General features: G+C 42.1%; 1 protein-coding gene and 1 long non-coding RNA gene across 12 annotated transcripts; one reads left to right on the forward strand and one right to left on the reverse strand.

Annotated features, from left to right (window-relative positions):
- Positions 1-253: 253 nt before the first annotated feature.
- tmem62 (transmembrane protein 62) lies at positions 254-72,904 on the reverse strand. 11 transcript variants are annotated; one of them, XR_011351459.1, is made up of 16 exons: positions 72,055-72,298; positions 71,260-71,371; positions 55,244-55,381; positions 50,544-50,589; positions 42,313-42,454; positions 40,667-40,791; positions 33,991-34,113; positions 31,142-31,297; positions 26,192-26,351; positions 18,166-18,279; positions 16,139-16,223; positions 15,525-15,587; positions 15,059-15,163; positions 5,457-5,575; positions 1,525-1,609; positions 254-464 (listed from the first exon to the last, which is right to left on the reverse strand). XR_011351459.1 is itself a non-coding variant. In XM_069917329.1 (15 exons), the coding sequence occupies exons 1-15, from the start codon at positions 72,253-72,255 to the stop codon at positions 1,601-1,603; spliced, it is 1,698 nt and encodes a 565-aa protein (XP_069773430.1). In that variant the 5' UTR covers positions 72,256-72,298; the 3' UTR covers positions 839-1,600. The 11 variants fall into 11 exon arrangements, 10 of the variants coding, with proteins under 10 accessions (XP_069773430.1, XP_069773427.1, XP_069773425.1 ...); XM_069917329.1 differs by lacking the exon at positions 254-464 and having other exon boundaries at positions 839-1,609; XM_069917326.1 differs by lacking the exons at positions 254-464; positions 1,525-1,609; positions 72,055-72,298 and adding exons at positions 3,836-4,471; positions 72,717-72,904.
- A 40,248-nt stretch (positions 72,905-113,152) lies between these two features.
- Positions 113,153-118,761, forward strand: LOC138753850 (uncharacterized). The gene is made up of 2 exons (XR_011351460.1): positions 113,153-113,378; positions 118,478-118,761. It is a non-coding gene; the product is annotated as an uncharacterized lncRNA (long non-coding RNA).
- The last annotated feature ends 1,155 nt before the right edge of the window (positions 118,762-119,916 follow it).

Here is a 119,916-nt window from a genome sequence, read left to right on the forward strand (position 1 = left end):
ATGGTTTTGGTTCAACAGAGGACATATGACCTGCTGAGTCTGTTGTAGCTTTACTGGTGGCATAGCAGTCAGTGCAATGCAATTACAGCGCCAGCGACGCTAGTTCGAATGTGCTGCCGTCTGTAAGGAATTTGTATGTTCTCCCTGTGACCTGCATGGGTCTCCTCCGTGTGCTCCAGTTTCCGCCCACATTCCAATAATGTATGGGATTAGTAGGTTAATTGGTTACAAGGGTATAATTGAGTGGCGTGGGCAATAAGGGCCTTTTACTGTGTGATCATCTCTAGATTAAATTCAAATTAAGTTGGAGCAATAAAGCTGCACGACTGATTCTGCACCATTCACCTGTCCTTTCTCCTTAGTCCTGTAAATACTTCCCTTTGGGATACTTCTGTGTCTCTTGAATGCTGCAGTTGAATCTACTTCCATTCTTACCCTAGCAGGGCACTCCAGAGCTGGATACACTGTTTAAAGAAAAAAAATCCTCATTGCTTTGGTTTTTTTGCTAATCTATTTCATTATCTGTCCCTTGGAACTGGACTCTTCTATCTGCTCTTCCTATATCCATATTAGGATCTTTTCACAACCTTCTCTGTTCCAAGAACAACTCCAACTTCTCCAGTCTTTCCGCATAATTGAAATCCTTCATACCAAGAATACTTTTTTTCCACACTCCTCCAACACCTTGACAACTTTCCGAAAGTATGATGACCAGAACTGGACATAATGGTCCAAACTTGTCGAATTTCAGATTCAGATTTATTGTCAGAGTACCATAATGACATCATATACAACACTGAGATTCTTTTCCCTGTGGGTGAGGCAGAATTATCACTTATTGGCAATGCAAAAAAAAACTGACTCAGTGAAATCACGTAGACAAATAAATAAATGTAAACAAACTAGTACAGAGGAAAAAAAAATCAATAAAGTGCATAAGAGTCCTTAGTTGAGGAGTCTGATGGTGGAGGGGTAGCAGCTATTCCTGAACCTGGTGGAGTGAGTCTTGTGACACCTATACCTCTTTCCTGATGGCAGCAGCGAGAACAGAGCGTGTGCTGGATGGTGTGGGTCTTTGATGATTGCTGCTGCTCTCCGACAGCAGCATTCCCTGTAGGGAGGGTTTTGCCTGTGATGTCCTGGGCTGTGTCCACTTCCTTTTGCAGGACTTTTCGCTTGGGGGCATTGGTATCACCATACCAGACCAGGGCTAAACTTTTCTGTGCAATTGGGAAGGCAAAGTGGGAGTATGCACAGAAGATTCACTGACAGCTGTGACACAAGTCACCTGTTTCATGGGTTCAAGTCCCTAACAGATCACAAGTCAACACTGCAAATTAAAAACCATAATGCCTCCCTTCTGGACAGACTGAACATTTTCTATGGATGGTTTGATGAGAAAAACAGGATGAACCAAAGAAAGCTTTGTGTTCCCTGATGAAAGGGCCCCTGCATAGTCGCGGCTGAGGTGGAGAACCCTGTCCAATATGAACTGACACAAGGCGGAGGGACCAGACAACATACCTGATTGGGTAATGAAGGATTGCAGACCAATTGACCGAGGTTTTCACGACATCTTCAACACCTCACTGCAGCAGTCTTATCGTCCCTGAAGGGTTTAAGACAGCCACCATCATCTTGGTACCCAAGAGGGTTACAGTAACAGGCCTCAATGACCACCATTATGAATGCTTCTGGTGATGAAATGCATCAAAGCACACCTCCCAGAGACACAGGACCCATTTCAATTTGCCTACAGAAGAAACCATTCCATAGACAGTGCCTTCACTCCATCATGACCCATTTGGAGAATGACGCCTCATACACCAGTTCATTGACTTCAGCTTGGCATTTAATATGATCACTCCCTAGAGGCTGGTGGAGAAGCTGTCCTCGCTGGGACTTAACACCCCTCTCTTTAACTGGATTCTGGACTTTCTAACGGTAAGACCAGTCTGTCCAAGTCAGTAGCAGAATGTTGAGCAATGTCACGCTGAGCACTGGCGCACCTCAGGCCTGTGTGCACAACCCACTCCTGTTTCCTCTACTGACCCATGACTGCAACAGTGGCATCAAGTTTTCAGATGACACAACAGTAGTTTGCCTCATCAGAACAAGGATGAGTTGCACAACAGGCAGTAGAACATTTTGTGATATGGTGCAAGAGTAACAACTCGAGTCTCAACATGGAAAAGGAGGAGATGATTGTGGACATAAGGAGGTCAAAAAATGACCACCCTCCACTACACATCAACAATTTTGTAATGGAGAGAGTGGAGAGCACCAAGTTCCTTGGATTTCTCTTAACTAGTGACTATTGTGGACACATGACATCTCCTTATTTGTCAGGAAGGCGCAACAGCAACTGCACTTGCTGAGAAGACTGAAGCAGGCAAGGTTACTGGTCACCATTAGGTCACCTTTATACATAAGCTCTATCGAGAACATCCTGCTCATCTACATCAGAGTATAGTTGTTGCAGAGAAATGGATCGAAGATCAATCCACAGGACCTTAAGAGTGCCAGAGAGGATCACTGAAATCTCCCCCCCCCCACCCACAACCCCCCTCCCCAAATTGACATGATCTACCAGGATCATTTATCTGAAGAGGGTGCACAATATTATTGAGGACCCCTTCTACTCTGCACACAGCATCTTTCAGGAGTATCAGAGCCAGCACCACCAGGCTGAGGAATAGCTTCTTCCTACAGGCAATGAGAATTCTCAACAACCAAAGGAATTGCTCACACGAACCATCCGAGAATCTCATATTCATGTTTGTGTGTTATGTCTGGTTGTGCGTTTTGCTCTGAGGACCAGAGACCGCAGTTGAGTTGTACTTGTGCAATTAGATGATAATAAACTTGATGAGCACAGAAACAACCCACCACATCTGCACCACCAACTCCCCATCCACATGAACCCCAGTCTTTTATGTAGACGTGTGTAGACATGACAGCCCTGCCTGCACACCGGAGGCAAGTCTGAGGGATGATGGTAGATGCCTGCCTGTAAATCTGGAAAGTTCTCACACCTTACAGTAGGAAAACAATTCAAACCACTTCCATTTCTTTCACCTCATTTCTCGCTACTCCTGGTTCTTTGCCAATGTTCTTCTCCCAAACTGTCACAGCTTCTCCTTTACACATTACTGAAATACATCCATCTTACCAAGTGAAAATTTTAAAAAGGAATATGTGAGAAGACAAAAGAAAACTGGCAGAGACTTAATATTGTAAAAATATGCAATTTATGCAATGATCACAGTTTAGTTGAACCCTTAATTCAATAAATTCACATTCAAGATACAGTTGGCTGGAAACACAGCAAGTAAAATACCATCTGCAGATTTGCACAGTATTATTCTGGACCTGACAACCATTAAAATAGTTTTAAATAATACTTACAGCTGCAGATATAAGGCAGATGATTTTTGAATATCAAGATCTTCCAATTACTAATTTTATAACAAGCTGAAAATTATTTTTAATTTGTTCTTCAGGGGACAAATATCAACTTTTTAAAAATTCCCTTAATCCTTAGAAAGGGATATATTTTGTCCACCTCGGAGGGCTGACATAATCTCAGTTAATGTCTCGCCTCAAAAACAGCATCTCCAGCACGGTTGCAACTGCTCAGTCAGAAATAGGCCGATTGCATTTCACTTCACATTTCAGATTTCCAGCATCCAAATATTCGGCTTTCAAATCGTAACGCTGCATTCTTAAATTATTCAGAAGAATCAGTGTAATACATAATTATTTTGTGCAAAATTATGTTTAACATTTTACTCAGCACTTCTCACTCAAAGGACCACATGCACTTTGTCACTAATTGTTCGTGCAGACTGATGTGGCATCAAGGGAGCTGTTTTATTAGAATCAGTCCAGGTTCCGTCATAAAGGAATGTGTATGGAAAGGAAGCAAATACTGTCAAATACAACCTGGGCACTGTAACCAAAGATATTAGTTTCCATCAGTCCCTCAAGTACATTTCAAATGTATTTTAATAGACCTACAGTTTGATTCCTTTATTGAAGTGGACATTTTTGCATTTTTCAGTGTTGGTGATACGTTCAAAATATAAATAGAAGCCATGAAGATTGATTGGTGTGTTAAACCTTTGCAGTCCTCGAAATGCCATCAAGAGTAAGGGCAGTTCTTCATTTCAGCTTTAAATGTTCTGATGACAGAGTTGTTGAGATTCCAGGTCTTGCATACAAGAACTAAAGCCAAAACGATTGACCACGTCCTCACTGGAGACAGGATGAAGGCAACAGTCCCATAGGTCTTCTGCAGGAGGTAGCAGGCATAGACTTGCCAGGCAAGAAGCCCCATCATGCTAACATGCATGGTGACAGACCGGAACCACCCAGTGTACTTGATGTGGGACCGAAAATAGGCCCCGCGGCAGCGAAGTAGCAGGCACCAGCACACGTAGAGGATCAGTGGAATGTTAAAAAATGTCAACTGGTGAAAAGAAATTAAAATTGCATTTAAAAAGTGAGATTTCAATGATGGAACAATGGAAAAAATTCCAGAAAGGCACTAGTCTTCTCTAGAGGCTTTCCCATTTCTTGTCTCCTAACTATTAAACAAGATCCTTAGAATAATTTCAGCTGCTCTCATTGGTTTTCTAAGTTGGTGTTGAACTACTTTGTACTATAAATTAACAGGCTTGATCAGATTGTTGGCAGATTTTCTTCCTTAAAGAGCAGTAATGGACAGTCAGAATTATCACAAAAATCTAACAGATTCATGTCTTTATTTCTTTCAAAGGATGTGGATGCAGAGCCAATATTTACCTTTTTTTATCTATTGATTTCAGCCTATTTTCAGGTTCTTTCATGTTAAATCAAAATTTCTCTCATCTTCAGTGGAATTTTACATAGTGTTCTTTGGATTTTCTGTATTTTAAAAGATTTCTCCCAAAAGGTCACATGTTCCTTCTCACATGCAGAACAGGAGAGGGAAAATTTAAAAGGATGGCAATGGCCTGGAGAATTACTCCAATGAGAAGTGATCTCAGTAAGATTTTTTTTCATGAACAGGAGGTTGTATTTCCCTTGGCAGAGGTGTTGGTAAATACATTGGTTAATTGTTGATGGATAACAGGAATGGAAGGAAAGGATTTTCTTCCGAAAATGGGGTTCAAACTCACCAACACCTCAAGTTTTAAAAAAATACCTGGATGATCAATTGAGAGTCGCAACTTGCATAGTGACTGACGATTGAGGGGAAGTGGATGTATCCTAAATAGATCTATTTGTGACCAGCATTGGTTCTTTTGCCAATTACCTGTTTTCCAGCAACCAAATCGCCAACTAGTGAAAACAATTTCCATTCTATTTACTCAATATTCAGAATCTTGTTAGAAATAACTTGGAATGTTAATCTCATCTTTTAATTGCATTGATGATCTTTATCTGCAGTGTTTGCAAGGTCGTCAATTTACCTGAAAGATTCCAAGGAAAAAAGTCAGGCTTCCCTCCAAGAAGTGACCATCAACGACAATACCAAAGACAAAGCAAGCTCCAAAATAGCCATCTATAATCTCACCGATGAACCAGGGTCCTACAATGTGGCAAAGGTACAACTGCATTAAAACATGGATGACAAAACCACACAATCACCTCAGTAAACAAAACTTTTGCAAGAAATATTGTTGGCAAAGGATCAAGTTACTTAACTTACTAAGTCTAAGACCATGTGTGACTTAATCTCCATAAATCTGGCTTTGCCCTCTATCACAATCTCTGGTTAAAAAAAAATTATATTGTAGCGGCGGCGACACTGCTCCTGCAATAACACACACAACCAGACGGGTTGAGCTCAGTGAGCAGACTAGTTTATTGCAGATTGCTGGGCTGCACTTATACTCCCAGCCCGGACCTGGCTGAAAACTGCGCTGGAGGGCGCTGACGTCATCCGGGTGTCAGGTGGTCCCCAAGTGCGGGATTCTGAGCCCCAAGCTGGAAGGAAGGGAAAACCCAGACGGCGCCATTTTGGCTGGCTTCCCTGCCGCGTGGCTTACCAGCAGGTCCGGTTTGCCTGCCTTGTGGTGAGCCGCCACACAGCCCACCCCCAGAACCGGCACCAATTCCCTTTTTTGCCAGGCAGCCTCACTTCTTGGGCTGGGCAATGACCATGGGATTGGTGGGATCAAGGTGTGCTGGCTTCAGCCTGTCCATGGTAAACAGCTCATGCCTGCTGCCCAAGTCCAGCGTGAACGTCGAACCGGAACGCTGTATAACCCTATACGGCCCCTCGTATGGTCACTGCAGAGGTGCAGCGGTTGGGCCCTGCTGAACGAAAATGAACTCTGCAGAAAGCAGCTCGCCAGGAACGTGAGTCGGGCGGGTGCCGTGCCTGGGCGGCGGTGGGGGTTCAAAGGAGTCCAAATGTGCCCGGAGGTGAGGTAGTAGTTCATGTGGCGACCGCTGGGGGATTGTGAGGTGTGTTGACGAACTCACCAGATAGTGCCAACGGTGTACCATAGACCAGCTCATCTGATGACGCCACCTGCAGATCTTCCTTGGGAGTGGAGCGGATGCCCAGGAGCATCCAAGGCAGTTCGTCCATCCATTTGGGTCTGGTGAGGTGGGCCATGAGTGCCGACTTAAGGTGGCAGTGCAGACGTTCGACCAGTCCATTGGCCTGTGGGTGGTAGGCCGTGGTGCGGTGTAGCTCCAACTTGTTAGCGAGCTGTGCCCAGAGCGCAGATGTGAAGTGGGCACCCTGATCGCTGGTGAGGTGAGCCGGGATGCCGAACTGGACGATCCAACAATGCAACAGGGCTTGGGAGCAGGAGTCGATGGAGGCGTCTGGCATTGGGATCGCCTCGGGTCAGCAAGTGGTGCGGTCCACCACCGTAAACAGGTAACGTTTGCCCCGGGAAACGGGTAAGGGCCCGATGATGTCCACGTGAATGTGGCTGAACCATTCTCAGATGTACTCGAACTCCTGTATGGGTGCCCTGTGCACCTTGGACGTCTGGCAATGGGTGCATGTTCTGGCCCAGCCTGCGATCTGCTTCTGCAGTCCATGCCATACGAACTGTTTTGCTACCATCCAGACCGTGGACCTGATGGACGGATGTGAAAGGTCGTGGATGTGACGGAAGACCTGCCTGCACCACTGCTGTGGAACCAATGGCCGTGGGGTGCCCAAGGAGATATCGCACAGGATGGTGCATTCGCCACTCGGAGTCGGGAGGTCTCGGAACCACATGCCAGTGATGGCAGTCTTGAAGGCCCTCGTCTCCTCATCAGCTTCCTGGTCCCAGGCGAGCTGGTCGAAGTAGAGGCCGGGCGTCAGCGTGCAGATGGCCGGTCATGAGAGTGCATCAGCAACCATATTGTCCTTCCCGCCTTGTGCCGAATGTCGGTAGTAAACTCCGACATGAAGGAGAGGTGACACTGCTGGCGGGCCGACCAGGGATCCTTTGTCATCGCGAGCGCACGGGTGAGGGGTTTGTGGTCGGTGATGATGGTAAAAATCTTACCCTCCAAAAAATAGCGGAAATGCCGCACCACCAGTAACTCGCGGTCGAAAGCACTATACTTGCGTTCTGGCGGGCAGAGCAGGTGGCTGAAGAATGCCAGCGGCTTCCAATGCCCATCCACCTGCTGCTCCAGGACGGCTGTGGCAGAGGCATCGACAGAGAGTGCCATATGCAGGTCGGTGTGGAGGTGGGCGAGCATGGCGGCTTCGCAAGGGTGTCCTCGAATGTGGTGCAGGCTTCTGGGTTCGAAGTGAGCGTCTTGTGCTTGGCTGCGATGAGTGCGAACAGCAGCTGCATGATGCGCGCAGCTCCCGGGATGAAGCGGTTGTAAAAGTTGACCATACCCGCAAATACCTGCAGCCCCTTGAGGCTGGTCGGGCATGGGAACTCCCTGATGGCGGCAACCTTCGCAGCGGCGGGCGTGGCTCCTTCGACTGTGACGTTATGGCCCAGGAACTGCATGGATTCTTTCCCGAACTGGCCGGGTTTATGGTAAGGCCGAAGTCAGCCAGCCGGGAGAAAAGGGCACGTGGGTGGGCCTTGTGTTGCGCCCGCTCCTTGCTGGTGACAAGGATGTTATCCAAATAAATAAAGACGAAATCAAAGTCCCTGCCCACAGAGTCCATGAGGCGCTGGAAGGTCTGAGTGGCGTTCTTGAGCCTGAACGGAATAGGCCAAAGGGTGTGATTATGGCCGTCTTGGGTATGTCCTCAGGATGCACCGGGATCTGCAATCGTGGAGAAGACCTTCGCGCCATACAGGTTGTCCGTAAAGTTCTGGATGTGAGGGATGGGGTAACGGTCAGGAACGGTTTCCTCGCTAAGCCGTCGATAGTCTCCGCAGGGACGCCAGCCGCCAGAGGCTTTTGGGACCAGGTGGAGCAGTGAGGCCCACGGGCTGTCGGACCGCCGAATGATCCCCAGCTCCAACAGGTGCGAAAACTCCTCCTTCGTTACCTGGAGCTTGTCAGGCGGGAGCCAGCGTGCCTTGGCGTGAACCGGCGGGCCCTGAGTGGGGATGTGGTGGAACACCCCGTGGTGTGGCGAGGTAGTGGAGAACTGTGGCTTGAGGAGTGTCGGGAACACGTCCAGGATCTGCTGGAACTCGTCTCTGGGCGTGCTGATCATGGCCGCCTGCAGTTCCTACCTCAAATGTCCACTAGAAGCCAGTGTGAGAGGATGAAGTCTGTACTCAGGATGGCAGTCGGGAGGGACAAGACGGTGAACCTCCACGCGAAATTCTGTTGGCCGATCTGGAAGTGGACTGTCTTGTCTCCATATGTCCGGATTGTCGTTGCGTTGGCCGCACAGAGGGGAGGTCTACGAGGTCGGTTCATGGATTCGATGGCCGTGGCTGGTATGACACTGATCTGGGCTCCAGTGTCAACGAGGACGCCGGCAGCTGACTGAGTCCCACAGGTAGAGAAGGCTGTGTCCTTGGCCAGCCACTTCGGCCAGCCAGGTCTTTTTCCCTGGAACGAGCAGGGCTGACAACACTTCCGAGCCTTGGCTCCCCAGCGCTGGTGGTAGGAGCAGAGGCCTGAAGCAGATGCTGTGGCCTTGGTTATACTCTTGGGGGGCCCTGCAGGGGCCGGGTGCTCTACTGCAGTGCTAGGGGCAGGCTTGGCATCGTTGTGCCCCTGCCTCATGACCTGCTGGACCACTTAGCCTTCCGAGAATTGTGCGAGCAATAGGTCTTGGGCCTTCTGGGCGACCTTCCTCGGGTCAATGAATCTCTCCTGAACCAGCAGTGGGCAGATGTCCCCAGGCATATGTTCGAGGAAGATGTGCTCGAAAAGTGGGCTCACCCATGAGCGCGAGCGTCTTGTCCATCAGTTCCATTGGGGGCTTGTCCCCCAGGGCGCTGAGGTACAGCAACCGAGCGGCACACTGGTGTCTGGATAGTCCGAGGGACCTGGTAAGCAGTCACTTGATGGTCCTGTATTTGTCCTCGGTGAGTGAGTGCTGAACAAGGTGTAGCACACGTCTGGTGGTGGCCTGGTCCAGAGCAGCAACCACATGGTAGAATTTGGTTGTGTCGGATGAAATCTGGCGGAGGTGAAACTGGGTTTCTGTGTGGCCAAACCAGGTCTCCAGCTCCTGAACCCAGAATTCAGGTAGTTTCACGGCTATAGCGCTGATCCCAGGCTCGCTCAAAGAAGTTTGAACCAGTCGGGGTCACCAATTGTAGCAGCGACTGCACTGCTCCTGCAATAACACACGCAACCAGGCTGGTTGAGCTCAGTGAGCAGGCTGCTGGGCTGCACTTATACTCCCAGCCCGGACCTGGCTGAGAACCGCGCTGGAGGGCGCTGACGTCACCAGGGCATCACGTGGTCCCCCAGTGCGGGTTTCTGAGCCCCGAGCTGGAAGGAAGGGAAACCCTCGACGGCGCCATTTTGGCCGGCTGCCCTGCCGTGTGGCTTACAAGCGGGGCCGGTTCGCCTGCCTCGTGGTGAGCGGCCACAGTATCAGGTTTAAACTCAGTGATAAACTTGCTGCTGGTGAAAGTGAATTGTAAACATGATCAACTTGCACACGGAAAGTGTTCAGTCTTGAAGGTCTGGCTTTAATTTTCTTTTTCTTTAGTCCAAATCATAGATTCCCTAAACAAAATCTTTCTCTCTTCACAAATGATGTCCCATTAAAATTTAGCCAGGATCCAATTAGCTCTCTTGGTCGTTTTCTGATTCTTACTATAAAATTTTAATTATCTGTATCTCAAGTCTTAAATCCTAGACTTGCACATTTCCTAACTTCGTTGTTCAGAAAGTACATTTTTCAATTTACAATACGGTAGAAGCTGAATCCAGCCATTGAGACTGTGGTGACCAATTACACCCATTTAAACAACAACCTGTACATTTTAGAGGGTGGGAGGAAAACCCATGCAGGTCATGAGGAGAATGTACATACTCCTTACAGACAGTGCCTTTCAGTGTAAAATGAATAATCTCACATTTTATTACAATGAAATAATTTTGACATTTTCCTTTTACTTGTCTATTTTAATTATTCGAGCCACATTTGGAAAATTTGGAAATAGGCTGTGTGTTTAACAACATGGGACATAAGTCCATATATGTCAGGAATGTAGAAGGTTGCAGGAAGTCCAACACAAGCTCTAACCTCCCATCTGTTGAAGAGATCCATCGGAGGTGCTGCTTCAAGAAGGCAGCCAAACATCATTATGGACCCCATCATTTGAGGAGGATTAGAATATAAAATGTTATATGTTATACTGATGTTGTAAAGAGTTGTGAGAAGTTTTGGGCCCATATCTTAGGAAGGATGCATTTGTGTTGGAGGATCCAGAGGAGATTTAAGAGAATGATTCCAGAGATGAGATGGTTAAAGTATGAGGAGCATTTGATGGCAATGGAGGTGTACTCACTGGAGATGAGGAGGGAATATCATCAAAACCTACGGAATACTGAAAGGGCTGGAAAGAGTGGATATGGAGATGTTTCTAGTAGGGGGAGAGTCTAGGACCAGAGGGTACAGCTTCAGAATAAAAAGACATTCCTTTAGAAAAGAGATGATGAGTAATTTCTTCAGCCAGAGTCATGAATCTGTGAAAATAGTTGCCACAGACGGCTGTGGAGGACATCATTGGTTATAGAGGTTGATAGGTTCTTGATTAGTGAGGTTGTCAAAGGTTATGGTGAGGAGAAATGGGGTTCAAAGGAAAAAAAAACAGCCATGATTTGAATGGCAGAGCAGACTTGATGGGCTGAATGGCTTAATTCTGCTTCTAGGTCTTGTGGTCTTCCACCTACTTCATTTAAAATGCAATACTTCATAATTTGTTTATTGGATGTCCTTTTCCTTTATTGTAAATTTAGATAAAGTACACAACTGCTGTAATTTAAACTTCTGTGATTCTGGCTTCAAAAAGGTTGCGGGGGCGATGAAGAGTAAATCTATTTGATTCACTCAAGAAAAGCCTTGTGTAGTTATTGCATTGTGTCCACTGCGATTCCAGTGGCCACAATTAGTGACCCCGATGAGTCCAAAAACATATTTTGGATAAACATGGACTCTGCAGCCATTGCTGTGAAGCTATCACCAGTGAGGGCTGTGGCAGTTGGCAAGAAACCTGCATGTATGGGACCAGTTGCCCCAGCGAAAATTTCTGGTGGAGATGGGATCAGAAGTTAGTGCATTTGTCACACACCATCCTACCCCAGACCTGCAACTATGAGCAGTTAAAAGTTCCAACATTCTGACCTTTGGCACCAGGAAGATGAATGTCAAGTTCGAGAATCACCTCCACACTTGGCTATTTATTATAGCAGCAATATCCCGAACTTTGCTTGGCGCAGATTTTTTTCGGGCTCATTCATTCCTTGTCGACTTAAAAGGGCATTGGCTAATAGACAGAACTACGTTTCAGACTATTCCTCTGGCAGACTCCTATACCCCTGCTCTGCACCTTCAAACATTAAGTAAACCAGTAGATTAATTCTCCAAGCTGTTGGAAGATTTCCCTGAGATCACTACTCTACAGTTTTCTGCCTCTAGTGCAAAGCATGATATTATTCATTGCATTTGTACTAAGGGTCCTCTTATCCATGCTAAAGTGTGCTACTTGCCTCCAGAGAAGCTGTGCTTAGCTAAGGAAGAATTTGCCAAGATGGAAGAACTAGGTATAATTCATAGGTCTGACAGCCCCTGGGCATCTCCATTACATATGGTCCTAAAACACAATGGAGGTTGGCAACCTTGTGGAAATTACAGACGGTTTAACAATGTCACCATCCCGGATAGTTATCCGATATCTCATATTCAGGATTTCTCAGATAATTTGCATGGAGCAAAGATCTTCTCCAAAATAGACTTGGTGTGTGGCTATCAAGTACCAGTAGAGTCAGAAGACAATCCAAACACAGCAATAATTATCCAATTTGGGTAGATCAAATTTTTATGAATGCCATTCGGATTAAAGAATGGCGCTCAATCATTTCAACAGGTGATGGATGCTTTAGGACATGGTATGACCAATGTTTTCATTTACCTCAATGACATTTCAGTGCCAATGGGATTAAGGAAGAATATTTGGAACATCTTCATTCACTTTTTATTCTTCTTAAAGTTTGGACTCACCATCAATCCAGATAAATGCATTTTTGGATAAGACTCTACTGCCATCCGAAGTTAAGGCCATTACCAAATACTCAAGACCTGCTACGGTTAAAAGCCTGCAGGAATTATTGGGAATGGTAAATTTTTACTGTCAGTTTCTTCCAGGAGCAGCTCACATCAAGAAGCCTCTTCTCGATTTACTGCCTGGAAACTCCAGAACCATCCATTGGACTGAAGGGGGAAACCATGCCTTCTTGAAGACAAAAGATTTGCTGACTCATGCCACTAAGCTCAGCTACCCAGCTTTAAATGCAGCCACCGCCCTTTCTACAGATGCATCCAGTGTGGCCATAGGAGGTGCACTTCATCAATATGTCAACAGGCAATGGAAGCATTCTTCAGCCATATCTTCGTGAAGCAGAGAAGAAATACAGTGCTTTTGATAAGGAGTTTTTGGCCATTTACTTGTCTATTCGACATTTCCATTAACATGCCATTAACATTGGCATTTTCCAAGGTCTCAGAGCCCTGATCAGCTCGACAACAATGATCATTCATTGCAGAATTCTCCACGAAAATACCACATATTTCCAGAAAAGACAATGTAGTAGCTGAAGCACTTTCCCGCTCTGCTCCACCTGAGGTTTTGTCTGTAGATCAACATATTGACTGCACAGCTTTGGCCGCAGCCCAAGAACATGACCATGAGATGAATGCTTAATTGGACTGCAATCATGAACCTGCAATTGAAAGATGTCCAGTTTGGAATTAATGGCAAACTACTCCTCTGTGATATATCAACATGACACCCATGCCAGTTGTTCCAGCATCATGGAAACATCGAGTATTCAACTCTGTGCATGGTCTCTCACATCCATTGATTAGATCGACTGTTCGTATGGTTTCAGACAGGTTTGTGTGGCACGGTCTTAAAAAAGACGCTACACAAGTGGCGAGGTCCTCATTGCCTGCCAAAAAGCAAAAGTTCAGCAGAATACTAAGGCGCCACTGCAGTCCTTCCCGGCTGTTACTCAGCATTTTGCTTATGTCCACGTGGACATTGTTAGTCCACTTCCAGTTTCAAGAGGATACTGTTATCTTTTTACAGTAATAGACAGGTTTAATCGATGGCCCAAGGCCGTGCCTATGGTAGATGCTACTACAGACATGCTACTACAGAAGCTTGGCATTCCTCAGTTCCTGGGTGTCTCATTTTGGTTGACCGGCACATGCTACTTCAGATAGAGGACCACAATTTACTTCCTCGCTGTAGATGGCTTTGTCTCGCTTGCTCGGTACAACAATTCATCATATGAATGCCCATCATCCCCAGGCTAACGGAATGGTGGAAAGATTTCATCGACATCTCAAGTCAGCCTTGATGGCTCGGTTAGAGGGCCGGAACTGGGCTGATGAGCTGCCCTGGGTATTACTGGGCATCAGAACAACTTCAAAGGAGGACCTACAAGTTTCATCTGCAGAGCTCATGTACGGGGTACCATTGGTGGTTCCAGGGGAGTTCATCCTCTACTATTCCAATTCCAGCGATGATCCTAAGGAACTGTTGAGCAGGTTAAGGGAGACTGTAGGAAAATTGACCTCTATGCTACCATCGTCACATGGAGAACACTTCTTTTGTGCCCAAAGACCTCAAAAACTGCAAATATGTCTTCGTCCAAAGGGGAACACTGGGTCAACCTTCATAAACGCCCTACGAAGAACTTTTATAGGATACTCAGGCATACTAGGTTGACCTGCATTTCGGACATCGGAGGGAAGTCACAGTCTTTCACTATTAACAAGCTTCAACCAGCTTATGTGGACAAGTCTTCCCCAATGCAGCAGCCAACAGTCCATCGCAGAGGTCGACAACTTAAAAGGGACAAACCTTTCTCCCGGTTCTGGGGGGACGACAGTGGGCGTGTAGCAGCGTTATGGCAGCACGACAACTCGCAGGAGGCATTGAACCGGCCATGTGACGTCAGTGCGTGTCAACTCTGGCTTTTAAAAGATTGCGCAGGTGATGGAGTAGATCTTTTGGTGTGGTTATTTTGTTGTATCCACTGTGATTCCGGTGGCCACACTATCATTGAAAAACATCTTTTAGGTTCAAGAGCCTCTCCATTCTTCTATCTCTAACCTCCTCCAGTTCTTCAGCCCTCAAACCTCTGAATTCCTCCAATGATTCTGATTCGAATGATTCAACAGATTTGTGTTGTCCTGCCCGCATCACTGGACTGGACAGGTCAGCAAAATTTAGAAACACATTCTTACGATAAACTCCAAGATTACAACAAACAGCCGGGAACCCTGGATGCAGGGAAGGAAAAATGGAGAATCAAACAAAACAGTTGGCACAAAGGAAAATGGGGAGAGGAGAGGAGAAATAATGCTCATCAATTGCAAGAGGTTAATGGAAATTTCACAACACCGGACTACTTCTTTAGAAAAGCTAATTAAAATACTCACCCACTGCTATGTAGAATGTGAATAGCAATACAGGATAATAGAGTATGTTGGTCTTAGATAGCACATGAAATGAAAAGTTCATCAGAGTGAAGAAACCAGGGCTCTCTGGAGGAGACAAGAGATGATTTTAAGTTTTAAAAGGACTTCATGGAAGCAGCACAGGAAGAGGTCATTCAGTGATCGGTCAAAGCTATTCAATTAGTCCCAATTTTTAATAGCCTTGCACAAGTTTCCTTTACAGGCGTCTGTCCAATTCTACTTAATTTTTTTTAAAAATTGAATTGGCTTCCACCATCCTCTTGGGCAGTATCAACGCATTAAAATGCACCTCTTTTTCTCATGAGGGCTTGAATGTTACTGGCAAGTCTAGCACTGAACGTGCACCTCAGTTATGGTAAACTGCCTACATGAACCACTGAAGTGTTGCGATGAAGATTTGCGAGTTAGCTTTCTCAATTAATTGTACCTGCCTGCTTGCTACAAAATCCAAAGAGGACTCGAGGGATATAGACAGTGAGCGGGCGAAGATCTGCCAAATGAAATGTAATATTAGAAAATGTAAAACATTTGAAAAAGTATATTACTGGTTGGCAAGTGAGGTGCTGCAGGAATTACACAACTTGGCAATACACAATATATAAATGATTTGGAGTTTGTTTTCTTATATTTCAAGGGACTGACATTGGGACAAAAGCTAACACACTTTTCTTTTTTAACTGCTTGCCATGGTTGCATGTCAAGTTTTTGAGACTCACAGACAAGAATGTCACTCTCTCTTCGACCTAGAGCACCCGAATAGAGATCTGGGGCTCAATAAAGGAAAGGTAACTGCAATTCTTTGTGATGGTACAAAACATGAATTGCCTAATTGTACATGAACAATATAGTTTTAAATGACCTATCTGACCAGGTACATAGGTCACTCAATAAATTCGCTAGCTTTGGCCACTTGCAGGGAGGAGGTTTCTTCCGATGGGCTGCATTGATTCTTTCAGCAGTCTCTCCAAACACCAGAGGGATATTGAACATAACCTACATTTTCAACAGAATTTAGCATCAAACTGTAAAATGCACAGTTACCTTCAAGATGTGGCTTCATCATGTATCGAAAGGCAATGATTACGAGGATATTCGCCAAAAAGACCAAAATAAAGATAATTCTGAGCTACAAAATAAAAAGTTGCATCATTAAAACCTATCCGGTTCAAGACATCTGGGGCTTCAGTACTGTCAGCTAATTGTTATTTTGTTCCTTTCCTCTCAAGACTGATGGTGGCACATCCTAGAGTGAGCAAGGCAACCAGGTGACTCACAGTGGAAACTATGGTTTGGACTTCATACACAATACTCTGTCAAGGGCCCCATCCATGGCTTCCTAATATTTGTGATGATCAGTAACATTTGAAACATAGAACAGTACACCCCAGCAGGGGCCCTTCAGCCCATAATGATGAGCTGACCTATACAAACCTACTCCACAATCAATCTAACCCTTCCCTCCCTCACAGTCCATAACCATCAAACTGGTTAACAAGGGTCACAAGGCCGAGACTGTGCCCCTTGTCATATTATCTTGTAAAAGGTAAGATTAGCAGTTTAAAAGCATACATTCTTATGGATTTGAGAATAACAATAGATTCTTGCACTACAGATTCTGAGAAAAATAGATGGGGTGATACACTTCAGATAACAGGTTAAAAGAACCGACAGCTTCTATTTTTTAAAATTCTCCATTTATAGACTTCAAACTACAACAGGTTTTGGATACTTCTGTCTAATACCACAAATTATTAGTCTATGTACATTCGATGCACTAGAGTTTAACAGAAGCAAAGATCACTGTCCAACACCAAATTATCAGCCTGAAGATTTTAATTATATTTCCATAACATATTTTCTTTGTAGTATCTTTCTTCAGGCTATTCTCGAACCATATATGTGCATACCTACTGTTCAGTCAAGAACCATGCAAGAAATTTAAAAACACTGCAAAGACCGGCAAATGTCAATGTATCAATCTGACGTAATCCTTATGAATGTGTCCCTGTAGAGGAAACGTACAGTTCTTCTGACAGACATGATATCATTGCACCAGGAAATGCAGCAGAGCCTGGGTGCACACTCAACAATTGAAGCCTCGTTTATTTCTTTCATGTCATCAAAGCTAGAATGAATTATAAAACACATGCAGAAACCACTGAAATGATTATGGAAAATAACAATTAAAAACAGGAAAACCCACACAAATGCTGCGTTAAGAAGAGTAAACAAAGAGGGTGAAGCAGAGAGAAGATGGGTGAGGCCAAATCGCTGAACATTGTGTAGGGAGTAAGGGCAAATCGCTGAATGCAGACCAGATAGTGAGGAGGAAATCTCTGAACAAGTGAAGGGGAAATCACAACACAGAGCAGGGAGCAGAGAGGGACACCAAATTGCTTGACAAGAGCAGAAAGCAAGAGGGCATCACAATGAAGGAAATTCAAAGAGCAGAGTGATGGGAAATCACACAGGCATTTTTAACTCATCACTAAGGACAGTAAGTTTTGGATGACAGCAAATGATGTGCCAATGTTCAAGAATTGCTGTAATGTTAATCCAGGTAATGATAGATCTGTTAGCCTGATATCAGTAATAGGGAATCTGCTGAAGAGGATTTTGAGATGAAATCCATCACCATTTGGATGGCTTGGGGAAAATTAGGGAGGGCCAACCAACATGGATTTGTGCATGGGACACTGTAATTGTCCTTTGATTTCAGAAATGTACTCAATCCTCTTCAATTAAATTTTCACTTCACGTTCTATTCTCAACTTGTTGGTCACCATTGGTCAGTTTCCCAGCTACAATTCTGTTGCTCCAAGACATACATTTGCTAAGATCTTTGAATTATTGAATATCTTCCAAACCAACTTAATCCTAATTGGCTTTGTTTAAGACTCACAAGAGGAAGAGATAATGAATCACATTGCAGGAGATTCTAATTTCTGTGCTTCCTCCACTTCTCTGGTACATTCTACAACAGGAACACAAAACTGCCAGCCAAACTTTATGCACAACTTAACCAATGTTGCTCATTAATCTTTGCTGAAGACAGTGGTTGTGCATACCATGATGTGGTGAGGAGCCTGGAGGATGAAGGAAGCCATAATATCGAAAGGGAGTAGCCTGACCTCTTCCACGGTAAACTTGTGGCCCATAGTAGTGGTTCTTCCAGCTTTGTCCTGAGAATAGGATAAAAAGTGATTTGTAATGTTTACCAAACCTTGATTCAAAGTAGTTTCTGTTTCAGGGAATCAAGCCTGAAATCAGTGTTCTGATTAAATAGATCCCAGTATGTCAAGTAGAAAATGGGTGTGGCAACTCCAGACTGAGTCAGTATGTATAGAGTCTAAAAATAGGGCAACAAGAGAGGCTTACTGAAAATTATTCAGTGATGCACACAGGTAAATGCTCATTTGATTTTGGACAGTGCCAAATTATAGTGAAAGATATACAAAGAATCCAGTTAACAAATGCAGCAATGCCTTCAGAAAACTCACCACAATACGTTATACTATGTCTGGACAACCTGTGTGAAATTTAATTCCCCAAATCTTTTTATTCCTCAGCTTCTGCACCACCACCTCAACCTCTTCTCACTGAAGCCATATGAGCCAAAGCCTCAACTCCCCCCCACCCCCCCCCCCCAAACAATGGTACGGTTCGCACAAGCTATTATAGCATCAGCGACCAAGTTCAAATCTGGCACTGTAAGGAGTTTGTAGGTTCTCCCCGTGTTTGCCTGGGTTCCCCCTATGTGCTCCCGTTTACTCCCACTCTTCAAAACATAGGGGTTGTTGGTTAATTGGGTATTTGGGTGGCCCAAGCTCATGAGCTGGAAGGGACCGTATCCTGCTGCATATCTAAATTTAAAATTTAATTTAAAAATATAGGATTAATTGTCCTTATCCACTATTGGAGCTGCTGTGTTTCTTGAACAATCCGGTGTAATTTGCACCTCATTAATGAGAAGTTCAACAGCTAATTTTGTTCCACAGTTTAAGTACCCCCCCCCCTCCAAAACCCATAAATATTCAACATGGGAAGGTGTTCAGCATGGACTATAAAGGCCAAACTGGCCTGTTTCTGTGCTGTAATTGTTATATGGTTATAATGTATTGAACCTGTCCCAGTTTGCCTACCATTCAACTTGTCCACAGATGATGTGACAGTCTTGAACCCTTCACTCTGTCTCGACCCACCTAGAGAGCAATGCCTCAGTCATTAACTTCAGCTCAGCAATCTACACAATCATACCTCAAGAGGCTGATGTATAAACTGTCCTCGCTGGAACTCAACATCCCTCTCAGCAAATGGATTCTAGACTTCTTGATTGAAAGACCCCAGTCCATCCAGGTTGGCAACAAAATCTCAAGTCCCATTTTGCTGAGCACTCAGAGTTGTGTGCTTAACCCGCTCAGCCCATTATTGTTCAGCTGCTGACCCACAACTGCGCTTTGAGATTCAGTTCAGCAGAATTAAGTTTGTGGATGATATAACTGTAATTGGCCTCATTGGCAACAATAATGGGTCAGTTTACAGAGCGGAGGCCATAAAATGGTGCAAGAACAACCAACTTGGGACTTAAAATGGACTAGACAAAAGAGAGAATTGTGGATTTCAGGAGGATGAAGGTCCATCACTCTCCATTACACATCAATAATTCAGTCATGGAAAGAGTGCAGAGCATCAAGTTCCTTGGTGTGCACATATAGATGACCTCACATTATCTCTCATTAGTCAGGAAGGCACAGCACCTACACTTCCTAAGGAGGTTGAGGAAGGCAAGGCTACTGGCCCCCATCTTGACAACATTTTTGAGGTGCACAATTGAGTGTTCTGTCTGGCTGCATCATTCTATGGTTTGGTAACTGCAAAGCATCAGACCAAAGTCTGAACAGAGGATCATCACAATGGCTGAGAAGATCACGAGGTCTCCCTTTCCTCTATTGATGACATTCACTGGGAGCATTGATTCAATAGGGCTCAAAGAATATTAGAGGACCCTTTCCATCCAGCACACAGTGCCTTTGAGCCACTACTATCAAGGTGGTGGTACAGGAGCATCAAAATCAAAGGACAGCAAGACTGGGAAATAGCTTCTTCCCACAGGCTGAGAGATTGATGAACAGTAGTATCCTATAACACAGTAAATCCTCCCAGAATATATAAATATTTATTTTAATCAATATTTTTCAGATTCATGTTTCAGATTTATTGTCACATGACATCACATACCAGCCTGAGAATCTTCTTCCTGCAGGTCAGGCAGAATTACCACTTATTGGTAGTGCCATTATAGTGTGATTATTACTGGCTGCGCCTTGTTTGTGTATATCGTGGTCTGGAGAAACACCTTTTCATCTGGTTCTGTATGTACAGCCAGACTGACCCGCCATTTAATCACAAGTTGATCTATTTTCCCCACTCCCTTCTCTCCATAACCTTTGATGTCCTGGCTCAAATTGAATTTAAACCTGAACTTGAAAGCATTAAGAAAGCTGTTGTGCTGTGGTTTTGGGACTAATATAATCAGAAACAATACTAGATCTTCCATAAGGGAACAAGACTGGACAGGTGATGGAAGTCTGTGTAGGGGAACACTTTGGGTCCAATGATCATAATGCCATTAATTTTAAGATAATTATGGATAAAGATAGGTCTGGTCTTTGGGTTAAGATTCTCCATTGAAAGAGGCCAATTTTGAGGAAATGAGAATCTATCCACCAAGATCCAGACATAAAAGGCTCCAGGGTTAACCACAAAGAACATAAAATCAATCTATTTGTTAATGATGTTCTGATATATCTGACAGTCCCAGCGAGTTCATTACAAAAATTGCAGTCTAAACTGCAATTTTTCAGGACTTTCTTGGTCTATAAAGCTAATTGGGATAAAAGCAGACTTATGCCCCTTACAGGTGTGAATTATGATCATGTTAAAAGAGACTCTCAAGTTAAGTGGCTGCTTAATGATATAAAATATTTAGGTATTAAGATAAATAATAACATAGAAGTTGAATGATCTTCCCTTGCTTCAGAACATTATGCTAATTTGAATAAATGAATAACTCTTCGAATTACTTTGATTGGAAGGGTCAATTGTACAAAAATGAATTACCACAATGTTTCTTCCAGAATTTAAATAAATATATTAGCAAGTTTCTGTGGAAGGGTAATTTTCCAGTCTCTATCAATAAATTAACCTGGAATTATGAACTGGGAGGATTAAAGCTCCCAGACTTAAAAAATTATTGGGCAACCCAAATGAAGTTCGACTCCTCCCTCTTTGTCAGGGGTGACGAGTCTTTTTGAGAAAAGTTGGAACTGCGTAAGGCTGGTGAGAGAATAGCAGAAAATTTTATATATAAACGGAATTCTAAATTACTATCTGGTCTTAAGGAAGCCCCCTTACTAAAACATTATTACAATATGGAATAAACTCAATGGTCAAACTGGTGTTAGGGGAGGCCTCACACTCAAAACACCCAAAGTTCAAAATAAATTAACTCCGTTAACAATTGATAATAAAATTCTAGAAACTTGGTCTCAGAGTGGGATCAAATATATTGAAAATTGTTTTGAGCAGGGACAATTGAACAAATCAGGAATAAATTTGGAGGTTTAAATACATCCTTTTTCTGCTATCTTCGTTAAGATCTTATTTAAGGGATAAGTTAGGTCCAGCATTGGCTCGAAAGGAGATCACCAAGAGATTTATCTGAAAAATATATTTCTTACTTCAGGCAGAAGCCGCTAAACACGGGCTAGATAAGAAAGAGATGGGAATCAGATTTGGGTATAGAAATTGATCAATTTTTCTGGTCTGACCCATGTTGGGACAGCATGAGCAATATAATTAATGTAAGGTATAGGCTGGTGCAATATAATTTTTTTTGCATCAGCTGTACCTTACTCCATAAAAATTAAATAAATTGAAATCTGAATTATCCAATTTATGTTTATGTTTTCGATGCAGTCAAGATATAGGAATCTTTTTGCATTCGATCTGGTCATGCCCCAAGGTGAGATCCTTCTAGGAAAATTTGGGGAATCTCCTGGAACAAATTACTAGAATTCTATACCATCAGGTGCCAGAATTGTTTTTATTGGGGAAATTAACAGATAAAAGATCTAAAATGGTGTTGTTGAAATATCAATTTAAATTTATTAAACGTGCTTTAGCGATGGCCAGGAAATGCATAGCCATTACTTGGAAACCTGATTCCCAACTGAGTCTTCCCCACTGGAAGACAGAAATGCATAGTTGTGTTTCCCTGGAGGATATTACTTACAACCTCAATACCACTATCTCCAGTATTCCTAGCAATGTTTATGACAAGACATTTATCCCTTCAGGTAGGAAGTAAGCTCTGGATGAATCATGTAATGTTTTATCTGCATGTAATTAATGCTTTTGGAAAATAGATGATTCTGTCACATCATATTAGAGAATTACCTCTTTTTCTTTTTTCCTTTTCCTTTGTTTCCTATTTTTAAGAATCGGCACAGTAAGTAATTTTATATTTATAAACAATAGTGCAGAATTTGATCATTATAATGTGTTGAATTTTCATTCTTTGTATATCAACATGTAGTTCGGTTTTGGTATTTTATTGTATCCAGCTGTGATGTTTCTTTGATTTTGTTTGTTTTGCAACTCCATGTTGATTGATTATTCTTTTTAACATGGCTATTTATTTGGTTAATGAGAACAGGGATGGTATTGAAGATATGGGAAGGAGACTTTTACTGGAGCTAAGCTTTACTGACATTGTGTTGGAGAGGTTTAAACAAATATGGCCTTGCGGAAAGACTGATGGACGTAAAATGGAGACAGAAGCTGAAGTTAAAGAAGTAAAAATGAAAAGCAGAAAAGTCAAATGAAGGAGTCAGAAAGGATCACATCGCAACCAGATTGTAAAAGGTCAATGACTGAATGCCCATAGCTTTCAAAACAAAATTGATGAGCTTGGGTGACCAATCAGTAAAAATGGTATGTTATGGTGGTCATTATAGAAATGTGGTTACAGGGTGGAGATGAATAGGAATTAAATATCCAGAGAATTCAGAAAGATAGGCAGAAAGGCAATGAAGGTGGTGTGTAGCTCTGAATTAAGGATGAGATCAGGACGACAGTGAGAGACAAGATAGGCTTTCAGGAGCAAAATGGTGAATTCATTAGGACAGATACATTTCATTAAAAAAATAATCACTGTGAAAATAGTCCAGTCCACCCATTAATAACATTACTGAAGCACAGGCAATAAGTAAAGAACAGATACATCAAAGAATAGAACAGCAGTCATGGGGTATTTTAATCTACTGATTGGTCAAATCAGCCTTGAGGAAGAGTTCATCGAACATATCTACAATAGTTTTCTGGAACAGCGGGTGACAAAATCCACACGGGAACATGTGTAATAAGACAGATAAAATTAATGATAATGTCATTAAGGATCCTTTTGGAAAGAGTGATCACAGTATGGTTGAATTTCTAATACAAATGTAGGATGAAAAAGACCTAAAACCAGTGTTATACCTAAATAAACATTAAAACAGGATGAGGGAGGAAGTTAGCCAACTGAGTCAGTGGAGGACTTCCAAAGAGATTTTTCCACAGTGCAGTTAAAAATAAGGACAGTCAAGATGGGGTAAGGCCGGTTTGGATAACTGAAGAAATCAAGGAAGGCATCAAATTTAAAGGTAATGCATACCAAGTGCCCAGAAGTACTGGGATGCTAGAAGACTAGGTAAACTCCATAAGGCATCACAGAACAAAATAATCAAGAAAGCCAGAAAGGAATGATAGACTGTTAAAATGAGATAATAAAATTTTATTAATATACAAAATAGAAAACAGTGGCTAAAGTAAACATTGGGACAATAGAAGATGAGTAGAGAATTAATAATGGGTAATGCAGAAATAGCCAAGGCCCAGAACAAGAATGTTGTGTCAGTCTTCATGGTGGTGACACAAGTAACATGCCAAAGATGGATGTTAAGGAGACGATGGGAGGGAGGACCTCGATGTAAGAGGTAGTGCTGGGAAAACTAGGGGGTTTATACTGAAAGAAATGCTAGAAGTTGTAGCAGATTGGGAAATTTTGGCAGCTTATTCAACAATTTTGCATCATACCCATTACTTCCATCTCTTTCAAACATTGGTAACATTTCTGCAGCATGCATTGGACACCTCCTTTTGTTCTGACCCACTATTATCTAATGTTTCCTCATTCAATCCTCTCACAAACTCCCTCATGAGTTTTTCTCTTTTCCTTACCTAATTTTTTCCTTCCTCTTAAAACCTTACATCACTAACCTATCATTCAAGAAAATAATTGTTCATCTTTTTTTTTGAATATTTTATTCATAATTTTTTCATACAGGCTTGTAGTCATATACCGCGATCTGCCAACAATGGCAGTTCACAATGACTATATATATATATATATATATATTCATACACACACACATACACACACATATATACAAGCCCTTATCATTCCTCACCCCTCCCCCACCTATAAAACTAAACAATTCATTCATGCTACAATGTCGATAACAATAACAAACAGTAACATTAAGGAAATGAATAAGAATACAAATAATAAAAAGAAAGGAGAAAAGAAACAGAGACCATCACGGCTCAACGGGCGGCTTGTGGGTCGGTGCTCATTCTTGACTTTCCTTGATCGGGATCAGTGCGGGAGAGAGGGAACTGCAGCAGGTAATGGTAGAACATTGATTACAACTTTCATCTTGGGCGTGTGATATAGCGCCCTAATCCAGGTTTGAAAAATTGGTCCCAACCCTGCCTTCTCCAGCACCTTGAATAAAAATTCCCACTCCAGTCTATCGAAGGCCTTTTCTGCATCCAAGGAGATGGCCAGACCTTTCTCATTTCTAGATTGTGCCAGATGCATAACATTCAGCAATCTGCCAATATTATCTGCTGCCTTCCCTGCACAAAGCCTGTCTGATCCTTGTTTATCAAGTTTGGCAAATGCAATCCCAATCTATTTGCCAAGGCTTTGGCAAGGATCTAGTCATCGGTATTCAGCAGAGAAATTGGCCAATAGGAAGAGGGCATAAGTGGATTCTTACCCTTCTTCAAAATTGTCGTAACAATCGCCACTGTAAAAGATTCCAGCGAGGACCTTGTTTGCCTAGCCTGGTCTATCACCTCCATATACAGAAGCGTTAATAGGTCCTTAAATTCTCGATAGAACTCAGGCGGGAACCTGTCCTCCCCCAGAGACTTGCCTGTTAGCAGCGCACTCAGTGCTTTACCTAGTTCTTCTGGGTTGAGGCAGGGGAGATCTTATCTGGCCAGGACTCATCCTCTTGATTGATGTCCCCAGACAATTCAGATTTATATAATCCATAAAATTCTCTGAAGGTCTCATTAATTTCCTTTGGTTTGGACAAGACCTGGCCATTCCCCATTTGTATTGCATCAATTGTTCTAGAGGCTTGTTCTGTCCTCAACTGCCAAGCGAGTACCTTATGTGCTCTCTCCCCCAACTCATAATATTTTTGTCTCGACCTCATAATAGCCTTTTCCATACTAACGTCTGAAGCACATTATATCCCAATTTCTTGTTTGTGAGAGCTCTGTAATGGTCCTCTAGGCCTAATTGGGTAATAACCTTTTCCAATTCCTCCACTTCCCTCATATAATTTTTCTTGACCACCTTCACATACCCAATTATCTGACCCCCTCAAGTTCGCCATGAGGGTGATCCATAGAAGAAATTTATCTGCAGTAGAGGGGCAGTTGTTCTCACAAAACTGAGTTATTTGAGATCTTATAAAGCTACAAAACTCCGGTTTTTTCAATTGCAAAGTGTTAAGATGCCACCAATATGCCATGTCCTGCTTATCTGGCATGTCTATAGTCAAGATCAGGGGAGGTGGTCTGAGAGAAGTCTTGCTCTGTACTCAGCTACCATGATCCTACCCTCTAAATAAATGCTCATCTCCATAAATGCCGCCTGACTCACTGAGCAGTTTTAGTATTTTCTCCCATTCTAGAATTTTCTTATCTGCTATATTTTGGTTTTGCATTGAAGAAAACTATGTATCTTGTTACCTTTGCTTGGACTTCAATGTAATGTGTTCCTGTCCTGTAATCTTTGGGCCTCCAAAGAAGTGTATGGAGTGGACCTTTGACATGGACTGCACTGCCCATTGTGACACCATCAATTTTGACAAGGACTGAGGTTACTTGAGCAGGGGAGAAAGCCAAAACCCTAAAGAGGAAATGGAAACCATGTTACCAACAGTAACAAGACCACAAAGCCATAATTACTTGAATACAGTATTTCACATCAGCCACCAGACCTCTAAATAATCCAACTTCAAATAATAGGTCAATCATTAATTTTAAATCAATGTGTGTAACAGGCAAGTCAATGAGTTAAGAGCCTGGATTTGGACATGGAACTATAACTCATTACAGACACTTGGGAGGAAGGACAGGAGAGGCAACTCAGAATCAGAATTTATTGTTTATAGACAGGTGTCACAAAATTCAAAACTCAATGTTTTGTGACAGAGAGGATTGCAAGAGGTGGAGCAGTTGCATTCCTGATTGGCAAGTTTACAGATGCACCAACAGGAAATCTTGGGAGACCAAATGGGTAGACCTCAGGAATAAGAAAGGTGCATCACAATGAGGAAAATATGCTAGTCCTTCCAATACCCAGTGTGGGGTGGAGGAACAGATATGAAGGCAAATCATAGAAAGTTAATGTAGTGAATGATATTAACTTCCCCAACTTAGAGTGGAACTGAGGACTTAACAAGGAGTTTAGATGGGGCAAAATTAGATGGGGCAGTGTAACCAGGAAACCTTCCTGAAACACTATTGATAGTCCAACTCGTGATGGGGTCACATGAGACATTGTATTGGGAAAGGAACCTGGACAGATGATTGAAGTTTCAGTGGGGAGCATTTTGGGTACAGTGACCAGAATGCCCTCTGTTTTAGGAGGATCAGTCTGGTCCTTGGGTGAAAAAGCTAATTCCGACATTATTTGGCAGGAACTGTAGGAAGTAAATTGGGAGAGGCTGAATTCACATCTGACGTGGGAGTCTTTTAAAGACCACTTGATTTGAGTACAGGATCAGCACTTTCCTGTGAGGACAAAAAATAAAGATGGCAAATTTCAGGAACCTTGAATGATAAGAGATATTATAACTTTACTCAAAAAGCAAAAAAGGAAAAATATGCAAGGTTTAGGAAGCTGAAATACACTGCTTTCTTTACATTCCTCAAGGTGTTTTAGTAAAAGAAAATAAGAGCGCTAAAGGGGCCATACTTGACAAGTAGACATTTTATTAGGAGGTTAGCCATAGAAAGGGAAAATCACATTTGAGGAGGTGCAATACAGAAAAGTGCTGGAGAAACTCAGTAGGAGACAACAAACAGCAGTCAATGTTTTGGGCCTGAGCAGTCCACAGTGGGAGTAGTAGAAGCAGATACAACTGCAACATTTAAGAGGCATTTTTCAGAGATTCAGGAACAGACAGGGAACAAGAAAGACAGTGGGAATCTAGGCAATCACAGGGTCTGTGTCCGAGATCGAGGAATTTATGCTTGCAGCGGCCTCAAGGAAATTCAGACTTCAGGGGAGCAGCCTACCAGTGGACCAGTGCAGGGCACCAGATGTGGGGAGAACACTCTCCCACAGAGAAGATGTATAGATTAAAATTTATTGTCAGAGAACATGCATAACATCACGTATTTTTTTATCTTTTTCCTGCAGGACAGGCAGAATTACCACTAATAGTGAAAAAAAAACTGTACACTATATGCACATGCAAACAAATAAACAAATGGTAACAACTGACTGCAATACAAAATGGAGAAAAAAAGTCCAAAAGAGTCCTTAGATGAGTCCCTGATTTGAGTTTGTTGTTGAGTCTGATGGTGGAGGGAGAGTAGCTGTTCCTGAACCTGGTGGTGTGAGTCTTGTTGCACCTACACCTCTTTCCTGATGGCAGCAGCGAGAACAGAGAGTGTGCTAGGTGGTGTGGATCCCTGATGATTGTTGCTCCTTTCCGACGGCAGCATTTCCCGTAGATGTTCTCAATGGTGGGAAGGTGATATACTGGACTGTGTCCATTACCTTTTGCAGGGCTTTATGCTCAGGGGTATTGGTGTGCCCATACCATAATGCAACTGGTCAGCACACTTTCCACCACACATCTGTAGAAATTTGCTAGTGTTTCCGATGTCACGCCAATCCCCCACAAACTCCCGAGGAAGTAGAGGTACTGATGTGCTTTTTTCACAATCCGTTAGTGTGTTGGGTCCAGGAAAGATCCTCTGAGATAGTAACTCCCAAGAATTTAAATTTGCTGACCCTCTCCATGTCTGATCTCCCAATGATCATTGAATCATACACATCTGGTTTTCTCTTCCAGAAATCAACAATCAGCTTCTTGTTTTGGAGAAGCATAGTTGACCCTACAAGATGGTGACCATGTCAGTGAAGCAGCGAGGGGCTTGATGGATAAAGCACTCACATAGGCTGTGGGCTGCTGGAGACTGGCTCTTGGGAACCAGGTATTGGAACTTGGATTCGAGTGGGTGCTGATAGCAAGAAGTGCTCCCAAAGGTTTCTGATCATATCGGAGATTTGTATCTGGGGCATGGGTTTCCAACGGATAAAATAAGAGTCGGTACAGCTATGGAGGTGATGGGAGTACTGGAGGTGAATCCACAGACACTCAGTGACTCTGAAGTGACTCTCTTTTGCTTCCTTTTCTTTTACTGTAAGGGGTGCTGGGCAATACCAATGGCGACACTTTGTCTGCTCTACAACAGACTAAAGGAAATTTCATGTAATATTACACTGTTTTATTAATGACAATAAAAACAGAATGACACTAACCATCTGAGACCCTCATGTTTACAAAGTATTTGTTCTGCATATGGTAAAACATAGGATTCTGCTGACACCATGTGTCATGTTAAGTGCTTGTTCTAAATATGTACTGTTTGTCAGTATGTGTGTTATATCTGGTTGTACATCTGCGTGTTTTGCACCGAGGACTGGAGAACAGTGTTGTGTTGGGTTGTACTTGGACATTTGGATGATAATAAACTTGATAAAAGTATCTTGTATCTTGATAGTAAGCATGGACACAATGGCCTGAAAGGTCTGTTTCTGTGCAGAACTGTGTGATAGAAGAAGCCCCATTTGCCCTATCAACTTGATATCAAGGTCACAAACATAAGGGTGAACAGTTCACATTACAATTTTGCACAGACATTTTTATTTATTTTAATTTTGTGGCTAAACAAGTATCAAGAATTAACCATTGCGGATACATAAAGTTTAAAAAAAAGAATCACTGATACAGGTTGTCCATGTTTCCAACTCCCCAATCCCTCCTCTCCTCCCCCAAATAAGTCCCCAAGATAGAAGGAAGTTAGAAAATAAAAGAGAAAGAGAAAGTGAATAAAGAAAAGAAATCACAAAAGAGGAGCTGTCAGGATCTGGAATCCGGTCCAGAAAGTCTAGCTCGTTTTCTTACCTGGATCTCAAATGTGGAAAAGAACAGGGATGCAAAGACTCGAGAACACAATAAGCATCTTAAATATTCAACCCAGTTCTGCAAATATGGCTGCCATAGCTGCAAAAACATATTGTACTTCTTTCTTAAATTGTAATTTTCTCCAGAGGAATACAACTATTCATTTCCTCATTCCATCGGGCTATGTCCAGAAGGGAATAAGACTTCCAGGTAACTGCAATACATTTCCTGAACACCGCCAATGCAACTTTAAGAATTCTAATTGGTACTTAGACATACTCATTTTAGGTCCAATGTCTACAATATTTCCCAGGAGAAACAATTCTGGGCTTTGTGGCAATCGTTTCCCAATGATCTAGTTTAATAAAATTCTTACATTTTCTCCAAAAGGGTTTCACTTTAGTGTATGACCAGATAGAATGTAAAAAGGTTCCTGTTTCTTCCCCACACATAAAACATACATCAGATATATTGGAATTTAATTTCTGCAATTTCTGCAGGGTAAGATACAGCTGATGCAAAAAAAATTATATTGCACCAGTCTATGTCTTAGATTAATTGTACTAGTTATGCAGTCCTGACTCCTCTGGACTAGGAGTACCTGATTGAAGTAGAAAATACTGATGCGAACTTCTTTGAGTTGCCCTTTCGAATCAGATTCTGGTAAAATCATGGTCGGTCCTAATTCATCTCTGAAAAAAGCTCTTAATTGGAAGTAGAAGATTGTATTTATTTTTTAACTGTTCAAATGACATTAATTGCCCTTGAACATAGCAATCTTCTACATACATGCCTGATCCATTTATGGGACCACGTATATAGAATTTGATTATCCACTGTTAAAGGAATTGATTTTTTTTTAAATCAAGGGCATTTTTGGAGTTATTTTCCTTTGGATTAAATTATTCAATTTATGCTTTATTAATGGTGTTTCCTTTCCACCAAAAATAGATTTACTGTCCCATTTATATACAAAATCCTCTGCTACTCTCTCTCTCTCTGTGACTTTGTGCAGTTCAATTTCCACCCATGAAGGCTTGTCTCTTCTGTCAAAGAGGGAAGTGACAAATTTAATCTGGGCCACCCAATAGTAATATTTAAAATTTGGGAGTTGTAACCCTCCCATATGATATTTCCAAGTTAATTTTTTCCATGGAGATTCTGGCTAACTTACCTCTCCAGAGAAACTTACTCAGATTTGAAAGAATTTCTGTGGCAATAGTATCAGAAGAGTCTGAAAGAGTTATATATGCAGGAATATATTTATTTTAATACAGTTCACTCTTCCGATCAATGTTATTGGAAGAGTTACCCATTTATTTATAGCTTCAATTTTTTTTAAATGTTTCTTGAATGCATGACGGAATCCACGATAGGTTAAATGACTTTGCTTAGTCCTTGTATCCATCACATAGCTGACACTAAAATTATTTGACTCAAGTTATAAAAAACACACCCAAAATCTTTGCAGCTGAAGAGAGAGATCAGCTCATACCTGATGTGTGTCGAGTGCTTGATTTTTCCCAGTGGCTCATGTGCAGGGCTACTATGAAGAGTAGATTTTGGATTTGTGATGACAACTACTGGCCACGTGTCAAACTTCAGATCCACAAAACTGAACAGATCATGGTCAAATACCAATAGGCGGTACCTGCCAAATGCAAACGAACAAAAATTCAGAATTTCTAAGTTTAAGATTTAATGGTTAAGTCTAAACAGGCTCAAGGAGAAAAACAAATGTCAAGTGAGTTCCCACTAAAAGTCACATCACCCTTGCTGAGCAAAGCCTGGGGAGGTTCTGCTCCATTCTTGATTTCTAATGAATTAGCTGGTATAAAGTGGTTGTAATGCCAGGGCCATTTATTTGGAAAAAAAAAATTGGCCAGATTCTGATAACTCAGACATTCTTCTACCAGCACTGAATCTTCCTCAGGCACCTCTTCTCCATGTCACTGCCTGCTCCTGGAATCTCTTCTGCTATTGCATGCCATGTTTTTTTCACCATTAGCTATATCCTTACCTTTGGTGGAACCCAACTCCATCCATTCTCTCCACTACCCTTTGACAATTTTATGCTGAGGTATGGCATCAACCATTAGTTATATGGCAATGATACTCCTCCATTCCTTGCCCTGCACTTCTAACTAATAACTTTAAATAACCGACAAAGCCACCCACAATTAGTAAACTAAGATAGGATGACTCAACTCTATGACCCACTTTTAAGATTACACTTAAATAAAGAAATCAAGACCAAGGGTAAAGGAAGTGCCGTGGAGAGCAGGAGTGGCTACAATGGAAGCGGTATCGAGACCCTCGTCCACTGGCCTTCTCTGAAGGAACTAAATTTCTTGTCTTCTCTTTGTCTTTTTTTTTTAAAAAGACAACAATGGCATGGTGATTCTGCCAGTCTTTGAATGTCATGCAAAATTCATCTTTTATCTTGATACATGTGACAATCAAAATAAATAAAATAAATTATGAGAAAAATAGGTGGGGCAGACAATCAATCCACCACTCCTCCCAAGAGTTAAATTATTGGTATCAGACTGGATGCATACAAGGCAAGGGGGGGGGAATGTTTAAAAACGTACGAGCAGAATTTTTTAAAAAAACTCAAGAGTGTTGTAGGTGCCTGGAATAGGCTGCCTGGGTGGAAGCAGGTACAAAAGTGGCATCTCAAGGCATTTCCAGAGACAAGAATATGCAGGAGGTGAAGGGGTATGGATCATATCCAGGCAGAAATTTTGTTTAATCTGGTATTGTCTTTGGCAGAGAGATAAGTAACATCTATTATATTTGGCTTTACATGTTTGGCTGTGGCAATCATCTGCAGATTGATAAGTTATCTTCATGTTGCACAAGTGCCAGGCATTCACCATCCTTATCTCAAAAATAAATGTCCAACCAGTTCCCTTTCACATCCAACAACATACCATCATTGAACTCCTCCATTAATATTCTAGGTGTTCCCATTACCAGAACTTTCATTGGTGCAGATGCATGAACATAGTGGTTACAGAAACAGGACAGAAGCTGCATATTCACCTCTTCTCCCAAATTATTTTCCCTCTCAGGCCCATATCAGGTATTTGCTGGAACACTTTTAACTTGCCTGGAAGAGTACAACACGCAGGGTAGGCATGGTTAGCAGAGCGGTTAATGTCACGCTATAAGAGTGCCAGTGATTTGGTTTGAATCTGGCGCTGTCCATAAGAGGTTTGCATGTTTTCCCCCATGTCTCCCAAGTGCTCTGGTTTCCTTCCACCCTTCAAACATATATGGTGGTTGTTGGGGAGATTGTAGATTTATTGGTGTATTTGGGGACATGGGTTCATAGGCCAGGAGGGTCTGCTACTGCATTATATGTCTAAATTTAAATTCAATCCAGAACAACGTGGCCAATTGACTGTTTTCCCCACCAATATTACAAGCATTTAAACCTTCACCACTGCTGTCCCATGGCTACAAAATATAGTACCTATTACATGTATTGCAGCAACTGAATCATAGAGCACCTCAAAGTCCACAGGTACATCTCAAGGACAAGGACATTAGTCACATGGAAAACCAAGAATTCATAGTTCCCTTGGAAGCACATCAAGATACCTTTATCACAACTGGGTAATGTTCTGGGATTCCCTACTTTGGGAGTCGGTTCATTGTTGTACAAGACTATGAATAGAATTAAGCAAAGGATGACAAACAATTTTTAAACCATAGGTTACGCTCCAGGTGACTTAATGCCTGTTCATTTGCACCTCACAAACTGCAGCCACATTTCAACAAGCCCAAATTGCATGAGTAAATCAAGAAGAATGTCAAGGTACTGGAGAAAGGCACCAAGCAACCTTGGATTAATTGGTATACTCTTTAATAGAGCCAGTCCAATCATGGCTTCCTTCTGTGCCATGAAATTACATGTTCGATGGTCTCCAAAATGATCTGTTAAATAAAGTTAATGCCCCGTAGACCCCCATCCTTCCCACCAAAGACTGGATTCCAAGCACCAAGAGTGCAAGTGATAATTTGGTACCACAAAAACATTCAAGGTCCACTAGCTTCCTTCCACGAATAAAATGGAAAGAATTAATGCACGTGATGGACCATAGCATGTGACTCATGGTTAATCTATCTACCACAGGTGAAAACAAAGGCATTTCTGGATTAAAAACCACCATAACCATCATGGTCTCCTGAATACCATTCACCAAAACTTTACCAGAAGTAAAAGCATTAAAAAAAAATGAAACAATGAATCAAGTTCAAAGTGCTGCAGTGAGAACATTTTCCCAAAGATCCCCTCAATTATTGCTAGGAATGATAGAGTTCAGAGATTCTAACCTCCGGTTGTCCATCCAGTCAGCCAGCTCCAGCTCCAACGTCCCATATCCGTTCCTGCTGTGTAGAACAGGCATGAAGCCACCCAGTGTATGGAGATGTCCACAGAGATAGGCAACAGCAGAACTGCAAGAGAGAGAAGTTTAATCTAATGAGCTTGTACACAAGCATAGCTTCATTCAGGAACGTGATAACAGCCAGAAAATGTCCTAGAATCAGGTGGGAGATGATCTCACACTTGTGAATCTTCTTCCAATCGGGAAGAGGGTAAGGAGATTGTAGCTGGGTCTTTTAATATGTTGGCTGCTTTTCTGCGGCAGTGGTAAATGTAAATGGAGTTGAGAGACGAGGACGGACAGAAGGGTTTGCATAATAGCCAGAGCTGCGTTCAGAGCAAACTGAGTTCTACCATCTGTTCTAGGGCTAACTGCTTCCTTTTGTTACTCTGAACAGCTTTGCCCTCAGTCTATTCATTATCAATTCCATTAAATAATCTTAAACACATCAAGTTGCCCACAGATTTCAGTCAGTTTGATTATCTTAAAGTAGAGAGTGTAAAACATAGGAGTAGAATGAGGATTTCAACCTATTGAGTCTGCTCTGCCATTTGAATTGTGGCTGATGTATTTTTCCTCAACTCTATAAAGCCTGTTGCAGGACAATGACTTGGCCCCCACAGCTGTCTATGGCAACAAATTTGACAAATTCACCAGCCTCTGGCTGAAGAAATTTCTTCTCTTCTCTATTCTAAGGAAATGTCCTTTTATTTTAAGGTTGTGTCCCCAGTCTGAGATTATATCACAACCAGAAACATCTTGTCCATGCCTACTCTATCCAGCTGGTTCACATTTTGTACATTTCTATGAGATCCCCCTCATCCTTCTGAACTCCAGGAAGTACAAGCCCAGATCCATCAAACGCTTCTCACACATTAACATTCTCATCCCTGGGATCATTCTCATAAACCTCCTGTGGACCCTCTCCAACATCTACACATCCTTCCAAAACTGCTCAGTTCTCCAAACGTGGTCTGACCAGCACCTTATAAAGCCTCAGCTTTTATATTCTTGTCCTCTCAAAATGAATGCTAAGATTTGCATTTGCCTTCCTTACTACAAATTAACCTTAAGGGAATCCTGCACTAGGATTCCCAAGTCTCTTTGGAGCTCCTCCCTGAATTCTCTCCCCATTTAGAAAATAGCCCAGGCTTTTATTTCTTCTACCACAGTGCACAACCATACAATTCCCTGTGCTGTATTCCATCTATCACTTCTTTGCTCATTCTTCCAACCTGTTCAACTCTGCAGACTTCCTGCTTCAACACAACACATCCCTCCACCTATCCTCATATCATCCACAAACCTGGCCACAAATTTGTCAATTCCAACATCTAGATCATTTACATACATTGTGATAAGTAGTGGACCCAACATTGACCCCTGCAGAAAATCACTAGTCAATTTCAGCCAGCCAGAAAAGGTCCCTTTTTCCCACTCTTTGCCTCCTGCCAGTCAGCCAGTTTTCTGTCCATGCTAGTACCTTTCCTGTAATATAATGGGCTCCTATCTTATTTAGCAGCCTCAAGTGTGGCACATTGTCAAAGACCTTGTAAAAATCCAGATTCTCCTTTGTCTCTCCTGCTTGTTACATAGAACATTACAGCACAGAAAACAGGCCATTTGGTCCTTCTAGCCTGTGCCTATCATCATTTAGTTAGTCCCACTGACCTGGTCCCATTCCATAATGCTCCAGACCTCTCCCATCCATGTAACTATCCAATTTATTCTTATAGCGCAAGATCAAGCCCTCATTCACCTCAGTGGATAGCAGCTCATTCTGCGCTCCCACACCTCTGAGTGAAGAACTTTTCCCTAATGTTCCCCCTAAAACCTTTCCCTTTTCAGCTTAAAACTATGACCTCTCAAATTTATTTCCCCAATCTAAGTAAAAAGCCTACTTGCAACCACTCTGTCTATACCTCTCAATCTTGTGAACCTCTATCAAATCTCCCCTCATTCTTCTTCACTCCAAGGAATAAAGTCCAAGCCTATTTAATCTTTCCCTGTAACTCAACTCCTGGCAACATTTTAGTAAATCTCTGCATTCTTTCAATCTTATTGACATCCTTCCTGCAGTTAGGCAACCAGAATTGCACACAATATTCCAAATGTGGCCTCACCATCCTCAAGGACTGAACTTCCAACAGATTTATCAGACAAGATCTTCCCTGAAGGAAACTATGCTGCATTCTTCCTATTTCATCTTCTGCCTTCATGTTTTCAAAAACCTCATCCTTAATATTGGTCATGATAAATCTTAGCATCCCCTGAAATCAGACCATCCACCCTGTAACTTCCTGTTTTTTGCTTCTCTCCTTTGTTAAAGAGTGCAGTGATATTTGCAATTTTCCAATCCTCTGGAACCACTGTGGTCCATCAGAGATACAAGCTAAAGTGGATTTTTGCCACGAGTCAGGGCTTTGCTTACTTCATTCATTGGAACATTATTTCTGCTTTTCAAAGTCATGGCATTACTAAATTACTTATCAAGTTAGTTCAATTTATATCTAAAGACCATACATAGTGGACCTGAGACAATGTTATTTCTATTTGCTTTGTTCACCCTGCCTTCAAATGAGATTGCTCTCTGATCAACGTTCTTCAGGTAGGTCAATTTTCTAACATATTTACTCAGGAAGCTTTAAATGCTAACTCTAGAGTTGAGAAGATCTGTTCTGTTCCCACTAGTCTGCTTCATAGAAAGAGAGAATTAATTTTTTGGAATACTGTAAATATCAAAAGTTTGTGAAATTTAAAACTTGATAGAATTTATAGAGATAGATTTCATTGTACAGCGCAGAACTGGCCCTTAGGCCCAACTTGACCATGCTAACCAATTATCTAATCTAATATTTTATTTCTTGAGGTGTACTGTATTATAGTTTTTATGATATATTTCTGCATTTCCCTACCACTCTTTCTTTGCTTAAATAGTGAGGCCATATTTCTGCTCTCCAATCTGCAGGTACCTTTCCAGAATATCCATGTTTAAAACACAGTGACAATTTTTTTTAAACATTTCTTCCAAAGCTCTGCAAGTCATCAAGGTTCTTGTGATTTAGCCCAGTTAAAGGACTGAATCTTTCACTTGTCAGGAAAATAAGGGAGAAGTGGTGCAGATACCAGGGGTTTGAGCAAGGTCTTAAAAGCTTTCAATGTGTGATAAGAGACGCAAGTTTGGAATGGAATGCAAACAGTTGCCTGAAGCAAGCACTGCAAAGATTTGTGGGGAACATGAAGATCAGAGCAGATCAATTCAGCTGGTCTGTTTCTCCACTGTAAATTCAAGACTACAGACTTTCCCCTACTTACAACCTATGCAACTTCTGTACATACGACCAAAAATACTGTATAATTTTTTTAAAAATATAAACAAAAATTATGCTTGGTCATAGCCCACCAGTGCTAACAACAGCGTCCATATCGGCACTGTATACATCATAGCATCTCACTCAGTTCTCAGGAATAAAAGAATGCTGCACAGATATTGCAGGCTGTCGGGAGAGCACGGGGCAGTGGGATCAGTGTGGGGACTGATAGTGGGCTGTTGGGAGAGCGCAGGGCACTAGGATCAGTATGGGGACTGATAACGGGCTGTTGGGAGTGCGCATGGCAGTGAGAGGGACTGATAGTGGGCTGTCGGGAGAACGCGGGACAGTGAAATCGGTGTGAGGACTTACAGCGGGCTGTCGGGAGAGCGCGGAGCAGTGGATCAATGTGGGGACTGATAGCAGGTTGTTGAGAGAGTGCAGGGCGGTGGGAACAGTGTGGGGGTCTAATAACTTGGGGACTACATGCCATACTAAAATACTTCTGACTTAAGTCCATTTCGAGATCGAACCAGTCAGTCAGAATGGAACTCAGACGCATGTCAGAGAATGGCTGTATTGTAATGCCTCAAATGCAAAAGTATGTGATGAGATACTGGTACCTAGTAGAATCCAATGTTTCTCATTCCTGCACCATTTTCACAAATGAAAGAATTTGTGGAATGTGACTGGTCTGAGTTAAACAATGAAGGTTATTTTAAGAATACAGGACCTGAAGTGAACATCAAAACTGTGAAAGGGGCCAGTTTAGATGCAAATACTTTCTCTTGTTCTGTAGTGAAATTATTGGTGACATTTTAAGCCAGAGGAAAAATGTACACAACTTGACATTGAATGCTGAAGGGTGTATATGTGGGCAGTAAGATGGTACATGCTCATAGCTCCAGGGTCCATGAGTCCCAGGTTCAAATGAATTTGGATGTGGTTGGCGGAAAGATTACATGCTCTGTGGTCTCAGGGGTTTCTTTTAGCTGCACTGGCTTCCTCCCACATATCAGAGATGTGCTGGAAAATCAATGGCAAAAAAAAAAAAATTCAAGGGGCATTTATGACCATATCTAAAAGAGAACAAGGCAGGGGTACAAGGAAATATAGTGGAGGAATTGGACTAACCAGATCATCATCTCTAGTAGGAGCCAGAGGGGCTAAATGGTCTCCTGTGATGTTAAAAGCACAGAATAATCACTGGCCATATTGCAAAAAGGTTTTCAAATTCTAGGAGTTGTCCTGTAATTCAATTTAAATATGCCTCACATCTCACAGAGGAGCAGGTGTGACTGTCAACTTGGCTTCCCTTGGAATTGGACATGAAGCATGTTAAAAATGTAGTCAGCATAATACTTTCATCGGAATTGCTTCCATTGTTCCCTTAGATGTGAAAATAGTGCATTCACAGCTTCAAATGACACACTCCCCTCTTCAATCCTACCCAGCTACATTTCACAAGTAGTCCAGGAATGAGAAGTATTTAAAGATATCTCAAGGCAATCAATGCATTTCTGTGTGAAAGATCTACATTTGTGAGCCCCAGTGCTGTAATTAGCTACTAAATGTACACCCATAATTTTTGTAAATGGAGGATTCATTGAATTAAATTGCTTATCATCATGTACATCAAGATACAGAGAAAAGTTTTGTTCTATGACCTCTCCAGGCAAGTCAATCCATACTCAAGTTCAGCAGGTCAGGCAATAATAAAGCAAAGTCTAGTGTTACAGTAAGTCAAATAGTTCAGGACAAAGTGCAGAGTACAGAAAAAACTCATTTCTGTTTGACTTGCTAGAAGAGTTGATGAGAAATTTCCCCCCCCCCCCTTCTGTAATTCTTTGATGTATGTAGTCATTCTATTGTGATATTCTGCATAATTTCTACTAGATAAAATTAAGACTTTCTGACTTTGATCAGCGCAAAGTGAGTTCTCAATGCTTGGTTATACATGAGTGACTACAGATGCCAGAATCTGGAGCAACACAGGTCGACCAGCATCACTGGTAGAAAAAATAATGGTCAGCATTGGGGGTTGAAACCCTTCATCAAAACTGAGAATGTGGAGGAGAGGGAAGGATGACAGACAGAGGCAGTTGACTGGATGGTATCAAACACAGGGAGCAAGAAGGACAAGGAGGAGGAAGATGAGCCATATTGGGTGATAGGTAGGGACAAAGGTTGCCAGTGTTGGAAACTGATAAGAAGTGACAATAGCAGTGCAATTTGAGACCAGATAGAACTGAAAGAGAGAAAAGAAAGGTGAAGACTCCAAAGGCTCCATTGGACTGTAGATATTCCAGGAGGAATAAGAGGTTTTGTTCCTATGGTTTACATTGAGCATCTCTCTGGAAGTGGAGAATACCAAGTATGGACAGGACAGTGTGGGAATGGGAAGGGGAGTTGAAATGGCAGCAACTTGGAGCTCAGGGTGGTTACTGTGGACAGAGTGTAGAGGCTCTGTGAAATGGTCCCCTAGAATGTGCTTGGTCTCACTGATGCAGAGGAGGCCACAATGGGAGCACTGAATGTAGTAAATGTGATAGAAGAAGTGCATATGAACCTTTGCTTCACATGAAAGGGCTGTTTAGGACCCTGGTGGTGAGGGAGGAGGTGCTAGAACTGCTGTTGCACTTCATATGATTGCAGGGTAAAGTACTGGTGGCCATGGGGAGATGAGAGGATAAGGGAGAGAACATTCCCTGCAGATGGGAATGTACTGGTGGGGTCGAGTGGCAGGTGGCAGAAATAATGAAGGATGAAATGCTGAATATGGGGTGCTGACCTAAGTTCTGACTGGGTCTGAGCATTCCCAGAGCACTGACTGGGGTTCTGACTGGGCACAGGGCATTTCCATGGCAGAAGTGGGGGAGAGTGACTATTTTAATCTCCATTTGCTGGAATTTTCAGGCTAATTTTAAATGTAAAAGTATATTTGAAACTACAGAGTTTGTATCTCCCAGGGTTTAAAAGATCTGGGAATAATGTAACTGAATTGATAATTACAGAACTTGATGGTGAATATGTTCAGAAACTATTTCTTCTGGTGGGCAAATCAAGAATGATAGTAAAGCCGTCAGGGTGACATCATGGAATATGCTTCTTTAAACAAACCCCAGTCACTGGTAAAAGTAAAAATGTCAGTATTATGATGGACAGATTTTTATTTCAGCTTGAGTACTGAGGTACGTGGAGCAAAGGAGGATTCAGACCAACAGTAATCCACTTAGCGGTGGAACTGGCTCAATTTACATTTTTATTCCAATATCAATGAATGAATTTTAACAAGAAACAGAAAACTCTTACCTCATGATGTGCTGTAATCCAGGAGAGGCAGAGATGATTGTGGAGGTGGTATAATGGCTGAACCAAATAGTTTGATTACTATAGACTGTTTCAGATGCTAGTTTTGATAATTCATTAATCTTGTTCTGTGAAGTACAAGCACATTCTATCAATGTTTTAGTTTTCTCACCTCCCCATATACATTTTCCAGCCATATGACTTTTTACCCTAACCCTACAGAGCAGATTGTATCCCTAAAATGTGCTTTGGCATTTAATTTGAAAGCTGATGCCCATACACTAAAGAAAGAAGGAGTAGAGTAGATGACAAACACAGGATGCCTAGAAGATTTTGTGTCCAATGTATTATTGTTGTAGAATAGTCATTGAGGTAATATAAGAAATGAAGCAAACAAAGTTCAATAAACAGCCATAAGATAAAAATTGGTTCCAGCTGAAGAAATCCTTTGTTTTTCTTTGGCTCGCCTTTCAAGCTTAGACAACTGGCTGGGAGGAATAATGAGCTTTTGCTTTAATGCTTCTTAATAAAGATAATACCTCTGACATAAAAGCACTGCAGTGGAACCGGCAGGCTCAATTATATTTTTTTCAACATAAACATTACACATACTAATTTAACCAACCTCACTTACGCAGATTAGTTCACCATTAAAACATTGGTGTCTTTGGGAGCTTTCTATGTTCAGATTCCCTGCTACCCTTCCAAAAGTTACAGCTGTGACTATACTTCAAAACACCTCATTGGCTGTAAAAACATTTTGAATGTCCAATATTGTGGAAGCTCTTGAATTCACTTAACACATGTTTGTTCTATTTATCCATTCCTCACAATGATTGGCCTATTTTTAATCAATGATAGATAACTATGGAAGAAAACGTCAATTACTGAATACACACAAAATAGATCAACTGCTCTGAAAGGCAAGTCACACCAAGCTGGGAAAGCACCTGGGTAGACATCTGTGGAGTATTTGGGAGGTAACTCAAGGTTTAAGAACAAATATGCTTGGGATCTCTTAACCTCAAATAAAGGGATGAGGATTGGTTAAAGTTATTGATAAAGAATAGATATTGGATTTTTAAAAAGCTACACAGAATCCTTAAGACCAGCTGAAAAGACAGATGAGTTTCAACATTATTTCTGGGGCACTCATGTGCATTGAATAATCTGCATACTGATAATTGAAGAATCTAATACACAGTTTCCAATTATGGTAACTTGAGAAAGTCAAGTTGTTTAACAATCGAGGAAAAAGAGCTGGTAACTAAGGAGCTGATCAAAGAGAGGTTGGATTGTCACAAGCCCCCACCACACTGTGGGGATCTGAGGGGAAGGAAAAATGAAGCCGAGATGCCTGTGGGCACTCGCTGGTGCAAATCTCCAGGTGAGAGACCAGTTCTGCATTTGCTCTTTGAAAACCTACCCTCCATCCCACTTTCAACCCCACCTAGCACAAGTTGGTTTAACTCCAGTAGAACAAAGTTGACCACTTCTCTGGATGCCCAGAAATTCAAGTCCTTTATAGCAAGATCTTCAATTTACTTCAGCTCTTTTTCTTCCTTTTGGCATAAATCTCACCACTCCCTCCGCCATCCAACTTCTGTCCTCACCCAATTACTCCATATTGATCTACACATGTTCCTCACCTGATTCAAGAGCCCAAAGAAATTAAATGGTCTTTTGGGACCAGGACTTGGTGTGGCATCAACACAGATGAAGGAATAATTTCCAAAAGGAGTCCAATGTACATAATGGAAGGAACCTTCCCTTTGAGCACCTGAGTATTTCCTGTAGGAAGAACCGCATAAAGCCAATGGTAAGGATCAATATGTATCATTTTTCTAAAATAAAAACTAAGGTTGACATTTTATCATCTAAAATCTTGCGAATAATCATGAATCACATTAAACAGGTCCCCTTACACATTTGTTACTGGGCAAATCGGATTTCTGCATTTAAGTAGAGAAATGGAACCAGTCCAGGGAACCATATAACCAGTTAGCTTCAACGGAATAAAAATAATGAAGTTTCCCCTCAAAAAAAGTAATGAATATTCATATAGAAACTGAAGGTATAAAAAATGCAACAAAAGGAAAATAACCACAATATTTCTCGATTTCTAATTACCACAAAATAATAATTGTTAGGATGTCAGGAATAAGCAACAGTAAGCTGCTACAAAATGTGAAGCGATACAGGAGACTGACAGAAAGTGGAAGTGATGTTCCCAGTGGTCAGTGCCAGGGCTAATGTTGTACACTATTTATTTCAATGCTTCAAAATTACAAATTATACCAAAGAAGAATTTTGTTAAAACAGGTCTGTGACAGAAAACAGGAAAATATCAATGATCTTGCACAATGGACCTACAAGTAACAAATCATCTTTAACATTGTTAAGTACTGATGCCATACAAATAAAAAGCCCACATACTCCTTGGAAAATGTGCCCAAATGGAAGAACAGTAGGATTACAGTCACAAAGCATAATAAGCTAATTCAAATAAAAGCAAACCTACTGCACAGAGAAGAACTGAAAAGCAAAAAACTTTCAGAAAACCTTGATTAAGACCACACTTGAGAATATTGTGAATTATGCTCAATTCCATCTTTTAGTGAGCCTGCAGAAAAGATTTACGGAAAACAAACCAATGAATCATAGAAATTAACTATGTGCAGTGCAAAATATGCTGCCTCATGAGGAGTTTCCCAGTCTTCCATCATCACATTTGTTGTTAAACTACTGTCTTGACAGACTGAATGTAAACAGAATATCTCATGTGAGTACCTTAAAGTGCGGGGCATTTTAAAAATGAGATTACTCATTTAAGAGGCAAGATCTTTTTCTCTGATGATGTCATCTTTGAAGCAAGATCTTCAAAAATTTTCAAGCCAGAAGTAGAAAGATGCCTGATAAATAAAAGAGCTCAAAGGACAGAGTTGAGTTTAGAATCTCAATGACCAAAATTTTATTGAAGTGACAAAGCAGGCCTGAGACCAAGGAACTCAATTTTACTCCTAATTTGCATGTTTCTACTAGCACTTAAATTTTGAGTAAATGCCGAGAGTAATTATTACTTCTACTGCAAAAATAGAGACTTCGCCTACATGCAAAATCTAACTGCCCTCATCAGCACCCCAGAGATTAGGGCTCAATCCTGATCCACAACACTGTCTGTATGGTATTCACACATCCTTTGTGACCACAAGGTTTCCTCAGGCATCCTCTCAAAGACCTCACCAATTCTTTCAGTGCATTAGATACACAGCCATGTCTGAGCCAAAATATATCCTAAATTTTGGAGTTGGACATTTCTGATTTGCAGCTTGAGTCCAGAACCGAGATGAAGGAAAGTTTCCATTTGCATGGGATACCAGACTCTGTATCTTAAAAATAAGATAGTCATCAACAGATTAGATGAGAGGATTATAATTAATCTATTTCGGCAGAAGCTTGATAAATACATGGGAGGAAAAGGAATAGCAGGATAGTCAATGACTTAAGCGGAGGTCAGAAGCAGCGAAGCCACGTGTAATAATATACACAGATTGAGCCTAATGGTCTGTTTGCTAACCGAGGCAAACAAGTCATCAGTCACCTGTTCTACAAATTTTTGGACTCGTGACCACGAGATCCTGAAAATATCTTCAGCAGCACCCTAGAAAGATACAGGACAAAGAAATTTAGGGCAACAAGGACTTTGACAGATCTGGTAATAACAGCTTTGTACAAGTCGTCTTGAGAATCCTGAAACACCTTTGCTTATAGGCCTTCCATGCTGGGAGTGGTTTCATTTGAAATACATCTGTGCTGAAACCCACTCTCCAAATGAACCACAATTCCCTGATCAGCAGGCTGTTGTCACTCCTGCTGGAGCTGCTTTTTGGGCTTTGTGTAAAGGAATAATGCATATGTTGCATTCCTGTTGATCTTTCATATCCAACACAAAATATTTACTAAAAAGTTTCAACAAGGGAATCCTATGAATTTTGTAGTTGGGTTGCAAAATTCTTCTTACTTGGGTTACAACTTACCAATTAATATTATTACAATTGAAAACTGTCTATCCCAGGATGGTTGCCAAAGTGAGGTATGCAAGTTAATGAATAGAGCTTATTACCCTCTACCCTAACCATTTCCATTCTATCATCAGCTTCCAAAAATCAGTCTCCTATATTCCATGCAATCCAATTCAGAAAAAAAAATATATAGAAAAATCATATTCCAATAACTGGATTCTTAAGTGAGAATGGAAAAGTTCACAATATGCTAGCATCAAATTCAATTGGAGTACAAAGGACAGCACACGTATGGATTGGCTGAAGGACAGAGCTGCCATGACGTCTGCCTTTTGGACTGGAATGAGGTGTAGAGTCTAGATTCCCAAGCTTCATGACCAGGATAGTGGCACAGCTACTGCCTCACCCCTCCAGGCTTCAATCCTAGCCTCGGATGCTGTATCTGTATCTGCTCGGTTTTCCTCCAGTCATTCTGGTTTCTTCCCACATGAGCTTCTTGGTAAGTTAATAGGGCAATTTACAGTGGCCATAGTGTGTAGGTGAGCAGCAGAATTTTTAAGGAGAGTTGATAAGAACGTGGGGAAAGAAAAAAATGGCATTAATGTAGATCTGATATAAATGGGTGGTTAATGGTTGGGATAGATCCAATGGGCCAACGGACCTGTTTCCAATACTTTATCTGTTGTAACTAAGAATATCATACATTGTCAATTGCTGATTGCCTGTGAACTGAGGAGGCAGTTCAGAATCAACCTTATTGCAGGTTCTGGAATCACAGGCTGAATTGGATAAGAAGTAGAGAACCAGTTGGGTTTTGTGCATACTGGTAGTTTCATGATTCACTACTACTATTGACAATAACTTGCCCCAGAATTATCTACTTATTTTCTAGGATTTAAATCCCCCAAAATCTCATCATTTTTGAACTGTCCCCAAATTATTGATCATTGATTGATCAAGGACTTTCACTGCGCTGCTGTACCAGATATTAATAACTAAGGCTTGGGCACAATTTCAATTTCAAAATATGCAGATAACAATAAGCTTGTGAATAAATGGTGAACCAGTGTTTGTATTCTTTGTTTTTCTGGTTAGATACTAATTGCATTTCATTGGCTTTGTATCTAGTTGCCACAATGACAATAAAGTTGAATCTAAATCTAAATGCAAATTAAACTCAGAACATCATTGAAGGGAAGAACGGAGCAACCAAGATCATGAGAACAGAAACCCAGGATATTTATGCAAACATCTTTAATTATAGAAGGACAGATAAGAAGAGCAGTTAAAAAGAAAATGCTGGAAATATTCACTCATCTAATCTGGTAGCATCCGTGAAGAGAGAAACAGAAATAATATTTAAATTACCTGGATCTCTATTTCTTCATAGATGCTACCTGGCCTGATGAATATTTCAAGCATATTTTGTTTTTATTTTGGATTTGCAACATTTACAGTTTCATTTTTTAAATTCAATTTATGAACAGATTATAGAAAAACCTGGAATTATGTTCAGTCTTTATAAAACACTGGCCCAAAGCTCATGAAGGCTTTGGAGAGAATACCTGTGATCAGTGGCATACCATAGGGATCAGAGTTGGAACCCTTACTATTTCTGATCTACATTAACCAAGATCTACGTTAACCATTTGGATAATAATATAGAAGATACAGGATATTGGAGGACAGAGAGAGCTTAGGATAAGTCCAAAGATTGCTGAAGGTGGCATCAAAGCTAAACAAGTTGATAAAAAAAGGAATGCAGGGTACTTGCCTTCATTAGACAGGCATAGAATACAGGAGCAAGGAGGTTATGGTATAAATTTACAAGATGTTCATTAGACCAGAACTGGAGTACAGTTTGCAGAAGGATGTTATGGCACAGAAAAGGGTGCAAAGGAGATTCCCCAGGATGTTGCCTAGAATGGAACATTTTAGCAAGAACTGGAACAGTGGAGCACAGGAACAGACTCTTTTGCCTTGTGCTGATAATGCCTATCTAAACTAATCCTATTCCTCGGCACATGGTCTATACCCCTCCATTTCCTGCCTGTTCATGTATCTTCCTAAATCCCCCTTAAGCATTGCTGTCGTATCAACTTCCATCTCCCCAATGTGGTAAAAAAGTAAATGTCTTTTAAAATTTCCCTCTTCATTTTATGGCTCTGGTCATTTCCACCTTGGGGAAATAAGACTTGCTGTCTACCCAATCTATGCCTCTCATAACTTTATAAATTTCGATCAGGTCTCCCCTCACCCTCCAACACTCCAGCTAGAACAATTCAGTTTTATCCAATCGCTCCTTATAACTCTTATTCTCCAATCCAGGCAACACCTTGGTGAATCCCATCTGCACCCTCTCCAATGCATCCACATCCCTCTTATACTATGGCAACCATGGCTACACAGAATACTTCAAATGTAACCCAATCTAGTTTTATATAGCTGCAATGTGACTTGACCACTTTTGTACCCAATACCCCGACTGATAAAAGTAAACGCATCATATGCCTCATCATCCAATCGATTTGTGTTGGCACTTGCAAGAAGGTATGATTTGTACCTCAAGATTCCTCTGTACATCAATGCTCCCAAACATCCTGCCATTTACTATATGCTTTCCTCTTACCTCCCAAATTCCATCATCTCTGTCTGGATACAGATTCTTCTCATAACTTCACATGCCTGCCCAGACAGACACAGAAACAGTTACGAGGAGACACTGAGTGGGCTATTTTCCTTGAAGCAAAGACATGGGGGTGGGGGGGTGGGGAAAAGAGGCGCAAGTGGAAGAGAGAGACCTGATAAGAGGTGTACAGACCTGTTAAGGGCATAGATAGGCAAGATAGTTGGAGATTTTGCTTACAGGTATCATAGAAGGAATAGGTTTAGAAATTTAGAGTGGATCTCAAGAATAATTTTTTCATCCATATAGCAATGGGAATTGGGAACACACTGCTTGAATGGGTGCTAAAGGCAGGTACGGTATTCAAGTGGAAATTCAATTACCCAGCCATAGACATCTGCAGGTCATGCTGATAAATTAGATTAAGATAGATGGGCTTCTGATGTTTGTCAAGGACAGGGTAGGCTGACAGGCCAGGCTGACAGGCCTCTATTTCTGCATCAGAATAAGAAATATTTATTTTTACTTTTCCGCAAGACATGGGCATTGTCAGAAGAACCAATCACTATTTGCTCCTAAACGCTCAAAGGAAAATCTTGAAGTGTTATATAATGTGCTTCATAAAGCTGTTAAGCAAGGTATTCCAGGATTTGATTGAGAAGAAACAGCTAAAACAATTTGTGACTCTATTCCCTTATTCGTCCAAGTGGTAGAAGTTGCACTGCAATCCAAATGAAACTAAACAAGAGTTACACGGTAGATTGTGAAAGCATTTAACTCTTTACAGTGAAACACAAAAGTCTGCAGATGCTGCAATCGTAGTAAAAACACAGAAATGCTGGAGGAACTCAGGTGTCCATAGGAGGTAAAAAAAATATAACTGATCTTTCAAGCCTGTGCCCTCCTCAAGGTATGATTAAAAAAACAGGCAAGTGCCTGAATTAAAAGACTAGGGAGAAGGAAAAAGGCCAGAGAGAGAACCACAGGCCAGCAAACAAAGGGTGATAATTGGATATGGAAAGAAGGACAGGAGAAAGTAAAGATCAGAATTAATTGGCAGAGGGAAGGTTTGGCTCTGTGAATGTAGGGCTGGGGGGGAAAAGAAAAGAGAGACAGCTAGAAGAAAGGAGAGAGATAGATGGGGGAGGGTGACAATGGAAACCAGAGAAGCTTATGTCAATGCCATCTAGTTGGAGGGCACCCAGACGGAACACGAGGTGTAGTTCCTCTAATTTGAGGGTGGTTTCAGTCTGGCAGTCCACAAAACCATGGACAATTTTGTCAGCATATACTCCTTACATCACAGAGAGAAATTTGATAAGAATTGTTTAAAATATTTTTGATAAGGGGAGTAAATAGAGGGAAGGTGAAGGTCAGATGATCAGGTAACATACATTTAAAGATGTTTGGCAAAACTACATGCAGGAGAAACATACATAATGTGGAAGACTCAAGTAGATGGCATTTTGTAGTTCTTTAGAGGGTTTAATAGAAATATAAAAGAAATACGAGCAACAACTGGAGAGCGGGAGCAATTGGGTTACTTTTTGAGAGAACACCAATAAAGATTTCAGCGAAAATGCCTTTATAATCAGTTTTTGAAGATATGGAATCAATTGGGGATTAAAAAAAGTTGAAGATTGTTTAGAACCAGGGAAGTTTGTATCTTTTAATCGGCTGAAGGAAAAATTTCAAGTTCCTAATACCTTTTTTTGCTATTATCAGGTTAAAAAACATTTTTATTGGAAAAATTACACCAAAGCTTGAAATTACCTAGACAATCTGCTTTGAAATTATTACTTATGAAAGAAGAAACAAATAAGTTTATTTCTGAAATGTATTAAGTTATTACAAAATAAAATGTTTAAGTCAAATGTTCGTAAATCAAGATTAAAATTGGAATCGGATTGAAACAGGAAGATAGATGAAAATATTTGGAGAAATTTATGCAAGGATAGTATGACTAAGGTTATAAAGGCAAGATATAGATTAGTACAATATAATTTTCTACAATATATTTAACCCCTCAAAACTTAAAGAAATACAATTTAATTTTGTAGGATCTGTGTTTTAGATCTGGTGAAGAGATGGGCACTTTTCATCCATTCAATTTAGACCTGTTCTAAGGATAAGATTTTTTGGATTCAAGTTATTTTTGGAAAAAGTATTAAAAGTGAGTCTTCCATTTGATCCAATGTTGTTTTTATTAGGGGATATTAAATCGATTCCCTTAGGATTAAGATTGACTATGTATCAAATTGAATTTCTACACTTAGCTTCAGCTGTTTCTAAAAAATGTTTGGCCATTACTTGGACATCTGATTTAGTTTTAGGAAGGCAAAGGTGGCATACTGAAATGAAATCTTACATTTCTCTTGAAAAGATAACATATTTTGAGGGATAAATACCATTTTTTTTGTAAAAGTATGGAGTCCATACCTAAAAATTCTTGGTTTGAAGATTTAATCTCTCAATCGGTTCCGGTGAAATGTTTCGGTTTTCACAGCTAAATAGTTGAATGTTTTTTAAATGATGGTCTCCTTTCTTCTTAGAGGGTAGAAGGGGGAGGAGGGTGGGTGCTAGTGGGGAGGGAGAGGGAGGTTGGGGGGTTATTTTATTTTATTGAATTTTATACACTCCGTATGAATATTTTATAATTGTTGTTGTACGATTAAAAAATATTAATAAAATATTTAAAAAACAAACCTGTAACAAACACAAATGCTGTCCAATTCTACAACCCAAGTATGTCTAAACTCTTGAAGAATTGTCTGGTAAATGTTATTTATATCAGTTATTTTAGAATTTCCAGTTGTATTTAAAACATTGACCACGACACCATACAATTCCCAACTAACTCTACGCATCTCTTCCTTCTCATATGAAATACTCCAACATTCTCTGCTATTGCCCCACCCCTCCTTTTGTACTGTCGTGAATAGCCACTTTGAGAATGAAGGAGTTTCCAAATGAAACTCAAACAGAGTCTTCTTTGTTCCCAGAGTGTACATTCAACTGAGTGGTTAACTTATAAATAATATAATGCTGGGTTTAGCTGCAGATGATACTTATAAACTGGAGAGAGAAAACATCTCAGGTGACACTTGATCCTGAATTGATCCAAGAAAGGAGAGCATGCTGCCTTTTTACCATGCAAAGCCAGGAATGAATAAACAAAACATCACTCAATAAATTTCAGAATCCAAATTTAGGTAGACATTATGCACAATACCTGTAGTAGTTATTGACACTCTCAAGTGATGGAATATTGAAAGTATCTGTGGTGAGAAAGAGGAAGATTGCATCATAGTTAACATAAAATGTCCATGTGTTCTTAAGAGTCTAATAAGACAAAATGTGATACCAAGAAAAAAAAGGGGTAAAAATGAGACTGCTGGGATATATTCTGATAAGCATCTATAATGAGGTGGAATTTACAGCATTTAGCATAGAGACAGCAAAAACATGACTGTCAATAGCAGAGTAAACCGAGTGGGGGTTGTACAAAGGAACAGAGACTAGTAAGTGCAGAGATTCTAAGAGGTAAGATATGAGGTTTTAGGGCTGGAATGGGTTACAGAGATGGAGAGATGTGATGCCATGAAGTGACTTGAAAACAGAGAACTTTAAAACTCCAACTCACTGATGCTCAGATTCATGACCACACCCTGAAAGCTTCTTGCAGATTTCCATTTCCAGTCAATGCTGACTTCTTTATTTCAGCTTTCAGTGCTTTGCACTTCCTGCTGCAGCCCAAGGGAGAAGTGGCTGCATCACTCATTGTGACATGGAGATTTGTGGTATCACCCTGAGTCAGAGGTTGGTGGTCATCAGAATAAACAGTATACAGAAGTGCTGGAGAAACACAGGTTACAAAAGAATTCAGAGAAAGTAAAAGGCAGTTGACATTTCAGCCTGAGCCTTTCATTGGGAATTCGGAAATCAGACAGATGCCTAAATTAAAAAGATGGGGAGAGGAACACAAGCTAACAGGTGAGAGGTCATACATAGATATAGGTAGGAGGGCAGAAGAGAAAGATGTGACAAGGGAGAGGGTTGAGCAGTAAGAAGGATAGCTCTCCGATAGGAGGAGGAAGGGAAGCAGATGGGGAGCTTGAAGAAGGGAGACATGTGAATGAAGGAGAGAAACACCGGGCAAGGGGCTTAATGGAAATGGGAGATGTTGATACTGATGCCATCTGGTTGGAGACTGCCAAGATGGAATACAAGGTATTCCTCCAATTTGCAGGAGGCCTCAACTTGGTAGTATATGAGGCCATGGACAAACATGTCATTGTGGCAGTGTGTGGAATTGAAGTGATTGGCCACTAGGAGATGGATGCTATTGCAGTAGAGAGAGCGAAGGTGCTTAACGAAACAAATTCAGAGTCTATATCCAGTTATCCCAATGTAGAAGAGGCCGCACTAGGAACACTGGGTGCAGTAGATGACACCTGTAGATTCAAAGATGAACAGTCACTTGCCTTGGAGCCCTGAATGGCGGTGAAGGAGGTGGTGTGGGTACAAGTATAGCACTTCTTGCAAGACAGGGGTGAGCAGCAAGGAGGCAATTGATGGGAGAAGGGATGAGTGAACAAAGGAGTCCCAAAGGGAGTGATCCCTACAGAAAGTGGAGAGGGGAAGAGAAAATGTCTGGTGATGGGATCCCTTTGAAGTTGGCAGAGATTGGGGAGAAGGATAGGTTAGATGGGTGATAGGAAATGACAAGGGCAACCCTGTCCTTGTCCTGAAATAGAAAGCCCCATCCTGGGAGCAGTAGCAGTGGAGACAGAGGAATTGAGAAAAAGGAATAAAATCCTCACAGGAGACAGGGTGGGAAGAGGTCTAGTCAAGGTAACTGTGGGAGTTAGTAGGTTTATAAAAGACATCTGTAGATAGTTTGTTTCCCAAAATGGAATCACAGAAATAGAGAAAAGGAGAATTACCAGAGATGGATGAAGTAAATTTGAGGTTAGGGTGAAGTTCCCTGTACTGCCATTAACTCTACCCACATTGAATCTCCTATTTTTACCAGACATCTGCCCTAGCCCCTTTCCCCACCCCTGACGCAACAGAGTTCAATATCAACTTCCAATTTCCATTAACCATCTCCCCCGGTTTCTCTCTTTCCCACATCCCTTTGTCTCCCTTTCTCCAGGTGCCATCTTCTTCCCCTATCAAAGAGCTACTTTTCTTAACCCTCTGCCCTCACTCTCTATCACTTCTCAGCTTCTTTCTCCTCACCCTCATGACCTCTTATCTGTTAGTCTGTGCTTCTCTCCTTTTTATTTAGGTGTCTGCCTGATTTTCAGCACTCTAAAAGGGCACAGGCCCAAAACGTTGACTTTCCTACGGATGCTGCATGACCTGCTGTGTTTCTCCAGCACTTTTGTGTATTGCACTAGACCCCAGCATCTGCAGATTTTATTGTTTAAAGACATCAGAATAAGCCCTGTTCTTATCGCATAGATGTTTTCGTTGTAAGAAGGAAATGGGAACAACATTACATGCAACTTGGGCATGTACAAAAGTGAATACGTTTTGGGAAGAATTAAATCAGATATTAAATAAAATTACAAAAAATAACATACCAAAAAAAAGAGATATTTCTTTTAAGTAACACAAGAAGTAGAGAATTAGGCCTCAAATTGGATAAAGTGCAAAAAAAATTAATTATGATAGCCTTAGCAATAGCAAAAAATGTATAATGTCAACTTGGAAAATGGAAGAGAGCATGAGTATACAACAATGGTACATGGAAATGAATAAATGTATTCCATTGGAAAAAATAACATAATTTAAAAAATAAAGTCACATTATTTGAACAAATTTGGAAACCATACATGGAACATATCAGAGAGAGAGCTTGCCTATGACCTCCATCCCCTAAAATGAGAATGAAAATGGTAAGACAAAACTAGATTCAGTGTAATAAATAGATGACACGTTTTTCTTGTTTATTTTCCTTTGTGTGAAGATATTGTCTTATGGTTTTATTATATTGTATATGTTGAATATTTATGGGTTTTGGAGGGGAGGGAGGGAAAGGGGAAAAAAAAGGGAGAAAAGACCATTGTGTAAATTTAATGAGAAACGTTTGTACATGGTTGACATGGTACATTGTGTGAAAAATAAAAAAAATTATTTAAAAAAAAAAGAATAAGCCCTGTTCAAAATATTGAGGATAAACTCTGACATTGGGTAGGCCAGCTCCCTGTCGCTGCTGCAAACTACATAGAATATCAGAGGCTTGTGAGTTGTTTTAAGATTTGATCATTTTCATAACATTTAAACAGTTTGTAAATCCAGATTAATTCATACTGACCAATGTTCCTCAGAGCCATTCTAAGACATTGAAATTAGTGGTGAAACACTCCCTATTTAAGTCCAACCTGGGGTAGGAGGTTCATGCACATTCTCAACCTTAAACAGTGCCAAAATATCTCAACTAGGTGTCCCCCAATAAAATCTGTGAGGAGTCCTCAGTGGGATTATCATCAGGAAACATTTGGCCACAGCAGTGAACCCTACCCTAGTTCTGGATATGCAGCTTTCATCTAATATTCTTAACAAAATCAAGGCCCATGGTTTTTAATGAATTTAGTAATATTCCAAGTTACTCAGCCAATTGAATTATAGAAGCAACAAGTATCATCCTTTATAGATGGGAGGAGAAAATTGGTTAAAGTTGATGCAGGCCTTTTTATCTCATTGGGATCTCAGCAACCTCATCTTTGCTGTGACATTCATTCATTCGTGAATCCTTGGACCAACAGCTCCTGGTTAGCAGAAACCTGTCTGGTGGCTCAAACACTGCCTCACTGCCCAATCTGTATGGTGAAGCTGAAGGTCTAGCACCCTTGTCTGCAAGTGAGAAGGTTGTGGGTTAAAGACTTGAGACAGAATACATCATGCAGGTAGCAATGAAGTATCATGCTGTCAGCGATGCCATTGTTCAGAAAGACATGTTGCACTTAAAGTTCGCCAACTCCCTAAATTGGCTATTAAATAACAGCATGTTTCAGAAAGTGGAGAGGTTTATTTTGCCCAATATTACTCAACCACACTACTGAAAAAAACAGATCACCTGGTGACCTTGCTACAGGAAAATTAGGGTGATTGAGCACAAAAACAGGCCCTTTGGCCTAATGGGTCTATGTCAATAAGCACCTATTTACACCAATCCTATACTAATCCTGTCAAGTCTCCCCACATTCTCATCAACTCCTCAATGATTCTACCATTTACCTACCTAGCAGGAACAATTTACCAAATAACCCGCATCCCTTTAAGATTTAAAAGGATATTTGAGCACCCAGAGGAAGCCCCTATGGTTGCAGAGAGAAAATTGAAATTCTACAGAAACTACTATAGGTCAGGATTGAACTCCAGTTGCTGGTGCTATGAGACAGTGGACCTTCTAACTGCACCCTGTACCTTTTGCCTATTCGATATTTCTTATTTGCAAAGTGTTTACACTTCAACAAATACTTGTTTGGCAACAAGTACTTGATTGTGTGGTACAATTAGCACGGTAGATAGTGCAACTTATTGCAGTGCCAGTGACCCAGGTTTGAATCTGGCACTGTCTGTAAGAAGTTGGTTTGTTCTCCCCATGTCCGTGTGCATTTCTCTGGGAGCTCTGGTTTCCTCCCACCCTTCCAAAAAAAAAGAACAGGAATTGTAGGTTAATTGATGTAATTGGTGGGCATGGGCTCATGGGCCTAAAATGCTTTTATCATGTTGTACGTCCAATTTTTTTGAAAAAAATTAAAACTCTTCAGGGTATTCAGAAGTTGTATGGAAAGCTGCAACTTTTAAAAAAATCACTGTGACTTAATTAATGGGCTGATGAGATGGAAGTGATGACCTGAAGTGCCACATTGCAATCAATAGAGAGATGGCAGAGGTAAACCAAAGTGACTTTCATACCATGATTTCCTTTGATATCAATCCACCTGGTCCTTTCCAAAACTTTGGATTTCTTCAGGATAGTCTGATAGGTTTGCCACTCAATCTCATATTGACGAGATCCAATCCTGTTCCTTTCTTTGGCATCTGTCAGATCCCCTAAGAAAAGCAAGGCAATATGAAAGTGAAACCAAGATTTTCAGAACAGAGGACAGACATGTTTTGAAAGTAAGCTCTGCTTTCCCCACATACCCTACCTACCCATCAGCATCACTTCCTTGTTGGAATGTGGATTTTGCCAGTTTTCCTTGCCCTTGTGTACTTAATCATATCCAGGTGCTGAGTTACTCAACATCTTCTGACCATCCATCTAGGAGTAACACAATGGGGCCCAGGAAATGAATGTGAATGAGGTGGACCACCATCTGTTCTCCAATAATTTCCATTTTCCAATGGGCAGTTTCTCAATAATTGACAAGCCCAAAAAAAATTTAATGCAATTGGTGTGGGTGTGCATGCTTCACATCAGCCTCCTCTTAACTAACATATTTCACCATAGGAGACAAAGATATACACATTAATTAACATTTCAGCCCTGACCCCCTTCGTCAAGGCGTGGCGCAGGGGAAGGGGGAACTAAAATGGAGCCACCAGTAAAAACATGTTGAGTTGTCAGGAAGACCCAGCTGGTTAACGGATGTTCCTTCAGGGTCCCATAATCTCCTGCTTGAACGAACACAGATCCTACCTCAAAGTGACTGAAATTTAACCACATTGTCAAGTGTCCCAAGCAAGCTGTTTAATCCTGTCAAAACCATTGCAAAGAATATCATATTTTCTTGGAAGGTCAAGATGATTAATATATCCTATCCTTGCCAGATTTTCGAGAATGGACAAAGTTACTCCAACTTTTAGCTTTTGTTAGCAACGTCTCATTAAAAATTCCATATATTGCCATTTGTTTGCTTTCTTAAATTATAATAATGGAACATAACTGACCATTGTTATTGATACAAGTTTCATTATCATGCAAGTGAATTTCACCTGGCACCGCACGTGGTTTTAAGTGCCAGATAGGACTCACTAGTGCTAAGTCAAGTAGCTACAGGTTCATATCTCAATTAAAAAACTGTCCCTCCTTTGGTGCCATTCTAATGTCATCTGTCAGTGAGTGAATATTCTCAAGCTTACACAGACCTCATAGCAAGTTGCAAAATGCCATGGAGAATATTCTGATGTGATTGAAGTGTATTATGCAGCAGTACAGTATGAATACGAATGTACTGATGAAGTGAATTTCCCTTTTATAACTAAAAAATTGCTCTCAATTTTCAAAATTGCTTGTACTTAAAATCCCTCATGAATGAAGTTCACCATTTCCATCACCACAAAATTAACTCACAACCACCATTTTTGCTCATCTTTAGTCTTCTAATTTTAACTACTTGTGCATCTCTAATTATTATGGCTCCATTACTGACAGCTATGGGTTAAGAAATTAAGACACAGCACCCAGAGTTCCCTCGCTAATTAGCCAATGCAGCTCCTGTGAGGTCAGGTGCTGCCTTGTGTGGATTTTACTTCTGATGGTGTGGCTTTCCTGCAGGTGCTCTGTTTTACTAACTGTCACTGATGTTGGTGGGAGGCTTGAGGAGTTGATGGGTGAAAGAGAATAGGTTTCAAGGGAACTAAGTTGGGGAATATGCTGAGAGGAAGAAGAGACTCAATAGGCTTATTAGCCTTCTATTTCATGAGGAAATATAAAAAAGAAACAAAATATGAAAACACTTTTGGCATCTCTCTCTTTAATATCCTTTAAATCTGCAATCAAGCTTTTGGTAATTTTATCTACCTTCTCTATGTAGATTAACATCAAAATTTGGGAGTCATCATCTTGGAGGGCCTTTCCTGGACTCAACATACTAATGCATTGTGAAGAAAGCACGTCAACACCTCTATTTCCTCCGGAGTTTGAAGAGGTTTGGTATGACATCAGAATTAGAACACATGGTGAAATATCAAGCTTTTACCTTTTTATTGTCATTGAAGGTTATTTTTAAGGTCTGAAATTGTTATTCAGATATTGCAGAGTTTCTATGTACATTTCAAATGATTAACAATGGGAAATTTCATTGTAATATTAGCTTACAACTAAGTGCACCTAATGAGAGATCAGAAAAAGTGTGCACATTGCCAACATTACTTGTTTTAATGTATTTACTGTGGCATAGGTTTGCTAATTGTGTGGTTGGGGGGGGGGGGGGGGAAACATTAAACAAGATCTGCAAGGAGAGGCAGAGGAAGGGGTGGTTGGCAGACAAGTTGGAAGGAAGTGTGTGGAGAAAGACAGGCCAAAATTGCAGCCAGTGGGAGGAGTTGCAATGCAATGCCACAGAGTCCAAAAAGTAACAAGTACAAGGCTAAAGGTTTTATGTTTAAAAGCATGCAGAATAAGAAATAAAATGAATGACCTTGTAATGGATCCAAGTCAGAAATGGTAGAGCCCCAGGTCCCCGAGCTCTTGCCCAGGAGTCGGTGCCCCCTCCAGGCCAACATGTAGCCATGGTTCCTGCACCCACCACACTTGGGCAGGTGAGGTGACTTCTTTGATAGTGGTTCGTTGATAGGGATGCTACCATACTTGTTGTTAAGAATGGATCCATAAAAATGTAATTTTTATATTGACATACAACTTTTATTTATTTATTTTATTTGGTCGTATGCACGGATGTCTGCAAGTTGGGACTACCTGAACTTGGAGGCACAAGGCAAGCCAAAGCCAGCATAATTTCCTGAAGGGAAAATCTTGCTTGACAAACCTAGTGACAATTAGGCGAGGTAAAGGAAAGGCAGTGGATGTTGTGTATTTAGATTTTCAGAAGGCCTTTGACAAGGTTGCGCACACAAGGCTACTTTACAAAAGCCCATGGTATAACAGGAAGCATAACAGTGTGGGTAGAGCATTGGCTCAGTACCAGAAAGCAGAGAGTTGGAATACAGGAATCATATTCTGATTGGTTGCCAGTTGCTAGTGGAGATCTACAAGGGTCAGCATTAGGGCTTCTTCCTTTTCATGTTGTTTATGAATGATTTAGATTATGGAATGAATGGCTTTGTGGCCAAATTTACAGATGATGTCAAGGAGCTGGTAGGGTTGAGGAAACGGAGACTGCAGGTATTGGACAGATTAGTAGAGCAGCAAAAGGATTTGGATAGTTAGGAGAATGGGCAGTGAAGTAGCAAATGAAATACATTGTTGGAAAGTCTATGGTCCTACACTTTGGCAGAAGAAATAAATGGGCACACCATTTCTAAATGGGGAGAAAATTGAAAATTCCCCAGATGCAAAGGGGCCTGGAAGTCCTCGCGCAGGTAGAGTCGGCGGTGAAGAAAGCATTGATTTCAAGAAATAGATATAATAAGCAATGTGATGTTGCGGATAAATATAAGGCATTAATGAGCAGTTTTGGGCTCTTCATTTAAGAAAGGATGTCTTAAGTCAAGGATGATTCCAGGAAAGGATGGGTTATCATATGAGTTTGACTCCTCTTGGTTAGTACTCATTGGAATTTAGGAGTTTGAGGGTTTGAAATATTTTGTATGTTGAAGCTATGGACAGAGTTGATGCAGAAAGGTTGTTTCCCTGGGAGGGTCTAGGACAAAAGGATTGCAGGGTTTCCACTTGGAATAGAGATGCAGAGAAATGTCTTTAGCTACATAGTGGTGAATCCATGGAATTTGTTGTCGCAGGCAGTTGTGGAGGTCAAGTTATTGCGTGTACAGAAGAATCCCCATTATCAGGCACCTATGGGGAATCGCAGATGTCGGATATGCAAATTTTCCAGTTGACTGAAACTCATTCTTCCAAGGCCTAACTAATTCACCTACATTAAGAATGCACTGTTTAAAAGACAGTGCAAAATTTAAAGTAATTAGAAAAATAAATCAGTATTGTAGATTTTAATTATGTAAAGTTCACTTTAATCAGGTAATTCCCGTAACTTGCAAAATTTTTATTTGAACCCCAGTTGCTGGCGCTGAAACAGTGTTAGACTAACCATGCCACAGTCATAATTAACCCCCTCCCCCAGATATCTTTGGCTTGGCTTCGCGGACGAAAATTTATGGAGGGGTAATGTCCACGTCAGCTGCATGCTCGTTTGTGGCTGACAAGTCCGATGATAAAGCCTTACTAATATACCTAATACTAATAAAGACTCTTACAAGACAGAGAGAGGAAGACACCTGGGGAGAGTCACCCCAGCAGAAAGCAGCATCGGCCAGCTCTTCATCGTTGGTTCCGCCATTTAATTCCATTGAAACATTATTTTGACAGCTGCTATTGGCCAGGGCTCAAATGGCTGAATGTTTTTAAAATAAAAAGTGGGTGCTCTTGTACACTGGGTCTAAAATCTGACTCTTGACAGTGATGTCTCAACTCTGCTGCCATCTTCCACCTCTCCCTCCATATATCACCACCCCACCAGCTCTGACGCGTCCTGGTCAGGCCCTAGGCACACTCTACCATCCTCCTCGAGCCGACAACCTGGCTCACCCCCAACGAGGTTCCAGCGCTCCTCCACAGAGTCCATCTGCCCAGCCTTATTCATTCAAATTATTTATTTCCTCAGTTTTTTTTTGCCAGTTGATTGAATTCCAGATGTTAGCCAGGGTATTAAAGGTTATAGGAGAAGAGCAAGTAGTGCGGTTGAGTGAGAAAATGGGTCAGCAAATGACTGAATGGCTTGGCAGTCAATGAGCTAAATCGCCCATTTCTGCTCTTCTGTCTTATGGTCTTCTTGCATTGCCACCAAGTGTTTTAAAGTTGCTCAATTTTACCTCAACTAGTCTTTTTCAGTGCTATGGAGGTACTATTTCTACTTTACCCTCCTACTTGTATTTCTCTTGTTTTGCTTCCTCTCTTTCTCATTTTCTTTTTCTTTTTCAGTTCACATTTTTTCTTTTTGTGTTATTGGGTGATGGGTATTTATGCTGGAGGAGATTCAACCTAATCACGTTACCTATGAAAATCTCCATTTTTAAAAAAAATTAGACATACCCCACTGTAACAGGCCAATTCAGTCCTACATATCCATGCTCCCCAAATTACAACCCATTAAGGGTAGGAGGAAACTGGAGCTTCCCAGAGAAAACCCACGCAAACAGTGGGAAAACGTAAACTCCTTACAGAGAGCGCGGGATTTGATCTGATCACTGGCGCTGTTAAAGCGTCAAGCTAACCATAACACCAACTGTGCCGTAAAAATATAATTTTGGTAAAGGAAAAGCTATCATTTTGTATGTTATCTCCAAATATTGCAGAATTGTGCACCATGAACACAATAGCAAGTTTTTAAATTCTGGGCATCTGACACATCTCTGTAATTATTTCATAACATTGTATTTCTAAGATTTCCCAAAATATTGTAAAATAATGACAGATTGAACACTACCATTCATGTTTGGGACACAAAGACACTTTTTTCATTTATTTGGCTCTGTCCTCCACAGTTTTAAATTTGTAATCAAACAATTTACATGTGATTAAAGTGCACATTCCAGATTTTTTTTACAGGTTATTTGTATAGATTTTGGTTTTATCATGTAGAAATGACAACACTTTTGCGACTTTATCTCCAATGTTGCATATCTTTTGCATGCAATGACTGCTTGAAGTCTGTGTTTCATAGACATCACCAGGTGCTGAGTGTCCTGCCAGGCCTCTACTACAGCTATCTTCACCTCCTGCTTGTTTCAGGGGCTTGGCCCCTTAAGTTTTCTCTTCAGTATATGAAAGGAAGGCTCAATTGGATTTAGATTGCGTGATTGACTTGGCCAGTCAACTGTGCAGAAGCTTTAATTGCATTAAAAATACACATAAATGTTGGAGGAACTCAGCATGTCTCTCAGCACTCATAAAAGGTAAAGATATAGGGGGGAAGTCACGTGATGGAGTAGTGGCCGGACGGTGAACTCCAGCCCTCTCCAGAAAAGTTGAAAAAAATAAAGGAAATCACAAAGGCACAAAAATAAAAATTAAAGTTAAGTGAATATAAAGGTGGAAAGAAGATGGCGACGAAAAAAGAAAAGTCGAAACCAACGGTAAGAAGAGAGGAAGAGAAGACAACGGAAGAAGAAGGAGAAGGCCTTACCTGTTCGAAGAGGCCCGCGGTGGAGAGAGAAGCCCGCTCCCTCAGGTCGGTAGAAAGTGGACTACAAAAATGGCTCGCTGAGCCGAGTAAAAGTGCACAACCGCGCATGCGCATGCAAAAAAACACACCGACTGGAGGGGCGACCAGCTGGGGAGTCGATCTCCACAGCCGGCAATGACAGCTACAGAACAGCAGCAGCAAGAGGAGAACATAGAAGACAACGAAAACAAGAAAGAAGAGAAGAAAAAGAAAACAAAGAAACAACAGATGGCCAACCCAGAGGAAGAAGAGGAGGAAGAGGAAGAGTACAGTGAAATGGAAGAAGAAGGGAAAGGCAAGACAATGGATATATTTTTTCTTATTAAAGAATACATGGATTCATTTAAAGAATGGCAAGCACAAGAATTTAGTGATTTAAGAAGAAGAATAAACAGTACAGAAGAGAAAGTGAATAAAATAGATATGACCATATCAGAAACAGGAAAAAGAATGGACGAGGTGGAAGAACGAGAAGCAGCAGTAGAAATGGAGGTAGAGGACTTAAAAAAGAAATTAGAAGAATCTAATAAAAAAGTTAAAGAGACACAAGAGCTGTTAGCTCAGAAAATAGATATAATGGAAAATTATAACAGAAGAAATAATATAAAGATAGTGGGCCTTAAGGAAGATGAAGAAGGCAAGAATATGAGAGAGTTTATAAAAGATTGGATCCCCAGGATCTTAGGATGTCCAGAACTACAGCAAGAAATGGAAATAGAAAGGGCACATAGAGCATTAAAATAGAGCATTAGCCTTTAAACCACAACCACAACAAAAGCCAAGATCCATTTTAGATAAATTCCTAAGATATACTACAAGAGAAAAGGTACTGGAGAAAACAATGGAGAAAGTAAGAGAGGACAACAAGCCACTGGAGTACAAAGGGCAAAAAAAATTTATTTATCCAGATATAAGTTTTGAACCCCTGAAGAAGAGAAAGGAGTTCAATACAGCAAAGGCGATTTTATGGAAGAAAGGGTATAAATTTATACTAAAGCATCCAGCGGTATTGAAAATATTTATTCCAGGACAGCAAAACAGACTATTCTTGGATCTAGAGGAAGCAAGAAAATTTGCAGAACAATTACAAAATAGACTGAGAGATGAAGACGTGTAACGAGAGTACAAAAGACTGCGAACTAAAAAGACGTGTGTATAGGACTACATACTTATATTACTGGTCAACCAGTTTACCTATCTCGGCTGCACCATTTCATCAGATGCAAGGATCGACAATGAGATAGACAACAGACTCGCCAATGCAAATAGCGACTTTGGAAGACTACACAAGAGAGTCTGGAAAAACAACCAACTGAAAAACCTCACAAAGATAAGCATATACAGAGCCGTTGTCATACCCACACTCCTGTTCGGCTCCGAATCATGGGTCCTCTACCGGCATCACCTACGGCTCCTAGAACGCTTCCACCAGCGTTGTCTCCGCTCCATCCTCAACATCCATTGGAGCGCTTTCATCCCTAACGTCGAAGTACTCGAGATGGCAGAGGTCGACAGCATCGAGTCCACGCTGCTGAAGATCCAGCTGCGCTGGGTGGGTCACGTCTCCAGAATGGAGGATCATCGCCTTCCCAAGATCGTGTTATATGGCGAGCTCTCCACTGGCCACCGTGACAGAGGTGCACCAAAGAAAAGGTACAAGGACTGCCTAAAGAAATCTCTTGATGCCTGCCACATTGACCACCGCCAGTGGGCTGATATCGCCTCAAACCGTGCATCTTGGCGCCTCACAATTTGGCGGGCAGCAACCTCCTTTGAAGAAGACCGCAGAGCCCACATCACTGACAAAAGGCAAAGGAGGAAAAACCCAACACCCAACCCCAACCAACCAATTTTCCCCTGCAGCCGCTGCAACCGTGTCTGCCTGTCCCGCATCGGACTGGTCAGCCACAAACGAGCCTGCAGCTGACGTGGACTTTTACCCCCTCCATAAATCTTCGTCCGCGAAGCCAAGCCAAAGAAAGAAAGAACATATATTACATAAGTGTATGTGCATTTAAAAGAAAAAATATAGTGTATAGAAAAGAATTAATGAGGGAAAAAAGGGGAAGAGAGGAGTAAAGAGGGAATTTAGAGAGTGACCTTTGTTGTATATAAAAATTGAAATCTTTTCTGGGGGGGCTGGGTAGGGAGAAATTACGGTCACTGCAAAATCAGTTGACGCTTGCGAGTGAATTCACAAATCCAAATGGAGAGGGGAGATGTGGTTGCCCGACAAGGGATAATGGGCAACTCAGGAAGGGGAGGGGACAATGGGGTTAAAGAAATATTAGGTAGGAGAATAAGGGGAATGTTTGATGTGTTAAAAACGTTGTCTTATAAACTGTTCAAAGAAAGAAAGCAGAAATGGATGAGAAGGAAAGGTGATGATGAGAAAATGGAAGGGAAAGATAAACAAAGTATAAAATGGCTACATTAAACTATATGACTTTAAATATTAATGGAATACATAACCAAATCAAAAGGAAGAAACTGCTAAATTTACTGAAAAAAGAAAAAATTGATATTGCATTTGTGCAAGAAACACACTTAACTGAAGTGGAGCACAAGAAATTAAAGAGAGATTGGATAGGACATGTAACGGCAGCGTCATATAACTCAAAAGCTAGAGGAGTGGCTATATTAATCAGTAAAAATGTACCAATTAAAATAGAAGAGGAAATAATAGATCCAGCAGGAAGATATGTAATGATAAAATGTCAGACATATTCGGAGTTTTGGAATTTACTTAATATATATTCGCCTAATGAAGAAGATCAAAAATTTATGCAGGATATTTTTCTGAAGATAGCAGATACGCAAGGGAATATTAATAGGAGGTGATTTCAATCTCAATTTGGATTCAAACATAGATAAAACCGGGAAAAAAATTAACAGAAAGAATAAAGTAACCAAATTTATAATTAAATCGATGCAAGAAATGCAACTTTTGGATATATGGAGGAAACAACACCCAAAGGAAAAGGAATATTCATATTATTCGGATAGACATAAAACATATTCAAGAATAGATTTATTCCTGTTATCAGCTTGTATACAAGATAGAGTTAGGAAAACAGAATATAAAGCTAGAATATTATCGGACCATTCACCCTTGATATTGACAATAGAGTTAGAGGATATCCCTCCAAAAATGTATAGATGGAGATTAAACCCCATGCTACTTAAAAAACAGGATTTTAGAGAATTCATAGAAAGACAAATTAAAATGTATTTTGAAATAAATACCGAATCAGTGAAGGATAAGTTTATATTATGGGACGCAATGAAAGCGTTCATCAGAGGGCAAATAATAAGTTACGTAACTAAGATGAAGAAGGATTACAATCAGGAAACAGAACAGTTGGAAAAGGAAATAGCAGATATAGAGAAAGAATTAGCAAGGAAGGAAGACACTACTAAAAGAAGGGAAATGGTAGATAAAAAAATAAAATATGAAACATTTCAAACATATAAGGTGGAGAAAAATATAATGAAGACAAAGCAGAAATATTACGAACTAGGAGAAAAAACGCACAAAATTTTAGCGTGGCAGCTTAAGACAGAACAAACTAAAAGAATGGTATTGGCATCAAGGAAAAAAGACAAACAGATCACATATAATCCAACGGAAATTAATGAAAATTTCAGAGAATTCTACGAACAATTATACCAAACTGAAAACGAAGGGAAAGAAGGCAAAATAAATGAATTCTTAACTAAAATTGAACTACCGAAATTACAAACAGAGGAACAAAATAAATTAATAGAACCATTTGAAATAGTAGAAATACAAGAGACAATAAAAAATCTGCCGAATAATAAAACACCAGGAGAGGATGGTCTCCCAATAGAATTCTACAAAACATTTAAAGATTTATTAATTCCTCCCCTCCTGGAAGTAATCAACCAGATTGATAAAACACAAAGCTTACCAGATTCGTGCAAAACAGCAATAATTACAGTACTACCAAAGGCAGGGAAAGATCCACTTGCACCAGCATCATATTGACCAATATCTCTTCTTAACACAGATTACAAGATAATAGCTAAATTATTAGCAAACAGATTAGCTGATTATGTACCAAAAATAGTAAGTCTAGACCAAACTGGATTCATAAAAAAAAGACGAACAACAGATAATATTTGTAAGTTTATTAACTTAATTCATGCAGTAGAAGGAAATAAAACTCCAACAGTAGCGGTTGCTTTAGACGCAGAGAAGGCCTTCGACAGAGTAGAATGGAATTATTTATTCAAGGTACTACAAAAATTTAGTTTACCAGAGAAATATATTAATTGGATTAAAACATTATATAAGGGGCCATTGGCAAGAGTGACAGTAAATGGATATGTATCAAAACATTTTAACTTAAGCAGATCAACAAGACAGGGATGCCCACTATCGCCCTTATTGTTCGCGTTAGCCATAGAACCACTTGCAGAACTGATAAGAACAGAAAATAAAATAAAAGGGATAAAAATAAAAGGCAAGGAATACAAAATCAGTTTATTTGCAGATGATGTTATAGTATACCTAACGGAACCAGAAACATCAATAAAAGAATTACATAAGAAATTGAAGGAGTATGGAGAAGTGTCGGGATACAAGATTAATGCAAATAAAAGTGAAGCAATGCCAATGAATAACGCGGATTTCTCAAAATTCAAGAAAGAATCACCGTTTAGATGGCAAATGCAAACAATACGATACCTAGGTATACAAATAAATAAAAACGTCAGCCATCTATATAAACTTAATTATTATCCACTAATGAAAAAAATACAGGAAGATTTAGAGCATTGGAAAGACTTACCATTAACACTAATAGGAAGGATAAACTGTATTAAAATGAACATTTTTCCAAGGATACAATACCTATTTCAGGCACTGCCAATACACTTGACAGAAAAATTCTTTAAGGAGTTAAAGAAAACAATAAGGAAATTTTTATGGAAAGGGGGGAACCGAGGATAGCACTAGATAAATTAACAGAATGGTATAGACAAGGAGGCTTACAACTGCCAAATTTTAAAAATTATTATAGAGCCGCACAATTAAGATATCTATCAGATTTTTACTAAACAAAAGAAAAGCCAGATTGGACTAGATTAGAGCTAGACAAAATAGGGGAGAAGATACTTGAACATATATTATATAAATGGGATGAAAAATTGGTAAAACATAGGAATTCTCCAGTATTGCACCATTTGCTTAATATTTGGAAGAAGATTCATGTAGAAAGAAATAAAATAAACTACCAATTATCAAAACTTATACTGACGCAAAATCAGCTAATCCCTTTTACGGTAGATAACCTGTCTTTTAGAGAATGGGAGAAAAAAGGGATTAAAAGAATAGAAAATTGTTTTTCGGGGAATAAATTATTATCCTTTGAACAAATGAAGGATAAATATAATATAACTCAAGATACAGTGCCGGCATATTACCAATTGAAATCCTATTTAAAGGATAAATTGGGAAGTAGTCTGAAGTTACCAGAAGGAAGCAATTTTGAATATCTGATTACAGACACAATGATAATCAAAAAATTTATAACAAACATGTATATCAAATTACAAGAAAAGGAGAATGAGGAAATAAATGATAAAACTAAACAAAAGTGGGAACAAGATCTAAACATAAAGATAAAAAAGGAAACATGGGAGAGGTTATGTTTAGGAACTATGAGAAATACAATAAATACGAGATTACGTATGATACAATATAATTGGATACATAGGTTATATATCACTCCTCAAAAGTTAAATAAATGGGATCCAACAGTATCTGACAGATGTTTTCGTTGTAAAAAAGAAATAGGAACAACAATTCATGCAATCTGGACTTGTGAAAAGGTGAAAAAATTTTGGGAAGATCTAAACCAGATATTAAATAAAATTACAGAAAGCAATATACCAAAAAACCCAGAGATCTTCCTCCTAAGTAACATAAAAAATAAAGAATTTGGATTTGATTTGGAGGGTGTACAAAAAAGATTAGTTAAGATAGCCCTAGCTGTAGCAAAAAAATGTATTATGTCAAACTGGAAATTAGAAGATAATTTGAAAATACAGCAATGGTACATAGAAATGAATAAATGTATTCCATTAGAAAAAATAACATATAGTTTAAGAAATAATATAACATTATTTGAACAAATATGGGAGCCGTACATGGAATATAATAGGGAAAACCTACCGGGACATCTATCACCTAAAATGACAAAAGGAAAAGAGAATGGAAATAATTGACTCAGTGGAAGTTTTTGTTCGTTAATGTTGAGTGACAACATTGTTTGATGGGTTTGATGTATCTTGGACTCAGAGTTTTGAATGGATGGAGGGGGAGGTGGGGGGTGGGGAGGGGAGGAGGGAAGAAAACGACACTGTATATATTTGAAAGGAGAAATGTGTCTATCTTGAATAATGTGATCTATAGTGTGAAAAATAAAAAATTTTTTTAAAAAAGGTAAAGATATATAAATGACATTTTGAGCACGAGCATTCCTTCAAGGTATGAACAAAAAGCAGACAGGTCCTTGAATAAAAAGGCTGGGGAGAATGGAGAAAGGGCAGGGGTGGGGAGAAAGAAGTACAAGTGAACAGGCAATAATTGCATATGGATAGGAGACAGGAGAAGAAAGATGAGAATTTACGGGGGAAGGGGTTGCCCCTGTGAATGCAGAGCTGGAGGAAAGGACAGAGGGAAAGGGAAAGAGGAGGAGAGAGCTAGATGAAAGGAGAAATTGGCATAAAGGGAAAGAAGGGAGGTGGGGTGCAACTGTAAACAGAGATCAATGTTGATGCTATCTGATTGGGGGGGGGGTGCCAAAATGGAATACGAGGTGCTGTTCTTCCAATTTGTGGATGATCTCAGTCTGGCAATGTATGAAACCATGGACAGATTTGTCGGCATGAGATTGGGGCTGAGGAATTGAAATGGGTTGCCATGTGAGATCCCCGTTATTGCAGAGGACAGGGAAAAGGTACTGAATGAAGCAATCTCTCCAAGTCTGTGTCCAGTCTCTCTGATGTGGAGGAGACCACAATGCAAGCACAGGATGCAGGAGATGGCCCCTGCAGATTCATAAGTGCTGCTTCACTTCGGAGGTCTGTTTGGGGCCCCAAATAATGGTGAAGGATGAGATGTGGGCACAAGTATAGTATTTTGTGCAGTAACAGGGGTAGGTGCTAAGGGGGTAATTGGTGGGAAGAGTGGAGTGGACGAGAGAGTCAGGGAGGGAGCATCTTACGTCAGCTCCGTTTCCGTTCCTGATTCCATAACCAGGATTCTCCTCCCCTCCACAACAAATTCCTCCTTCTGTTTAAACCTACTTCCACCTCCTGGACACCTCATCCCGGCATCGGGTCCACACTGGACCTTTACATTTCCAACTGCTGCAGAGATATCAGCCACCTCGACTTCACCACTTCCCTCACTTATTCTAATCTCACCCCCGCAGAACACCTGACCCTCCACTTTCTCCCCACCAATCCCAATCTCACAATCTCCACAAACGAGAGTGAAAGTGTTGTGGTCTGGTGCATTGACCTTATCTGGCCAAAGCCAGGCAATTCCTTTTACTTGCCCTTTCAATAAGACCCCAAAAAAAACCAGTTTCTGAACTCATTTTCGGTCCTCTTCCTTCCTTGGCCTCCAACCTTAATGTTTCCCACCCCTGCACTAACCAGTTTTACTTCCTATCCAAGATCCACAAACCAAATTGTCCCAGTAGACCCATTGTTTCCGTGTGGTCCTGCCCCACCAGACTGGGTATCTGCTTACCTCAATGGCTTCTTTAACTTCCATTGGGACAATTCTGGCTCCAAGTTGAAAATGGCAAACTACAGACTACAAAGGTGAGCAAAAGCTTATAAGCAAACCAAGCTCTCTTATACTGTACCAATGAAGCAATTAAACATAACCAAGTTCCAACAGACACCTGTGAAGTCAAATGTCCCAAACATTATGGTGCCCTGAAATGAGGGAACTATGTATAAAAAGTGCTGTAATTTTACATGGTCAAACCAAAATGTACACAAATAACTTTGAATAAAACCTGGGATGTGCACCTTAATCACATGAATTGTTTGACACTGCATTGTTGATTCACATGAATGATTTCAGGGTTTAAATTAAAATGGAAGATTTTATAAATTTGACCAGTATTCCATTGAATTCATACAATTGATCCAATGGGTATTCAAAATCTAAATCAATGTGACAGTAGTAAAATTATTTATTTCAGCAAGAGAATCTAGACTATGGGAGTGGGGTATTAAACCTAACATTAAATTATTCTCAAGTGAAACCAGAAAGCATTTTAACACAAATTGTAACACAATTCTGGAACTCCAAATTGGGCAGCACAGTTAATGTAATACCAATACAGCACCAGTGACCCGGGTTCACATTTGATGCTGTTGTAAGCAATTTGTACCTTCTCCCAATGCCTTCATAGGTTTCCGTCGGGTACTCTGGTTTCATCCCACCCTCCAAGAATGTATGTGGCTTGTAAGTTAATTTGTGTATTTAGGCAGTTCAGGCTTGTGAACTGGAAAGGCTTGTCACTGTGCTGTATCTCCAAACTGAAAAAAAATTAAATGCAAATTAAAAAATAAATAATGGGCACCAACTTGCATTTTAAGGAATGTGATCTTTATATTTTTGTTTGCTGAATACATCGTGGCTCATTAAAAATGCAAATAATTGAATCAGTGATAATCTTTTGAATAGTAAAACAGGTTTGAATTGAATGACATGATCAAGCTCCTTATGAAATCTAAAAGGAATCCTCATTAGTTTTCTGATTTTTATTCTCTTTAAAAATGTAATCCTGCCAATGATTCACTATGACAAATAAATCTATTACCAATGGGTAACATTTAAATCATTAGGCACACAAATAGGATAAATAATATGGAATTTTTGACCCAAAGACTATTTCCACAGAAGACCCTGAAAGAATTCAATGAATTTCTTAAGAATAGAAAGAGGACTGGTAGTTTAAAATAAACTAGAGAGAAAAATGTCAATGTCAGCATCAATGTAATCTCTACAATCACATAGATTTAGTGGCTCTAAATTCAATTTAAAAAAAACCAGTTCTGTTGTGAACCTCACATAAATAAAGACACACCTAATAATGTCTGTAAATAATAATGGAATTTATCATTTAACTAGACATTAGTGTGCCAGTTCGGCGGGCAGCAACCTCCTTTGAAGAAGATCGCAGAGCCCACCTCACTGACAAAAGACAAAGGAGGAAAAACCCAACACCCAACCCCAACCAACCAATTTTCCCCTGCAACCGCTGCAGCCGTGTCTGCCTGTCCCGCATCGGACTTGTCAGCCACAATCGAGCCTGCAGCTGACGTGGACTTTAACCCCTCTATAAATCTTCGTTCGCGAAGCCAAGCCAAAGAAGAAGAAAGAAGAAGTGTGCCAGTTCAAAACCAGTGACTGCATCTCCGTCACTTGACTCATGATCCAGGAATGAGAAAGAACTTACTGCATAAACCACCCAAGGCCAAAAAATTAGTGCTCTACAGTGCTGCGAGTGAAAGGGATATCCAATGTTTTGATTCAAACACTTCTGAAAGTGTAGATTACATTTGCCCGTCACTAAACATTTTGTCTAACATAGCTGCATTTTAGTAAAATGAAAAAAAATCCACTCTTTCAAGAAAATCATTTTCAGTCAGCAACAAACTATAGATAACAAGATTTTGATTAAGATTATATACTACTAATCCAATAGGATTCCCCATTCCGATTTAGAATATTTGATCAACTAATTATGGACTGATAATCAAACTATTTTTATATTGGGTATCATGACCTACCTGTAACAAAAACGATTTCTGGTTTTATTACATCAATGGTCTGTGTGCAAAATGCTTGAAAGTCAGGGACTCTTTGGGGATCGACGAACTTACTGACATGGATGTCAGACACCTGAGCAGAAAAAAAAATCCACATTTCTCAGTTAAATCAACTGTGAACAGCGCGAGCATTACAATAACTTCAAAATAAAATTACAATATCCACATTCTCGTCGCTCATCTCCCTTCCTCGACTTACTCACAGCATAATCATAAACCTTCTACTACCACGGAGCCTCCGGAGGTTCAGGACGTAATTTTGTTTGGAATGCTGAAGAGTTAGTTCCTCGGCCATGTTAATGTCCATTCACACAACCAGCATTTCACAATTAGGCCCAGAAAAATTCAATAAACAATGAGCCCCAATGATTAAGTTAGACAGTCATATTTTCATATACATCTCCAAATAGAACTTTTTAAAATTATAGTGGAGAAGCTGGTGATGAAATTACAGTGCCTCGATGTATTTGTAACGTCCTTTTTAAAGACTCAAAAACAATGCAGCAACAACAATAACAAAAAAATCATTCCGAAAGCAAAATGCATTGATTCGTCATTGAAACAGAAAATACTGGACACGGAGCCGATGAGACACGGGCTCGGATTCTGTTCAGCGGCGCCCCGTTAAGCTAACATTACACAACCAAGCGGGTGATCGGTGTTGGCTGGCGGAGGGGCCGGTGGCCGCACCTTCTCCCTCCTCCCCCCCACCGCCCCATCCCAATAGTCCGCCAGTCGGCACCCCGAGGGGCCTACCTGCAGGAACCAGAAGACATTATCCATACCCCCACCCGGATAGGGAGGCTGCGTTCCCCGCGAGTGTTCGCCGACCCCTCTGTACATCCGATGCTGCACCGTGTAGTTTTCAAGGACGTAACCGGTGAGGCAGGCCAGGATCAGACCTGCTGCGATCAACACGCTGAACAGGCAGAGCATCCTTGGCAACCGCTGCAGCATCAGCGCTCGAATGGGGAAACCTCGACAACGCCGCTGACTGCCCTACTTCCGGCCGCTGACTGCCCTACTTCCGGCCGCTGACTGCCCTACTTCCGGCCGCTGGTCATACATGCACTAAAGTGCTGGAGAAACAGAGCAGGTCGCGTAGGGAGGAAAGTCAAGGACTGAGCACCAAACAGACATACACCTCAATAAAAAAGTGGCGTTGATGTCGTTTGGAGGAGGGAAGGAGAAGACAGGTTGGGACAGAAAGACAGGCAACAGGTCATAAATCATGGAGGAAGGAGGGTAGGTACCGAGGGGATTATTAGTGTGAACGAGAAAGTCCCTGTGACGAGGAGAGTGGAGTGAAATGGAAGGAAAAATAAATGTGCTGATGGGATCAGGTTGTCAACACCCTCTCAGTATCTACCCGTGTGTCTGCAAGAAATGCCTCATTTTCACTCACACTCCTCCCTCACCAGCATTTGGGGTCCCAAACAGTCCTTCTAAATGAAGCAATTCTTCATCTGTGAATTTGCAGGATTCACTGTTGCATCGTTGCAGCCTCCAACATTAGAGTGAATGCAGATTGGAAGACTGTTCCATTGAGTACCTTCACTCTGTCTACTGCAATAATAGGGACCTCCCAGTGATCAAACCAAGGTTACCTGGAAGTTGAAGAAACAGCGTCTGGACACTCTCCAACCAGACAACAATAACATCGACATCCAATTTCTGTTAAGCTCCTCCTCTAAATCTCTCTCTTTCCCTTTCCCTCTGTCTCCTCTCCTACAGATTCCCCACTCTCTTTCCTTCTCCACCACCAGCTATTTTCTGTTTTACCACCTTCGTCCACCTATGACTTCTTACTTGATTGCCAATACTGCTACCCCTGCCCTTCCTCCCCCCACCTTTTTATTCCAGTACCTGCATGCTTTTTGCTCATTCCTCGACAAAGGGCACAGTCCTGAAACATTGGTTTTCCTTAATTTCCTATAGATGCTGCATGAGCTGCTAAGTTTTTCCAGCACATTTATGTATTGCACTACAATCCCAGTGCAACAGTAATGGCTGTGCCTTGTCTCGGCATGTGAATCACCACTGACTGCTCGATCTTCCCACCTGTGTGTTTGTGGACGGCCTCCCCTTCCAAAAAGTTTGTTTTGATCGTTAAGAGGCTCAGACATCTTAAAGATCAGAACAAGCTGGAAAGTACAACATGAGTTACAGGAAGATCGGGTCTTTATTCCCGGAGGCGAAGTACGCAGAGGGGCGACCTTAAAGAGGTTTGTAAAATCACAAGAAGCATGGATAAGGTGAATGCATACAGCCCTTTCACTACCTCAACCAAACAAGCAGCTAACATATTAAAGGACACATCCCTTCTTCTCACCTCTCTGACAACATATACATTGTGAGAGATAAGTAAAACTGATATAAAAATATGAAGATGAGGAAACTAGTATAGATATATGTGTAATAAATAAAGCCAGTATGAATAAGATAAGGATAAATAATAGAATGTAGGAAGTAAAGTTAGTTTGGATAAGATAAGGGTCTTCTAGCCTTAGACAGAATTAGCAAGTTCTGCATATAAGGTGTGTAGCCCTGAAGGTGTGAATTAGAACAAAGGCAGGTTTGTCAATAAGGACAATGACATGATGGGACACCGACAGGATACCCCCTGGTCCTCCAAGTTCACAGAAACAGCACGTAGGCAGACAGGATTGCCTAATGCCAAACTCATCCAGGAGGCAGAAAAATGTAAGGGGGAGGGTACTTCTATACTGAAATCAACTGTATAAAAGTTGGGTGAGCCCCAGTGTATGTGTGTATTCCCAGGGTAAGGGGAAGCACCCAACTTTGCATTGTTGTATAATAAATGTTCTTTGTTCTCAATTTTTGTCTCGAGCAAATTCTGTGAAGGTACTTCTGTTTCTCACAAATGGGGATTCGTCCGGGATCCCACTCCCTCCACTGACAGAGTGCCCGACAACGAGGGTAAGTGCACCCCGGCTGATTCAGCTGGACTCACAGACGGTGGGTGACTGGTCAGTGGATGAAGCGATGATATCCGAGAAGAGGCATTGAGAACAAATGACGGGAGGACGTTAAGGAAGCGTGCTAGGAATAGTTACTGGATCCCGGTAAGAGGAATTTTACTTACCTGTTAGTATGGAGGTTTGAGTAGCAAGGAAGGACGGGACAATCAGATAACTAAGCAAAGTCCGTTTGGATTAATGCTATCTGATTGGGGTGTGGGGAAAACCCGTGGGAAAGACAAACAGACCATGGTCAGGTATTGCTGTCTGGAATGGGTTAAAAGTCCGATAAAAGGGAGTTCGGTATATCGGTCAAAGCTCGGCTCCGAGGATGATTGGATGTGTCAGGCATTGAACATCTGGCTCTATCAAAACCAAAGAGATAATATTGAGAGCAGGGAATATGCAGCCTGCTGGCTCAGTGGATCGGTTGATCAACTGGTTTTGAATGAAAAGGTATGTAAGGACAAGAAGGATGAGGAACCTTTTGCCCCTGAAACACAAGGATGGGATGTGTTACATTCCTTTCCTCCACCTTTTGCTCTTCCTATGCAGGCTCCTATCTTTCCCCTCTCTCCTATGCTCTACCCTTCTGCACCTTCCCCTCCTCTCCCACAGCTAAAGAAAGGAGAAGAAAGTAGGGGTGGTATGATGACCTGTTCACAAAGTACTAGATTACCACCTCAATTGACAAGAGAGGGAGGAGACTTTGATTCAAAACAGTGTGAGACCCTCTGGGAGGGAAGGGCAGAACCCTTTGATTCATTTCCCGGAGAGCAGGAATCTAGACATTATAAAGGAGAGGATAAGCCAGAAATTAACTGGATGAGACCTTTACGGGAAGTTCCCATGGGAGGGGGTCTCAGTTTTGTAAATGTGCACCTGACTAGTACGGAGGTGCGTAATTTTAAGAGAGAATGCCCAATAAACAGAAAGGAAAGGCTAAGATTTTGATGCAGGCAGTGAAGGAAGTCGTGGAGGGACAGCAAGGAAAAGATAGGGGCTGTGTGCCAGCTCCTGGACATTGGGAGGAGCTCCGGAAGTGGGAGAGGAGAGACCAGAGCAGGGGCAAGGGTAGAGGGGAATTCTGGGGACGACGACTGTTCCCGGGACCTCGTGGCAATCCTGGTAGGAATTGGGAAACAGAAGCATTAGTTTGCTACCATTGTAAAAGGAGGGACATTTTAAGAGAGAATGCCCAATGCGAGCCAGGGAGACGCGACCTTACGCACTGATGTGTTGGAATATAGGGGTTAATTAATCATAGAAAATATGTAGAATATATGCTTATGTACTATTCAATTTGTATACATGAATCCAGTACTACGTAACAATTTAATATTTACCTCATGGTGAAGGGAAGGAGTAATGTAAATAAGGGGCAGCCACAGTATGTAGCAAAGTTGGCTGATTACAGTAGGTTTAGAATTGCCTGCTCCCAAAATGCAAAAGAGAGGATATGTATGAAACAATTTAGTAGGAATGTTAAGGCAAAAGGAGGTGTTGATTAGCACAAACAAAAAGAATCTGACAGAGACTGTCAGAAACAAAGAGAATGGAATCAGTAAGAAGCTAAGACAGAGAAGAATATGGCCAGATGAGAACAAAGAAAAAATTAGAAATATCTGGGGTATGAATTGATTTCTGATCAAAACAACAGCATATTCTGACCTTGAGGATTAAGATGGGAGCTCTTTTTTTTTTTCTCTTTTTCTTTGGCTTGGCTTCGCGGACGAAGATTTATGGAGGGGGTAAAAAGTCCACGTCAGCTGCAGGCTCGTTTGTGGCTGACCAGTCCGATGCGGGACAGGCAGACACGATTGCAGCGGTTGCAAGGGAAAATTGGTTGGTTGGGGTTGGGTGTTGGGTTTTTCCTCCTTTGCCTTTTGTCAGTGAGGTGGGCTCTGCGGTCTTCTTCAAAGGAGGCTGCTGCCCGCCAAACTGTGAGGCGCCAAGATGCACGGTTTGAGGCGTTATCAGCCCACTGGCGATGGTCAATGTGGCAGGCACCAAGAGATTTCTTTAGGCAGTCCTTGTACCTTTTCTTTGGTGCACCTCTGTCACGGTGGCCAGTGGAGAGCTCGCCATATAATACGATCTTGGGAAGGCGATGGTCCTCCATTCTGGAGACGTGACCCATCCAGCGCAGCTGGATCTTCAGCAGCGTGGACTCGATGCTGTCGACCTCTGCCATCTCGAGTACCTCGACGTTAGGGGTGTGAGCGCTCCAATGGATGTTGAGGATGGAGCGGAGACAACGCTGGTGGAAGCGTTCTAGGAGCCGTAGGTGGTGCCGGTAGAGGACCCATGATTCGGAGCCGAACAGGAGTGTGGGTATGACAACGGCTCTGTATACGCTTATCTTTGTGAGGTTTTTCAGTTGGTTGTTTTTCCAGACTCTTTTGTGTAGTCTTCCAAAGGCGCTATTTGCCTTGGCGAGTCTGTTGTCTATCTCATTGTCGATCCTTGCATCTGATGAAATGGTGCAGCCGAGATAGGTAAACTGGTTGACCGTTTTGAGTTTTGTGTGCCCGATGGAGATGTGGGGGGGCTGGTAGTCATGGTGGGGAGCTGGCTGATGGAGGACCTCAGTTTTCTTCAGGCTGACTTCCAGGCCAAACATTTTGGCAGTTTCCGCAAAGCAGGACGTCAAGCGCTGAAGAGCTGGCTCTGAATGGGCAACTAATCAGAAGATGGGAGCTCTACACCCCAGATAACTGCAGAGCAGGAAATCTAGCAAAGAAAGCCAACTTTTGTTCTGTATAAGGAAATCTAGCAAAGGAAGCCAACTTTTGTTCTGTATAAGGTTGAGCTATATAAACTGTAGAGACTGGACAGTAGAGGTTGTTGGAATCTAGGGGTTAAAACAGTATAAAATAAATGATTAATTAATAAGTGTATATTTACTGCATGGTTCAGGGAAAAAGGAATGTGATTAAGTGGCAATCACAGCAGGGAGCAAAAGTTGGCTGAGCAAAATTGTCTCTCCAAAATACAGGGAGAGGAAATGCACAAAACAATTTAGGAGGAATGCTCAAACGAAATGAGGTGGTGAGTAGCACAGGAGACACAGGCCAGATCAGAACAAAGAATGGCCTGTAAGAAACAAAGGGAATGGAAAACAAGTCTAGGAGGAAGATTAAGGCAGGAGGAGGTGTTAAAGAGAACAGCAGAAATTGGCAGGACAAGAACAGAATGGTGATTATAGATATCTGGGGATGAATTAATTTCTGATCAACACAATGGGATAGTCTGGCCAGGAGGATTAACATGGGAGTGCTACACCCCAGATATCTGCAAAACAGGAGATGACTTGTGATAACGCTTATGCAAAAAGATCTAGCAAAGGAAGACAACTTTTGTTCTGTATGATAATGAAATCTAGCAAAGGAAGCCAACTTTTGTTCTGTATGATAAGGTTGACCTATATAAACTGAACCAACTGGACCATAGGGGTCAGTCTTGGGGAGTAGCTCACTGTGCAAGTGACCTATGAACTAATGAGTGACCCAGAGCTCTGTTAAGTTTTATTCTTGTGCTGTATAATAAATTGACTGTTGAACCGAATACCTTCTCCTATCACTTCATTCAAAGAACGCGCTGGACTCAGACTACACTTAGACTAAATTAAGAGTAAGTTAAAGCCAGAGTCCAACAATTTGGTGACCCCGACGTGATGAAGATGGAGAAGTGACGGAAGAAAAAGATACGAAACACCGGTCGATTGTGGTGTGGTGATAACAACAAGTGACCATCCTACAAAGGGAGGTAAGCAGACGCCTGTTTTAACGAAGTTCTGCTATTGGCAAAGATAAATTGTGTGTTGTCACTACTCTGCAAAAGCCCTCGTTAAAGCCAAAGAATAAAACAAAGGGGGTTGGAGTCCCCCTAGTAGAACGGGGTTGGAGTCCCCTGTAGTAGAAAAAGGGGGTTGGAGTCCTCCTAGTGAAAGGGGGTTGGAGTCCTCCTAGTGAAAGGGGGTTGGAGTCCTCCTAGTAAAAGGGGGTTGAGAAAAAGGGGGTTGGAGTCCTCCTAGTAGAAAGGGGGTTGGAGTCCTCCTAGTAAAAGGGGGTTGGAGTCCTCCTAGTAAAAGGGGGTTGGAGTCCTCCTAGTAAAAGGGGGTTGAGAAAAAGGGGGTTGGAGTCCTCCTAGTAGAAAGGGGGTTGGAGTCCTCCTAGTAGAACGGGGTTGGAGTCCCCTCGTAGCGATCTCGAGAGATAGCTTTAGACACTTGGCCAATTAGTATAAGGTGTATGGTGATGGTTATTTGCTCCTATAGTGTATAATAAGTATCCGTATAAGGTGTATTGTGTTATAGTTATTTGTTTTTATAGTGTGTAATAAGTATTTGCTTAAGAATCATGTACCATAGTAGGGTATAATAAGTATCCGTATAAGGTGTATTGTGTTATAGTTATTTGTTTCTATAGTGTGGAATAAGTATTTGTTTAAGAATCGTGTACCATAATAGTAATAAGTATCTGTATAAGGTGTTCGGCATTTAACTGTTTTTTCATGCACGCTGGTATTGTTGCTGTGTATATCACTGTGTTACTCTCGATGTTTTAAGTACTTCTGGAAAAGGGGTAGCAGAGGTTACAGATTGTACTGTTTTACAGGGTAGAGAGGGCATAGAGGCAAGGTATTTAGAATACGGATCAGGGAAACACAGTGGGGATAGGCAGTCACACAGTGAGGCACCTGTGTACACAGACTAACCGCAAAACAAACAATGTACATTTCACACAAAGGGGGAAACTAACAAGCTAACCGCAAAACAAACAATAGACACTTCACACAACCACGAGACACATAATCCCCCAGCTGGCTCTCTCTCTGATCATCCCTGAAGGGGAACACCTGTTTTCAGGGAGCTGCTGGTCATCTAGTGGTTATACAACGTGGGAAGGGACGAAGTAGATTGCAGGGTGTCAGAATCACGAAGTCTAAAGGGTTAAAGATCAGAACGGAGATGGAAGGAGTAAATAGGGATGTAGGGCAAGAGCTCGGGGGAGACAGAGGGGTTCCCCTATCTGTACACCGACAGTGGGAGAAAACAAGGGATCAATTACTGGGAGGAGTACCGAAGGGAGAGGAGGTACAGGCTATGGCACGGTACGAACAGATATGGAGAGAGCTGCAGGATCAGGGGAAGGTGCCACTAGGGTTTGAAAAAATCCGACTGGTACGGTACTTAGGAGAAGCAGAGAGGAAAGCAGCCAAGGAGGTGCAGGAACATGAGGCAAAAGGACAAGGATCTATGTGGAATAGAAGAAGGTTTAAACAACAGAGCGAAGTGAAGGAACAGAGAAGGGCAGATTTACACATTATAACATTGGCTTGCATGGCTGTGGATGCGAACCTTCAACATGATATTAAACAGGGATCCCATAACACTAAGGAGAATACGGGGGAGGTGAAGCCGTCAGCCCCGTTATATCCAGAGTTACCGGAGACATTGCCACCACCTTATCCTATTCCCCAAATGCCAGCGATGCAGATAAGTGAGGGAATAGTGAATGTCACTGAGTTAACAGGTCCAGAACTACATGAGGCGAAGGAGAGACTGAAGAGAGTTGCACAGGGGAGAGTGGAGGAAACAAAAGAGTGGGTGCACGAAGTACAGAACGATAGATGTGCAGTAAGGAAAAATAGTAGGGGCTTGGGAAGTACAGATGAGAAAGAGCTGGGACAAGAGGAGAATAGGAAGGGAAATGACCCCGCGAGTGTCAGATGGGAACGGGAGAGAGAGCAGGACGAGGATACTGATCTAGCTAGTGTGAGTGTGGAGAATGAAGAGGAGGAACAGCCAGTCACGATCAGGGGAAGCATGATCACACATAGAAGACAGAGTCAGGATGACCCTCGTTCCCCTTTGGGATATGCGTTGCGGGACAGGGAGGAAGTACGGCTTCCAGAAAGGTATAGACAGATGCCGCTAATTTATAAGGGTCCGCAAATTGGGGAGAGGTATCAACCCTTCTCATTCACTGACATGAATTGTATTGTGGATAAAATGCCACCTCCGACTGAGGGAGGTGGAGCGTGGATGGGAAAGTTCTGCCAATATACGATGGGACATAAGATAGCCATAGGGGATTGGAGAGCATTATTGGGTAAACAGCTTGGGCTGTGGGAGATACAGCAGGTAGAAATAGTCGCAGGAATCACTAGTTGCCTCGATGCCGAGCCATTTGCCAACCATGCTACGGCAATAGGAGGGGCTATGAGAGATAAGTTCCCCGTTTCCCCCGGTGTCATGCAGTCCCTGACCTTTTCCATAAAGGAGGATGAGGAGATCTCGACTTTTTTGAGTCAGTGTAGGGAGAGTTGGACTGATAAGGCAGGAGTACACCCAGCCACAGATCCCTTGCAGACTACACTCTTTAGGGCTGCAGTAACGAGTGGACTGCCAGCTGTAGTTAGGGAGACATTAGAGAATAACCCTGATATTCCTGGCTGCTCGAGTGAGCAATGGGAAAAACATTTGACCCATCACATGAAACGTTACAGGGCTAAGCAAAAGGAGGACAAACATACTATGGAGTCGGCACAAGTGCAACTCCTTAAGCTTCAATTGGAAGAGGCTAGAAAAAAGGCAGACGAGGCAAAAAAGATTTCCTCAAAGGGTGCAAACCAGATGATTCAGCAGCCAACGCAGCCACCACAAGGGAATAATATGAGTTGGCACCCGGCCCCATATTGGGCACCGGGTCCCACCTATGTGGCCAGAATGGGAGGTCCAATGGGGGGATTCCGAGTAAGAGGGAGAGGTCGGGGTGCTCCACGAATGCAGCCAGCCGTATGCTTTGTATGCGGTCAGCCAGGACACTGGAAGAGAGACTGCCCCCTGGCTTGGGATCCTCGGGACACTCCACGAATGCAGCCAGCCGTATGCTTTGTATGCGGTCAGCCAGGACACTGGAAGAGAGACTGCCCCCTGGCTTGGGATCCTCGGGACACTGGGGGAAGGGGATATGGACCACCACAAAATGAGCATTGGGTCCAGTCCCAGAGATCGTCAGTGCCACCCCCGGTACAGCAGGCACCCCATGCGGCTTTAGCTCCAAAGAGACAATTCCCTTTGCTGACAGAGGAGGAGCAATATTGCCCACAGTGACGGAGCCCGAGCACCCACGAGCAGGCTAGGTTGGCAGACCCTTTCCTGCAGATTAAAGTTATGGACATGGAAGTATCCTTTTTAGTGGATACGGGAGCCAGATTTTCAACACTGACTGGCACTGAATTTCAAGATAAAACATCATCCTCTAGCGTCCAGCTGATAGGGTTCTCGGGTACACCAGAAAATCTGCCGTTTTCTACACCACTAGTCACTTCTGTGGCAGGACAGACTTTTACACATCAATACATTTTGTCAGCCAGGTGCCCTACCAATCTTTTGGGCAGAGACCTGTTGGTCAAGTGCGGAGCATCGATCCTTTGTGGACCCAGCGGAATAGAGATTACCTTTCCAAATGGATATTCTATGAACTGTTCAGTAACTACACTGCATTCCAGTTCTCAGATGTTGTTGGCGGCAGCTGGAGGATCCGCGTCTGAGGGACAATGGGCTGACATTTACTGGGGGCTGCTGCAACCTGAGGACCCACAGAAGGGAGGGCTGCTAAGGCTTTATAATCAATGGAAGCCGTGGATCCAGTCGTTACACCCGTATACCCCTCCCTCGGACCCTCCCCATATGACCCTCTTTTACGATAGGGATGGGGATGAAATGTATCAGCATGCCTTTTATGAAGAGGTAGAGGGCAGGCAATGGGAAATTAATTCGGACTACATAGTGGTAGGAAAGGAGGGAGTGGCCGCTGCGGTGGCACTGACATCTGAACAGCTGGAATGGTATGAGATGGCAGGTGAGGCCATTCCACATGTCACCCTTGCAATTGGCACTACTCATCAGGCAAAAGATTTGGGACCGTTGTGTCGGAACTTGAAGTCCCTAAGGGACTGGTCTGACACCCAAATACCGACAGTGCAGTTCTCCTCATCTGGGCAGGCATACAGAATTTGGTCTCCGACACATGATCAAGTCCTCCTTGAGCATAGACAGATTGAACGATTTCATGGTAGGGAGAAGATGGATCACCCAGACTCGGCCCCAATGCTACATTCTCTCCCTGAGAACCTGTGGTCAGTGGGACCAGCAGATGTAGGTTTTTGTCAGCAGGTTGATCCCATAACCTTCGAACTGTCGGATTACACCCCTATTTGGCAGATGCAGTATCCCCACAAACCTGAAGCTGAGGAAGGTTTGGCAAAGACCATTGATGGCCTTATGTATTCAGGGGTGTTGGAACATTCGCGTTCTAGTTGGAATACACCCATTTTACCGGTTCCTAAACAAGACACGGGCAAATATCGGATGGCCCATGACTTAAGGCGCATCAATGGTATTGTGAGTACACCCACAGTTCCAGTACCTAACCCATATACTGCCATGACTGCTTTAACCCCCAACCACAAGTGGTTCTCTTGCATAGATTTAGCGAATGCTTTCTTCTGCTTGCCTCTGGCAGAACCATTAAGAGATGTGTTTTCGTTCACGTATAGAGGTAGAAAGTTGCGGTATACGAGGCTTCCACAGGGCTTTATTTTATCTCCAGGGATTTTCAATCAGGTGTTGAAAGATCAGCTGGGGGGGCTAGCACTGCCAGGTGGGGTAGTTCTGATCCAGTATGTAGATGACATCCTATTAGCAGCACCTGATCATGCTTCCTGTTTGGAGGCCACCTGTCTCCTGCTAGTGCAGCTGTTTAAGGCAGGCTTTAAAGTCTCTCGCTCAAAGCTGCAATGCTGCAGGCAGGTGGTCACCTTTTTAGGGAGAATGGTCTCAGCGAAAGGCACAGGGATTTCCCCTGCACATCAAACAGCGATACTACATCATACAAAACCAAAGACAGTTAAAGAGATGCTTTCGTTTTTGGGTTTGTCAGGTTATAGTAGGCAGTTTATCCCATCGTATGGTGAATTGACACATCCACTGCGAACTTTGGTGAATGAGCAGGGGATGAGGAACCTGGGAGCTACACTGGATTGGACTGCACAGGCTGAGATGAGTTTTATTCTATTGAAGCAAGCTCTTACAACAGCTACAGATTTGGCGATTCCAAATTATAAACTACCTTTCTTTTTGGATGTTTCTGAAAAAGCACACACAATTGATGGTGTTCTTTTTCAGAAAAAAGGGGGTGGAAGATGTGTGCTGATGTATGTGAGTATCACACTAGACCCAACGGAAGACAGACACCCACCATGTACAAGACATGCAGCGGGAGTAGCAAAGATTTTACAAAAGGTGGCACACATAGTAATGGGACATGGCCTGACGGTATTAACAACACATAGCATTGTAGCATTTGTGAGCTCCACAGCATTTACAATGACTTCGTTAAGGCAGACGAGACTAGAAAAGATCCTGAATGCTCCAAATGTTACATTTACCCATGAAGGCATTAACATGGCAGACAATATGGGAGAGGGAGTACCACACTGTTGTGAAAAGAGGGTAGTGAAGGATATTAAAATAAGACCTGACCTACAGACTACACCCTTAAGAGAACCAGATGAAACCTTGTTTACAGATGGGTGCTGTTACAGACACCCCACAGATGGATTGAAAGCTGCCTATGCGGTGGTACGAAAAACTACAGGAGGATTTGAAGAAATCATTACAGGGACAGTGAGAGGAAAGGAGTCAGCACAACTCGCAGAACTACAGGGAATGATAGCAGCATTAGAATGGGCAGAAGGGAAGGAGGTCAATATATATACAGACTCAGCATATGTGGTAGGGACAATACAGGTCGAACTTAGTCAATGGATTAGAAGTGGGTTTTTAACAGCAGCAAGGACCCCAATTAAACACGAGAAGGATGTTAGGAAACTGGCTGAGGCCCTCTTGAAACCAAGGGCATTAGCAGTTCTTAAATGTAAAGGACATGATAGAACAGATACGATGGTGGCTCGGGGAAATCAGGAAGCGGACAGGGCCGCTAAAAGGGCAGCAGGATACGGTCCTCAGTTTATTATGATACAGGCAGACAGAACAGCACATGACTTATTACCACCGTGTAGCGTAGAAGTAATAGTACAGGAACAAGCAAAGGCATCACCTCAGGAAAGGATGGTATGGGAGGAAAGGGGGGCAACCAAGGATCAAGGACTATGGAGGTCGATAGACGGGAGGCCAGTTTTACCATCTGGACTCATGAAACCCCTCCTCAAGGAGGCGCATGGGCTAACACACTGTGGAAAGAAGCAGATGATAAGGTACTTGATACATTGGTGGCACCCCTTCCTGCCGGCGATGGTGGAGAACCATATTAGAGAGTGTGATGTATGTATAGCTTTCAATGTTAAGGCGACTGTAAAGCCACATGAAGGTCAGTTCCCTCTACCTAAGTTACCAGGGCAGGAAATCGTACTGGATTATACGGACATGATTGAGAGGGTGAGTGGCTATCGATACCTCTTAGTAGCAGTAAATGTGTTCACAGGGTGGCCAGAGGCAATCCCTGCCAAAAGAGAAGACGCTATGACGGTATGTAAATTCCTGATCAACCAGTATATTCCGAGACACGGATTCCCTAGAAAAATCAGGTCTGACAACGGAAGTCATTTCAAGAATAATAATCTACAGGAGGTAGAAGCAATGTTGGGATTGAAACATGCCTTTGGAACGGTGTACCATCCGCAATCCCAAGGGAAAGTGGAGAGGATGAACCAAACAATAAAAAGTAAGATCGGGAAAGTACAGGTACGGACCAAACTAAATTGGGTGGATGCGTTGCCCCTGGCATTAATGTCAGTAAGGAGTTCGGTAAGTTCTGTGACAGGATTTACTCCATATGAACTACAAACAGGGCACCAGTTTCCAGGACCGGGAGCCGGAATTCAGACAACGAAGAATGAGGTAAGCTCAATGGGATGCAAGCTTTATTATGAAAAACTAACGGCTCTGGTGTCAGATTTTTCACAACAGGTCACAAGTCCCATCAGAGAAGGGGAAACACCGATACCTTCAGTCGCGGAGTGGGTTCTGCTAAAGGTCATCAAAAGAAAGTGGTCGGAGCCCAGGTGGACAGGACCCTACAGAGTGGTGGAGAGGACGTCCCACGCGGTTCGACTACAAGGAAAAGGCGAGACGTGGTATCATTGGAGTCAGTGTGCAGCAACGGACCCACCGACACGGACACTGGAACAGATTCGAACGGAGGTGACTGAGAACCTGTGAAGCAACCACGGACTAAGAACACTTAAAGTCCTTTTTAAAGAGACTATTGGACTACAGTGACTGTGTATCAGTGGTTGACGGCATAATCAAGTTATTGGCATCAAAACAACGAAAGAAGCTGGGATGAATACTATGTGGGGACTATGGGTACTGGTATTCCGAGCCCTTGAAGGGGCTGGAGTAGAAAACCACTGTACAAAGTGTGTGCACTCGGCCTGGGGGTCGCACAACGAAAAAGAACAGTACTTTACTGATTGGACTAACTTTCCTGAACACTGTGTGGGGGCTCACACAGGACGTAAGTGTGTGCATAATGGACAAGTGTATGATGTTAAATTCAATAAGGGCTCTTTACAGTTCACATCAAATCAAGACCGCTGTCCCCAAGGAGTAACATGGTTTTGTGCCCCGGAGGGAGACCAAGATAAGGAGAAAGGGGGCTCAATTCCCATTCAGAGGATACAGTGGGACCCCATGTGGCAAAAGAGAGAACAATCATACGTATGGGACATAGAGAAGGGGGATATCTATGACAACGCTAAACGCCAGGCTGCCACTCACAGAGTAGGGGACAACAGATGGGTAGACCTTTGCCAAACTACGGCAGAACTCTTGGGGGTTAAAAACTGTTGGGTATGTGGGGGACCCACAAGAGATGGATCATGGCCATGGAGCGGGGAGCCCCTGGAAGTATGGGAGTTGATGAGCTTTCACGGATCGGCAGATGAAACGCGCCCCCGCCAGACATGGCATCTAGCTAATCACCCATTGGGAGAGGAATGTATCAGGAAGGAGCAAGGCAGGCATTATAAAGGAGACTCGAGATGCACAAGGGTTAAGATCTTGGGGAAATTCCCTCGATGGCATCCTCAGCGACCCCGGTGGTTCCTGTCCCCACAGAAGGTAACACATTGTAGACCCATAACAGATAACTCCCGTGGGAAAGGGGTATGGAATTGCACGGGTGTTAATCCATATGAAGGGGTTCCCTCACTCAGACAATTTTGGGCTCATCCCTATCCACACGGATTTGCCCCAGAGGGTTTATATTGGATTTGTGGGAATACAGCTTACACTTTTTTGGAGCCAGACTGGAGGGGAACGTGCTGTATAGGTATCATTCAACCACAATTTGTGCTGTTACCACAGAACGACTCCCATCAGTTAGCAGCGCGTGTATATCAGGGGCTCCGCCAGAAGAGGGATTTAAAGATCGGTGAGTGGGGAGAGGACTGGCCTCCAGAGCGCATTATTTCTTATTATGGACCTGCTACTTGGGCACAGGATGGGTCCTGGGGATATCGAACCCCAATTTACATGTTAAACCGTCTGATTCGTTTACAAGCTATTTTGGAAATTATCACCAATGACACCGCCGCAGCCCTTGATCTGTTGGCAGAAGAGCAGCAACAGATTAGGGCCACGGTGTTTCAGAACCGCTTAGCTTTAGACTACTTGTTAGCCACTGAAGGGGGTGTGTGTGGAAAACTGAATCTCACTAATTGTTGTTTGAAAATTGATGACAATGGGCAAGCAGTAAAAGAAATTTCATCTGGCATTCGCAAATTAGCTCACGTCCCGGTTCAGACCTGGCGACCCTTGGGCAGCGCATGGCTGGGAAATTTGTTCTCTGGAGACTGGGGATGGATACATACTTTAGTGCTAGTTGCTGGATTTGTGGTTTTGGCGTTGATTCTGATCCCATGCATCCTTCCCTGCCTCCAGTGCCTCATCCAACGAGCGCTGTCACAGAGAGACATCCCCAGACCCCAAGGCATGTATTTGTCCCTACTGCCCTCTCAAGAGTGTAATGATTACAAGGGATCAGAAATGCCAACCCTGGCATGTAACCCGGATTTCTCTATCTAATAAATTAACTGGTGGTTGGTCTCATTTTCATGAGACCAAAAGGGGGACTGTTGGAATCTAGGGGTTAAAACAGTATAAAATAAATGATTAATTAATAAGTGTATATTTACTGCATGGTTCAGGGAAAAAGGAATGTGATTAAGTGGCAATCACAGCAGGGAGCAAAAGTTGGCTGAGCAAAATTGTCTCTCCAAAATACAGGGAGAGGAAATGCACAAAACAATTTAGGAGGAATGCTCAAACGAAATGAGGTGGTGAGTAGCATAGGAGACACAGGCCAGATCAGAACAAAGAATGGCCTGTAAGAAACAAAGGGAATGGAAAACAAGTCTAGGAGGAAGATTAAGGCAGGAGGAGGTGTTAAAGAGAACAGCAGAAATTGGCAGGACAAGAACAGAATGGTGATTATAGATATCTGGGGATGAATTAATTTCTGATCAACACAATGGGATAGTCTGGCCAGGAGGATTAACATGGGAGTGCTACACCCCAGATATCTGCAAAACAGGAGATGACTTGTGATAACGCTTATGCAAAAAGATCTAGCAAAGGAAGACAACTTTTGTTCTGTATGATAATGAAATCTAGCAAAGGAAGCCAACTTTTGTTCTGTATGATAAGGTTGACCTATATAAACTGAACCAACTGGACCATAGGGGTCAGTCTTGGGGAGTAGCTCACTGTGCAAGTGACCTATGAACTAATGAGTGACCCAGAGCTCTGTTAAGTTTTATTCTTGTGCTGTGTAATAAATTGACTGTTGAACCGAATACCTTCTCCTATCACTTCATTCAAAGAACGCGCTGGACTCAGACTACACTTAGACTAAATTAAGAGTAAGTTAAAGCCAGAGTCCAACAAGGTCAGTCTTGGGGAATAGCTCACTGTGCAGGTGACCTATGACTGAACCAGAGCTCTGTTAAGCTTTATTCTTATGCTGTGTAATAAACTGATTCTCCTATCACTTCATTTAACGAACACGCTGGACTCAGACGACACATAGACTAAATTAAGGGTAGGGTAAAGCCAGAGTCCGACAAATGGAAGCAGATTAGGAATAGGGGGGTCACGGTTCTCAGTCAATACACACCGTGGGGCTGCACGGAGAACCATTGGTAAATTTAAGCATAGGACCCCACGGTGACAAGATTACCTTTTTAGTAGATTCTGGGGCAGCCCGGTCTAGTATTTTACAACTACCCGAGGGTGTTAAGATGGAGGGGACCATGATGATTTTGGGAGTAGGAGGAAGAGATTTTACAGTCCCTGTATTAAGGAATGTAAGAATACAAATGGGAGAAAAGATAATAACAGAGGATATTTTACTAGTTCCCCAAGCTGGAGTTTGTTTGTTAGGACGAGATTTACAGGACCAATTGGCTATCGGCACCAGACCACAGGAAAAATCGGGTATCGGGGTTCAATTGTATGTATTAAACGAGGAAGATCGAGAACTAATAAATCCTGGAGTATGGGCAGAAAGAGGCAATAGAGGAGTGTTAGATATTCCTCCCCTGCAAGTTACTCTAAAAGATCCTGAGCAAGTAATTAGACAAAAGCAGTATCCAATTCCGATGGCTGGCCGAAAGGGGCTGCAGCCAGTAATTGACCAATTGGTGAAAGATGGTATTCTCGAACCTTGTATGTCACCTTTTAATACCCCAATTTTACCTGTCCAAAAACCAGACGGTACCTATCGACTAGTGGAGGACTTGAGGGAGCTGAACAAAATTATTCTCACCCGTCACCCTAATCCCTATACAATAATGGGTAAAATCGATCCCCATAGTAAATGGTTTAGTGTGATTGACCTCAAAGATGCTTTCTGGACCTGTCCGTTAGCAACAGAGAGCAGAGACATGTCTGCCTTTGAATGGGAAAATCCTTTTACTGGACGCAAGAATCAATACCAGTGGACGGTCCTTCCCCAGGGGTTGACAGAATCACCAAATTTATTCGGCCAGGTCTTAGAACAAATACTAGATGAGGCTCCTCGGAGAGAGAATTGCCAGTTGATACAATATGTTGATGATTTGTTAATTATGGAAATTAATTTGTTAATTACAGTATACTGTTGAACTTTTGAATTTTCTGGAGAATAAGGGTCTCAGGGTGAGCGAATCCAAATTACAATTTGTTCAATCAGAAGTTAAATACTTAGGTCATCTGGTAAGTCACGGAACTAGAAAAATAAGTCCAGAGAGGATATGTGGTATTCTACAGATCCCACCTCCCAAGAATGCCCAAGAACTTAGGAAATTCCTTGGTTTAGTGGGATACTGTAGAATCTGGATTGAAAATTATTCTAACCTGGTCAGATTTCTCTATGATAAACTCACGATTCTAGGGGGCGAAGCTGTTGTCTGGTCAGAGGAAGAGATTAAAGATTTTAACTTGGTGAAACAGCGCCTTATTAGTGCCCCAGTGTTGGCTTTACCCAACCTAAATAAGCCATTTGAACTATATATCAATGCGAAAGGAGGTGTAACCACCGGAGTACTAACACAAGAGAGGGCAGGCTGTAGACAGCCAGTTGCTTTTCTGTCAAAAGTTTTAGACCTTGTTTGTCGTGGTTGGCCACAGTGTGTGCAAGCCATCGCAGCCACTGCTATTTTAGTTGAGGAAGGACGAAAGATTACGTTTGGTGCCCCGATGATAATTCACACCCCTTACACAGTCCGCAATATTCTCTTACAACGTGCTGGAAGGTGGTTCACAGACTCTAGAATTTTAAAATATGAAGCAATCCTAATGGATAGGGATGATTTGACCCTGATTACGAATAAAGAACACAATCCAGCAGCTTTCTTGGTTTCTCCAAATTCTGACAATACCATAAATGAGTTAGAGCATGTATGTTTAGAGGTAAGAGATTTACAGACCAAAATTAGAGAGGATTTAAGCGATGAGCCTTTACAGGAGGGTGAAAGGTGGTTTATTGATGGATCTTCCCGTTGCATTGATGCCACTCGCTATAGCGGGTATAGTGTAGTGGATGGGAAAGAAGGAGTGGTGATTGAAGCTGGTCGCCTTCCCGGTCATTGGTCAACACAATCTTGTGAATTGTATGCCCTCCAGGGTCTAGAGAACAAGGTGGGCACGATCTACACAGAATCAAAGTACGCTTTTGGTGTAGTGCACACCTTTGGGAAGATCTGGAAAGAGTGGGGAATGATAACTGGAAAAGGACAAAAGTTGATCCATGAAAACTTAATTGTCCAATTTCTAGATGCTTTTACATTACCTGAGGAAATACCTGTAGTTCGTGTACGAAGCCATCAAAGTGGTGACAGTCCTGAAGCACAGGGGAACACACAGGCAGATGCAGCTGCCAAACAGGCTGCGCTCATGGAGAAAATAGACATGCAGCTGTTACTGGCCACCCCTGGAGTATCCTATTCATTCTATTAAACCTGGTGATTGGGTATATGTAAAAGCATGGCAAGATCACCAACTAAAACCTGTCTGGGATGGCCTCTATTGTGTACTTTTGATTACAGACACTGCCGTGCGAACGAAAGGGATGGAGCCACATCCAACGAATTAAACGAGCTGCTGAACCACAGACTAACGGCATTGATAATCTACCCTCCACCTGGCGTGCAGTCCCTCATCCTTCTGATCTGAAAGTTACACTACGCCGGGAAAAAGTGCTGTAATGTTGTTTTTACCATTTGCTGTTTTGTTTACTTGTTGGTTCCCAATTTTTGGGAAATCACCAAATTGCTCACAATGTATTAAGTCCTTCTGGAATAGGGGCAGCAGAGGTGACAATTATTTACCTTTAGAATATAGACAGGGCACAGATATAAAGTATAGTCATAGTGGGGTATGGGTTAATATAGGATCCCAACATGGACCAGGGGAACAGAACGGCCCTAGGGGAGTAAACTTGGTTTGTATTCTGGCCTCTACAGATATTAAAAAGAGGACTTTTAAAGAGATAGCACAAAGAAGATGGTGGGACAATGACAGACAGAATGTTAGTCAGGATTGTACATGTAGCAGAGATAGAGTGAATACATATGCTAATGTTCACAGACAGGCTGCAACTCACAGGTTCAGTGATACTTATGCTAATGTTCGCAGACAAGCTGCAACTCACAGGTTAAGTGACAAGAAACACCCCTCCCCAACTTGGTCTCCTGTAAATCATCCTTTGGGTCACACAGACATTCGGAATGTTAAGAATCACCACTGTAAGGGGAGTTCCAGTTGTAAACGACGTAAGCTGCTCCAGAACACCACAGCTGCTTGGCATATAAATCATTTAATCAGACTCCAGGCAGCCTTGGAGATCATCACCGAACAGACAGTGATGGCCCTGAATTTATGAGGCTGAAGAAAGACGACAGATATGAGCCACAGTTCAACAAAACCGCCTGGCTCTCGAATACTCGTTGGCTGCTGAAGGCAGCGTTTGTGAAAACTGGTTAATGACAATGCTCACAACGGTCAGGCGGTTAAAGACACTTCTTCAGGAGTTCAAAAATCTTCCCATGCCCAGGTTCAGACTTGGCAACCTTGGTCCGGAGTGGGATGGACTAGACTTTTTATTGGTAACTGGAGTCTGATACCCACAGCTCTTATAGCAGCTGGACTCGCTATTCTGGCCATTATGGTGCTCCCCTGCCTAAAGACTTGTGTGTAGTATTTAATTCAACGGACCCCTCGTCAGATCACTATAACCCAAAGGATGTATGTTTCCCTAATTCTGTCTGATGATGATGAGACTGCAGTTCGTTTACTGACCAGCTGGGAAAAAGACCAAGTTTACAAGTAATACATTCTTGTTGGGAATTCACGAAGTGTAGCTAAAAGAAAAGTGAGGATTGTGAGAGATGAGTAAAACTGATATAAAAATATGAAGATGAGGAAACTAGTATAGATATATGTGTAATAAATAAAGCCAGTATGAATAAGATAAGGATAGATAATAGGGATGAAGTCCTCAAAATTCATTGGAGCGACTTCATCACTAACATCGAAGTACTCGAGATGGCAGAGGCCGACAGCATCGAGTCCACGCTGATGAAGATCCAGCTGCGCTGGGTGGGTCACGTCTCCAGAATGGAGGACCATCGCCTTCCCATGATCGTGTTATATGGTGAGCTCTCCACTGGCCACCGTGACAGAGGTGCACCAAAGAAGAGGTACAAGGACTGCCTAAAGAAATCTCTTGGTGCCTGCCACATTGACCACCGCCAGTGGGCTGATATCGCCTCAAACCGTGCATCTTGGCGCCTCACAGTTCGGCGGGCAGCAACCTCCTTTGAAGAAGACCGCAGAGCCCACCTCACTGACAAAAGACAAAGGAGGAAAAACCCAACACCCAACCCCAACCAACCAATTTTCCCCTACAACCGCTGCAACCGTGTCTGCCTGTCCCGCATCGGACTTGTCAGCTACAATCGAGCCTGCAGCTGACGTGGACTTTTACCCCCTCCATAAATCTTCGTCCGCGAAGCCAAGCCAAAGAAGAAGAAGAAGATAATAGAATGTAGGAAGTAAAGTTAGTTTGGATAAGGGTCTTCTAGCCTTAGACAGAATTAGCAAGTTCTGCATATAAGAATGTTGTAGCCCTGAGAGTCGGGAAGGTGTGAATTAGAACAAAGGCAGGTTTGTGAATAAGGACAATGACATGATGGGACACCGACAGGATACCCCCTGGTCCTCCAAGTTCACAGAAACAGCACGTAGGCAGACAGGATTGCCTAATGCCAAACTCATCCAGGAGGCAGAAAAATGTAAGGGGGAGGGTACTTCTATACTGAAATCAACTGTATAAAAGTTGGGTGATCCCCAGGACATGTGTGTATTCGCAGGGGGAAGCACCCAACTTTGCATTGTTTTATAATAAATGTTCTTTGTTCTCTATTTTTGTCTTGAGCAAATTCTGTGAAGGTACTTCTGTTTCTCACAACATCAAAAACGCCATTCATAATTGGTACACTGCACAGGTAAAAAGGACGCAAAGGTAAAAAGGCTAATGAATATCAAATTCTACAAGAGGTAACTCACTTTCTCTGGCTGCATCAGGATTGGCTATAATTCATCCATCTGTTATACTATTTCTCTCTGTGGCCTCATGTGCTGCCAAACTGGATTACTTTATATTCTATCTTTCTACTCTCCAACATGACGGCATTACAGCAATTTCTCCAATTTCTGTTAAACCCCTCAGCCAGTTTCTCTCTTTACCTCATCCCTCTTTCACCAGCTCTCCTTCTGTCAGGGAGCTCCACTTGACCCTCTACCCATCACTTCTCACCTTTTTTTCTCCTCGTCTTCAACCAATACCAAGCTCGCACCTCTTACCTGCTATCCTGTGTTCTTGCTGCTGCCCCTTTCTTCTCTTCACCCTTCCCCAACTTTTTAAATCAGGGGCCTGCCTCTTTTAGCTTGTACCTGATGAAAAGTCCAGGCCTGAAATGTTGGTTGTCCTTTAGTTCTGTGACCTGCTGAGTTTCTCCAGCATGTTTGTGCATAACACTCAATGCTAGCATTTGCAGACTTTATTGTTGAACACAATTTTTCTCCCTTCATTCACCTGGAATGACATATTGGTCATGTCCTGCACTCTGTGTTTTGCAAATTCTTCATTTAATTTGTTTATGTTTTCACTCTAAATGCTGTCAATTTGTAGCTTTTGTTCATTTTCTCTCTCTACCTACTTACAATATTCCATTAGCTGGCTGATATGTAAAACCTCGGCCATACCCAACTGTAAATATTCCCATCCTATCCTTTCCCCCCCCCCCCACTTTCTGTAGCCCATTTGTACCCTTTTCTCTTCTTCCCAAATGTGATTAAAAAAAGCTTTTGTGCTGAAACATTAACAGAAGTAAAGCAGATTAGTCCCAACCGTACAAAAACAACTTCCCCCAACATATTTCTGAGTGGACAATGAGCCACAGACGCTAACTCACTTATGCTTTTTTTCACTTTTTTTTTAGTGTAATTTGTAGCAATATTTGCACTGTAACGCTGCCACAAAACAACCAAAATTTTCCCAACTATCTACCCAAGATGGCCCCGATACCCTCCCTACCATCTGCTTGGAACCAACCTCGTCCCCGTGATACCTGCCCACATGTAACTCTAATTGACGGTCCCACTGTCTGCGGAAAGATGCTGACCATCCTGCCTTTAACCCTTGACCCTCTGCCCCGATCCTCTGACCATCTGTTCAAACCTATCTGACCTCTGCCCCAGCTCACTGAGCCCCTCGGACTTCTCTGATTCAACTCCTCCCGACTATCTGAGAATCAGTCAAGCCTGACCATTGAGAGACGAGGGGTTCTTCTAATCTCTGGTGACATTAGCTGCAGACATTGCTTTAGCATTAATGCTGCTCTTGCCAATGCACAGCCAGATTCACGTAGTAGCATAAGTAGCATGCTATGGGTCATGCATTTTATATGAACTTGTGAGAAACAGAAGTACCTTCACAGAATTTGCTCGAGACAAAAATTGAGAACAAAGAACATTTATTGTACAACAGTGCAAAGTTGGGTGCTTCCCCTTACCATGGGAATACACACACATACTGGGGCTCACCCAACTTTTATACAGTTAATTTCAGTGCAGAGGTACCCCCCCCCCTTAACATTCTTCTGCCTCCTGGATTGGTTTGGTATTTGGTAAATCTGTCTGCCTACGTGCAGTTTCTAAAACTTGAAAGACCATGGGGTATCCTGTCTGGGTCCCATCATGTCATTGTCCTTATTCATGAACCTGCCTTTGTTCTTATTCAAACATCTCAACCCCCAGGAGTTATTAATTCTATATGCAGAATTTCCTAATTCTTTCTATCACTATAAGACCTTTCTTCTATTATACTTGCGCAACCCTTCCTCACACTCTTATAGGAATTCATCCCTATTCAGCACTTACTTAACTTCCTCTAGTCTAGTCTATTATTCTTTATTTCATTCATACTAACTTTACTTCCTATAATCTATCATAATCCCCACTTTTTCTTTAGCTATGCTTAGTAAATTCTCAACTGGAAACTTGGTCTCTTTCCCTGCGAGTCAGTAAACGAACTGTAATCTCAGCATCATCAAACGGAGTTTGGGAAACATACATCCTTTGGGTTAGTGATCTGACGAAGGGTCCATTGAATTAAACACTGCACACAAGTCATTAGGCAGGGAAGTTTCATGATGGCTAAAGTAATGAGTCCAACTGCTATAAGGGCTGTGTGTATCCACCTCCAGTCACCAATAAAAAGTTCAACCTCCTGACCATTGTGACCGTTGTCATCAATCGATCTTCCACAAATGCTGCCCTCAGCAGCTAACAAGTAATCAAGAGCCAGGCGGTTTTGATAAGCTGTAGCTCATATCTGTCGTTGTTCTTTGTCGGACTCTGGCTTTACCCTACCCTTAATTTAGTCTATGTGTCGTCTGAGTCCAGCATTTTCGTTAAATGAAGTGATAGGAGAAGGTATTCGGTTCAACAATCAGTTTATTACACAGCACAAGAATAAAGCTTAACAGAGCTCTGGTTCAGTAGTTAGTTCATAGGTCACCTGCTCAGTGAGCTATTCCCCAAGACTGACCTCTACTGTCCAGTCTCTACAGTTTATATAGCTCAACCTTATCATACAGAACAAAAGTTGGCTTCCTTTGCTAGATTTCATTATACAGAACACCTCCTTCTGTCTTAGCCTTCTTATTGAGTTAGTTTCCATTCTCTTTGTTTCTGACAGTCTCTGTCAGGATTATTTTTGTTTGTGCTAATCAACACCTCCTTTTGCCTTAACATTCCTACTAAATTGTTTCATACATATCCTCTCTTTTGTATTTTGGGAGCAGGCAATTCTAAACCTACTGTAATCAGCCAACTTTGCTACATACTGTGGCTGCCCCTTACATTACTCTTTTCCTTCACCATGAGGTAAATATTAAATTGTTACATAGTATTGGATTCATGTAAACAAACTGAATAGTACATAAGCACATATTCTACATATTTTCTATGATTGATTAACTCCTATATTCCAACATCTTCAGCCAATAAATCCATGGCCATCGCTGTTTGTTTGGTGATAATCTTCAAAACTTCCTGGAGTGTGGTTAAACGGTTTAAATGCCAAACAGCTGTGGTATTCTGGAGCAGCTTGAGCCGTTTACAACTCGAATCCCCCTTATAGTGATTGCCTTTAGCCTTCCGAATGTATTCGTGACCCAAAGGATGATTTACAAGATGCCAAGTTTGGGGGGGGGGGGGGGGAGTGTTTATTGTTACCTAACCTGTGAGTAGCAGCTTGTCTGCGAGCATTAGCATATATACCCCCTTCATCCCTACTCCAGGTATAGCCCTGACTAATGTTCTGCCTATCATTTTCCCACCATCTTCTCTGTACCATATTTTTAGCACTCATCTCTTTAATATCTGTAGAGGCCAGGACACCAACCCAATCCACTCCCCAAGGGCAGGTCTGTTTCCCTGGTCCATGTTGGGATCCTAAATTAAACCATACTAAATAAGGTACCCCACTATGAATAGAGTCTATACCTGTGCCCTGTCTGCATTCTAAAGGTAAACTTGTCCATTCCTCAAAGTAATTATCACCTCTGCTGCCCCTATTCCAGGAGGACTTAATACATTGTGTACAATTGGGTGGTTTCCCAAAAATTGGGAACCAGCAGAAAAACAATACAGCAAATAAGAAAAATAACATAACAGCACTTTTTCCCGGCGTAGCATAACTTTCAGACCAGAAGGTGGAGGGTGTATTATTGTGAGAAACAGAAGTACCTTCACAGAATTTGCTCGAGACAAAAATTGAGAACAAAGAACATTTATTATACAACAATGCAAAGTTGGGTGCTTCCCCTTACCCTGGGAATACACACATACACTGGGGCTCACCCAAATTTTATACAGTTTATTTCAGTATAGAAGTACCCTCCCCCTTACATTCTTCTGCCTCCTGGATGAGTTTGGCATTAAGCAATCCTGTCTGCCTACGTGCTGTTTCTGTGAACTTGGAGGACCAGGGGGTATCCTGTCTGTGTCATTGTCCTTATTATCCTTATTCACAAATCTGCCTTTGTCCTTATTCACACCTTCTCAACCCTCAGGGCTTACTAACTCTGCAGAACTTACATATGCGGAACTTGCTGACTCTGTCTAAGGCAAGAAGACCCTTATCTTATTCAGACTATCTTTACTTCCTACATTCTATTATCTACCCTTATCCTATTCATACTAGCTTTATTCATTACACAAAAATCCATACTAGCTTTCTTCATCTCCCATATTTTCATATTAGTTTTACTCATCTCTCACAATTCTCACTTTTCTTTTAGCTACGCTTCGTGAATTCTCAACTGGAATGTATTACTTGTAAACTTGGTCTTTTTCTCAGCGAGTCAGTAAACGAACTGCAGTCTCAGCATCATCAGACAGAATTTGGGAAACATATATCCTTTGGGTTATAGTGATCTGACGAGGGGTCCGTTGAATTAAATACTACACACAAGTCTTTAGGCAGGGGAGCACCATAATGGCCAGAATAGCGAGTCCAGCTGCTATAAGGGCTGTGGGTATCAGACTCCAGTCACCAATAAAAAGTCTAGTCCATCCCACTCCGGACCAAGGTTGCCAAGACTGAACCTGGGCATGGGAAGATTTTCAAATTCCTAAAGAAGTGTCTTTAACCGCCTGACCGTTGTGAGCATTGTCATTAACCAGTCTTCACAAACGCTGCCTTCAGCAGCCAACGAGTATTCGAGAGCCAGGCGGTTTTGTTGAACTGTGGCTCGTATCTGTAGTCTTTCTTCAGCCCATAAATTTAGGGCCATCACTGTTTGTTCAGTGATGATCTCCAAGGCTGGAGTCTGATTAAATGATTTAAATGCCAAGCAGCTGTGGTGTTCTGGAGCAGCTTACGTCATTTACAACTGGAACTCCCCTTACAGTGGTGGTTCTTAACATTCTGAATGTCTGTGTGACCCAAAGGATGATTTACAGGAGACCAAGTTGGGGAGGGGTGTTTCTTGTCACTTAACCTGTGAGTTGCAGCTTGTCTGCGAACATTAGCATAAGTATCACTGAACCTGTGAGTTGCAGCCTGTCTGTGAACATTAGCATATGTATTCACTCTATCTCTGCTACATGTACAATCCTGACTAACATTCTGTCTGTCATTGTCCCACCATCTTCTTTGTGCTATCTCTTTAAAACTCCTCTTTTTAATATCTGTAGAGGCCAGAATACAAACCAAGTTTACTCCCCTAGGGCCGTTCTGTTCCCCTGGTCCATGTTGGGATCCTATATTAACCCATACTAAATAAGGTACCCCACTATAACTATACTCTATACCTGCGCCCTGTCTACATTCTAAACGTAAATAATTGTCACCTCTGCTGCCCCTGTTCCTGGAGGACTTAATACATTGTGAGCAATTTGGTGATTTCCCAAAAATTGGGAATCTACAAGTAAACAATACAGTAAATGGTAAAAACAACATTACAGCACATTTTTCCCCGGCGCAGTGTAACTTTTAGATCAGAAGGATGAGGGACTGCACGCCAGGTGGAGGGTAGATTATCAATGTCGTTAGTCCGTGGATCAGCAGCTCGTTTAATTCATTGTATGTGGCTCCATCCCTTTTCTTTCATTCACACAGCAGTGTCGGTAATCAAAAGTACACAATAGGGGCCATCCCAGACAGGTTTTAGTTGGTTATCTTGCCATGCTTTTACATATACCCAATCACCAGGTTTAATAGAATGAATAGATACTCTAGGAGTGGGTTTTGAGCTAATAAACCCTTCTGTTTTAATTCGTATAGAAAGGCAGAAAGTCCCTTTAAATATTTGGATATGTACTGGTCATTAGCCTCAGGGGTAGGGGAATTAATGTGGAATCCCATGTAAGGAAGACCAAACATCATCTCATATGCTGAGACAGCAAGATCCTTACGAGGGGCTGTGCGAGTCCTGATTAAAGCTAAGGGTAAGCATTTAATCCAGGAGAGACCACTTTCCTCATGGAGTCGAGTGAGCTGATTTTTCAAGGTCTGATTAATTCATTCAACATGGCCTGAGCTCTGGGAGTGCCATGGGGTATGTAGCTGCCAATCTATTCCCAGTATTTTACACACACCCTGGAGTACCTGAGAGGTAAAATGTGTACCTCGATCTGAGTCAATGGTTTGAATCATACCATATCATGGAATCACAGACTCCAGTTGTATCCTGATTACGGTGCTGGCACGATCATTAGTGGTCGGGAAAGCATCAACCCATCGTGTGAAATGATCTACCATCACCAGGAGGTATTTGTAAACCCCTATCTTAGGTAATTCCGTAAAGTCAATTTGTATCTGGTGAAACGGACGTAAAGCTATATGGCGACCGCCAGGCATTACCTGGCTCATAACTTCCTTATTTACTCTCTGACAGATTGGACAACCCTGAGTACTTTGCTTGGCTATAGTGTATATTCCCGAGCAATGAAAATACCTTACAAAACTATCCACAAGTGCCTGTGTTCCCCAATGTGTCTGCTGGTGGAGCTGATCAATAATTTGCTGAGCCAAGGCTTTGTTCAGCACTTGGCGTCCTTCTGCCGTCCACCACAACCCATCAGCAGTTTGACGCATTCCCTGGTCCTTCATGTAAACCTCCTCTTCCCGTGAAAAGATGGGAGTCTTTTGAACCTCATATGGGGTGGGCAGTAACAGCTGCATGTCTATTTTCTCCGGTGAGTGCAGCCTGTTTGGCAGCTGCATCTGCCTGTCTGTTCCCCTGTGCTTCAGGACTGTCACCACTTTGATGGCCCCGTACATGCCAGTAAAAGGATTTTCCCATTCAAAGGCAAACATGTCTCTGCTCTCTGTTGCAAACAGACAGGTCTAAAAAGCATCTTTGAGGTCAATCACACTAAACCATTTACTATGGGGATCGATTTTACCCATTATCGTATAAGGATTAGGTACAACCGGGTGATGGGTGAGAATAATTTTGTTCAGCTACCTCTCTTCTTCTTTGGCTTGGCTTCGCGGACGAAGATTTATGGAGGGGGTAAAAATTCCACGTCAGCTGCAGGCTCATTTGTGGCTGACAAGTCCGATGCGGGACAGGCAGACACGATTGCAGCGGTTGCAGGGGAAAATTGGTTGGTTGGGGTTGGGTGTTGGGTTTTTCCTCCTTTGCCTTTTGTCAGTGAGGTGGGCTCTGCGGTCTTCTTCAAAGGAGGCTGCTGCCCGCCAAACTGTGAGGCGCCAAGATGCACGGTTTGAGGCGTTATCAGCCCACTGGCGGTGGTCAATGTGGCAGGCACCAAGAGATTTCTTTAGGCAGTCCTTGTACCTTTTCTTTGGTGCACCTCTGTCACGGTGGCCAGTGGAGAGCTTGCCATATAACACGATCTTGGGAAGGCGATGGTCCTCCATTCTGGAGACGTGACCCATCCAGCGCAGCTGGATCTTCAGCAGCGTGGACTCGATGCTGTCGACCTCTGCCATCTCGAGTACTTCGACGTTAGGGATGTAAGCGCTCCAATGGATGTTGAGGATGGAGTGGAGACAACGCTGGTGGAAGCGTTCTAGGAGCCGTAGGTGGTGCCGGTAGAGGACCCATGATTCGGAGCCGAACAGGAGTGTGGGTATGACAACGGCTCTGTATACGCTTATCTTTGTGAGGTTTTTCAGTTGGTTGTTTTTCCAGACTCTTTTGTGTAGTCTTCCAAAGGCGCTATTTGCCTTGGCGAGTCTGTTGTCTATCTCATTGTCGATCCTTGCATCTGATGAAATGGTGCAGCCGAGATAGGTAAACTGGTTGACCGTTTTGTGTGCCCGATGGAGATGTGGGGGGACTGGTAGTCATGGTGGGGAGCTGGCTGATGGAGGACCTCAGTTTTCTTCAGGCTGACTTCCAGGCCAAACATTTTGGCAGTTTCCGCAAAGCAGGACGTCAAGCGCTGAAGAGCTGGCTCTGAATGGGCAACTAAAGCGGCATCATCTGCAAAGAGTAGTTCACGGACAAGTTTCTCTTGTGTCTTGGTGTGAGCTTGCAGGCGCCTCAGATTGAAGAGACTGCCATCTGTGCGGTACCGGATGTAAACAGCGTCTTCATTGTTGGGGTCTTTCATGGCTTGGTTCAGCATCATGCTGAAGAAGATTGAAAAGAGGGTTGGTGCGAGAACACAGCCTTGCTTCACGCCATTGTTAATGGAGAAGGGTTCAGAGAGCTCATTGCTGTATCTGACCCGACCTTGTTGGTTTTCGTGCAGTTGGATAATCATGTTGAGGAACTTTGGGGGACATCCGATGCGCTCTAGTATTTGCCAAAGCCCTTTCCTGCTCACGGTGTCGAAGGCTTTGGTGAGGTCAACAAAGGTGATGTAGAGTCCTTTGTTTTGTTCTCTGCACTTTTCTTGGAGCTGTCTGAGGGCAAAGACCATGTCAGTGGTTCCTCTGTTTGCGCGAAAGCTGCACTGTGATTCTGGGAGAATATTCTCGGCGACACTAGGTATTATTCTATTTAGTAGAATCCTAGCGAAGATTTTTCCTGCAATGGAGAGCAACGTGATTCCCCTGTAGTTTGAGCAGTCTGATTTCTTGCCTTTGTTTTTGTACAGGGTGATGATGGTGGCATCACGAAGATCCTGAGGCAGTTTACCTTGGTCCCAACAAAGCTTGAAAAACTCATGCAGTTTGGCATGCAGAGTTTTGCCGCCAGCCTTCCAGACTTCTGGGGGGATTCCATCCATACCTGCTGCTTTGCCACTTTTCAGTTGTTCGATTGCCTTATATGTCTCATCCAGGGTGGGAACCTCATCCAGCTCTAGCCTTAGGGGCTGTTGAGGGAGCTGGAGCAGGGCGGAATCTTGGACTGAGCGGTTGGCACTGAAAAGAGATTGGAAGTGTTCTGACCATCGGTTGAGGATGGAGATCTTGTCGCTGAGGAGGACTTTGCCGTCTGAGCTGCGCAGCGGGCTTTGGACTTGGGGTGAGGGGCCGTACACAGCCTTTAGAGCCTCGTAGAAACCCCTGAAGTCACCAATGTCCGCGCTGAGCTGGGTTCGTTTGGCGAGGCTAGTCCACCACTCATTTTGGATCTCCCGGAGTTTGCGCTGAAGATGGCTGCATGCGCGACGGAAGGCTTGTTTCTTCTCTGGACAGGACGGCTTTGTAAGGTGAGCCTGGTGGGCAGCTCGCTTCTTTGCCAGCAGCTCCTGGATTTCCTGGCTGTTTTCGTCAAACCAGTCCTTGTTTTTCCTGGAGGAGAAGCCCAGTACCTCTTCAGTGGATTGCAGTATGGTAGTCTTCAACTGATCCCAGAGGGTTTCAGGTGACGGGTCCGTGAGGCGGGTTGCATCGTCGAGCTTTGCTTTGAGGTTTGCCTGGAAGTTTCCTCTCGCTTCGTCTGACTGCAGGTTTCCAACATTGAACCTCTTTCTGGGGGCTTTATTGTTCCTGGGCTTTGGCTTGAAATGAAGGTTGAGCTTGCAGCGAACCAGCGGTGGTCAGTGTGGCATTCCGCGCTAGGCATGACCCTGGTGTGGAGCACATCTCGTTTGTCACTTTCTCGCACCAGGATGTAGTCCAGGAGGTGCCAGTGTTTGGATCGGGGATGCATCCAGGTGGTCTTAAGGCTGTCCCTCTGCTGAAAAAGGGTGTTTGTAATGACAAGTCGCTGTTCTGCGCAGAGCTCCAACAGGAGGCGCCCATTGTCGTTGCACTTGCCGACGCCATGCTTGCCCAGGATTCCTGGCCAGGTTTCTGAGTCTTTGCCGACACGAGCGTTGAAGTCGCCCAGGATGACAACCTTGTCGGCTGTAGGGGTACGTTGGATGAGGTTGCGCAGGTCGATGTAGAACTTCTCCTTTTCTGCTGGTTCCGCCTGGAGGGTTGGAGCATAGACATTGATGAGGGTGATGTGACGCTTGTTTTGAAGTGGGAGTCGCATGGACATGATTCGGTCCGAGAGGCCTGTCGGAAGGTTTTCGAGTTTGGAGGCAATGAAGCTCTTGACCATGAAGCCTACACCAGATAGGCGTCGTTCATCCGAAGGCTTGCCAGACCAGTAAAGTGTGTAGCCCGCGCCGCGTTCTTGGAGGCTGCCTACATCTGCCAGGCGGACTTCACTGAGAGCGGCTATGTCGATGTCAAGTCTGAGGAGTTCATGTGCAATGAGGGCAGACCGACGTTCAGGTCGGTGGCTGTCAGCCTTGTCTAGCATGGTTCTGATGTTCCAGCATGCTAGCTTGAGTTTGTGAGCATCTTTTGAGGGGGAGGACGTGGAGGGGGAGGACGTGGAGGGGGAGGACGTGGACCTGTCCTCGGGCCTGCGCAAAGGAGCTTTTAGGTGGAGTGCAGTGCGCGCCGTACTGGCCCCACCCTTTACACCCATGGTTCGTGTGCCGTGGCCGAACAAGCTGGGACGTGGCAGCGAGGTCCTTGGGTCGTAGGTTTTATATCGGAGTGGCCTTCTCCTATGCAGGTTTCTTACCCGGGCTGGAGGGGCCTGCCTCCCCTCCTAGGTCGGTCCATACTGCCCGGACTGGGGCCGAGGCAAAATTGGAGTATTAAAAGGTGACATACAAGGTTCGAGTATACCATCTTTCACCAACTGGTCAATTACTGGCTGCAGCCCCTTTCGACCAGCCATCGGAATTGGTTACTGCTTTCGTCTAATTACTTGCTCAGGATCTTTTAAAGTAACTTGCAGGGGAGAAATATCTAACACTCCTCTATTGCCCCTTATTGCCCATACTCCAGGATTTAATAGTTCCCCATCCTCCTCGGTTAATACATACAATTGAACCCCGATACCTGATTCCTGTGGTCTGGTGCCGATAGCCAATTGGTCCTGTAAATCTCGTCCCAACAGGCAAACTCCAGCTTGGGGAACTAGTAAAATATCCTCTGTTATTATCTTCTCTCCCATTTGTATTCTTACATCCCTTAATACAGGGACCGTAAAATCTCTTCCTCCTACTCCCGAAATTATCACTGTCCCCTCTATCTTAACAACCTCGGGTGGTTGTAAAATACTAGACCGGGCTGCCCCAGAATCTACTAAAAAGGTAATCTTGTCACCGTGGGGTCCTATGCTTAAATTTACCAATGGTTCTCCGTGCAGCCCCACGGTGTGTATTAACTGAGAACCGTGACCCCCCCTATTATTAATCTGCTTCCATCAGTGCGTAAGATCGCATCTCCCTGGCTCGCATTGGGCATTCTCTCTTAAAATGTCCCTCCTTTTTACAATGGTAGCAAACTAATGCTCCTGTTTCCCAATTCCTACCGGGATTACCACGCGGTCCCGGGAACTGTCGTCGTCCCCGGAATTCCCCTCTACCCTTGCCCCTGCTCTGGTCTCTACTGTCCCACTCCCAGAGCTCCTCCCAATGTCCAGGAGCTGTCCCTCCACGACTTCCTTGACTTCCTGCATCAAAATCTTAGCCTTTCCTGTCTGTTTATCCTCAGACCTCTGGACGTATGCCCTTTGTGCGATCTGTAAAAGTTGTGTTATTCCCTGTTCATGCCAATTTTCAGTCTTCTGCAATTTCCTTCTAATGTCTGGGGCTGAATTTCTAACGAAGCCCGTTAATACCAATTGTTCACCCGCTGGGGATTCTATATCCAGACCCCCATATTGCTGTATGGCCGTACGCAATCTATTCAGAAATGCAGAGGGGGTCTCCTCGGGACCTTGGGGAACCTTAAATGCTTTCTTAAAATTCTGTCCCTTTGTAACAGATTCCTTGATTCCTTTTATCACATTAATCCTCCATTAATGTGCGACCATCATTAGTATACTTATCCCAATTTGGTTTTGCCAGGAGGAATTTAAGTTCCCCAGGTATCGCCTCTGGTCCCCCTTGGTGTTCCCTATTCCAGACTCTAATCCCTGCCTGGCAAATCATTCCACGTTCACCCAAAGTGAACAGAGCCCTAAAGATCGATGTTAACTCATCCCATGTATATATATTTGGTCCCAAAAATTGATCTAATTGTTCGGCACATCCCTGAGGATCCTCTATCAGAGAGGTCATTTCTCTCTTAAAGTTACACACCTCCGTACTAGTCAGGGCCACATTTACGAAACCGAGACCCCCTCCCACGGGAACTTCCTGTAAAGGTCTCATCCAGTTAATTTCTAGCTTATCCTCTCCTTTATAATGTCTAGGTTCCTGCTCTCCGGGAAATGAATCAAAGGGTTCTGCCCTTCCCTCCCGGAGGGTCTCACAATGTTCTGAATCAAAGTCTCCTCCCTCTCTTGTCAATTGAGGTGGTAATCTAGTACTTTGTGAACGGGTCATCATACCACCCCTACTTTCTTTAGCTGTGGGGGAGGAGGGGAAGGTGAAGAAGGGTAGAGCATAGGAGAGAGAGGAAAGGAGGAGCATAAGGTGGAGGAAGGGAATGTAACACATTCCATCTTTGTGTTTCAGGGACAAAAGGTTCCTCATCCTTCTTGTCCTTACATTCCTTTTCATTCAAAACCAGTGGATCAACCGATCCACTGAGCCAGCAGGCTGCATATTCTCTGCTCTCAATATTATCTCTTTGATTTTGATAGAGCCAGATGTTCAATGCCTGACACATCCAGTCCTCATCGGATCCAAACTTTGGCCAATATACCGAATTCCCTTTTATCGGGTTTTTAACCCATTCCAGACAACAATACCTGACCATGGTCTGTTTGTCTTTCCTGCGGGTTCTCCCCGCACCCTAATCAGATAGCATTAATCCTAACGGACTTTGCTTAGTTATCTGATCATCCCATCCTTCCTTAGGACTATTTCCCTTGCTACTCACACCTCCCATACTAACAGGTAAGTAAAATTCCTCTTACCGGGATCCAGTAGCTATTCCTAGCGCGCTTCCTTAACGTCCTCCCGTTGTTTGTTCTCAATGCCTCTTCTTGGATATCACTCGCTTCATCCACTGACCAGTCACCCGTCGTCCGTGAGTCCAGCTGAATCAGCCGGGGTGCACTTACCCTCGTTGTCGGGCACTCTGTCAGTGGAGGGAGTGCAATCCCGGACGAGTCCCCATTTGTGAGAAACAGAAGTACCTTCACAGAATTTGCTCGAGACAAAAATTGAGAACAAAGAACATTTATTATACAACAATGCAAAGTTGGGTGCTTCCCCTTACCCTGGGAATACAAACTCACACTGGGGCTCACCCAACTTGTATACAGCTTATTTCAGTATAGAAGTACCCTCCCCCTTACATCTCCTGCCTCCTGGATGAGTTTGGCATTAGGCAATCCTGTCTGCCTACGTGCTGTTTCTGTGAACTTGGAGGACCAGGGGGTATCCTGTCTGTGTCATTGTCCTTATTGACAAACCTGCCTTTGTCCTTATTCACACCTTCCCAACCCTCAGCGCTTACTAACTCTTATATGCAGAACTTGCTAATTCTGTCTAAGTAAGCTTACTAATTACATATGCGGAACTTGCTGACTCTGTCTAAGGCTAGAAGACCCTTATCTTATTCAGACTAACTTTACTTCCTACATTCTGTTATCTACCCCTACCCTTATCCTATTCATACTGGCTTTATTCATTACACATATAGCCATACTAGCTTTCTTCATCACTCAAATTTTCATATTAGTTTTACTCATTTCTCACAAGAGCATCTAAGGATTGAACAATTAAGTTTTCATGGATCAACTTTTGTCCTTTCCCAGTTATCATTCCCCGCTCTTTCCAAATCTTTCCAAAGGTGTGCACTACACCAAAAGCATACTTTAAGTCAGTATAGATTGTGCCCACCTTTCCCTCTAAACCCTGGACAGCTCTACAGAGGGCATATAATTCACAGGATTGTGCCGACCAATGACCGGGAAGACGACCGGCTTCAATCACAACTCCTTCATTCCCATCCACTATACTATACCCGCTATAACGAATGCCGTCAATGCAGCGGGAAGATCCATCAATAAACCATCTTTCACCCTCCCATAAAAGTTCATCACTTAAATCAGCTATTATTTTTGTCTGTAAATCGATCACTTCTAAACATACATGCTCTAAATCATTGGGGACAGTATCAGAATCTGGAGAAACCAAGAAGGCGGCTGGATTCTGTTCTTTGTTCATAATCAGTGTCAAATCATCCCTGTCCATGAGAATTGCTTCATACTTTAAAATTCTAGAATCAGTAAGCCACCTTCCGGCACGTTGTAAGAGAATGGTGCGGACTGTGTGAGGGGTATGAACTAACATCGGGGCACCAAACGTAATCTTTCATCCTTCTTCGACTAAAATAGCAGTGGCTGCAATTGCTTGCACACATTCTGGCCAACCACGACAAACAGGATCTAAAATTTTTGACAGAAAGGAAACTGATTGTCTAAATCCTTCCCTCTCTTGCGTTAGTACTCCCATGGCCACACTGTCTTTTGCATTGGTATATAGGTCAAATGGCTTATTTAGGTCGGGTAAAGCCAAAACTGGAGCACTAATAAGATGGTGTTTCACCAAGGTAAAATCTTTAATCTCCTCCTCCGTCCAGACAACAGTTTCACCCCCTAGAGTCGCAAGTTTATCATAAAGAAATTTGACCAGGCTAGAATAATTCTCAATCCAAATTCTACAGTATCCCACTAAACCAAGGAATTTTCTAAGTTCTCGAGCACTCTATGGAGAGTGGAGAATACTGCGTGTTCTCTCTGGACTTATCGTCCTAATTCCTTGACTAACCTAAGTATTTAACTTCAGATTGAACAAATTGTAACTTTGATTCGCTCACTCTAAGATCCTTATTCCCTAGAAAATTCAGAAATTCAAGAGTGTATTGTTTAACCACATCATACATTTTTCCCGTGATTAATAAATCATCAACATATTGTATTAATTGACAATTCTCTCTCCAAGGGGCCTCATCTAGTACCTGTTCTAAAACTTGGCCAAACAAATTTGGGGATTCTGTAAAACCCTGGGGAAGGAACGTCCACCGGTATTGATTTTTCTGTCCTGTAAAAGGATTCTCCCATTCAAATGCAAACATGTCCCTACTGTCTATTGCCAACGGACAGGTCCAAAAGGCATCTTTGAGGTCAATTACACTAAACCACTTACTATGGGGATCAATTTTACCCATTATTGTATAGGGGTTAGGTATGACCGGATAACAGGTGAGAATGATTTTGTTTAACTCCCTCAAATCCTGCACTAATTGATAGGTACCTTCTGGTTTTTGGACAGGTAAAATTGGGGTATTAAAAGATGACATACAAGGTTCGAGTATACCATCTTTCACCAATTGGTCAATTACTGGCTGCAGCCCCTTTCGGCCAGCCATAGGAATTGGATACTGTTTTCGTCTAATTACTTGGTCAGGGTCTTTTAAAGTAACTTGCAGGGGAGGAACATCTAACCCTCCTCTATTGCCTCTTTTTGCCCATACTCTAGGATTTATTAGTTCCCAATCCTCCTCGGTTAATACATACAATTGAACCCTGATACCTGATCCCTGTGGTCTGGTACCGATAGCCAATTGGTCTTGTAAATCTCGTCCCAACAGGCAAACTCCAGCTTGGGGAACTAGTAAAATATCCTCTGTTATTATCTTTTCTCCCATTTGTATCCTTACATTCTTTAGTATAGGGACCTTAAAATCTCTTCCTCCCACTCCCGAAATCATCACTGTCCCTTCTGTTTTAACACCCTCAGGCCATTGTAAAATACTAGACCGGGCTGCCCCAGAATCTACTAGAAAAGTCATCTTGTCACCATGGGGTCCTATGCTTAAATTTACCAATGGTTGTCCATGCAGCCCCACGGTGTGTATTGACTGAGAACCGTGACCCTCCTATTCATAATCTGCCTCCATCAATGCATAAGATCGTGTCTCCCTGGCTCGCATTGGGCATTCCCTCTTAAAGTGTCCCTCCTTTTTACAATAATAGCAAACTAATGCTCCTGTTTCCCAATTTCTACCAGGGTCTCCACGGGGTCCCAGGAATGGTCATCGTCCCCTGAATTCTCCTCTACCCCTGCCTCTGCTCTGGTCTCTACTTCCCCATCCCTCGTGCTCCTCCCAATGTCCAGGAGCTGGCACACAGCTCCTAACATTTCCCTGCTGTCCCTCCACAACTTCCTTGACTGCCTGCATCAAAATCTTAGCCTTTCCTTTCTGTTGATCTTCAGATCTCTGGACGTATGCCCTTTGTGCGATCTGTAAAAGCTGGTTTATTCCCTGTTCATGCCAATTCTCTGTCTTTTGTAATTTCTTCCTGATATCTGAGGCTGAATTAGTAACAAAGCCCGTCAATGCCAACTGTTCACCTGCTGGGGATCCTATATCCAATCCCTCATATTGCTGCATGGCCGCACACAATCTATTCAAAAATGCAGAGGGGGTCTCCTCGGGACCTTGGTGAACCTCAAATGCCTTCTTAAAGTTCTGTCCTTTTGGAACAGACTCCTTCATTTCTTTTATTAGATTGACCCTCTACTCATCCATTCGCATGCAACCATCATTAGTAGTCTTATCCCAATTTAGGTTCGCCAGGGGAAATTTAGCTTCTCAAGGTATCGCCTCTGGTCCACCTTGGTGTTCCCTATCCCAGACTCTAATCCCTGCCTGGTGAATCATTCCACGCTCATCCAAAGTAAACAGAGTCTTAAAGATAGACATTAATTCACCCCAGGTAAATATATTAGGCCCCAAAAATTGATCTAATTGTTCTGCACATCCCTGAGGGTCTTCTATCAGAGAGGTCATTTCCTTCTTAAAATTGCGCACCTCTGTACTGGTCAGAGGCACATTTACGAACCCGAGACCCCCCACATCCCCTCCCAAGGGAACCTCTCGTAAAGGTCTCATCCAGTTAATTTCTGGCTTATCCCCTCCTCTATGATGCTCTGAATGACCCTCATAATCAAAGTCTCCCCCCTCTCATGTCAATTGAGGCGGTAATCTTGTACTCTGTGAGCGAGTCATCATACCACCCCTACTTTCTTTTTCTTTCTCTAGCTGTGGAGGAAGAGGGGAAGGCGAAAAAGGGTAAAGTGTAGGTGAGAGGGGGAAGATAGGAGCTGGCACAGGGGGAGCATAAGGTGGAGGAAGGGAATGTAACACATCCCATCCTTGTACTTCAGGGGCAGAAGGTTCCTCATCCTTCTTGTTCTTACATTCCTTTTCGCTCAAAATCATTTGATAAACGATCCACTGAGCCAACAGGCCGCATATTCTCTGCTCTCGGTATTACCTCCTTGATTTTGGTAGAGCCAGATGTTCAATGCCTGATACATCCAGTCCTCGTCAGATCCGAACTTTGGCCAATATACCGAACTCCCTTTTATCGGATTCTTAACCCATTCCTGATAGCAATACCTGACCATGGTCTGTTTATCTTTCCCACGGGTTCTCCCCGCATCCCAATCAGATAACATTAATCCTAACGGACTATGTTAAAGTATCTGATCTTCCCGTCCTTCTCCAGGACTGTTTCCCTTGCTACTTACTCCTCCCATACTAGCAGGTAAATAAATTCCTCTTACCGGGATCCAGTAGCTATTCCTAGCGCGCTTCCTTAACGTCCTCCAGTCTTTTGTTCTCAATGCCTCTTCTCGGATATCATCGCTTCGTCCACTGACCAGTCACCCTTCGTCCGGGAGTCCAGCTGAATCAGCCGGGGTGCACTTACCCTCGTTGTCGGGCACTCTGTCAGTGGAGGGAGTGGGATCCCGGACGAATCCCCATTTGTGAGAAACAGAAGTACCTTCACAGATTTCGCTCGAGACAAAAATTGAGAACAAAGAACATTTATTGTACAACAGTGCAAAGTTGGGTGCTTCCCCTTACCATGGGAATACATACACATACTGGGGCTCACTCAACTTTTATACAGTTCATTTCAGTGTCGAGATACCGCCCCCCCACCCCGCCCTTAACATTCTTCTGCCTCCTGGATTGGTTTGGCATTTGGTAATTCTGTCTGCCTACGTGCAGCTGTAAACTTGAAAGACCATGACCCATCATGTCATTGTCCTTATTCATGAATCTGCCTTTGTTCTTATTCAAACATCTCAACCCCCAGGAGTTACATGCAGAATTTGCTAATTCTTTCTAACACTATAAGACCTTTCTTCTATTATACTTGCGTAACCCTTCCTCACACTCTTATAGGAATTCATCCCTATTCAGCACTTACTTAATTTCCTCTAGTCTCGTCTATTATCTTTATTTCATTCATACTAACTTTACTTTTACTTCCTATAATCTATCATCTCTCACACAAAATTTGCAAAGGCTGTGGATAAAGTACAAGAGAAGGTTAGGAAGATGGAAGATAAGGTGGAGGATTGTGTTTGTGATATTCATCAGTGTCAACAAAAGTTGAATACTTTTGATGATTCTTTTAATGGATAGAGGAGAGAGAAAAGTGATTTCCTGAAGAAAATTGACTCATTGGAGAATCATAGCTGGAGGAATAATGTGAAGATAGTGGGTTTGCCAGAAGATCGGTCTGACAAGGAGTCCATTGCCACTGTGACCAAGGAGCTCATCTGGAATCCGGATCACTTAATCTATGTGGCGCCACAAAAATGCCAAGAGAATCAATAGCAATGAAACAAAGCAACTCTGTAAAGGTGCTGCAAAACAGGCAGCAAGTTAGCTGGTTTGAAAATGCGACACAGTCCTTCGTTAATCTTAAGAAATCTTTCCATCTATTCCTGACTTTAGCAGCACATCCACAGAATTGCATAGATGGCTAATTATTTAAACTCTTGCATTTGCTGTTTATTTACACAGTTGCAGAATAACATCGAGAGAGAGAGTTCCCACAGTAATGACAATATCCATTTTTATAAAAAAAATGTTCCATGCAAGGATAATCGACCCACCAGTGTCAATAAATGAACATTTATACAAATTGTATGTCGGAAATGATGTTGCTTTAAAGGATTCTAATCTCCAGATTTAAAGAACGAAATAGGAGTAATGGCCCAAAATCAGTACCTCCAATCACGTCTTTGTGCTGCTGTCACACTTCACCCTCACCGCGCATGCACCAGCCAGCACAATTTAGGGCCACTTTAAAATATATGCTACAGGCCCCGCAATTCCTTAATCCAGCACGGTGTCAAGGTAAAGGAAATGCTGGATATTTTCCAAAGAAAAGGATATTTCTCATTTATCCTGGGAATGTTATTAGACTGAATGATTTAATGCACCATGTGGTTAACAATCAGAGCAGTTATTGTGGAAATAACTCCACATATGCCAGTGTATCAATTTAGTGGACAACTAGCCCACTCAGTATTGTAAATCTTCCTTGCATCAATCCTATGGTATGATTTTCCACTTCAAGATTATTGAGAGAATTCAAATGTTCATCATTATTTTTTTCTTGCATTATTCATTAATGGCTATTCCAGCTCACAAACAACTGAAAAGTACTCAGAGTGAATTATTGAACACAAACATTTCCTGACATTACTCCCTTCCTGTTAAGTTTATATTAGTGACTTTAATAATATTTATTTTACCTTCCTAGTGGAATACAAAAAAAAACAATTACAGAATCAAACACCACAAAAAGAGACTAATTGGCCCTTTGGAAATGAAAGGATGTTCAATTAGTGTTGTGACATGTATTAGTTAAACAAAATATTTGTTAAAATTTGATTCATAATTTTGATGATGTGTTGCTATGGTTACCATCCCTAAGTAACAGTTTATTATCAAATTGAACCACTGAGCAAAACTAGAGGGTGTCATGTCCTTATAAGGCAATGAAATTAGCCATTCAAAACGGCCATTGTTACCTATTTGACATGCTGATTGTGATGTTAGGGATATGTAACTAATCAAAACTAGATATGTACAGGTGGTATCCCTCTGTGTTATTTGATTTTTTTACTTGTATCACTCATCTTGTTTGCTTTTTTTCAGGTACTGTAAGAAGCCACAAACGAGCCTGCAGCTGACGTGGACTTTTTACCCCCTCCATAAATCTTCGTCCGCGAAGCCAAGCCAAAGTGTAAGAATGTTCATCTCGAAATGAGGCGAAACAGCACTTAAAAAGCTAAGTACACCTTCCTGCATCACAACAGTATCAGCATTATAACATATACACTAACATACATACTATCTACATTGTAGCAAAACACACAATGTGTCCATGGTAATACTGTAAAGCTATTGTATATTATCCAAAACCCTATGAAACAATTGTGTAGCACTGTCTCTGTATTGTGATCAAAATTATCAAAGTGATGTTAGCAGATTGTTGTGTAGTCAGTATATTTTTCCACATGGTATATTGCCATAAAATTGAAAGAAATTGTCTGCACATTACATTGCTCCAGAGCACAAGTTGTCATAACAGAGAGCAGCATAATTGTCACATGGCACATGACTATTCACTGCAGCAAGTACATTTTCAGAGCCCAGCCCTGTCCCATATCACCAGTCACTGGTCTGTGCTCATCACCATGCTCCTTGTAAACTGTCACTGAGCCCCCTCATATATTTCCCCATGGAGTAGATCACTTGGAACTTTGGAAGCCCATAGCATTCCTATCAGTTCAATCCCACACCACCCTCCTATTTCCCTCCAATCTCTTCTCTTCCTGGAATAGATATTACACAAGGTATAACACAGAGCAGCCAATGAGCTTATCAACAGAACATTCTTGGGATGTGGGAGGAAACTAGAGTTCCAGGAGACAACCCATAATGTCACAGAAAAAATGCCCAATTCCACAAACAATACTGGAGACGAAGATTGAATCAAGTTGATGGTCTTGGAATAATTAGAATTAGTTTATGTACAGAAGTCACCGCTGAAATCTTTTCTTGCTGTAGCCACACAGGTACTTGGTTAAAAAACACTCCAATAGTAATTAATCAGCAAGATTTTATTTGTTTTTCATTTTTAATCTTATACGTTTTTTAAAAATCTTTTCATTTTTTTCACATTTTAACTTTTATTTAAAAATCTTTCATTTTTTTCACATTTTAATTTTTATTTTAAATTTTTAAAAAATTTAAATTTTTTGTAATTTTTAATTTTAACCTTAACTTTTTTAAATTTTTAAAACTTTTTCTTTTTCTTTTTCTAGAAACTGATGGATATATTCTTTAAAAAAAAAATTTAATTTTTAAAACATTTTATTTTTTCATTTACTTTTAAAGTTATTCATCTGTTAATTTAATTTTTTATGGTTTAAATTTTGAATTCTTTAAAAAATGTTTCCCCAAATCCTTGAGTCAGTGTTAAAGTTAAGTAAATCATGTTACAAAACATAAACTTATTCGTAAAATAGAAACAAACTTGGCAGCAAAAATTTCAATAAATAACCTTATGTGTCTATTTAGACCTCTAATAACAGAAAAAATCTGCCGTTCATTAATATGCTTCACCACATCAACCACTATTTTCCCCACCCCAGCAAACTTAGATATTTGCCCTATTTTTGTGTATCGATGTCCAATTTATCCAAAAAATTTTTTAAAAATTGACATTCTGACAGTGCCAGACCCTTCTGTTACATGAGCCCATGCCACCCATGAGTCTGGTTGTAAGATGGTGTTCATCGCCGAGTTGTGTTCAATGAACAATAGTCTAACCTAGGTGGACCAAAGTGATTGGATTAAGTCAATGGACTTATAATGATAATTGGTTTATTGTCATATTCATAAGGAGGCACTGAAATCCATACTTAGTGCAGCCAAACAGGTACTTTGTTTAAAAAAAACTGAGTATTCTATTTCAGATCATTTTCAGTCACATTGCTCCAACATCATTGTCATACAGTGGTGCATATATTGTCACTTGGGTTTATATATTATCTCTATATAAATCTATATCTATATATATCTGAAGTTTATAATTTTGTGGCTCTTACGTTACGCAAGTTTGGCCACCCCTGCCACAGGCCTTCTTAACTATCTTATCAACCTGCGCGGTAAACTTGAGAGATTTATAGATTTGGACCCAAAGCTCCATCTGTTCACTCCATTAAGTATCCTATTATTAACCATGTACTCTGCCTTCACGTATGACCTTCCAAATTGCATCACCTCACACTTCTGTGGGTTGATCTCCATCTGCCACTTTTCCATCCCACTCTTCATCCTGTTGATATCCACACAAAGATGACTTCATCACATGCAAGTAAGGTCTGCAATAAGACTGAAATATGTAATAAACAGTAATGTTTTGTTTTGCTTCCAGTAAGAGGATGTTACCATGTCAGGGTTATTGATGGGTAGTACAAGTTGTCCACCTGCTTCCAAGTAGGTGCATTGTTTACCTTTTCAATGTAATTGATCACCTCCATTTTCCTACCTCCCATTCCCTACATTCAATTCCCTGAACACCTTCCTCCTGGACTGTATGCCTGAAATTTCACAGCCATCTCCCTGACAACCCTCCCACTAAATCATCAAACCTTTCTGACCATCTACCCAGATGCCCCTGAATGTCCACGCCAACCTCTAAAACCTTCCACCCTCTCGGAACCTACCTTGCCTCCCTTCTACCTTACCAAATCTAACTCCAAATGACTGTCCCACTGTAGGTGGAAAGACCCTGACCATCCTGCCTTTACCCCTTGACCCCCTGCACCGATCCTCTTACCATCTGTTGAAACCTACCTGATCCTCTGCCCCAGCTCACTGATTGAGCCCCTCTGACTTCTCTGAACCAACCCGGTGGGTATTCCCCCCAAAAAACATTGCTCATTTGAGAATTCAAAAAAACTCCTTGAAATGATCCTTCACAATCAAACACGACACAAAGTTTCTTCTTTTGTGGATGTATAACTCTGTGATGAGGGAAATACCATTTTTTTTTACCATCTTTACATTCCAAGATATCTTCTGATACCTTTTCAACATAACCAACATGACATTTGTATATTCCAAGTAAAAGGAAGAATTTCTGTTGAATTTTCTCTTCAAATTCAGCAGATGCTGTTCTGCAATTATTTTATTATCTGGCAAATTTCCCTTTTCTTCAAAGATGATGCTGTACAGTAATGACCTCAACATGTTTAATAGAATTTGAAACTAAATCCATAAACTGCTTATCCTCCTTCAACAGTCCTTGAATATCTTTGAGACATGCAGGAAAATCAATTTTAAACTGTTGTTCCCACAGATCATTAAGTTTCACAACTGAAATTCTGTTGGCATTAACATTCAATTTCTTCTAATCATTATTCATTTTTCATCCTAATGGTCTGTTAATCAAGCAACGTTCTCACAGCATAAGGTCCGTCATTTTGACTCATTATTTCTAGATTTTCGAGACATTTTGTTACATTTAATCTAATTAACATCTCGATTTTGGAATCAATCATAGGTAAGCACACATCTTTTAGATGAACTCCATTATATGATATCATCCTAATATGGAATACTCTTATTTATAGGCATAGCCTTCTGAGTATATACACTTGGAAGATTGCAAAATTCATTGATATTCAATCCAGCAATCTCTAAACCTGAAACTATATTAGTTTTAATGTTCCTTTCTTCTTTCATTGTCTTTAATAAGATCTGTGATATTTTTCCACAAAGAGTAAGTTTATTTATTAATTCCATAGTAGAAAATGATGCGGTACGTCCTGGATCAAGAAATGCGCAGGTCTTCAGTATGAAGCTCCCCTTTTTTTTAGGAATTATTGAGAGGGCTTTGTCACTGGCCCCAGTCAGACTGCTTGCCTGAACTGAAACTGAAGCATCCTATCTGACTGTGTCTTTAGTCTTGGATTCAGATTTTTTGACTTCCTTCTCAACTTTACTTCATTCAGTATTCAGTTACTTGAGAACTGCATATATCACAACTGAGTCGGCTATTACAAATTTTCCTAATGTATCCTTGAAACAAGCAACCAAAACATATTTCATTCTTCTTTAAAAGGGTTAATTTCTCGACATGCGACTTTTTCTCCAATCATGAAAATCTTTCTAAAGCATGTTTATCTTTGCAATACAAATAGCGTTTCTGAACAGCATGGTTGAATTTTTTTGAAATACCCTCCCTTCAGAAAAACCCTTGTATTGTGCACTCTGGAGAGATTAAATGTCACTTGCTCTTTCCATAGGATTGGTCATTGTCATTTTGAGCACTTGCATGGACACCCGTGGCTCCTTGCTCGAGAATGCATTACCCATGGCTCTGCTAGAAGTTTAGGTCCTCACCCTTTGGGTATGTCACTTTGAGTGACAAAACTTTCAGAAGCCTGAGCTAATGCTTTCACTTTGGCCATATTCATAGTACGTTGTTCCTCAAGCTCTAGTCTTTTCTTTTGTGTATTCAATAATTTATTTTGTTCTTCACTAGCCATTTGTAACCTTTTAAGTTGCTCTACTTGTTCCAATTGCTGTTTCTTGAGTTCAGCTTCTTGCCTCAGTTGCTGATTCTTCATTTGAACCTCCCTATCCTCTAAAACATATCTTTTCCCCAACCACTGTTGTGCACAGACAGTAGCCAAGTCTTCTTGTGCCTTAATATGCATAGCTGATATGCTTGAAGCACACAAAGCTGTATGAGTTCTAGATACCTTCAAAGACCTTCCTGTACTTATAACCTTGGAAATCTCATCAGGATTCACATCTGGACTTTCAGATACCACTGATTGAGTCTCTATCTTCTGCATTTCGGTGAGACTTTGCAACATACAATCATCTGTTCCAATTCTACTAACCTTTAAGCCAGTTAATAAGGCCTGCAGTGCCTTGACAGAGTCTTCTTGCTTGGTAGTTGAAGCTATTTCTTCTTTGACTACTGGGTACAACCTCCTGCCAAGCATTGTCGGTCTGCCTTGCTGGCATAACTCACAACCAAACAGTTCTTTGAGAGGAGCTGTTTGCTCGAGGTCTTTAGTACGACGAGACTTCTTCATATCCATCTTGGGTTCGACCCTGGCTTCCTCTGGTTCCTGGGAACAGTAAACAAATTTTATATCTTGATCCTTTAGAGTTTTAACTTTTACAAGGCTCTCATTGAGTGAACGTATACATCAGGTTAGTTATTTTCTGAGTAAGATTAAATGTTATAGTTGGAAAGATAAGAACTTACTGATGTTTTCATTTTTAATTCCTTTGTTTCCTTTTTCCAACCTGTAGGATTCAAGACTGAAATTCAAATCTGATCGCTTTGATATCTGCTATCTTGTGTTTGAAAATTGATGTTACTTTATTTGAATGAGACTTGCTGGTAATGCATCACAAATTTCAGTGATCTCCTGGAGCTCTGCTTGATTGCCTTTAGGGAGTCGGGGAGGAATTTCCCAAAGTTTTTCCTGAAATTGGCCACAGGTTTTTTCTTTGTTTTTTTGCCTCCCCCAGGAGCCACATTACCAGCATTAAATCAAAAATATAAAAGTAAAATGAAATTAGATGAAAGCAAATGAAGTCTGTCTATTTTTATTTTATATATCTGTGGTCACTACTCTTTATATTTAAGCCCTTTTACGCTGCCATTGAAAGAGGGTAATTAACGGTCTTTCAACCGCTTCATTTACCACAAATCTACAGGTATGCCCTCTTGTTCTGGTGTTGTTTACCCTGGGGAAAAGACTGTCCATTTCATTCACATCCATGCTCCTCATGATTTTATAAAGCTCTAATGATCACTGCCGAGCATCCTATTCAATCTCTCTATAACTCATGCCATTCAATCCCAGCAATATCCTGGGTGAAACTCCTCTGCATGACATTCACTCCGACAGCCACCTCCGGACTCCCTCTGACCTCACCCCGGACCTTCTCCGATCCTTGCCCCAGACACTTGACTGCCGACTAGAATCCCATCCGACCGTCAGCCTGGCCCCTCCAACCTCCACCCTGAACACCGACCTCCGACTTTCACACTGGACCCGCTCCGACTTGCCCCTCCCCACCATTTTGCTTGGGTCCCTTCATAATCTACAATATGATTGGCTTTTCCAGGTCTCATGCAACTTAAAAAAGTTTTATTTTTATTTACTTACTGTGATTATTGAAAACCCATCATAAGGACTAACAAGATGAAAAGAGTAAATCAGCAAAGGAGATGGTAAATTTTACTGCACAATGTCAAGGATGGTCATTCTAAGACTTTGAAGACATGATAATAGAAATCTGCACCCTTCTTCGCTGAAGGGTGTGACATTTGCAACTGCAAGACTCAGAGGGTGAGGGTCAGAGGGAGTCCAGGCTGGGAGGGTTGGTGGGGGTCCAGGGTGAGGTCAGAGGAGTTAAAGGTTCCAGAGAATAGGGAAATGAGGAACAAATGACCCAAGATATACCAGATAAGTACAGTTTGGCGGGCAGCAACCTCCTTTGAAGAAGACCGCAGAGCCCACCTCACTGACAAAAAGCAAAGGAGGAAAAACCCAACACCCAACCCCAACCAACCAATTTTCCCCTGCAGCCGCTGCAACCGTGTCTGCCTGTCCCGCATCGGACTTGTCAGCCACAAACGAGCCTGCAGCTGACGTAGACTTTTACCCCTCCATAAATCTTTGTCCGCGAAGCCAAGCCAAAGAAAAAAGATGTCCTTTATTTCAGAACAGTTAGGCAGC

The sequence above is a fragment of the Narcine bancroftii genome, chromosome 2 (genome assembly GCF_036971445.1).
Source record: "Narcine bancroftii isolate sNarBan1 chromosome 2, sNarBan1.hap1, whole genome shotgun sequence".
NCBI classification, from domain to species: Eukaryota; Metazoa; Chordata; class Chondrichthyes; order Torpediniformes; family Narcinidae; genus Narcine; species Narcine bancroftii.

Coding starts and splice junctions, on each gene's coding strand:
- tmem62 (XM_069917324.1), bottom strand. CDS start 72,255: ATGCTGCAGCGGTTGCCAAGGATGCTCTGCCTGTTCAGCGTGTTGATC. Junction 71,372..72,054: donor ATGTCTTCTGGTTCCTGCAG/GTAGGCCCCTCG, acceptor TTTTCTGCTCAG/GTGTCTGACATCCATGTCAG. Junction 42,455..50,543: donor AGTGTCAATAACTACTACAG/GTATTGTGCATA, acceptor TTCTTCCTACAG/GAAATACTCAGGTGCTCAAA.